Genomic DNA, 110072 nt, shown 5'->3' with positions numbered 1-110072 from the left:
GCCACATCATTATTTGGCAGCTGTTTTAATTGTGGCGCATGAAACTGAGAATGCCACATGCATGACAACGGAGCACTCCTCTCTGGCTGCAGCACTAGTCCTGCAAAGTAAGCAAGGTCTCACCTACCAAGGGTTGGGGTGCCCAGTCACATGTTTCTCAAGCAGTGATGGCTCCATCACCTCCATGGAGCAATGCAGCAGGACACGGACACTAGACCAGGCTCCTTGCTGAGCTCCTCAAGCCAAGGGTGGGATCCCCCAGAGCCTCCTGTATTTTGCTGGAATGAAAGGAAAGTAAATCTCTGGGACCATCCCTGAGAACCGGCATTTGTTCAATCACCAGCGAACTCCCAGACAAAAGCCTGGGTGGGTCGGCTCAGCCTAGATTGCACGGGGCAGCAACAGACAAGTCAGCCTGCAAGAAGCAGCCACTTGAAACCAAGGTCCGGGAAGGAACGCAGCCCAGGGACACGGCAGCTCTTGCACAGCTAGAGCAAAGGGCTGGAAAACCAGAGCCAAGAGAAACATTCAGAGCAGGAACTAACCAGACCTGCTCCAGGCACCATCCTCATGCAACACACTTGGCAGGCAAAAGGCAGCGTCTTTGCCCCAAATGTGTCGCCCTTTGCCCTGCTCCTGGCCAATCCTCACCCTCTTGAAATGAGCTGCTGCCCCCCAGCCGCTCTGTTTATCTCCTTGTCCCCAAATTTCTGCAGGAATCAATTCAGGAGGAGACAGAAGGGCACAGGGCTGGGGCTACAAGTTTTGTTTCCCCCGGTTTCCAGACCTCCCCGGGTGCCTTTTCCTTCTCCACAGGACCCACATCCTGGAGATCGCCCCTACGCTTTCAAACTCCATTACATCTCATCCGCATTCCTGCCCAACAAGGGCTGTGCTCTGGGCTGGCTGCCAGTGGCTGGGACAGCCCCCCTCCTCCCCATCCTGGCACTCTGAAGAGAGCTGGCACATTCAGCTGCTCTCCACCGGCTCCTTTTCTTCTCAGGGCTGTGTTAATGAGAGCCTGGACATTGCAGAAGCCTACATGCTAGGCAGGGTGCAGCCATGGCTGGAGCAGAGTCAACATTTCAAGTGCTCCAGGGTTTTCTGCCAGGTGTTTTTGGATGTGGGATGGCTGTAGCTGGCACCACCTCCCTGGGAAGGCACCTGGGAGCGGGTGGCACCCAGGATGGGAGGCACCAAACCAGCTCCTGCTCAATCCCGCATGCCGTTGGGAAGGCAGTTGCCTGCAGTTGCCCAACCTGGGAGTTTCACCAGGTCCCTGGGTGAAATGGCTGTCAGGCCACCGAGGGCTGCGGGGAAGAGTTGCACAAACGCTGCCATAGAAAGTCAGTTCCAAAGTGAAGAAACATAGGCTCGTAAATGAGGAAATTAAGAGTCTTCATCAAGCTGATTACTGAGCATCCTGGGCAAGGACAGCAGGAGGAACACAGCAGTTTGCTGTGTCACTCGCCAGGGCCCCGTGGCAGCGTTCCCATTTAAAGGGAAACCGGTTCTTTAGCCAGAGAAGCACAGAGCATTTTTTTTTTCTTAAGCCCCCCCCTCCAAATGTAAAATGCACCCTAAGCCGCTCCCAGGAGGGATGCTCATGGCTCCAAGTAGATCCCTGCCTGAAAATACAGGACTCGCAGAACGGAATTGCCGCGGTATGAGGAAAGCAGCAACACAGACGCTCTCCTGCTGCTCGGTAATGAGAGCACAGAGGCAGCAGCACCACTTTGTCTCGGCCCTTCGGCTATCAAATGACCCACTGCTGGGTTTTGGCCGGTTCACCCCACAGCTCAGAGGACTGCAACGTGCTTCCCTGTTTGCATGAGGGCTGTGGGCGGCGTTCCCGACACGCTCTACTGAGGACCATCTTACCACCCACAGGCACCACAGGACTGCAGCAAGGACCACTCCTTAAGGAAAGGCTGAACGCAGCGAGTCCTCCGCAGGGGTGAGGTAGTCCTGCAAAAGAAACCAAAGAGCAGGTAACTGGTCAGGCAGTACAAAGCCCACGGCAGCCACTTTCTTCCCACAGATCCCCCGTTTGATCCATACACCTCTCCCAGGCAGACAGGAGCAGTGAGGAGCTGACTGCCACGCAGCATCCTCCAAGCTGTGGGGACCAGCGCTGGGGTTTGTAGGCAGCTGTAGTAAACAGGAAGCAAAGCCTCACCCGCTGGGCATTCGTCTTTACAAACGGCATGGAAACGTGCCGGCTGTAGGCACGGAGGCGGCTCCATTAGTGTGCTCAGTTCCACTCTTACACATTCCACACTGACGGTTGTTCGCTGCATGCCTGTGGCTCTGCACCACCAGCGTTCAGCTGTCCTCTTACAGATTTCTCAGACCTTCCACAGGTTCAAGCAGGCCAGTGTTTTAACTCCCACCATCACCTCTGGAAAGGAAACATCAAAGACTTAGTGAAGTCCCACCAATACGTGGGAGTTTCTAGGGAACAGACGTTTGCCCCCTGGATTAAGAAGTCATCAGTGGTGGTAACAGAAGCTGTAACAATTTAGGAGCCTCACTGGGGGATACGAAACAAGGCTAAGGCTCTGAAGAATTTAGTTCTGAGACTGCTTCCCCCCACTCTCCCAGTGTTTATTTAGAGTAGGTTTTAAAACCTCATGGCTAAAAACACATGGAAGAAGCAATTTTTCTCCTGCAGATAAGGCAGCGCATCCCTGCAACCATTACACAATGTGGCTTCAAGGTTTTGTTTTACCAACCCTTGGCTTCCAACAATAAGGAAATTCTAATGATGTCCTGATTATAATTAAGGCAACTAATGGGATTTTGTGGACTGTGATTGGCATCCCAAGTACAGCATCAGGCAGAAAGGGGAACGTGCAAGGGACAAGACTCCAGGACACCTTCAAAATTAGCCACCATTTGGGTAATTATTGAGCTTCATTTCATAAAGAACCAGGAAACAAGATTAATTTATAAATCAGTTTTATTTACAGATTTTGTTCTCTTAAAGTACATTTCAGTTACCAAAGATATTTACACTGGTGTACACAGGGAGCACCCTGGTTATTTTACAGGTCTTAATTACAAAAAAAATCCCAACCCAACCCTCCACATCCTTGGGTCTTGTCTACTGTGCAAAGCTGCTCTGGATGTGAACATCAGCTGAAACTGGCCCAAACCCCAAACTTATCAGGCTATTTACACATACGCAGTAAACGGGTTTCTTTTCAGCATCTCCACGAGACAGTACACAGGGAGATGGATCCTCCCAAAAAGGCAGCTTTGCAAAAGGGTATCAAAAGGCTCTGCAAAGTCAAGGAAAAAAAACCCAACCGACTTAGGAAATGCAGGTTAATTACAGTATTCCTCTTTCATCTGTATATATTTTTGCATTTAATGTTTTAAATTACAAATAAATTCAATAGTTTTGCTTTTCTCCATTTTAGTCAATTTGTAAACATTTCAGATGCACTAAATACCTTGTAAGAGTCAACTGTTTGTTTCTCTGCTGAAAAGTACTTTTGTTTTCCTAATATTCTTAAGGTAGCAAAGGGATAGGAAGGTTGGAACTGCGTGCAGTTCCTCGCAGAATAGTCACTTAGAAGGTCTCTATCACTGTGCTACTGAAGATCTTCTGCAGGTACACACTTAATTCAAGTATTGCAAAAAGCTAAGGCCACTTTTTCAAGAAAGGAAAGTCAACAAGATGGGATTTGTTTCCATCTCACGTTCCACCTTGCGAGCATCAAGCCTTTTCTGAAAGGCAGAAGTCCTGATAATCCAGAGCTCTCCTGCTGTGAGAGGGGGGGGACTCATGCTGCTTCTCCTCACAAGCCTGGGCCTTCCCACCTGGCATGGAGATCCTTCTAAAGAGGGAACCGCGTTTCCACCATGATGACAGCCACAGCCCCAAACAGCTTATGGGCTCAGAAAAACCATCTCAGCCTTGAGTCTTCTGACGCAGTTGCATCAAGGACCCGGAAACATGATCCTGTTCTTATGATGGGAAGGTTGAGGAGAGAAACAGAGAATCATCCTCCATTTGGGAGAGTCCAGGCTTCCCCATGCCTCCTTGTTACCAGTCACGACCCAGACAGACCACTGCTTCATCACAATAATCATCAGTCCACAAGTACCTGACGCACTTGAGGTTCTGAGCATACACTCAACTCCACATAACTCAACACGCTTGAGGTATTGAGAGAAGATAAATCACGTATGTTCAAGTCTTCTTAGGGTTGCTCCCAATAAAGGTTGCTCCCAAAAATCAACGCTGACGGTTGCAAAGGAACAAAGCCAATACTTGGACACAGCTTCCTTCTGCCCAAACAGTTGTAAAAGCAGTTACTACTTCTGGTGAGGGTATGAAACCAATGCTATCCACACCAGCAAGACAACTGGCATAAGATCTCCTTGTGGTCCCCAGTACCCTGGCAGGCCAACTGTACAACCTCCTTCTGGTAGATGGACCAGAAAAGCCATCCCAGCCCCGCAGACCAGCCGAAAAGCCCTGGGGGGTGCAGGACAACCTTCTCAACATCGGGTACGGCATCTACGGGCCAGAACTAACCTCGTTTCTCTGGTACACCAGTCACAAACCTACGCTGCCTTCTTTCCATAATTACTACCAATAAAAATAGCAATCCTTGCTGCTGAGAGACAGACACCCGGGACAGGGAATCTGAGGCAGTCACCTGATCAGGGACACCGCGCTGGTTAAACACAGCAGCTTTAGTTTGTGTCTATCTTAATAACCTAGAGGGTTTCCTGGTTCAGCATCACAGCATCACAATGTTTTACGTGGACAAGTGAATCAAATAAAAAAAAAAAAGCTGAACAATGCTCCACCAAGACTATTTTACTTCCAGCCAGCCAGAAGGGTCACTACCAAAAACCAGAGCGGCATACACCCGTCAGAGGTGTTCCTACACACCACAGCAGCCTCCTTGTTCTTCCACTGGTTAGGGTCCCTCAAGTATGGCTCTCCATTAACTCATAAGTGAGGTGCTGGCAATCTGAGGATCTGACAAACCCAACACTTACCAATGCTGTCCATGAAGGATTACCAGCTGTGTGGTGTTGTGCAAAATGCAAATATTCCAATGATAGCCTTAAAAACACCAAAAAAAGGCAGAAAAAAGAAAATGGAGCGGTAGCAGAGGTATGCACAGCAGGAAGCCCAAGAACCAAGCAGATGAAAGAAACAGTAGAGATCTCCCCGCTGTGTCCATCATGGGTTGTGGCATCTTTTGGGCTTCAAAGTGGTTTTCTGTCCTCCAGCGCATCCAGAGAATCTGACTCTCCTCTGGGTCTTGTCCCAGGTGAGTGATCAGGGACATCCACTATTAAGGCATCGGCATTCAACCCCAGATTGCCTGTGTTCCTCCAAGAAAAACACCAGGACAGGAGGGACAGGTTAGGAAGGAACACTTGGCAGAAGGATGCTGAAGTTGAACCTGACATCGGATCAACCACCAAACAGCTGCCCATGGCCTAGAACTTCTGGGAAAGGAAAGAAACGGAGCAGGGAAGTTTCACATTTTTCTGCTTGGTTCCCTCAACTCTCCCCCATCTCCAAACCAAGTGTGGTGAAGCTCCATTTCTAGTCCCTGCCTTTGCTTCTCACCCTTGGTCACTGAGGTTTGGTTCTTTGTACCTTCCCCCCTCCCCATATCTGTCTCAAGAAGCTGGAAGTTTTGTGCGAAGAATATGGGACTCTGGAGGTTTCCAGAGCAGATGCTTTCTCAAGCTTCGATGTCTCAAAAAGTAAGACAGCGCAGCCAACCGCACGGGACACTCTCCTATAACCCACTTAATAAATTATCTGAAAATAAATAAAAACCCCACAAGCACAAAACATGCAGACAGTCAAGCACTGGACACTGCTTTCTTTGGTGAACACACTCTGTTCTCTAAATTGTTCAAGTAACGGCTGCTCCGTTGGTGAGGAAGGAAGCTGAGGGATTGAAGGCCAAATTCCTGCAAGGAATCGTTTTCCACTCCTGCACGTCTCATGCCTGAGAAAATCCTGAGTATCTGTTATCTGGGAGCAGCTGGGGCTCCAAGAAGAGAAGTGCTACACAGTAGGAGGAAAGTTGTCCAAGGGCTCATTGTTCATGCTTGACATTAGGTGGCCTTTATCTTGCTCCACCTCAGGACAGAAGCAAGTTACGTAGGAAAAGCAGCAAGAATTCTTTACTTGAATGCAGAAAGCACCGTCATCTAATTTCCCTGGACTGGTTGGCACCATACTTGGTACCACATGACAGAAGAACGATGAAAATCAGCTTCACAGAGAAGGGAATTAAATGGGCTCTGGAGCAGAAGGAGCTGTTGCACACTGTTAGGGCTGCAGGAGAAGTGGTGTTAAGATGGTAACACTGTTCAGTATGGTGAGTCTCCATTTACGACCAAAACCTGACCAAACCGCTGCTTCTCCAAATTACTTACACTTCCAAAGAGGAGTACTGAGGGCTGACAGCCACCCCAGCAAAGCGGTCAGTACCCCAACCTAACCCAACCCTTTCAGAGCAGAAGTCGAATGCCCCAGGCCAGGGCTCCAGACAGCTGCTGTCTGTCATGTGGCATCACCACCATCAGCACAGGAACAGTCTTGAGCACTCCAGCACACAGCCTCGAGTGAGGGATCAGCTCGTTCCAAACAGTACATCTGGCACGAGGTCGCTAGTGGCAGCGGATGCAATTTCAGGTTCCTCTGATCACACCTGAACTGCCTTTAAATCCACGCGTGGAAGTCCAGCAGTGGTGCTCGCAGGGTGGGGAGCATGTCAGGTGTCAGCAAGGCCCGTGACTCGGCTGTATCTTTCTTCTCAGTGCCATCAGACAAGCAGCAATCTCTGCTGTTTCTCATTTATCTGGTTCAGCACATCAATGGTGTCTCTGATTAAGGCCTCGAAGATCCCGTCTGCCAGCTGCATCTTTACACACAGCTCATCCTCGTCATAGTTCACCCACTGCGCTTCTTCCTCGTGAAGTTCCTGCACCTTGGAGGGCAGAAAGGAAAAGGCAAAAACAAATGTTACAATCCTGTTGCTCTAGGGTAACATCCCCTGCAAAGTTCCAGAAAGAGTCCAAAACAGCCTGCATCTGCCAACAACATATCTGTCTTTGTAAGAGATTACAGGAAACGCTTGGAATAGCAAAATGAGCACACATCTATCTGAACCAGATCTATTTCGCTGCATGAATGGTTTCTACCTTCCACTGGCTCTGTCCATTTTAGAAGATTTCATATTCCTGCACAGGTTTGGTTTTTTTTTTTTCTTGAAAGCCTCAGCTAGAAGATACTCTTGGCCAAGATCACAAGCTCAGTTAAAAAAAGCCTCTAATCATGTATTTTCAAGAAGCTGACTCCATGCAGCTTCAACTGCAAAGGGCTCGGAGAGAGGAAAACAGAAGAGATTTTACTGCAGTTCAGTTAATTTGAATGGGAATTAGAAAACCTAAAGAAATAACAGACTTTTCCCGTTCTTCTGTATAGGAAAATAAAATACTGGCATGTGTTGTACGAGCCTTAGAGCTCGCTTGCACAGACTGCTCCATGTTTCCTTGGATGCAAGAATGTTAGTATAAATTGAATTTTGAATTATTACAGCAAGAAGAATAACTCAATGAGTATCTATTTCCTGTTATTCCCAAATTCTTGACAAGCAAAATCCCTTCCACTGGCAAATGTGTCTTTTAGTAACAGGCAGAAATACGTAATTCCACTCAGCAAATCACATTATACCAAGAGGCTCTTCAAACTGGGTATCTCCAGTTAAAATTGGTAAAACTCAGTCATAGTGACCACTTTGGTATCACAGATGCATCCTAACAAAGTTCAAACTCTTGATCAAAGAAAGAGTGGGTGCAAACATCACTCATCTTTAAAATGACAAAGAAAACCTGCTGGAAGCTCTTTCTCCACTCAGATTCAGCAGAAAGCTCCTCTGACTGTAAATCCTACAGTTAAAACTCAAAATCTACACTGTCCACATAGACAAGTGGGCCAGACATGCAGACACTGCCAAAACAAGGTTAAAACACACCAAAAATCCAGTGGATTAATTCTCTTCCTTACTAACAAGGAAGGAGCAGCAATATTGGCAACCAAAGGTGTAGGTGAAAAGCTGAATTAAATTGAATGCTAACGAGCTGCAGATAATGGTGTGAGCTTGTCAAACAGACTTCTGAACTCTCAGGCAGAAGCTCGCTGCCTGCAATTGGTATGTGCTGGTTGTGAATAAACCCCAGACTGAACAGTAGCAGCATGCCCCAGTCCTCCCAGTTCTCCCATCAATAACGAGGCATGAGAGAGAAGCACCAGTTTGGAAGGTGACTGTGTGTTGTGTGTCTGCATCACAGGCTGTTTAGGTAAGGAAGAGAGAGAGAGAGAGAGAGAGAGAAGTCACAAAAAGAAGGGGTGATTTTCCTTTACTGTGCCCTGGGAGAGGGAAAAAAAAATTAAAAAATTCTTGGGATAAAGAAATACTAGTAAACAGGAGAGGACAAGGTAACTTGATCCACACAAGGAAAGGCTGGATGTTAAATCACAACAGATAGATGAAAGAAGAAAACCAGTAAAAACAGTACACGAGCGTTTAGTTTTTCTCTTGCCTCTACCATTCCCCTCTCTCAGAGGCATGGTGTGCAATTTCCTTCAGCCTCAGGAGGACTTCCCCAAGCAGACTTTTCTAAAGCTCAAGTAATGTGCAATCTGCAGCTGCAGACAAGTCCTGGTTATGGTGTATTCGAAACACGTGTGGGAACTGCCATGCTGCTCTGTGGACATACAAACTGAGGCAGCTGTGACTGCCTGGTCTGGGAAATGTTTGATCTATTTGTTTCATCAGCACAAACTGCTTCTAGGCAATGGAGACAGTTTGCTTACATCTGGCTCCTATCTGGTGACCTGGCTTTGGCGGAAGCGGGCGTTGCACAGTACACACACGGCATTTTAAGTTCTTGCATGTTCTCATTACAGAAGTAAAGCTTCACCTCTGTTTGGTACTAGGAAATCAGCTCTCCGTACTGGAGAGAAACTGTGTTTAGGCAAGGCAGGGAAAAAACAGGGTTAGTGAAACTGAATTCCATTCTACAGCCAAAGAGAAATAGAGGCACGACGCAAGGTGGCTGCGTAGTGCGGTTTGTGTGCTCTGTGGTTTTTTAAACGCTCAAAGAAAGGGAGCAAACACACAAGAGAAAAGTCAGGATAATGTGGCAACGTGATTCTGCTGGCCATCTAATAAATGCTTCAGTACCCAAAAGCCAACACTAAAGAATATAATCCGAAAGAAACTTTAGGAGGTAAATCAGTAAGCTTTGATTTATGAAGGTTCCCATTCAAAGCCACGAATATCTGCAAAATAACCTACATTCAAGGAGTAACCAGATAATTCAGAGACTGGTAAGTATGAAATAAGCTGCTGCCTTGAAGGAATGCCAGCAGAAGGAGGGCAGGCACGTACATTCTCACAGCCCTTTACTCTCAGCCTGCCTGGAAATGTCAATGCACGACTGCGCGTACAAGCAGCCGGCTTCGGTTTGCACGTGGTTGCACCCCAGCTGGGCTTAGATCTCAGGCTTTCCAACTGGGCCTCCCTGATAGGAACAGCACAGTTCGAAACTGCACGGAGAGAAACATTCCAGTCCTTCAGTCAAGAGGTCAGAGGTTCAAGCGCTTTTCAGCTTTTTGGCAGGCTTTTCAGGTGTGAAAACTAAACACTGAGGTTTGGCAGTGTCACGTGAACTTTGATTTCTCAAGTTCTGGATAAAAGGGAAGGGGGGTGGCAGGGAGAGCAACAGCAGAGTTTGTGCAAACAGATCCGCACTGGGAGTTTTTGGCTGCAGATCCACGTTAAGGAAAAAAAGGAGTGGAAACAGTCTATTGTTAGCACCTGGACTCAAATAAGGAGATAGGAGGGTTGTTGCTGTCGTTTAAAGAGCAGCCAAATGCTCTTTAATACCGAAATGCAGCGCCTCAGCCTACAGGTACATTAGAGAATCTCCCACAGAGCATAGGCAGCATACACCTGGTGAAGGTGGCAACATGAAGGGACACGAGAAGAAAACAGACACTGAAATGTTCCTTGATTTTAAATCAAGCAGCTTTTCCTCAACCACTGGTACTTGTTTACTGAAAGCCTGGGTTTGCTGTAGGTGGTAACAACTGGAGCAACTCCAGCAGACCTGGGAACTCTCAGAAGAAACCCCATTATAAACGCTGCCTGACAACAGCAATGTCTGATTAACAGTGCTGCAAAGAAGGAGAAGAGGAAGGTGGGATTTTTGTCACTGGTAGAAAAACACAGTGTCAGTGCTGGAGAAGCGCAGGGGAGAGTGAAAATGCAGCTAAAGATGCAGTAGCTGGTGGAAGTAGCAAAGATCAAGGCAGAGCAAGGAGGCAAAGGACTAACCCATCCTGTTCTGCCCCCAGTTCCCAGGAGGTGTGGCAGCTGACTGACATCACCCACAGCACCCAGCGTCACAGAGTGCAGCGCAGGCTGCTTCTACTGCCGTGCCTCTGCCCTGCAACACTGAACCTTTGGTGGAGACAAGAACCACCAGGAATTGGGTGGTATGATAAACCCAGAGGGACACATTGAGGGATAACAGGGGTGAGATTAAGCTGGGCAGAACAGTCTGGCACTTGCTTTGGAAGAAACAAAAGGAAATTCAGCAGACAGCTGTGGCTCCTGGTTTTAGAGCCACCTGACCTAAAAGCCTAAGAATGTTTACTTCTGATTTTAAAACACAATGTATTATTTTAATAGTCTGGGTCTTCCTAAGCAGCAAAAGAATGTGGAGAATCAATTGGCTCACAGACCCCCTCACACCACGAGAGGCGTGTACCGGTTAAATCTTCACCAAAACTTGAACACAGTATTTTGGACTGTGATTCCTGAAGAAGCTGCTACAGCATCTAAAACTACAAAAAGTCTTTCTCTTTCAGGAGACTGAAGTGTCGTACTACATGAATATACTTCTGACCTCTCTGTTTAGGGCTATGCTATTAGTTACTGGCAGATAAGCCACAGATCTCATACAGACCTGTATATCCAATCATGACCTTGGATTTGTGTTATCACAGAACTCCTGACCTTAAGCACAAATTAGACTCTGATTAGGAGACAAAGCCATCTAGGTCATTGATATTTTACAGTGTTTGATTTCACTTGCCTTGTTTTATTAATGTCTTTAACTCCTTAGTTTTTCAATTAGAAGTTTCTCTGATAAGTGTCTCACATTACAGTATACATTTGTTAGCAATGCCACCGAGACTGCCTTATTCCTAAAGCATGGCATACTGCAGTCTTCACAGAGTCATTCCCAGGCTTCAGCTAAAATTTTATTACCATATTCTTGTGAAAACAACATAAAATTACACACACTATTTATTAAGCCAAGCCTGTCAGAACCCCATTAATCTTTGATGTCTGGGTCTGCATGTAAATCGCAGACCAGATTGTCTGAACTTCAAACCTACTCTACCTAAAGCGCTTTGGGTGCCTTCAAGTTGAACAATTTTTTCCAGTCAGGAATATTTTTTTCCAGGTATGGTTCAGAGAGATTAGGAAATGGGTACACAAACATAATAACTGTACTCTTAGTTCTCTCAGGGATCTAAAGATAAGACTTGTTTTGTGCACGCTTTAGCAGCCTCCGTATCCCAGAAACGCCTGTATCCCAGGGGCAAGTGACCTAGGGTGTGCAGGTCTTATACACGGATATTCTGTTTACATACAATTAAAACTAAATCCCTGGGAAAAAGCCTGTGTTGGAAGCCTTCCACTTTTGGGCAATTAAAAGACCACACGACCCATGACTCGAAGTTACTTATATGTGCGCATGTGTGGAATCAATTTCAGGTCTAATTAAGTGAAGCATAGTGTTAATGACGACTCATATTCCCAAGCAGAACCTTCACTATCATTATAGCCAATAAAGATGTTAATCATCCGGCAACACAAGCCAACAGGTAACTTTTAGAAACCAGTACACAGCCAGACATGCTCTGCCTTACGCGGTTTTAACGCTGACCTGTCTCTGCCCCAGTGGCTGTGGAAAGCTCCAGGGTCAGATCAGTAGGCATGAACAGAACTCGCTCAAGTCACCTACTTCTCCAGCACCAGGCTTCTGTTTTTGTCAGTAGGGTGCTCTCGAAAATTAAACACCTTTTTTCAAGACCTCACACACACTGTAGTCTTTAAATGGTGTGACTGAATACCAAAAAAATCAAGTCACGTGTCAGACTTCAGTCTGCTGGACAGTATCTGACACGATCGCTTATCTTCATCCACTGACCAGTATGTGATCCACTCGGTCTCGTTTCTTCCGCCCGAATTTCATCATCTTCTGCCAGTCTGTTTTGTGATTAGGCTCCTTCCTCAGGCTGAACAGCTTCAGTACTTCGGCTGCAATGAAACTCTACGGAAGAGTAAAGGTGAGATTTAGCACACTTGAGCTAAGAAATGAAACCTATGCATGCATAAAGTACCTTCTGTAAAAAGTCACATTACAGAATGCACAACAGCTTTCTGTTTAGCTCAGAGACATACGGTGTGTGCAAAAAGTCATAGGGAAAGTCTTAGGGGCAGCATTACACAAGCAGAACAATTATTAAATCCAGAAGTGGGGGGGGACAGGGAATGACAGAGCGATCTAGATACCATCTCTGTCATTCTACACAGTTAACATGCTGTATTTTGATGAACCCACTGAAGACAGAATCAAGCTGGCCCAATTTCAGAAGAAGCAATACAAGTGGAAGTCTTCATCTGTGTCCTGATGAGCTGTACGGAATGTTCTTTGCTGAGTGCTTTCATGGAGATTTTTTTTTTTAACAAATGTCCAGTTTAACCTAGGTCTGGTCAGGCTCTAGCTTTTTGGGGTTTCGTCCACTCTTGAGCACTACACCACCACAAACAGGAGGCCTCCTCCAGCTTGCAGAATACAAATGCCCTCGCCAGTGAAATTTTGGGTCCCTCTGGGCAACTCCTGCTGTCCTCTGTGAGACTGGGGCAGGTATGTCTGAGTCAAAAATCCAGCTCATCCCATTTGGCCCAACCCAGCTGTTGGATCCATGCCAATAAACCCATACAGAGCTCAACCAAAATCTGCTAAAGCAGCAGTCTGTCAGCAATTTTGTAAGATCAAGGTCATCCTGGCAGTTTTGCACAGAGGACTCAAGGTTTAAAAACAATGTGTACCAGCCAAAAGGACAGGGAGGCAAATCTGTTGAGCTAAAATGGACTGGTTTTGACAACAAAAAGGGACCCTTTTAACAAACTCTCTTTCGGGTTTGTAATCTCATTTCTCCTCTCTTGCTGGACACACCTGTTATGACCTTTTAGCACTCAGCCAAGTGCCAGCACAGTGTTTTTCCATCTCACTTTCCCTGGACAACAAAGATTTCTTCCTACCTTGATTTCATCCAGGTCATTCGGATCTTTTACACGGCGAAAATAAGCAGATGTGATCCTACACGGTTTCATCCAAACAGGCTGATTTAGATTAGGATCTTCAGCAAAGATTTCCACAAAGATCTCTCTTGTTAAATCAAATACCACCTTAAAGAAAGAAGTAAAAGTTAAGGCCGCTGTTATTTGTGGTAAGGCACTGAAAGGGCAAGAACACCACGCCAGAAGACCATACCTTTTTATAAACCTGTTTGTTTATTGTGTCTGTGTCCTGCTCTTTGAGGGTACCACTAAGATCTGAATGAAGGCTGAAACTTTGAAGATCACGACCCAGCTCTTTCAGTTTCCAGAGTTGCTCAGCTGCAGCGTGCACCATGCCTTCCACCTCCACCGCAGTGTGAGGGACCGCCAGAGGCTCCTCACACGGCTTTGCTGGTACTTTCTGCGGTTCGACCTTGGGCAGCACTGCTGGTTCCTCAGCTTGCTTCTGCTGGACCTTATGAGAAGTCAGGCCATAGTCCTCATCAAACCAGTCCTGATCATCTGCCAGCACGCTGAGGAACTCTCGATTGAGCTCCAGCTCTGCCAGTCTCTTGGCAAGCTCTTCCTGACCACTGGCACCAAACACTGGACTCTCCTGTGAATTACAAGCCACAGAGTAAACATGAAAGCATTGTCATGCTGTTGTCTAATTCACTTTACATTTTCAAACGTTCTACTGATTGGCAGTATGTGCACAAATACTCAAAAGGTGTTAAATAGCCCACAGTTGAATTGGAAATGTTTTAATTGGAATACCTGGGGTTTCTACCACTCCTGATGAATGCTTTCAGAGGGTTCCTACAGAACTGAAAGACCGCACGTGCTGCTCACTGTCCGTCCTAATGCTTAACTGCTTATGGAATGTTTGAGGGGTTTAAAAAACTGGTAGCATGACACACAAGTTTTCACTTCACATACCAGTCTCAGACCTAAATGAACAGCCCAAAAGCTTTTAGCAGGTGGCGGGTGTTTTAGAGACTGAACAGTGCTCACACTGGTGAAATGGGATGAAACCTTCTGTGATGGTAAGATACTGGGATCAATGGCAAAGCAGACAGGTCTCCTAGGGTTGTCAGCAGAAAGGCCAAGTCCTGTATTGTATCATTAATGGTTGTTCTGAGGAAGCCTGAACTTCCACTACTCACAATACATTTGTTAGTGGATAGAGCAGGCTGACACCTTAATGATATTGACAGCAAATAATTGCGTTTGGGGATGATTGTTTCAAGTACAGAGGGAAGTTTACTGTCTTTCATAAACATGTGACATTTTAAAAATAAAACCCGAGGGAAGGGATTAAATACAAATTGAACATGTTATCAGACTGCAACCTAAATGAACCATCACATTCCAAAGTGCGTCCTTCAGTCTGGTGGGCTACCAAAATGAGCCATGAACTGGGATGCACGAGAACACACACGCCACGCAATCTCCACATCACCCAGCAGAACCTGGGAGAAAACTCACTGGTGCCACACAGCATCCCCCAAATTCAATCATCATCAGTCAAAGGGCTCAAAAATCAGTGCAAGTTGTCTGTTACTCACCGGTCTGGGACACATGTCAGGAGAGGAAAGTTCTTCTCTTTCATCTTCCAAATCAGAACTTAGAAAAAAGTTATTCAGTCCATCGGGAATCTGCTTTTCTACCTGCTGGGATGGGGTACCGGATTCCTCCTTCACATCACAGAGTTCCTGGTTGCTGAGCTGGATTTTCTCGTTCCTGACTTTCTTTATTTGCTGTAACTGATTGACCGTGTCTTTCACAAAATCTCTGAGTAGACTGTCTGTCAGCAAACTGACCTTTTCCAGTTGGGCTTTTGACTTTTCTTCCTCCCTAAGTGGTAGTCTAAGCTGAGCTTCCAACTGGTTCTTTTCTTTTGTCAGCAAATCCAGAAGTGGAGTTGCAGGCTTCTCCACCACTCGAGGAGAGAGATCATCTAATTTTTCAGCACATTCTTCTCCCAGTGTTTTCTGCCTCTCCAGTTTCTCAGAGAGGAAATCTGAGATGTCATCCAACTGAACAACAGAAATCTCATCTACAACACCAGAAATGAGAGGAGCAAGGCTGGCCTCCTCTTTCACAGCATGCTTCAGATAATCCACCACTGACTGTTCTTGGGCAAGAGATTCAGTAGCTACAGCAATCTCCTTTAGGCTGTGTGCTTCAGAAGACAGCTCCTCATCAACCCTCTCCTCAGCTGAGGCTTCTGAAACAGATGCGTCTGTAGGAGCTTTATCCTGGGAATAGTTCTCTGGTGCATCTCGGCTCTGGATTTCATCTTCTTTGCCAGGTTTGGAACTTCCTCTCTCTTTCTGCTCAGCTTTGTGTTGCTTCTCCAATCTATCATCGAAGAAGGAGTCTTCATCCTTATTAGTGTCTAAATGGCTATCAATAATTTCAGTAATGTGAGAGACCTTCTCAGGAGGAGCAAAAATACCATGCTTTTCTTTGCAGTCAAAATAGCGAATACCATCGTAAGTTCCATTGTTGTTCCCTTCAGGTTTATCCAACTCCACGCCAGCCCAGAACCCTTTGGCAAACTTAGTCAGGCCTTTGAATTGCAAGGTTCCAGGCTGGACTTTACTCACAAGTACTCTATCACCAATGTTGAAATCTGGCAAACTATCTGTCTCTTCTGTGATCGAAACAGAAGCCCACAGCAGTGATTCAGTAGGGGCCTGTTCTTGCTCCACATCTCTGCGTTTGGTATTCTTTGTAAGTTCTGTTGGGGACTTAAGTTCTACTAACCTATCTGAATGCGCGCTGCCAGAGAGAGAGAAAGACCTGTCACTGAGGCATTCACTGATTTCGCCATCACTGCCAAGGCTGGTGGATCTACTGCTGGTTTGCGTGTGCTGTGAGCGGTCTGGCAGTGACTGGCCATCCCCGTTAGGAGAGAGAAGAGATGCTTCAAAGTCATCTTTGTATCGTTCCCCAAGAAGCGTTTCTTCAAACGATGCTTGTTTCCTGGAGGAGGATCCTTCAAAGTCTTCAAGGTATGATGGCTCTTTTTGACTAAAGACTTGTTCTGAAAGCAGATAATCTTTTTCTTCTGCTGACCTGCTCAGCTTATGAGATGCCTCTCCCACACTTGGGCCAGTTACAGCATCTTTATCTGCCAGGCTCTGCTCTAAGATTTCTTCCGTGCCATGAAGGCTTTCCACAGCTGAACCAAAGAGTTCCTTCTGAGAGCATTTTTTTTCAGAACAGAGGACTTCCTTTGCAGGGATGTCTGCTGAGCTCTCCTGTTCTTTATCTAATGTCAACAAGACATCAGAACCTTCCAAAGGCTTAAAGCAAGAACCTTCAGTCCCATACTCCTCTGACTTTATGTATTCTAAGTCTTCCTGTATCTCAGATTTGTGACTGAAGGCAGCCTCATCACTGGATGCATGTACCACATTGTTCGTTGACCCATGGGATATCCTGCTAACGTCTTTCACGTCTTTGAGACAAGACACTGAGGGTATATTATCTAAGGAATCACCAGATCCTGCTCTGGAACTCCTCGGTGATATTAAAAGCGAGGGAGGTGTTCCAGAAGGTTCTTCTGAATGAACATCTGTCACAGCTGCCTTCTTAGTGTGCACAGAGACAGATCGATCAGCTCTTGATGACACAGCATCTTGAAAGAAAACAAGAAGTGAGTCACAGCAGATCATATAGCCTACATTGAATTACTGAAAACTGCATCCAGAAGCAACAAAACCAACATCAGGGTTTCTATGCTACAAACTGGTGCCGCGGAAACATAAATTTCTTGCTGTCCTATGAACATGAGCAACACTCCTTCAGTTCCAGCTTTCTAATGCTTTCTTTCCGACCCTGCTTCCTGTACCAGTATTTCATAATACTGTGTAATACTGAGCACAAGGTAAGAGATCGGTTACTTGTTTGCAAGCAGCAAATACAATTAAGAGTAGCATGGTAGATAAAGATTAGATAATGAACAGCAGCAAAAGCTTGCTAAAGTCCCTCAAAAACATTCTATTCCTAAATTCTTCATTATTTTTGGTTTCCTTACTTTCTTCAAATGATAAAGAACAGAAAAAGAAAAGAAAAATGTTGTCTATAACTATAGTTTCACACAAACCTCAGCAAGAATAGAGCTAAATATGGAATATACAAGAAACAGCAAAAGCAGAAGTCTACTAAAGTAAACCAGGAAGAATTATATAGCTTGATCATTAAGGCTTTATGAAGTCTGCAAGCTCTCTTAAAACCTCTCTTTGAATCAAGAAGGAAAAGATTAAAAGAAGTTTAAAACGTCTGATTCTCATCTGTAGTACAGATTCTTCTGGTCACATACCTGCATGCTCTGAAATGGATTCCAAAGATGCTCTGGATCGCTCTGATTCAGCCAGGGATTTCCAGTTTTTAGTTGTCTCAGGTCTAAATTTGAAAGATCAAAATGCATGAATCATGGTTACACCTGAGCATGTTTTTTGTTGGTGGTTTTTGTCTGTTTTTTTTTTTTTAACAGATAAAAATGGAAACTGAGCCATCTATAATTATAACACCACACCAATGATAACATAAACAGTTTGCTTTGTCAGCATACTGTGACCTGAGAACACAGGAATGAGGACAAAAAGGAGAGACTGGCCAATCCTGAAGAGTATTTTTTTAAAAGATTAATCACACTTTAGCCTCTGTTAGCAGCCAAAAAGAGAAAAAGAAAATTTTACTTGAATGCACTAAAATTGCACCATCTTCTGGAGAAAATGAAACACTTCAAAGTACAGCAAAGTGCAGAAATCAGCTGAATTTCCTACCTTTTAAAACCTAAAATCTAAACCAGATTTAAGTTGCAAAAAATGAATGGTTTGCTCACACTGTGCAGCAGGTGTAATAAGTGACCAGAATGGGAAGAAAAAAAAATCCCTTCAGATTATTCAGAATAATCTCAAAGAGAAGATGAAGAAATCCCAGTTACCGATGAAGCGGTGGTGCCTTAATCTTTGGTTTTTCAGCTGCAGTTGAGGATGGAGTTTTAATCTGAGGTTTGGCTGTGGGTGACGCCTCCAGGTCTTGATTCAGCTCTGCTTCTGTCTTCTTGATAAACTCATCATACGACTGAACATGGAAAACAGTTATGGCTGTTAGTCTACAACACCATAACTACAATTCAGCAATCAAACCCTATTAAATTAATTAAAAAGCATACAGTTTCTCTGTAAAGCAATCTATTTAATTTCCCAAAGCTCTACAGTTGTGAATCCTAGAAATTTTAATACTTCACTTTCAAACCCAAATTACGTGAGCATTGCTCTCTAATCCACGCTAGGCTACTAATGTGTATAAACATACATACGCCCCCTCAGCACTGCTAGCAACCCATTAAAGATACACATTTTAAAAGGGAATGGCATTTCTGCCTCAAGGCAATGGTTCATTACTGAAACCAGTTCAATAGCCAGAAGACAGACACATTTCTATCCCAATAACACATCTTTTGCAGCTGTAAATACAACATTCTGCCAACAACATTCAACATTCAATCATTCCAAGGTTAACAATCTTTGTCTTTGCCCCCTTCCCATTGTTCCTAACCTCCAGTTGTTTAATCAAACTGGCTTCCTGGGCCTTCAGTCTCTCCTTCTGTCTCTTCTTCTGTTCCTTTTTCAGCTGGTAAACCACAGACTTCCTTTTCCGTAGTTCATCCTTCAGGGCCCTGATCCGCCCTTCAATGTCACTTTGGTCAGAGGTGGTTTCTGGAAAAAGTTTAGTTTCAGTCTGTGTAAGCTGGGACCTCACAGAAGGGCTCCACGTGAGCAATGAAGAGTCACTTGATACATACAAAATACGGGCTGAGCAAAATACCAAAGAACTTAATGTGTTAACGTAGCAAGACCCTTAAGGTGGGATCTCAGGTTCACAACATTGCTATATAAACATAGGGAAAAGTGTGGCATCTTATTTAATTTAGCCAAGAAAGGCTCCGATACATACAGCAACTTGTTACCAAGCTTGTTCATGTCAACTGCCCAGGTTTATGCTGCTACTTCATCAAGTGCTTATCATGGCAGCTCTTCCAGAAATTCTGTCATGTTTAAAAATATGACAACTCAGAGATGGATGCCAAAAATGTATCTGAAATATTTGTTTACAATCAGGATATAATGTGTCAAGCTACAAGGTACACTTCACTGATGAGAATTTCACTTGCAACAGGCGACTCCAAAAGCGGTTTAAGTTTCCTACCACCTAGACTAAACACCTCTAGGAAACGGAGAGCTGACTGATCAACAGTGGGAAGGAAAGTCAATGGGAACAGTGCAGAGATTTTCACTGGTGTCATGCCTCTGGATGATAATCTATTTAGGGTGAATGAGGGTAGCTTACTCAGCTACTTACTGAGTAGACACGTGGTGGACTACTCACTAATAGCTTATACAAAGTTATGGGCATATCTTTCCTTCAAGTTTACAGACCTTTCTGTAATGCCATTACTGACTGTAGCTGGTTTTCACCTGAACAATTTTTTTTCTTAATCATTACGCTTACTAATTATTTAGTGAGATCTCCTGCACTCCTCTGCATCCTTAGAACTCGCCTTCTAATCCTTTTGGTGATGCTCTACCTCTTCTCTTGTGAGACACTGTCCCAGATACTTCGATCCATTCTCTCCAAGACAACTCCATTCTACCAGTAACTCTGCTTACTTTCACTCTTCCTGCTGTAACCACCTCTTGGTGTCTCAGACTTCTAGTGTTTCACTACTCTTTTCCACCCACCTGATTACATCCCTTTGTTTCCTGTTTGAAATGTATATCAACAAGTGTAAAAACAGCTCCTCATCCCAGAGTGGCGATGCCACAATTAAGTAGCCAAAGCTCCATGGAATTATTTATCTGACAGAGTCAGAGTCTTACTGCAGCTGGCGTCCCCCTTCCTCTTTATAGTAGCAGTTCCAGCTCTGAAGAGCAGGATCGTCACTGGTTGGGCTTTTCTAATGTTCAGCATTACCTATAATGTTTTTCTGGACCAAAAGGCCTGGATGCTCAAACACTCCAACCACTTTACTGAGCATCCTAGAAAGCAAGTCACCAGCGTTACTCGGTCAGCCAGCAGGAACAGCAGGACGTTTTGCTAAAGGATTTCATTTCTCAAGACAACAAACCACCACAACAAAGGATTTCATCATCAACAGCCACTAGTAAATGCAATCAAACTGTATTCTCCTTCCATTAGCAGCTGTTGTTAAACATTTAGAGAATTAAAAAAAAAAAAAGAATGGAATTGCACTTGGTAATCAGGAGTACTTTAGGATGCCACTGTAATTAACAGCTCCTCCTGAATACGAAGTGACCACTATGTAATTATAGCTTTTCCTGATCAACTCATAAGGGAAAGATCTGCACATGCTTTCGTCTCTGACGATCTTGCCTATGCATGCATCGGCCTGACATAGCAATGACTTCATTACTACTCAGCAGCTTGGAAGATCTGTCTCTTTACAATGGAATGATTTATTGTGAAACCAGCACCATCCTGATTGACGTCCCACCTCGTGTACCTTTCTTCAGCAGCTGAAATCAAAGACTGCAAATACTTTGGTTCAACAAAAGCTTATTTTCATGGTCACTGTCGCCTGTGGTACTTTTCATAATGGCTTTCTTGAGTGGTTTCTCAGTCAGAGCTTGAAAATAACTTTATCAAGCTGCTGAACGCTTTGCTGGGTTACAAGCTGCCCTCCAGACAGAATCCCAAAACAAATTACTCAGCGCAAATATCTGGGTGTTACGTGTTCATTTCTCCATCATGCAGGAGAACAGCTGCCACAAAATGACTGTGTTTCTATTGCACTTACATGCGTATTAACAAACACCAAACCCCATAAAAACTCACTACGTCAAGCACTGCAAATACTGGCGATCCATGCACACTGTGAAGGTATCTGTCAATCACAAATAACATCCACCACATTGGCAGAACTCCCTAATTCTTTTTCTAGTAAAGAATCACAAAATGTGTAAGGTTGGAAGGGACCTTCAGAAGCCATCTATCATCCAACCCCCTGCAGTGAGCTGGAACATCTTCACTAGATCAGGTTGCTCAGAGCCCCATCAAGCCTGACCTTGAATGTCTCCAGGGATGGGGCCTCCCCTATGTCTCTAGGCAACCTGTGCCAGGGATCTACCAACCTCACAGTGAAGAGCTTTTTACTAATATCCAACCTAAATCATCCCTTTTCTAGTTTAAAACCACCACACCCCTATTGCTCCATGCCCTTGGGAACAGTTCTTCCCCAGCTTTTTTATAGGCACCTCTCAGGGACTGGAAGGCTGCTCTAAGGTCCTCCCCGATCCTTCTCTTCTCTGGGCTGGACAAACCCAACTCTTAGCCTGTCTTCACAGGAGAGGTGCTCCAGCCCTTTGATCATTTTTATGGCCTCCTCTGGACACGCTCCAACAGGTCCATGTCCTTCTTGTGCTGAGAGCTCCAAAGCTGGACACAGTACTCCAGGTGAGGTCTCACCAGAGCAGAGGAGTAGAATCACCTCTCTCAATCTGCTGCCACACTTCTTACTGAAGACTTATTGATTGCTTAGAGAATTAAAAAGCCAAGCAGGGAAATGCTATTTTATCTGATCATAATATTTTCTGATGCTCTCAGATCACCTGCATTGTGGAACACAAGATGTTTTAGAGACTAAAAGCAGAGAAAGTTTCAAAATAGACTTCACTACCTAACAGAGCTGATGACTGAAGGGTGGCAGCTCAGGAAGTCCTGCAATCCATAGGACTAACGGAGTGTGAGAACACAACAGGGAGAGGGCTGGTCTCTACCAGTTCACTTCTAATATTCTCTTCCTCAGCATTTACCAGCAGCCAGTTTGGATACTGGATAAAAGAGTGCAACAAGTCCGTAAGAGTATATCTTGTGTTTTATAGCTCAAAATGCAATCTTATGCCCTGTTTTACAGTTCAAACCCTGCTCCAAAAATAAAAACATATATCCTGAGATATCAATTCATCCTGCAGATGCCAGTGCAGGTCCAATGGGTTCCTTCCTATGGCCGTGATAAGAGAGCTACATCACTTCTGGAACCAGGTCATGTTAAGAAGGAGGGTGATCATGTTCCTAAGATGCTGAACCATATTTTGCTTTCTTAAAACATGAGTGGTGGTCACCTGTTAGAAGTACAGCTAACCCTGGTATTTTTAAATTCTAGGACCACCGTAACTGTTAACTCTTGTCTTCTTCATACCTGTTGGCAGAAACCTGTGTTGCTTTCTCAAAGAAGACGTTACATATAGACCTTTTCACATCATGATCTTCTGAAGCTGAAGTGATGAAATTACATCATGGGAAAATATTCCCATGGAAATCCAAACCATGGCAATTTCCAGGAATTTCTGCCTGCCTCCCCACATCAAAGTCTGCATTTCAAATTTACTTATTAAAAGGAAAAGCTCTGAAAAGGCAATTTAAACCCAGCAGGTATTACACTTACCAGACTGCGTCATAGATAAAGATTCATCAGACCAGTTGTGAGACATCTGATGAAACTTCACAGGTGAACGAGGCTGTCCGCCAGTTCTGTGGCTGCCTTTGCTGGAATCTTGCCTCGAGACAGATACGCTGCTTTTGGGAGGAGACTATGGGGAAAGAGAAGGACAAAGAAGTAATTGCTCCTAAAGCTTGGTTTTAAAGGAGGAGATCATGGTCATCAGGAGCTAGCTGCAAGGGAAGAACAGCATGACTAGAGAGCAGTACCTATCCGGCTGCCTTAAGAAGAATTTAATCTCAGCTTGCTAGACAATAAAACAGAAATACCCAGCGCAGCAATAACTTGCTTTGAGCTTAGATTGCAGTAAAGCTGCTCAGACTACTCTATTACCACCTAAGTGAACTGACACGGTTCTGATTCACAGGTCTTCAATACAGTTTATGTAATCTTATTTGGGAACAACCATGGCGATAAGAACCCGCCCTAAATAAATCTGGGAAAGCAAAAGGGCCATTTCATGGAAGGGGTACAAAGTGCCACTGTAAATCACTAAACAACAGAGTGCTATTTCTCTGTAGCCAGGCAAATAGTCTTCAAAATGGTCTTACCACTGCAGCCTTATGCTGTAAACCTTTCACACACTTCCAACGTAACCTTGAGCATGTATTAGACATTTTACCTCACTACCTTCTCAACCACCTTTCTGAGAAATTACTTGTAGTAAGTCTGGGTAAGCAGTTCCTTTACCCCACATGCTGCAGTTTCCATCTCACTAAGCAAAGGATGCTTTGCCCTATGTATCCTATGCATTAGGATGAAGCTTTAAAAAGTAATACTTAGAACAGCACAAGGCAGAATTAGCTCACGAGCAAACATGATTTGAAAGCGAAGGGATTGTGTGTGAGGTGACAGCTCTGCTTCTTCATCCCATAGCTGTATTTTGGGATACATTACTTGCACGTAAAGCAAAGCAGAAAAACAGAGCATAGTTTCCATGGCCTCAAAGAATTTATACAATGGTAACAAGCTAGCCTACAGCTAATTCACACTGGCAAACTGGGTCAGTGTTCCACCACTTAATACTGCATACTTACATGACATACGCAAAAAGTTTTGCAAGACTACCCACAAGTTTAAAAATACCTAAACTGGGCTGAAGCAATTTTTGCTTGAGACTTCAAAGAACATATCTGATTGCAATGTTTATTCACAGCAATGTAAAAATGGCACCGCAGACACTGAGCACAGTTTAATCTCTGATTTGACAACTGGGGTGGCTACACCTACTCACTCCTCTGATCGCTGTTTATAAGTGTAAGAATACCTATAGAATAAAGGCTTACTCACAAGTTTGCCAGGTGAGGTAGAGGACTTGAACTCTTCAGAATAAACTATTTCTTCATTAGCTCTACTCTGATCTGGGCTATCTGGCTGTCCACGGCCCATAGTCTCTGATGGGACAGATTCAGCAGCTAGACTGCCAAGATCTTCTGGGATAGAGCTTTCGCTGTTCAGGTGAGAGCAAGAAGGCACTGGAGATTCCTCTTCACTAGCTGTTTCTGCAATTCAACCATGAGAGAAAAAACAAAGCGCTTAAGAACTTGCACTGACTTCACATCCCTTCAGACACTGCTGCTTGCACAATATCTGCTACCAATGTGTGTCAAACTGCGAAGCGTTATTTCACTCCCCTAGACATGGAATATTTAGTAAGAACAAGCATGTTTACCAGACAAGTATGATTTAAGACTGCCACACATTCTTAGTGATTGCTAAATGTCCAGAATAAAGAGGTTTTCAGGATATTCTAACATTTTCCAGACAACACAAGACAAAAAGATTATTAGGGAAACCTGTCCTTCCAGTTGACCGTACCCCAAGAGTCACTATTAGTCTGAAGAAGTCATTGAGGAGCATATAATCTGCAAGCCAGATCTCGAATTTAGAACTGATTGCTTCCTTTACAGTAGCTGCAGAACACATTTTAATGTTATGATTTCATCATGAGTCTCTCAACTGGCAACAAGTAAAATAATAAGTTGGGTTTTCAATATTCCTGTTTACTAAATTCCGTAGGAGTCACAGTATTACCGAGGCAGCCATGGAGAACTATTCAATATTTGAGCGAAGGCTGGGGAGAGGAACAACTTCTGAAGCAGGGCTGTGCTCCAATGCTTACTGGTAGGTGCAATTAATAGAAAGCAAGCGTATTTTCTCATCTGGTGATGAGAACTGAGCATTCACGCTGATTTTTTTGTTCACTGGACCTTACTGACTCATACACATATCATCTCTAAAATGTCTTACAACGCCTAAAATCCACGTGACTGCTTTCAGTAACAAGCATAATAGGGCATAATTCTGAATTCCCTTTGCACAGTCAAAGGACACGCTGCCTGCTTTCAGCAAAGCAGGGAGACAAGGAAAACTGTTTACTTCTGGAACAATCCCCAAAGTTCCATTATTTTCTCCCACTGCAATCCACTTCGCTGTGCTTCACGCAGAAAGTATGGTCCACTTCAGACAGAACAGCAAAGCTGGAGCGCCAACATCCGGGAACTTCTTTTTCCTCATAATAACATCATTTATATTAATTACATTGTAGTTTAGCACAGTCATGGATATCAAGCAGCTATACTGCACCGACAACAGAGGGAAGTAAAAAAAAATGCCAGTCGTGCCATCCTCACCAACAGCAATATGTCTAACAGGACAGACACTCAATGGCACTACAGGGGAAAATGGCTTTCATCGAGTAAGTTCAGAAGACAATAAGCAAAAGATCATGCAGTGTTTCTGTTTTAAAAGGCAAAAATAGAGTTTAAATTGCATATGCCTATGCTGCACTGTTCACTTGAGAGGACACATAGCAAAGGAGGAATACAGAGTTAACTCATGCTAGGAATAACAGAGCAAGGCAACAGAAGGCAGCAAGGAGTGTAGAAATGAAGATTCTATGACTGTCCAGAGAAGAACACCACCACTGCCACACCAAGGAAAGGAAGAAAAGTGCAAACTTAATCAACCATCATGTCAACCTTGGCTTTAGTCTTGTAATCTGCATCACTTTCCCCCACCTCCTATTACCTTTAGGCTCAGTTCTCTGATCCGCCAGCTCTTTCTTGGTTATTTTGGTTTTGAGCAGCTCTTTGTCCCAGGCAGCTAGAGCCTGCTTTTCTATCCGCCGTATTTCTGCTTCCTCCGCGTCCAGGCGGCGCTTCCACTCCAACAGTTCTTCAGCATGTTGGCGACGCTGCATCAGCTTCTGTTCTCGCTTAGTTAGGAACCTGGCAGGCAGAGAAGACGACAATGGGAAAGCAGCCGACCACACACAAAGGTCCTGACACCCAGATGCCCTGTTTCATTCCCAGAATTATAGCTGTTTGAATTGCTTTCCAGGAGAACATCTGCACTAACATTTCACAGGTTTCTGATGTGCTGCTGAAAAAAAACAACAGCTTTTTTCTCTGCAGCAAGTAAAGTCTACAACACACTGTAAACACACTGTTTATATTTTAAAGATCTTTAAAATCATTGAAAGTGCTGCCGGCTAGAATGAACAAGGTAAGTTCCCAATTTCAGGACATGAAAAGTACCTGTGGTATTAAACTGGAACCCTCAAGAAAGCAGTGACTGTTTGAAAATGGAACCTTTCTTTTTGCTAATCCCAATGACAGAAAAACTGTAACCCCAGTTGCCCCACAGTTCTTTCCAAATACATAAGAGAAGGTGATTCTGTATTAATAGTTCTCCTGAATTAGTGGAGTTTTTATCCTTCTTCCTTTAAGCACCATCTCTATGGACCATCACACTTGGAATGTTAATTGTGAGCTGACAGCATCAAGAGAGTAAGGATGCAGGGCTGGCTTTTCCCAGCTACTAACTGGCTACTACACGTCTGGGTGCTAGTTTAAGAACAGATAAGAGGTAAAGCTCACGCTGAAAATTAGCAGAGATTTTTCTGTCCAACAAAGATTTCTCAGGTGATCCATGAAACCTCAGAAAAGAGGACATTCTTAGAGGACTTTGTAGGTACAAACAAGTTTGTGTGCATACACTAGTTCTCTTTGCCAGCTCCTGAACAAGAGTATCTCTGGTCTTATTTCTACATGTGGAAGTAACCACAGCATTTAACCTTTAAGACAGTACACAGAAGCAAGTTCAACATCAACTGCACACATGAGATGAGCGGGTATCAGTTTGTTCATCTCCTGCACTGAAGTTAAGTCGCCACAGAATCACTCTGTAGAAAAGCCAGAGTTTGCCAGGTAGGGTGAGAGTTTGCCATTGATCCGGGAGGCGTGGTGCCTAAAGAGGCTGTCTTCAAAGACCTGAGATACTTTGCTTTGCAAATGCCTTTACAATTTGAAATTTTCAAACCATTCCAAACACCTAGCATCAAAGCTTTTAAGCTGCAAAGCAGATAATAATTTCATCTGTGCTTTTTAATCTCTCACATTTCAAAAAAAAACCCAAATTCTGTTAGTTACAGAGACTGGAATGATCAGCTGCAGGTCTCGCCTGCTACGAGATGCTTCCTGTTCGCTCAGGTCGCGTTCACTCCGGTCTCAGGAGAAGCAAACTGGCAGCTGATCAGAAAAATTTAGATTCAGTAAGTCTGTCTCTAATAGAGATTCAGGTAAGATGGACAAGTTATGATGTGAAGATAGAAGCTTCAGAAGCCAGACAGGCATGCCCACAGTCTTCTTCCCTGTGGTCAAACAAGAGCAGGTAAAGTGCAGAAGCCCCTCAAAGACCTTGGAACACCTTGCACCTTCAAGCTGACAGATCCCATGACTATGTGCATTACTTTATCACTTTCTATAGACAGAGACAAACACTATCTACTGTTAGGCAAACCTGACAGATTCCTGTCATTAAGAAATTAGACAACCAACAGCAACTGCATTACAAATACATCATGGAGCGTCGTGCTTCTGTTGTGCCTTTCACCAGAACTTTCAGATTTATCAACTCTTACTTTCAGATACACATCAGTTCCAAATAGCCTGGCAGACCATCTATCTGGAACTCGTCACGGAGGTCATTATTACAATGATCTCAAAGCAAAAGGCAAGCTTTTCCTTCACCAGCTGTTTGATTTCATCAGTACGTCTGGATCTTTGGTTGCCTGGATCTTGAGGGAGGAAAGTCCAGTTGAAATAAAATGCAAGAGAAAGACTGAAATAAATGGATTTGAAAGAGCAGGGCTCCTTAAAAGCAGGTGTCAAATGAATTAACCCAGATGACCACAAACAGGAGGAGAATTAACTAAATGACCATCAAAGTAATCGCCACAATGTCTACTTCACAAGAAAGGTAAGTCAAAAGAAGTGATGGGAGAGAAAGATTCAACCAGCACTCAAGCTATTGGGAGAGAAGGATTAAAGCAGAGTGCCTAAAGATGCAGACAGATCCTTTTATAACTCTTAGGTTTAAAAGGTCAGAGCCACAGGGAAGCATACATGCTGCCTTAATATGTACTACAGTCTAGAGGGTTCCAGTTGCAACACCGAGGGTACACGTTTTTTCTCAAAAGCAGGGACACCTTCACAGAGAAAATAATGCAAAACTACATCTGGCATCTAGGAAGCTAGAATATCTGGGGGAACAAGGAGGAAGCAGCAGCACTCAGTTTACACCAGCATGATTTCAAAGACTATTTCTCTGGTTTCACACATTTTATCCATGGATTCCAAATATTAACCTAGAAGCATGAACCTGCTGCTCTGTACATTTATATCCAACACAGATTGACTAAGCCCAAACTAGAGTTTCAGCAGCTATTCTGTAATGACCAGTGGGAGCAGCGTGAACTGTCTGCCACTCAGAATGCATTAAGAATAAGGGATTAGAACCCCAGACTGGTTTGGGTGGGAAGGACCCCCCCAGAATCCATCTAGTCCTACCCCCTGCCATGGGTAGGGACATCCCACATCAGCCCAGGGTGCCCAAAGCCCCATCCAACCTGGCCTTGAACCCTGCCAGGGATCCAGGGGTTAGCCCCAGCTTCTCAGGGCACCCTGTGCCAGGACCTCCCCTCCTCCCTGGAAAGGATTTCTGCCTAACACCTGATCTAAATCTGCCCTCCTCCAGTTTAAGGCCATTACCCCCTGTCCTGTTGCTACATGCACTGGAAGAAAAATCCTCTCCATTTTTCTTATAAGCCCAGTTTATACATTAAGAAGTCTATGATTCTAAGCCAACATCTCCCCAGAGCCTTCTCCAACTCTCTCAGCCTGTCATCAGAGGAGAGGTGCTCCAGCCCTTGGAACATCTTTGTGGCCTCCTCTGGACTTCAACAGCTCCAGATCTTCCTTGGACTGGGTCCCCTCCCTGAGTTGGCTGCAGCACTGCACGGGGGTCTCACCAGAGCAGGGCAGAGGGTGAGAATCACCTCTCTGGATCTACTGGACTCACTGCTTGCAATGCAGACAGCTCATATTCTGATTTTTGTTCACCAGCATCCTCCAGTCCTCTGCAGGGCTACCCTCAATCCATTCTCAGTCTATGGTGACACTGGGGATTGCCCTTGACCCACATGCAGGATCTGGCACTTGGCCTTGCTGTTCTGCATGAAGCCCACACTGGCCCAACTCCTCAAGCCTGTCAAGGTCCCTCCTGATGGCAACCCTTCCCTCTAGTCAATCAACTGCACTGCTTAGCTCGGTGTCACCCACAAACTTGCTGAGGGCGCAACTAGATCCCATTGTCGATGTCATTAATAAAGACCTGGAAGCAGTGTGGAAAGCTGATGATGAACCCCTTGACTTTCTAGGACTGAACAGAGCATGCTCTATCAAAGAGTCTTATCACTTGAGAAAGATACAGTTACCTGACCAACTGGTTGTAGATATACAGCTGGAATTTGGGGTGGAGGTTGGGAAAACAGACACTGAGAGAGGCCCAGTGGTGAGACGTAAAGACAGAGAAGAAGTAGTGAACAGGAGAGCAGTGTCTACAAAATAAGGAGGAAGATTTTTAAAACTAAGATAGCAAAAAAAGGCAGAAAGAACAAGAAAAGGATAGCATCTAGCAAAGAACTTTAAAGTTAATTGCGTTTAACATTGTATAGTTATTACCCAACATCTGAAGTAGAACTATACACTGTTATGCAGTAACAGAATGCATACACTCATGACACTTCATTTTCTGTTAATTAAAGGCAAGCTACTTTCACACAGCTGTACTTTCCTTTCATTTTTGGAAGTTTTATTACTTTGATGCAGACTTCCACATGCACTCATTAGAGTATCTCAGCCTGATCTTGTTTTACAACTCCTGCCATGCTAGCTGTCGATGGAGCATACTCTCAGCATTAAACAGCATGCTGGTTTTGCAATACAAACAACTTTGGTAGTCTGAAACTTTAAACACATTTTCATTCACCTGGCGAAACCTCAGTAAAATTAGGTCTGCAAAGGTAAACACCAGTGAAAGGGAAAAAAAAAAGAAGATATTAAATAATGTGTTTTTGTAACATAGGCAATTCTGGGAAAAGTTTGGATATACCTGTCATTCAATTTCTATCTGTTATTTTGGTTTTTTTGGAAGAAAGTGCAGACTTGGTTGCAAAATATGTATTGCCTCTCACATTTGAAGTATTTAACTGCAGAAAGATAATTCCTATTATTATTCTTTAAAAAAACAAACCCTACATAAACATCCAGCTCTGTTTAAAATGGTATTTCCTAAGGAATTACCATTTTAAGCTAATTCCTAAGGAATTACCTTTACAGAAAAGCACCATGCTCCGTACAGCTCTATCAACTACAATGCAAGCCAGGAAGCGTATTAAGGAAAAGCAAAAGAAAACGAACACTAAATCAGTTCTTCTGTTGCACAGATTCTCATTAAAGCTGCGCAGGGAAAGCAAGGGGAAAATGGTTAATTCTCTTTGACAGAGCATGCTCCTGTTCACATGCAGACTACGCAGTCTCATCAGGTAAAATGAAAACAGAACTGTTCTTTCATTCCCCTTTTAGCAGAAGGGAAGTATTAAAGCTGCCTCGTAAGAAGGAAGCCAAAGCTGCAGCTTCTTTCCTCTTGCCGCATCTCACAACCCGACTGACTCCCTTCAAACGGCAGCCGCCTGTCCTTGCACCCCAAACCACATGGCTTGCTCTATTTGCTAATGTTGCTCTTGTGTGTGTTACAAAGGAGGATGTTAAAAAAGGGATACCAAGTCGGCACTGTTTGTCAGTCAACAAGCCCTGCTATTGCTACCAAACACCTTCAAAAGGCGCGTGGCAGCCATCCAATTACACACAGCACTATCTCCTTGGGACAGACAAGGCAATCCAAGACAAAACCAGAAAAACAAAGCTACGTTATACTTGTTCTGCCTAAAAACAAGTGTTTAAGCCAAATCCTCCTTGTAATAGTAAGAACAATTATTTATTCAGATGGAATTCTTTCTACAGTTGCTTAGAAGCGAAGGCAATTTGGAAAAAAGCCCCAACCACTGCCTGATGCAGAGCGGCTAAGGAAGCCTTGAATATAAACGGGCATTTGTCATCTCCATTAGTACTAATGCTGTAACTCAAAATTCATAAGCTGTAACTTGGTTTCGTATCACCATTTGAAATCTTGTATATTGAATCCCCCATGGAAAAAAAAAATTAAGATCCTTTTTAACAACAACAAAAAAAAAGGATCAGAAGAAAAATCACGTTTTCTTGAAACCCTGGAAGTCAGCAAGGCCTAGAGAGCATGTTCCCACCTTAAGCAATTTACCAACCTCAAAACACACCTGGAGAAAGAAGTTGCTGGTATACCAATGGGGTGGTTTTCACACAACTTGGACAGCCAAGAGTTTGGCTTTGGAAACATGACATTTCAGAAACTAGGAAGAATTTGTGATTTTGGTTGTTGAGTTCACTAGACCCTAACAGAAGAGTGAATAAATCAGCAGTCAATTCAGAGGAGAATAGGAAGATCATGTGCATACAAGCATGGGAAAGTTGCCTCTCAAATGCTTACAAGCAAACAGAGTCACAGCCAGGTTGCCTTTACAAAATGCCAGGGCCTGCTTTTTGGTGTTTTATCCAGCTGTCTTAGGAGTTGCAAGAGAAAAAACATATTACAGATCACCCACATAGATTAAAATTTAGTGACCTACTGTGGACAGAAGGGGTTTTTTTTGTAAAAAAAGACTATTTCTTTTGGTAACTGGAAGAGGCCGGGCTTTTAATGGATTAGTCTCACATCAGAATTTAAAGCTTCAACCTAAACTGCACATGCCAGAAAAGAACTTGGGCTGTTTAGGGCTGACAAAAGAATTCCTACGCAGAAAAGATGCAAAACCAATTTTTGATTCAAAACTATTTAACAGGTGAAATCCACAGGTTCATTCTTAGTGTTCAGACGCGGGAACTGCACATATACTTCATTATTTTCTCTGAAGAATAACAATACATTTCAACAGTTTCCCAACCTGCAGACCACAAATGAGGAAGACAAAGGTCTTATTAACTGCCTGTCTTCAGTCACACACATACCACCTCTATTAATTAAGAAAATACTTAAAGAATTAATCCCTAGCTGATTTTAATGCAATTAGAATTGCAATTCAGCAGCTGGATAATGCAGAAATCACACATCTGACAAGCTCAGTGACATTCTGTGAGCCAGATATCAAAAACTCAGTTACTAGATTTTGCATAAAGACTATTGCTAACTTATGCTTCAACTCAAGATAAAAATTGGTACTGTAATTCCAGAATCACAATCCCTGTATTTTTTTCCCTTTAAAATAAAAAGGGAGATACAAAATACAGGTACCACTTGCACCATTTGACTTCAGGTCTCACTGCAAGAGGAATTCAGACAAGGTGTACCATCAAGCTGGAGCCCATCCAAGTTCCTTGTATGTACAAACATCAAAGTCTCTTAAACTGATGTGCTTTTAGCAACTCTGTCAAGTACAAAGAACATTAAAACATTGCTGACAACAAAACCCTAAAATCTTCCACAATAAAACCTTGACCACACAGTCTGCCAACTAGTAATGTTTAAATCTCAATATTCCTGCAAGAATCATAGCCTTTAAAGTGTTATCTTCCAAGACTAACATAATTCCATTAAAGCTGTTATGTGCTATCAATACTTCTGTAATTTTCCAGATGGCCATTTTTAGCACAGACACTTGTCAAACCAACTCGCTCTATTAAAGTAGTAAACTTTTATGTAAGAAAAAAAATAAAATTAGTTACTTTTCATCCATTCTGCTGCGCATTTTTTTAAGTTTCTGCATAATGCTACTAGTCTCACTGCTGGAGATGGAGATTGGGGAAGGGCTGCGTGTTTCCGCATCAGTTGGGAGAGGGCTAGAACCATTGCTCTGCTTCATGTCATCCTCGCTGTGAAATTCCTGCAATTCAGTGTTTAAAAAAAAAAAGATAAAAAAGGGACATTAAAAGTAAGAAATTCCACAGCCTTTAAAACAAAATTATGTTAATTTAGTATACTTCTCCCCAGATTGCATCAAACATTACACTTCATCTAAGTCAGACTGCCTGCAGATTTAGACTGATTTTCCAACTTCATTTTTATCCGACACGCAGTTTTTAAATTACTGAGAAAAACGGTGTCTTAAGTTCTCCTCTACCTGTATCTAGAGCAAAAACCTCACCAGGACTCTGTTACCCAAACAGGAAACCAATCGCTTCTATGCTGCTATTATTAAATCCATGTCTCCTCCAAAGTTTGTGAGATGGCAGACAGTTAGCACGATGGGATTTTGGTATCTCATGAAGTGGATGCAAGAAACTTAGCACAGTGACACTGACAGCCACAAGGCAGCAAGTTTGGGATTTAGCACTTACATTTGGGGCTCTTGGGTCTGATAAAATAACCAGACAAAAACCAAAGCCTGAGAGATCTAAGCATCAAACCCCTGATATTCCCAAAGTCCTTAGTTAAGCCTGAGAATTAACAGATATCATTTTCCACCCAGTTAAAACAAAACATTTGGTAACTTCTCCCAGTGCATTTCCTCAAACAATGCTTTAAAGAAATGAAATATAGAATTGCTGCGATAAAGAGGAGGAGAGCATTTCAGGCAGACAACACCTCTGAGTGATGGGTCCAATCTAGCAGCTTTCTGTTCCTACAAACTCTGAAGCCAAAGAGCAGCTGCATGGGGGGAAGACCCCCCCTCTTCGAAGAGGGAAGACCCCAGCTCCCACACCCAACACTTACCAGCTTGTTTTCTCCTGCAGACTTTAGTTTTTCCTGCAGTTTCATTGTAGTCTGACGGATTCGTTCTATTTCTGCCTGCTGTTTTAGGATCAGTTGTCTCTCCTTCCGAGCAGCCTTGTTAGCCTCTTGAAGCCGCTTAATTTCTGCCTTTTAGGTATAAAAGATTAAGCATAGGAATTGTCACAGGCAGCTCTCAAGAATGCACTCCAAAGCCACCACAGCATGCATGCCATGGGTTTTAAACCACTGAAATCGCATGATGAATTAACTAGCATGAAATTCAGCAGCAAAGAATGGAAGAACATTAATCCATCTAAGCCTCATCAGTGTGATTACTGATTACTTTACTTATAAAGAAGGATCCTTTAAAACAATGTGTTAAATACTACTGAAATGCAAAAAAACCCAATTGGTAACAAATTCTGCTAGGTTCCTATCCAAAAGCCTGGCACAGAGTTTTCTCAATTCTTGGCTTTTACAGTGTCTGAAACATTTAATGGCTATGCAGGGGTTTCAACAGTATTTTCTTACAGGGCACCACTTACCTTTTCCTGCTGTAATCTCAGCAGCAGACCACGCTGCCGCTTGCGAATAGGGGGCATCTTATCATCCTCTCCCTTGTCTCGCAAATGCCTGCAAATAGATTGGAAGACAGGATTAAGCAAGAAAAAAACACACAACTATGAGCCTTTTACTCTTTAAAGTTAAAAAAGTTTACTTTCCCTAATCTGCAGATGAGCACATGACTGTCCTTAAGCACTGGGATTCTCTGAGCGGGAATATTTTGTACTGCTTAGCCAAAGACAGCCACAGTTAAGAGGCCAGCACAGTAATATGAGATCTCATATGAACAGGCAGAAGTTCTGCAGAGGTAGCATGCTCACCATTTGAGTAAGGCATAACAAAGGATGCTTGGGTCACCACCTCATGATCCTTTATCAAACACGCAATGACAAGCGGTTGGAAGAAAACGTCTGGTGAGCACTGGTACTCTTGTGCAGAGTGGCCTCAAAGTATTACACCTGGCCACCACTGTTTAGGAATATCACTGGGTACTATTTCAAGTGGCATTCCAGGACAAAGCATACAGTAGGTTGGAAACAAAGCATTAAGGACAACACCTATCCAGATGTACAAAATTCAGCCCAAGTAAACTGGAAATGACCTCTGACATCAAGCAGAGAAAGTTCTAATGGTTTTGTATGCTCCCGAACTAAGACATGTGGAGTAAAGGCTGGGAACCACCTTCTCTGACTGACAGATATCTGATACTCTACCGTTTCAAGGAAATGCCCTTTTATCAAACCACATTTGATACAAACATCAAAGCGCGCTTACAAACTGGGTTCTGTTCTTTCCAAGTGACAAGAACATTTGTATAGATTTCTGATGCCAGCAGACTAGGTCAATCATTGGTATTTAATAAGGGAGCAACAGGGTGGAAGCAAAATCTTACAAATAAAATCACAAGTAAAAGTACAAGAAAACAGTCAGTCACAGCATCAGTGTATATTGAGAGCTGCCTTACTTCTTCTGGTGTTCCAGCCAAGCTAATTCAGCCTTGGTCTTCTCCTTCAGAGCCTTCTCCCGGAGCCGAAGCAGTGAGGACTGATGAGCTGCTCGCATTTCCTCCTCTTTCATGTACTGTCTTACCATCTCCATGGTAAATTTGGAGAAACTATCTTGCCCTCCTGAGAATGGCAGGCTGAGCTCCTGGAAGGCAAGAAAAATATGACATGATGTGATAATGCAGAAATTCCAAGGGCGTTTTCAGTTATAAAGTATGTGTGCATATACAGAGATACATGCACACAAAGACAGATTTAGAAGACAAGCTGTTCTTTCTCTGAGCTTCATGCAGACCAGCTTTTTCTGCCCTGGGCTGCATCATAGTTTTGGGATGTCCCCTGTTGGGTCAGGGAGATGAAGTTTCCTCTCCTACTTCGCAGCTGCATGTGGTCATAGTAGGAAGAATTAATCCACTGGGCTTTAATAACCTACCTCAAAAAAAGTCACTCCTCCAAAGCCACAGCAGAAGAGGTAGAAGATGGACTTGTTCTGTAAGCCAAGTCATCGTGCTTGTAGAATGGCAACATACAGCACAAGTCTCACAACGCTATGTTTTGAGATGCTCAAAGAACCCCAGGGAGGATGAGAACCCTCAAGTTTGCAAACACAGCTAATAATGGCTCACTGGAAGCTCCATCAGCATAACCATCTCAGTTTCGGAGAATTTACCTTAACTGTGGTTGCCTGACCTACCTTGATAGATGACAGCGCTGTTTTTTCTGGGGAGACCTCCTCATCAGAATCATCACGATTACCCCGTTTCTTCTCCAAGTTATTTCTGCGATGACTCTCAGAGGGCAGCAAAGACCGAAAAGACTTTTCTTCAATTTCATCCTCTGTCATAGACTCATCAAATTTCAGGGAATATTCTGTTGCAACAGAAGCAGAATCTAAGGGAGAAACCAGGGAAGTGGCTTTATGCTCAGGGATGTATCATGACTGCAGTTTTACTTTCTCATCTCAGTATAAAGTTGGGAGGACAGCAAAGACAGGGAGATGACTACTCTTAATGCAGAAAAATGGTTGTGACCTTAGGGAACATAATGAAATAGCGTTATCCAGCTTCAAAAGACCTAACAGGCTTCTGTACACAGGTATGAACACTTTTCTGGGGCTGCTGACACATTTGGTGTTCAGCCTGCATATTCAGCAAGTGAACACCTGGCTACAACTAGCAGAGCAGAAAGCAGCACGGCCCAGAGGCTCCATCGCTGATGTGCAGAATTTCAAAGGTGAGTTCCCACCTCACTGCACCATCCCTCTGCTACCTCTTCGGAGGTTACTAGTTCACCCAGGACTCAGCTTTTCTCACACACATTCCCTCATTTATTTCAGAAACTAATTCTGAAACTGCACCTCCCTCCCCTCCTTACCAACTCCCGATTCACCACACAGAAACAACGGGGCTACCTTTTTCATCTGGCAGGGATAAAACGCTGTCACTCGGCAAGGAATCATCTGCAGCAGTGTGAGCCTGCTCTTCAATACTGCTCGTTGTCTTCTCACGACGGGAAGGTTTCTTCTCATTCTCCTTGGAAGATGGAACTGAAGGACTCTCCTGGCGGCTGCTGGTACTGCTGCGTTACAGAGAGAAAATTCTTTTTTGAAAAAATTACTTTGCACATTTTGAAATATTTACGTTGCATTAATAGCGTACATAGTGTGATTAACAGCTCAGCAATAATCAACACACAGAAGGTTTGGGTTTGTTTTTAAAATGCAGTTTGGCTACTTTAAAATTCCAAGCCTCATCAAGCTGCTGATTGACAGCGGAACTTGTTATTTTTACTCTACCTTAGAATGCAAGTGGTTTGCAGGTATGCATGCCCTCTACTTGGCAATGAGTATTGATGATAAACCACTGAAACATCTCTCCTTATAATTTTTAAAAGGATGAGTGAGATAGAAATGCTGTTTTAAATTAGAACAGCTACAGAAGACAAAATAGTTCCAGTTGGTCAGGATCAGAGGAGGGCTGTGAGGAACTTCATGGGACCTAACTACATCACGTAAGTCAACAGGAAACAAATAGCTAAAATCCAGTATTAAATATAGGCAGGACACTGAAAAGTAACACCAGAAATTAGTCATATCTAAACCTCAGGCAAGCAGCGCTCCAGGCACTTTATGTAAAATCTGAAGTGGTACAAAGCAGCAGTGAAAACAAAGGTGCTAACACCACGAGCAGTCACAGAGAAGAGAAGGCATGTGCGGTACAGAGCAGGTAGTTCTACAGGTCCCAGCACTACGCTTTCAGAACACAGACTCCAGTCTATGTCCTAGTCCAATACAAAGGGACACAGAGCAGAATGAGAAGGGCACAAAATGAAAAAATTTACATCAGGGAAAAAGACTCAGATAAATAGAAACTTAAAGCGACTTTTAGGTCACAAAGGTGATACAATACAAGAATGTGAGTAGGCCACAGCCTGTAAGTCAGAATCATCTCCACTCAACAGTTTCTGAAGGTTAGATGTGGTGCTGATCATAGCGGATGGCAGGTTTGGGTGATGGTTGGACTTGGTGATCTAAAGGGTCCTTCCAACCAAGACAATTCTGACTCTAGGAAGGTATTTTACCCAAAGTCAAGGCCACATCCAAGTTCTGAACAACTGCAAAGACAGAGGGTCCCACAACCTCCCTGTACCCCTACTCCAGTGGAGGTTGTGGGACCCCACTCTCACAGGGAGCCTTTTTTTATTCCCTCAATGATTTTCCTCTTTCTGGAGGGTCACATTTGCCTTGTGTCATCTCACTGCACACCTCCAAGAAGAATCTAGCCTCACGTTCCCTAACAACCCACCTTTAGGATACTGCGACTAGACCCCTGCCCCCTCAGCCTTCTCTTTTCAAATTAGCTAACTAATTTTCAGCCTCCCTTCTCCAGTCTCCTAATCACGGTGGTGGTTCACCATTAGGCTTGTATCAGTATGTCAATGTCCTCTCTTTACCAAGGAGCCCAAAACTGGGCACTGTATTCCAGACACAGTCTCACAAGAACTAAATAGAGGGGACTAACCATCTGCCTTCACCTGCATTCTAGATTCTTGCTAATTCAGCTGAATGAGAAAGCAGACGCAGAACTTATTATTTTCAAGTTAGAAAAAAGAAACGCATACAATTAGAATAAATACAGCGAATTCGAGACTGAAGAACCTAACACACAATAGGCTGTTACACTGTGAACCACAGTGTAGCAGGATTTTTAATTAAAGACATGTAAACCTTTGAGCTCTGGAATATAAAACGGGTTTACCTTTGGAAGGTTTAATACTGAATTTCCCTCTTTTACAAAAAAAAAAAAAAAAAGGAAATACCTTGATATTCCTTTGCACTTCAACTCTTATTTGTAGCAAAAAACCCCAACCCAACCCCAAACCCTGTTTAATCTAAGCTCTTCTTACCTCTGATCGTGAACCTTGGACCTTGAGGACTCCGAATAGCTATCAAACATCGGTGAGTATATCTGTTTGGAGCCACCTGCCTCCTCTTTACCTTGTGATACGGTGCCAGGCTCACATTTCCTGAGAAAGGGAAGCATTTGGGGTAAGTCTACATCGCCTCAAATCAAAGCAAATAGTTTTTGTAAGTTTTCAGCAGTTCACTAAAAGCAGTAACAGCAAACATTTCTAAAAAGATCACTTAGAGCTCAGACCAGTTAAATCATCCCAAAAGATTTAGTTCAGCTGCTTCTACTCATTCACACAGAGCTTCGCAGAACCAGTTGATGTCGCTTGATGTTACACCAAGGGCATAAAGATGGAATCTAAATTCTTCTTAAATGCTCAATCATTTCAACATCTTAAAATTTTCTTCAAGAAAAGGTGAAACAAAACCTAACAAATCTTACTTCCCCCTTCCTAAGATGTGAAACATTTGGCAAGACCTGTTTGTATCAGCTCGGGCTCTCAGTTGTTTCATGAACTCTGAATGATGCTGCCGCTGGTGGTCATACAAGGTGGTGACTGGAGCAGCTGGAGCGCTGACAGTATCCATGATCTGCGTTCGTACCAACTCTGTCATCTGAGTACAATGAAAACAAAGGAATACAACGTGCTTATGAGCATCAAAAGTAGCCATTCTTGCAAGCAGTTTACTATTTCTTAAAAAAATGGGTAAGATGTGGGCTTGAGATGGTTTGTAACTACACAAGTGTCAATTTTGGTGGTACAAGGTATTGCTCTGTATATGTATGTTCAATTCATGCAGAGTGGAATTATTGATGTACAGCTACTTATCGTATCATTCTCATCTCCTTAACCAAACTCTCCTGTCTATAGAATGACCCACACATAATAAAAACATTCCAGACTTAGCATTACAATCGATTAAAAAAACCCAACCCCAAACACCAAAACACCACACACCATGAAATCATCAGCCAGCCATAAATTTCTCCCTTTTAATGCATGGCAGTCATCATGTATCCGACTAGAAATAAATACTTCTTCAGAAATTACAGCAGAGAAAGCTGATTTTTTAAGAAGCTTCAGAATTTAGTATTTTTTGTCTTGTTCCAAGGTCTGCCTCTTGCAGAGCATGGAACTCCAGCTACCGTATTCCAGTAGCTTCCAATACACATAGTGCTGAGTTTCTCCATTAAATCTCCATGCATGAAGTTTTATATAAACAAGTGAATGTTTTATTTTTTTAATTGGGTTGTCTGTATTTTTAACCTTCATTAATATGACAGTCAACTCAAAGCAAGCTTGGAAAGCAGTACACTGTATTCTATCTTTTGTATAAAATAAGCTTCTAATGGAAAGCAATGCAGAACATTAATTCCATAGGTATAAAGTGTACATCCAAAAATATTCCCAGTACGTTGATGTGACCAGCATTTCCACAGCTGCATTGAAGTTAAAATAAACAGTTGTTCAACTAAATATCAAGAGTCACTGGTGAGAGTGGATGGAAAAGCCACCCTGCTAGCCCATCATCACTGACCAGGTCACGCCCATCAAACTCTCCACAAGCATCGTACTCTTGGACTTCAAACTTCAAGCAAGATGGGAGATGAAAGCCTTACACAAAAGTTGTCTGTTTCTTGGTCTTTAACCGAGGCTTCACTACCTGCTACCAACAACCACTGCATGTATCTCAGACACCTGAGCTTTTCTGCTCCTATAACCATGCCTGTCTATTGAAAAACTATTTAAAATTTGTGTATTTGGCAGGGCCCAGAACTGGGGCTGTTCAGCCTTGACAAAAGAAGCCTGAGAGGGGACCTGATTGGTGTTTATCAGTATCTGAAGTGTGGAACACAGGGGGAAATGGCCAGCCTCTTCTCAGTGGGCTGTGGGGAAAGGACAAGGGGTGTTGGCCTCAAGTTGGAGCACAGGAAGTTCTGCACCATTATGGGGAAGAACTTCTTCCTGGTGAGGGTGAGGGAGCCCTGGGACAGGCTGCCCAGGGGGTGTGGAGCCTCCTTCTCTGGAGATATTTCATCCCCATCTGGACACCTCCCTGTGTGACCTGTCCTAGGGACCCTGCTTTGGCAGGGGGTTGGACTCCATGAGGAGGTCCCTTCCAACACCTACGATTCAGTGATTTTGTGAAATACATCAGTATTACTCTGCAGTTCTATTACCTATCAAAAAACAGATTGGCTGAGCACCAAAATGTGCATAAATTGTGAAGGGACAGTTAAACTCATACCCATCCACCTTCAGGACTCCATCCCATAACCCTAATCCCCAGTCACTGTGACTGCTAACCTACGAAGAAGCAAAAGCATTTTTTTGGTTACTGTGTTTCCTATCTACGTTTTGGGAACAAGTATAAAAACTGACCTAAAACTGAAAATAATAAATATTCACTGTTATACAAGAAGGATGAAGGCTCAAAAAAAGAAAACTTCCAAGCTCTTCACCAAGATAAGAGCTCTGCTGAAGATCCTTCCCCCTCCTTTTTTATTTGTTGGTCCCCTACCTTCAACAGAAAGCAAAATCACAATTTCCCTGCTTTTCTAATGTAATTTGGATATGAAACAGGTACAGGATCAACCTCTGATGGAGCACAACTCTTACAAATTAAAGATATGTTAACTATCATCAATCTCTCTTGGAAGAACAAACTTCTTAGCAGTTCATTAACTGGAAGATCATAACAGCAGCGAAGAGGGATTTAAGGCTGCTGACTGACTTCTAAGTAAAGATGCCAGAAGAGCTCCTTTGAAGTCATATCATTTGTCACATGATGAAGGTGAAGAAGCAGCACTGAGAATGACACTGAACAGAGAACAACATAGAGGCAAAGAAGCGTTCAAAATACTGCTGCGATGAGAACAACTTTTTCCTTGTCCTGGGGACTTCACCTCACAGATCTGGTGAGCTGTATCTGTAGTGAGAAAAGCAGTTTCTACCTGTTTGGCTGCAGCCCTGCATGGAGTCTCCTGCAGAGTCTCCTGCCGTGACTGGACCAGATGCTGTAATGACTCGGCATGGACCTGTGCAGGAAACACAGACAGTTCAGCTCTCCAACGTTTCCTGGCTATAACAGCTACAGTTTCATTTCTCCAAATCTGGTGGGGAAAAAAAAAGTTTGAAATTGGCCCCCAAGAGCTTTTTTCCCAGCTATATTAAACCCCTTCACCACCACTTGTTCACAGCTTCAAACTAATACTTGTAGGCACGGACTTACTTACAGCATTTTGCCTCTTACACACTCCACATTTTTTGAAGGGCAGCATTACCTGAGCTGCCTTCTGCCTTGCCTCGTCCAGCTGCCTCTGAGTTTCTAAAGCTTCTTGTTCTGCCTTGATTTTCAGAAGAGCTAAGTCCCGTTCGTGGCGCTGCTGCTGTGCCTAAAGATCAGGAAGACAACTTTTAATTGTGCAAGTTCATTGTAAATGCCTTTTTTTCTCTAGCCACTGGATGAAGCTACCTCTGAAAAATACAGATCTACTCATGGTGCCTCTTCTGCTGAAGCAAAAAACTTTCAGCCTACCAACCAACCCTCTCCTGTTTTAAATAGCTAGTAAAACAATACCCATTTCCCCATACTACTTCTCCAAGATGACTTCTGAGAACAATGAATTCAACAAACTATGGAAATTTCAAACAAAAATGTCATTTTCATGGGGTAAGAGAAATGATCTGGCCTGACAACAGCGCCCTGCACAGCACTGGGATCCAACATCAAACCCAGCAAATAACCAAGTTTTTATATTACTGAAGCACACAACCAAAGCAGTGATTCCAGCTAAGGACATAGTAATGACACACATCCCAAAGTCACCAGTTCCTTGGTGTCAACTTAAAATAAGAAACATAGCAGACATTATCCTAAAGACTGACATCCTCAGAGATGCTCCATCATGCCCATTACGATTTCTCCACACTGCCACCAAAAGCCTGGCATGCTCGAATTAGATTTGTTCTCTTGCCAAATAAGAAAAGAAGTTTAAGACAAAGAAATATTTCTCCATTACCTTTAGAATCTGAGCCAAAGAAACGCTCTCCTGCTGGGCAAGCGATATGCCTCGTACTCGTTCTACATCTGAAAGCTGTCGCACAGACTCCTCGATTGCACTGAGGTAGTTCAATTCTGCTGACAAACGATGCTGCAGACCAGCAGGGGAGAAGCGGAGGCATCCTGCGGGATAAGACTCACCAGTCAGCTTCCACAGACTCCAGTACCCCACAGGAAAATAAAATAAAAACTGAAAGTCTAACAGCTCTGGGATTAGTATGGCTTTAACAAAACTCACCGCTTCCTGGGGCTGGTCCTGCTACAGATCTGCTAGTTCCCAGGCTCAAGTCAGAGAAGGCGATGTTAGGCTTCAGCCCTGGTGCTGCACTTCCTGAAAAGCTGGCAGGTGACTTGACTCTTTCTGCTGTATTGCCTGTAGAATCAAACTGCAGCATTTTCTGGGAACTGGGAGATGGGGAAGAAGTCGGCGTCTTCTGGGATCTTCCCTTGTCTGAGAAACTGACGGTGAAACGAAAGAAGGAAGGAGTCACTACTCTCTTATGGCCTGCCGTTTGATAGGAGTAATGCAATAATCTAGTTCTTCCATTTCTATATACTGTATGCAAAAGGCACGGACTCTTATGGTGTCTCCTTTGTGAAACAGTCTCCTGAGATGGGTTTTGTACCTCTATTCCAGCTTAGAGTTAAGTTTTTAGAGCACCCTATATTTTCTCAAAGTATTAAACCTTGTGTGCGCACACACACACAAACTAACAGAGCATCTACATGCCCTGGAACAGGCTACCTAGGGAGGTGGTTGAGTCACCGACCCTGGATGGGTTTAAAAAAAGGGTAGATGAGGTACTTAGGGATATGGTTCAGCATAGGACGGGAATGGTTGGACTTGATGATCTCAAAGGTCTTTTCCAACCTTGTGATTCTGTGTGATTCTTCACAGCCAGACAAGCAGTTTCAATGCCTCCTCTTAGGAACCTGGCATATGAAAGTCAAAATACAGTCTGAATGTGCATTTATGCATCTGTTTTGAGAGTCAGAGTGAAGAGCTTTGTTTTACCTACAAAAAACTGTGGCAACATTTTGATAGGAGATTACCCTGAACTGCATTTTTAGAAAGCAAACGGGTTACTATCAGTGCGTGGATGCAACTGAATGTGATAAGCCATGACCTTGACTTTCCATCTCTTTCACCAAGTTGCAATGAAATGCATGAAGGCCAAAAACTTGACTTTAACAGTTAGTAAAATCCTACAGAAACTTTCTTCTTAAGGGAAAATTTCACACATCTCATCCTAAACATACAGAAAATCATAGACACTTCTAAAACGTTATAAAGCTGAAGAGGATTAACAGCATAATCAACAGAAAATAAAAGACTGCATTCAGAGCCAGACAGAGAGAGGGCACAACAGGAAGAGGAATTTTTCTCTTCCTTTACGTGCTTTTCTCAGGTGTAATTCATCTCTTAAATAACATCAGCTCAGAGCAGCACAGGCTTATCAGTATCAATTGTGCAAAAGTCTAGCCAAAAATGTCTGTGTATCCGACTGAAACAAGCAAGGTGATGGCAAGGTTGACCAGCAATTCCCCCCAGCACACACACACACACACACACACACACACACACACACACTTCTTACAGACCCTTTGTAGATGTGGAAAATGAAAATTGTCTTTCAATGCGTAAGGTACTGAACCTGAGAGGATGCCAGTTATCCTTACAAAAACAGAAGGGACATTTGGGGGAGGAATCACTGTTTTGTGTTTTCTCTTACTACAGCCACCTATTTTGGGCTTTCACATTTAAAATAAAGGGGAAGAGATGTTTTCTGCATGCCCATCTTACTAACATTTGATCATTTCTGTAACTTTCTTATTGCGTATCCACAGACATGACCATTTCAGATAACATGCCATACCACTACCGAGCCGAGTTGTATTTGCACACAGACCTAGAAGGTTCCCATTACCTCATGAGGGAGTGTCCAGACAGGTTTTCCAGTGTGCTGTCCATATCTGGGTTCTGTTCATGATCTTTGTTAGAAATTCTGCTACTCGATAAGGATTTCTTTGCCTGTTGGGATCCCCACTCTAATTCAGATAACATTTTATCTTCTTCCACAGAGAAGTGTTGAGAACTTCCACTGAAAGAGTCCAACCCTGAGATGCAACAACATTGCCAGAAGTTTACATTTGGCATTCAGAGTGTGAATATCTTTAGCCATCAGTAGCCCTGAAACAAATGACTATGAACTTTTCTCCCCACTTAAAGACGTTTTTGAGTTAGAAGTCTAAAAACCCAACAAGCAAGAAACCCAGATTTGGCAGGAAATTAAGTTCTCCGTTGCCCACTGTGTGCACTGTCAACAAAACTGATGTTCAGCACGTTATCAGTTTAAATAATGAAAACAAGCATTTGAATCTTCAGTACTGAAAACCAGAATAAATTTTGAACAAACAGGAATAAAGGTAACTCTTAATGCCCAATCTTATTTTTCTCATCTTTTTATTGACTTTAAATCTCGCTTTCCCTGATGTCATCTGTTGCTTATATAGCAGGAGTGTACTAAATATCAAGCTTTTGTTTTAGTAACATACTAAGTGACAAGTGAAAGGACAAGGGGAAATGGGCTCAAGCTGCACCAGGGCAGGGTCAGATCAGGTGTTAGGAAAAAGTTCTTCACCGAAAGAGTCGTGGGGATGTGGAACAGGCTACCCAGAGAGGGGGTTCAGTCACCACCCCTGGGTGTGTTTAACAGACAGGTAGATGAGGTGCTCAGGGATATGGTTTACTATAGGACAGGAACAGTTGGACTCCGTCTTTTCCAAGGTCTTTTCCAACCTTGTGATTCTGTGATTCCGTACAAGTTACAGTAGGAAGAAATGTACTTATTAAAGATGAAACATATACAGGCAAACCTGTTGTCACCTTCATAAATGTGACCACAACCCAGATTTCTCAGTGGCCTATTGGAACTTCCTCAGTACGAACTTCTGAGGATAGATCCCATATGATATTCAAATTAGTTGATTTCCTAGAAGGCTGGTTTAGGAAAGAAAATGTTTTCAATACTATTAATAATCTCTTGCCTGTGTCCCTTCAGATGACTGAAATGAATCTAATTATCTTCTGACTTTATTTTAAGGTCAGAGAATAATCAGAGTTTAAAAAAAAAATCATGAAAGAATCACAGGAGTGGGTAAATAAATCTTGTTACCGGTATTAGATTACAGTTTGTACCTATGTAGAAAGACTGCAATTTTCATATCAGGAAAATCCTAAAACCTGCTTGGAAAGAAATGCCCTACAGTCCAGTCCTACACTTACGTTCCTTCTTCCCTCTCTTTTTAGAGGAAGCAGATGAACGAGAAGATGCTGCAGACCGTGGTCCAGATGAATGCTGAGAAGCAAGCTCTACAGATCGGTGTTCATGGGGAGATTTCCTACTAGGAACTTCTTCCTGAGTGCTGGAATTACTGCTGCCAGCAACACTAAAAAGGAGCACATTGACAGTGATTAACCGCAGACTTCCAACTCTCACGTTACACCGTGCAGAACAAATCCACCACACTTCAAATCAGAGACAGATAGCAAAAACTACCCTGATTACCCCATATAGAGAAGCACTGATTTTGAGACTAAAATTGTGATGGCTAAAACACCAATAAGTTTGACATGACAGTGAACATACCAATACACACTTCTGATAAGATGAGGCAGTAAAAGACGGGTAACAACCACCTTAACACTGCTAACCACTAAGAGCTATTTGACTACAGACATGAACAACAAAGTTCCCCAAACATGACTATACCTTATATAAGCTCTGGGCACAGATATATCATCAATAAACTGCTAGAAATATGAGTGATTACCGAGAAAGGGTTACAAAAGATTTGCAAATATGGGGGTGATGCATCATATACTAAATAATACCAACAGAAGACTTACCAACAAGTTTAATCAGAAACAAAGCATTTTTTGCAGCCAATGTTTTCAGCGTGCAAAGTGCCTTTTACCTCCCTCTCTTCTGAGGTGAAGTACCACCAATATAAACCTATTACTCATCATCTTCCCCCAGGTGCCCAAAAGATGATTACAAAAGACAGGCCTTGGGAAATTCAGGAAGCCACATGAATTCAAGAGTAACATGGAGATTCGGGATATAGGAGTCAAATTTTAGTTTGTTCTAAGTGTTCTTACAGACAGCTTATGTACCCATCTCTAAGCTTCACCCAACCCATACTGAAAGCAATTACAAACTCAGAAATTTTTGAAGGTATTGTGACACTTTCAAATCTCTTTTCTTTTTTCCTAACTTACAAAGACTAACCAACCAAGTATTGCAACACCAACGCAAGCTGGAAAAGTCATTTTCACCTGACTGCAAAGGGGAAGAACTTTGCCTGACGCTACCTGCCAGACTAAAGGAGAACAAAAATCAGACAGCACAGGAATCATAGAATCATAGAATTACAGAGGTTGGAAGGGACCTCAAGAGATCATCGGGTCCAACCCCCCTGCCAAAGCAGCTCCCCAGCTCATACTGCACAGGTCAGCGTCCAGATGGGGCTGGAATATCTCCAGAGATGGAGACTCCACACCCCCTGGGCAGCCTGTCCCAGGGCTCCCTCACCCTCACTGGGGAAAAGTTCTTCCGCATGTGGGTGTGGAACTTCCTGTGCTCCAACTTGCAGCCACTGCCCCTTGTCCTGTCTCCACAGACACTGAAAAGGGGCTGGCCACTTCCCCCTGCATTCCATACTTAAGATATTTATAAACATTAATAAGGTCCCCCCTTAGTCTTCTTTTCTCTAGGCTGAACAGCCCCAGCTCACTCAGCCTTTCCTCATAGGGGAGATGCTCCAGGCCCTTAATCATCTTCGTAGCCCTTCTCTGGACTCTCTCCAGGAGATCCCTGTCCTTTTTATACCAGGGAGTCCAGAACTGGGCACAATACTCCAGGTGGGGTCTGACCAGGGCAGAGTAGAGGGGGAGGATCACCTCCTGTGACCTGCTGGCCACACTCCTCCTGATGCACCCCAGGATCCCACTGGCTCTCTTAGCCACCAGTGCACACTGCTGGCTCATGGCCAACCTGTCACCAGCCAGGACCCCCAGGTCCTTTTCCACAGAGCTCTTCTCCAGCAGGTCATCCCCCAGCCTGTACTGATACAAGTGGTTATTCCTTCCCAGGTGCAAGACTCTACACTTGCTTTTGTTGAATTTCATCTGGTTTCTCCCTGCTCAGCTCTCCAGCCTGTCCAGGTCTTGCTGAAAAATGCTTAATCTTCGTGTCTTAACCATACAGACAGCTATGTTAACTGCAGCATCCTGGTATTACAACACAGTGTATCAAACGATATCCAGCCCATTCTGGAACCAATTTTGTCAAAATGCCTATTGTTTTTCACATGAAGCCTAACACACAGTTACCTGAGGTCACGGGCAATCTTTTTGTCTGTTAAAGTGCCACTTCCCTGCGAGGAGGCGAAATCATCTTCATAAGAAACCACACTCTCTGGAGGGCTCAGGGAAGGGAGTAACGGGCGCAGGAGGGCAGACCCACCGTTCGACCTTTCATCAAACACTGAAGTGTGGAGAAAGGGAAAAGATCAAAATGATACCAAACACATCAAAGGGGTAATAACGCTGCAGGAACAAAGATGCTCCCAACCATGAGTTACACAGATTTCCTTCCAAACACAAAAGCCATCAGGAAAACTACAGCAGAGCCATCTTGTGGCAGCTTTAACACAGCATAACAAGCAAACTTTCTCTTATGGATAAGTTACCGAATACTCTACTTCATTAACACGCTCCAGCTAAAACATTCCTGAAGAGCACAGTGCTAGGGAGCAGAGCTAGCTGCAGGAAATTTAAATACAATCAACTTGAAGGGAAATAAAATGCAAGAAAAAAGAATCAAGGACAAAAATATAGAAGATAAAAATCAACTTCTCAGAAAACACTCCTCAAAATGAGGAACCCACTGGAAGAGGAACAGTATTCATAAAATGGAGGAGAAAATTGTACAAAAACTGAAAATCAAACAAAGCATCCTGCATGAGACACTTATAAAGCACACCCTAAGATACTAACATTTAAAATGGGCTTATCTAAGCAAGACACTTTCCTATGGATACACAAAATCCTTACCTTCCCCAAACCCAGTATTATTGGAGTTTTAATTTTTACACCACTTTGTGACATCATCAACTAAATTGTATCAGCAAAGATGCAAAGGGAAAGAGCACATCATTCATCCTTTGAAGTGACTAATGCTTCTAATAATATAATAAAGCTGTATTATTCTTGTGTAGCAAGCACTCATGTCTATGTCATGAGAGAAATGCTGCGTAAAGCCTGCATTTCATCTCCCTGCCTTAACTGGAACAGGAACAATGTGTTAATACACATAACCTGGAGTGTATATGTGGGGTAAGGGGATGCACACTCCAATCCTGAGGATCTGTTCTCCGTAGTGGAGAGAAGAGTTTCCAAATGCGCCCCAGGCAGTTTAGGTTTAGTGTGCAATTCTGGACTAAATAAATACAAACTTTACATTTGCAATTCCGTAACTGTGGGTGGGTGTCCTTAGAACACACAGCCCAGCATATGAGTTAGTTACTGATCTAGAAATACAGAGCAAATCTAACATGAAAACCAATCTTCTTCCACCCCAGAAGAGTGTGCTTGGGGTTTGTCTTTTTTTCCCCTTAGACAAGAAGGCAAAAGAAGGAAATAATTTATCACCCAAAAGCAAAGTAAGAAAGCCTCACACAGATCCACGTTGGAGACATCTAAATGCACATTCCTTACCTGTGAAGTATAAAGCATAAGGAGCAGTAAGACTGGGAAAAAAGTAATTTACAAGAGCTTTGAGAATTTTTTCCATTTTTACCTTTTCCATGAAGCTGGTAACTTTTTGCAAAGATGTTGATGACACTGTGGGGACTTCCCTTTGCCAGCTCCTCCCATGGCCCCTTGCTGTGTGCACCACTTGTCTGAGTGAAAAGTGGCAAATACTTCTCAGCATCTTTCTGAAACTCCTTCACAGGCTCAAAAGCATTTCTCTCCCGAATGCAGAAATCCTTCTCTTTTAATGTCTCCAGCATCTTCAGTGGCAGCTGTCTGTGCTGGCCTTCCTCTTCAGAGAGGCTTCCATCACTCAGGAGAGGCCCTTCACTGATGGAGTCGATGCTGGACTCGTGAGGAATTACAGGTTTGTTCGGAGAGTAAGCCTGTTTTTCACACCCCAGGCAGTCAGTCTGTCTCTTAGGTAGCTGCCCTAGCATCCCCTCGGGTCTGTTAGCAGAGGAGGACCTCATTCCAAGGCTGACTGTAGCGGTATGAGGCCTGATCGTCTCAGGGAGCTTTTTAAATTCACTAAGGTTGCCAATCCCTGGAAGGTTGTCATCAAAGGCTGTATGAGACACACAGGTACCCAACATCTTCTGAATTCTTGCCGAAAAAGCATCTTCATTCTCCTCTCTCACAGGAGGGCTCACAGCCTTTGCCCACCGCCCATCGTCCTGATTTTCTTGCATAAACTCATGGTCCGAGTTCCACATGGTACCATAATTGATACCAGCCCCAGCCAACTTTTTGGCTTCGCTTTCAATTCTGCTAGAAAGGGAAGCAGCTGTAGCTTTCAAAGCTTCAATTCGATCTAATTTGCTCTTATACTGGTTAGCAGTAGGCTTTACCATGAGATTTTGCTGCGCAGCAGCTGAATTCAGGTATGGCTGAGGCATCAAGGTCAGTGATCCCACGGGTGCAGCGTGGCTCCTCCTGCCTGCTAACATCGCATCACACTCCTTCGACAAAAGGTCCATCTGCTCCAGACTCCAGTGCTGGGGACAAGGACCTCCACTTGAGCCCATGAGAGCTTGTGGGTGACAGAGCTGGACTCTTGGGCTCAACCTGTCTGGCTGTACCCAAGGAGGCTCCATCATATCACTCCTGAAAGGAAAAGTCAATATTTAATTTGATGACTTATACTAGTACTGCCATTTTAGATGAAGGTATTGTTGCCACAGATTTATTTTTTCAGCGAGAAATACTTTCTGGCAGAGTCAGAGAGGCAGGGCACAGGACAGCATGCAGTTACAGAATGTTATTTAAAAAATCCCCAAAACACGAACACAGCACCACCCAAATGTGAAATGTCATTTGAGGCATACAGTGTGTTTTAGAGTCATAACACGCTGAGTGCTTTCAGCAGCAGCAGTAAGTCTTTACCAAAAGTTTCCTGACTTCAGGAAGGAGGAGACATTTATTGTTTTACCCAGAATTTCTTAGCCCCAGCCCTCCCCCTGGAGCTGAACCCAGCTCATGTTTCACTGGAGCGGTCCTCACTTAAAGCAGGCATGAAGAACACCTAAAGAGGATGAGGACTGGTATCACAGGAACATTTAAAGTTCTGTAAGACATCTTTTTTATTTCCAGATAACTCGCATTTACAGGGCTGGAGCTCTGCAGAGACCTTCCTTTGCTAACACCACTTGAACACGTTTTGAATACTAGGAAACCTGGAAATTCCCTTGCAAAACATTGCTTCTCTGCTCACTATGAGGCTCTCCAAATAGTCTGTGCAGCCCTTTAGGTCCTATCCCTCCCCTACTATTATTACTTACATTTTACCCTTACGATGTCACACTAAATATTTACTATCACACAGTGTAACAGCCTACTCCATATAAAGGATGATACAGTGTTCTAGCACTTCCTTGGGCTTTTCCAGAAAGGAAATAAATCTCATTGAATTTACAATGTCATCGTGGATTTGACCAAGCTAAGGTACAAATAATGAAGCAAGTATGTATTTAAGATGCAGACATTTATTATATGATTAAAAATTAAGACACACCCCCCATCCCCTTGCACAACCAGGATATTAAGGATATGCGAGAAACTTTATGATAGCTTTTAGTCCCTTTAAATGTCTGGTTAGGCACCTTGCCTTACAGTAAGACTTTGACAATACGCTGAACAATTAAAACCAGGGAAAGCAGCATGAGGGGGAATCGGGAAAGGCCAGTTCCAAGCAGAAGCAGAGGAGTTTGGTATGTTAGAGACAGTAACAGCCGGAATCTGAGACAATAGATTAAACAGAAACAGCGAACAAATCGAGTACGAAAAATCAACAGACACACTCATATGATCAGCTTCTCTTGCCTGGTGGCAATGGCAACACAAAATACATATCCCCTTAGTGTCACCAAAAGCACCACAGCAACCACCTTTCACTTCATTGATTTACAGACTCGCTACATACCCACAGCCAAACTTCTCATACGAGGAGACGTTAGAGTTGCTATGAAGACAGTTACTCTCACTGGAACATGATGTTGGGAGCCTGCTCTATTTTCACCTCTCAGAGATGAAAACTAGTCTATTTCCCTCCCCCTCAAAAGGCCCACAACACCTTACCTCTGCAGTGGCTGCTGCGGTTCCGAAAGTGACATGTCACTACTTGAAGATGCACTGGGGGGACGCTCCTGAGCCTTGTTTTCTTTGTCAGACTCCCCAGATGGCTGATAACCAGGTCTGGGCTAGAAAAATGAAGAGAACCAGAAAAATGCATTTTCAAAAGTCTGCAGGAGTTCAGAAGCTCTTGTCTCATTAAAATCGAAATGAGTTCCATTTCTCCATATTGTATCTCACATTTCCTACCACACAAAGACTTAAAATCAGAAGACATTTATGTTTTTGTCTCAGCAGAATGTACTGGAACAAAAAGCTTTGCTCACATACTGAACACATCAAATTGACATTAGTCATCTACCATATATTAATCTTTTCCCATATGCAGCTTTTGATTAGCAAACTTAATTCACTGCTGATGAAGTTTGTCCACTGATTGACAGCAACTTCAGGAAAAGCTCTTCATTTAACAGTGTGACTGATGTTTACAGTTTTCTTAAGAGCCAGCCTTTATAGCTGCTGTTAGCCAACATCCAGAATTCTGCTTCTATTTACAACAGAAAGACGATTTCCATTCATGTTTCTGGTAGGCCTCGCTGTGCCGAAAAGCATCCCCCAGCAAGGGTGCTTGGCATCACCACCTCTATGTTTAAGCAAAAGCTACGCAGTTTTCTTTGGATCATGTCTCCTAAGGGATAGCCAGACTGGAACAAGCCATGACCTTCCCAAAGAGAGGAGCTATTCCTGCAAACAACCCAACACGTTAAGTTATAGTGAATCAGCTATACCTGTATTTCCTGCACCATAGGCAGCTGAGGTGGCTCTTCTAAAAACGTACGTTCCAGCAATAGTTTAGAATAGGTCTCCTGTAACCGTTTGGCTGCTGACGGCTCCGGCGGAGGCACGTTCTTGCCTTTAGTAAAAGCCTCCTTCTGCTTTCGGTAGAGCTCTTGGAGCCTTTTGTTCTTCTGCTCTGTTGCCTCCTTTTGCGCTTTCTTCTCTTCATTCTGCTTCTTCTTCCTCTCCTCTTGCTGCCTGATGATGTACTGACGAACCTCGTCTGTATCATAGTGACGTTTCTTAGTGATCACCTGAGGCTCCTCGCTGGCAGCTATCTTGTCAGGTTTCCTTTTCGTCGGACTGTGGCTCCTGGCATTCTGAGCAGGTAAAGCAGATTTCGGATGCTGCTTTTCCACATCTTTCTCTTGCTTTGTATTCATGGAATCCAACTGCAAGTCATCGAGAATTCCACGTATCTCCAGGGGCAGGAAGTCCTTATTTACAGAGCCATGATCTTCTGGGTTATCATCCATAAAAGCAGCTTCCAGTTTCTTCAGGTTATTCTCGGACCGGACCTTACTCCTTGACCTCTCAGAACTTCTCGAAGAGGTTTTACAGGTAACATCCAGTCTTGAATCTGAACATGTCCTTCCAATACAGCCTGCTAAAGAATAAGAGTTGTCAACTATTTCAGGTAAAAATCAAATCTAGGAGCTACATGGCATGAGACAGCTGCAAAAGTGAGGATGATGGAGGAGCTCAGATCTCACTGTGAACGTGCTTTTGCTTCATTCAGTGCCGCAGTCTGAGCATAGCAGTCTCTGCTTAGGCTGTGCTCACACCCTTTATACTCTCATCAGCCTCACCTCCTCACAGAGGTAAGTGCACAGCAGCTACAGCCCCATCCTTTACTTGCCCTGTCTGAGATTCTGGATAAATTCTGAAGAGGGCTGGGGACAGAATCAACAATGCACACAGATGATAGATACAGTGTCTGGATGAACCACCACTCTCTAAACCAGGGATGCCCAACCACAGCTAACATGTTACATGCAGCAGCACATCTGGAAAACCTATTTGGCCTGCAGACCTCTTCTAGCCACCCCTTTCCCCACTAGCTTCAAGAGGCAAAGACGGATTGCTGGTGATCCTTTTGTTATTGCAACCTACTTTCCATTTTTTGCAGAGCTCCTGAGCACCTCTGCAGTATGTACTGCCTTGTCAAGTCACCTGGGCAGGGCAGGCTTCCCCAGACACCAAAAAAAGTTCACCATCCACCCAGGAAGAGAGGTTATGCATCCCAAAAGTGGACATGAGCAAAATTCCACCCCCATACCACCCCTCCTAAATCCCAGGTTAAAAGTAGGAGTTGCTTTAATAAGAAGCCAATTACATTCCAGCACAAAGTCTGCTTTATTCTGTGGACATGAAGGGTTATATAATAAATTGTGTAAAATGAAAAAAGACCAGTGATAAAAGTATAACTTACCAGACTTGGAAGCTCTCTCTCGTCCTGTTCTGTCACTAGATACAGCTCTTCTGTCCTGTTCTATTCTGGGAGCTGGACCCAGTATCTTTTTAACCAGCTTTTGTCCCTCCCGCCAGGAGGATGCACTTATTCCATAGTTTCCACCTGCACAGGAAGTAATAAATCAAAGTCACGCACTAGATGGATTTTCCACAACGTGTCAAAAAAGATGCATTTAACACAACTGTTAGTCATTTCTGTCCCGTTTAATCTGGCGGTTACCCAGACCAGCCCCAACAGTGGTGTACCATGGAGACACTCAGCAGCTGCATCACACGACCACCAGAGCTTCACGCCTGCACATAACACAATGCAAAAACCCCAAACATGCTGGAGCACATTAGAGCCCCACAAAAACAAATTTAAAAAAGAAGAAAAAAAGGTCTAAATATATAAGCAAACGTTATTGGTGGAAGAGTAGGAAGGGGAGTATTTGTAGAGGACTGAAAAGAAGCTGTTCATCTCTGCTTAAGTAGGGAAAATAAGGGAAAAAGAATTTAGTGTTGTAATGGTAAGAACAAAAGAGGGAGATAAAACCCAAATCATTTTTGTATCTAGGGAAAAAAAACCTCCCCAAAGTTTTAGAGAATTTTACAGATCGTGACAGGTATCTTGTACGGCGGTTAAAAAATACCAAGTAGCAGTTGTTCTACACTAACTGCCTGTCCTCCAGCTGGGATTCCTGCACTGCGGCTGGAAACAGTTAAAGCTATAACCCTATTAGTTGATACTTAATTCAAGAACAGACTACTCTGGAGGGGACAGAAACCTAATAAAAATGCTAGTAGTATAGGTTTATCGCCCTACATTTAATTAAATGATAAAAAAAAAGGTATGGTGGTATCTTTACCCACTGTGTGGTAGATTAAATGCTACATTTCTTCAACCCACCTTTCATTCCACTAGCTTATTTTTTAGGTATTTATTTATTTGAAATAATGACTTTAAAGACCTTTGGAGAAAAGCATCAGGTAAGAATGAAAAGTATTAATAACCTAATTCAGACCATTTAGCAGCGTTTTACAGCTCCAGAAGTACCTAACCCGACTATGGAATTTGCAGTTGGCTTCTAACCATTCAACTGCAGTTTCCTCCGCCAACACCACTGTGTGAACAAACCGAGACCCTGCTGCAGGAACACAGGACAGACAGACAAAAGGACAACATATTCCAGGCCCTATAAGGCTCCCAAGACGTGGTACCAAGGCAAATCCAAGTGACAGCACACCAACATCCCACCCCACAACTCCCTTTCTTTTCTTTTTGCTATTTTAAAGCAGGAGGAGGAGACCTGTTCAGCCAGAAGCCTGCAGCCCACTCCTCATTCATCTGCTAACAGTACTCCTTGCTGGCATTGTAAATCATCCAAGTATTTTATAAATCTGCCACCTGAAACATGTCACTACAAGCCCCCTTTTAAAAGATGTTATCAGCCCGAGGGGTTCTCTTGCTGAGCTCACTGTTCTCAATTACTTCTGCGTGCATCTAAACCAGCAGTGTAAAGTCTCATCTTCCATTTCAAGTCAGCTGTTTGAATTAAAACACGCTAACAGAGCAGAACATGAGCTGGGGCTATTTATAGCCTTGGCTATGTTAAGCAGTTTCCTATTGCTATGACTGGAGGACGGACCCTCAGGGATATGCCACTTAGATCTGGTTCTTATCGTCTATGGATTTCAGGCCATCATCCTCCACATCCATTATGGTGAATAACCATCGCCATTAGAACTTGCAGCAATCTCTGTGCTCCTCCCGCACGGGGAACAGGCACGAAAGCTGAAGTTAGTTCAGTATCATAGAATCATAGAACGTGTTAGGCTGGAAGGGACCTTTAGAGGTCATGTAGTCCAACCCCCCTGCAGTGAGCAGGGACATCTTCACTAGATCAGGTCACGCAGAGCCCCATCAAGCCTGACCTTGAATGTCTCCAGGGATGGGGCCTCCACCACCTCTCTGGGCAACCTGTGCCACTGATCTACCAACCTCATATTGGAGAGCTTTCTCCTAATATCCAACCTAAATCTCCCCTTTTCTAGTTTAAAGCCATCGCCCCCTGTCCTATTGCTCCATGCCCTTGTATAGTCCCTTAGGTATGAAGTGATCAGCATAGGAAGGAGCAAATCCATGTTTATTACTTAAAAGCATTAGCATTCAGTGCCACACAATATTCCCATGCAGCTTCCTGACAGACAGCATGCAGAAGCACACAGTCACTCTCAAAACTGCTTTGCAATAATTTTTAAAAGCAGCTTTTTTTTCTTAGCAGGTCTTTCTTCAACAAAGTGCTTACTGATTGTGGGTCAATGTAGCAACAGAAAATGTTAAAATGCGCAAATGGGGCTTAAAACTCACATGAATTCAGAGAAATACTCTGTTGTGTGACTGCAGTAACTACTTACTGTGCATGAAAATTAAAAGCAAATACGAAGCAGATGTGGAAATCTTCACAATTCTTTTGTTACAGTATCAAAGATTAACAGGACAGGAAAACTACGAAGCACCAATGGAATTCCCCGTGTTCATTTTGTTTTTTACCATAAGGCACTGCTTTATACTGACCTGCCCACATGACCTTCTCTAAATAATTTTATTTAATGTACACTGGAAACGTCAGACAGCAGTGAAAATAAAATAAAACCAAATCTTAATTAGTAAAAGAAACATTCCCTTATGAATACCAAGATCTGTAAGACTCATCAAGGACCGTGGTTTTTCTTCCACTACCAGAAAAAGCCAAGAATGGGTCAAGCCAGAACTGAAGGTTCAGGACAACAGCAAGTTGACACAGGACAGAGAAAAACCTATGCGACCTGTCCTAGGGAACCTGCTTTGGGGTGGTGGCGGGGGGGGGGGCGCTGGGGATGGACTCACAGAATCACAAGGTTGGAAAAGGCCTCTAAGGTCGAGTCCAACCATACTTGTCCTCTACTAAACTGTATCTCTACCTCTCGATGATCTCTGAGGGTTCCTTCCAACCCTTACAATTCTATGAATTACTAAGAACAATGGCCAAGGAAGGACCAAAGGACCTCCTGTTCTCTGCTTTCCCACTGAGAAATGGTGCAAGAGAACCACTTCTACTCCAGCCCTGGCAGGGCAACTCAGCAAGCCCCACTGGCACCAATTTTAAGATCGGCTCCATTTCCCAGCATTATTCACCAAGGTGCAGGAGCTGGACGGTGCCTGACCACCACAAGCAAATCAGAAGCAGGATCCACAACAAAGCTACGGCTACTTTTTGTAAGCGTTGGCCTAACAGATACCTAAGGATGCCCCACACCCCCCAAGGAACACGCACTCATCAGTTTCCCTAAGGTACGTGCAGCAAGTGGAAAGGCAGAAAATTAAAGTAAACCAGAATAAAAGCACACACAGCCAACTCAACCCCCCAAAACAACACACACATCCCCAGTGCAGCATACAATCTACAAACACGCTACAACAGCACTGTTGCACATCTGACAAGATTTTGAGGAGAATACACTTTAATTTTCCTTTATTTCTGTTAAGGACACGCAATTGTCTTCCCTCTGCAGTAAAGCTAGTCACCTTGTTTGGACTCTGGACTTGACAACCGTGTCAGTTTTTGCACCTTCCGCACTGGTCTGGTTGCTTTTTTCTCTTTGTTTCTCTCACTAGGTTTTCTTTTCACTGTTGAATCCTCTAAAAACAAACAAAAGCCATTAAGCCATATCCCACAGGAAAGAACACTGAATAAATAACAAGCTTGCTTCAACATTTACCTTGAAAAAGCAGAACTTGGAGAAACACAACAAAACTCACTGACTATTTCAGATTAGACAGAGATATCAATACATAATTGATGTGGTATTTTAAAATCCTCACAGCACGAACAGTTTGCATCAAGTGTTGTTTACCCATGCACTGGAACACAGTCAAGCAACAGCAACACCGTAACAGATCTTTACAAAGCTCATTTTAAATTAAAAAAGAAAGAAAAGTGGATAGTTTGACATGAAATTCTGTTGGTTCTCTTCTACTATGGGTATTACATTTTACAGTATTAACGTTCCACAACAATACATAGTTCCTTCACTCTCAAAACACCAGGGCTGCTGCTTCCATATTAACGCATGGCAGCACATCCACTAGTCCCTGCCAGGATGAAGCATGACAGACATAGCCCCGCAGATTCCCAGAACTATTCTGTATCACCTAAGCCCTCATTTACAACACAGTAAGGTTTTAGGCTTTAGAGAGGCCAGGCACTTCAGAAAGATGAAGTCATATTTTAGCATCTTTTTACATTAGGGCAGAGAACAAAAAGAAAACCTGAGATGTGGCTCCATCAGCACCCCGCTGAGCGGGCTCCCCAGCTGCCTGCAGTACAAAGCAGAGGCCAGCACTGCTGCAGGACAGCAAGCTGCATATGCAGCTTCTGCAGTCTGCACTGGACATTTTCAAAGGCTCCTTAAAGCACTTTTGTTGACACGCTGCAGATAAGGAACCCAATGGCCACGATTACCACTGTTCTCTTCTACAAAGAACGCCATCAGACAACCTAAACCAACCACTGTGTAACCCACTCCACGGGTGGATCTGAAGCTTTATTTAGATGCCAACACTAGCTTTTACAGCCCCTAATTGCAACTGAATCCACTTTCTGACAGACGCCTGTAGGAAGCATCACAGATAGAACAGGTCATACTACGGGATGTGTAAACAGGGTTTTAGGTGACTCTCCCCCTTGATATCCTTTCCTTAAGGGATTTTCCAGTTGCCTTTGAGGCTGACAACAAGCGCAGGGAAGACAAAATCAATGCATCAAGTATCAGAAGCCTCAGTGACTGCATTTGGGGAAATCCAGCTTGCCTCTCACCTCTTTCTGTGCCAGTTCCTTCCTGATACCAGGGAACTGCCAGCTGCTTCCTACTCACTCTATTCATGCTACTGCAATTTTATTCTAGTATGGCAAATCCTGACTATCTTTAAGACAGAATTACTGGAAACTATATAGTACAATACCCTCTAGTCTAATTGCTAGATGAAGACATTTGGTATATGGTCTACGCTTACATGTAAAAATCTTGTTGCAGTACAGAAAATGTTTCTCGAGGTATTAGAGATCTTTGAACTTATTTTAGCACTAGAAAATGTGGAACAGTTTTGATGTAACTGACTGTATACACTCAAAACGCCATGTGCTGTAACTTTAATACAGAATTAATATGCAGATAGATAATCCGACAACCTAAAAATACATTTATACTATCTATTAGGTGCAGCACCAGCATTTGATTACTTGGAATCAGCTATCCAACATAATCTTTTCAGGTCAGAAAGGAGACACGTTCCATGACAGCTGTTCTACGCATGGCACCAGGACAGGAGTATGGGTGAACACACGCATAGCTCCTTCCCTTTGTAGACACAAGTCTACTGAACACCAGCCAAATGTCTTTTAATTCAACCTTTTCAACAAAACTTTTCAAGAATTTGGATTTTTATGTCAAGCTCATGAATCACTTATGCTTGTCAAAACTAAAACTAAAAAATGCTAGCACAGATTAAGTCTTTAGAAATTTGGCACTACTTTCATGGACTGATGCCGAATACAGTATTTGCAAAATAATTTTATGGAAAATAAACGGCTCTTCTTTCCAAACTTCTCTTATGAGTGATTCCACAAGAATTCCTCAGTAACTTGTCAAGTTGTACAAGCAAAAGAAAACTGAAGTGTAATAAATTCCACGCCAGCCACTATACTATCAGGATACAGACACCTACAGATTTACAGTATCATTGCTTTTGCCCGTGGTCTTAAACGTCTTGACCAATGGGAAGAGTTCTTTTTAATATGCACACGCTTAAGCTGCAAAACTACAGGTTCTCAGGGGATTTAATTTTCCAGTCTCTTCCTTTTCACTCCTCTGATCTCCTTCCCCTCCACTAACTCAGCCAGTCGAAAGCAATTCCACCTTACAGTGCTCCACTGCATCCAGCCTAGCAAATGGAAAGGGACACTTGGGCATCCCAGCTGCTCACCCAGAGAAAAGAGCTGCCAATGGTACTACAGTTTTCCACAGTGGAAAATTAATAAAGCCTGGTTTTTGGAGCAGTACCTTTGAAGACATAAAGCATGTATTTACTGACATGGTCTTTTAGCAGCAAGCCACTACACAGCACGCTTTAAACTGAGCAAAGGTGCTCAGTTTAAAGCATCACAATACTGTGTTGCTAAATGAGCTGATCACCTCAAAAAGATCCTTTTTTTTCTTTCCTGTCTTGCCAATTTGCAACAATGATATTTAACATTTTCCAAAAGACCATTAAGCAAAGACAAACCAGTACCAGTTTTCTAAGCTTTTAGCATTCCCTCCTATGCCTTCATGTGGAATAAACCCCAGAAGCAATGTCCTGTTAACTTACGCCTACACAGTTACGCAGTCTCCCCTCCCATGTCCTACCCAAGCCTTATCAAATCAAAGGTGAAAGAGTTGTAGGGGAAATAAAATCAAGATTATTTAAAAGGTTTCTTAAATCTGCTTCTGGTCTACCTGTTCTCTCCCTCCTCGGGGAATCCAGGGAAGGTCCAGACTGCTAAAGAAAGCCAGGTATACATATCTCTGAGACACAAATTTCCCTGAGAAATTCAAGACTTGGATAATTCTGATATAAAGCAGTAAAGTACTATGAGTTCAGGGATATCAATCCATGTAATGCCATATAACCTCACCACCACACCCTTTTACTACCTACTCCATCTAAAACAAGTATTCCCAGAGCTTTTCCACAGCAGATGCTGACAACATCATATTTTAGGAAGAAGAATTCAGGCTTCAACATGCTTGTGGATGCATGTTTAACAATGTTAAAAACAGGGAAAAAAATTGCTCGTGAGATAATACAGGTTTCATCAGAACAGAAGTAGCTTGGTTTTGTCCTTTTAAACAGGAAATTACAATAATTCATGCAAACACATATAAAGCAGTTAGAAAATTAAACAAAAAATTATTCTAATGAAGACTTTTTGTTTGTTTCAAGTAAAAGCCATCAATTGATTCTTCTCAGCATTGGTTTTCCATAAAAATATTTTAATGAGAGAATGGGGAGAAGGACTTAATAATACGTTTTAGTGTTTGACAAGTTACTCCTGCCATGAAGAGAACAATATATTTAATATTCATTGCTTCATTTTTTTGATTTCATGATGTTATAGACTTGTACAAAATTGATCTCTCTGCCTCTTAGAGATAGTTGTGTGGCTTATTTCAGTTTGTGTCTCACCTGTTAACTGGAGTGCTATGTCTCTATACAGCTCCCGACTAATATGAAAATCCTCCTTGTGCCAAATCTTTCCATCTGGAGCGCAAATCCTTGTTTCAGCAGGATTGAAACCTGAAAGTAACAATTTGAGAGGTTAAAATAACTGCATAGAATGTAAGTAACCACCCCTTCCACCCCGAAAAGCTTCAATTGCCAAGAAAGAAAGGAACTACTGGAATTTCTAATGCTAAATTATAAGAAAGCAATATCAGTCTGCCACTTGCTCACAGTTGAATAAACAGTGGACTGGGTAAAGATTATTAAAAATGTGAAAGACTTTCACAATCAGGACAATGTTGCTAAGCCCTGGGACCATAAAAAAGCTTACTGAAATAAGCCCAAACACCAACATAGCGAGCTTCTTTTTTAGAGTAATTTGCAATAGTGAGGAAGAATTTCAAAAGAATCCAAATCTGTAAATTGGCCAGAAATTCTTTTCTTTCTTGTCCCCATCTTTGATCCAACCACACCAACCACTCCCACATTGCCTAAACACATCCTGTCCACACTTTGACAGGTCACTAAGTGGACTGAACTCCACTCTTTCACCATGTATATATAACCAACAGGGAGGGGATTCTGCATCTCCATACCTCTGTAGGATGGGGCAGCAGGTGCAGCTGCCACTTTCCTGACTTTGGGAGTCACCGTGTGTTCCACATTTGTGATCACAACAGCTTGCTCAGCATATCCTGAGTGCTGCCCTCTGCCACCTAGCTCTTCAGCATGCTCCCACTGCTTTCGAATCCGCTCCTTCAGCTTCTCCAGCTTAGCATCATGCTGCCGTCGCTTCAAGATTTCCAGCCTATGAGCACTAGAAGTACTCGTGGCAGATGGGGAAGACACTTTCAGTTCACTGTCTTGGGATGCATTGCTCTGAGGAGTCCTAGTGCTACTCTCATCTCCTCTGGAGTCATTAGATTTCTCCTCTTCCAATCTCGGAGGTGTTGCAGGCTTAAGAAATGCCTCATTATTCTGCAAGGCATCAATTGCTGGTCGGTCATTCAAATACCTAACAACAGTCTCATCTGCAGTAGAAGAACACGGGCTTTCAAAATCTCTGCTGCGCAGATCCTGCTCATCTCGGTCATGTATCATACGACCTGTTACTTCAGTCTTCCCTTCTGCTTCGCTCAAGTCCAAACTAGAGAGCAGCTGCTTGGCCTCAAGTTGGCTAGAGCTGTGGTAAGACAGAGAACTATATGTATCCCTGATGTAACAGATGGGGAAAAAAAGGTCATTATCAGAAACACAACTGAAGGACCTTCTAGCCCAACAATCAGCATGTTCATTAACTAAAAGAATGACTTCCTGTACCTTAAATGAACCTTACCTAAAAGTCAAGTTCTTTTAAAGTTTGATCACCACACATTTAATAGCATGAGTCTGATGAAAGTGAAAGAAGTTTCTGTTCAAAACTTCATTTTCTGCACTCTGTGTCTGAACAGAACTACGAAGTTGAAAAGCTGAAATCAGGGCGTGTAGAAAATCAGCCACTAGTAACATCACCCTTCAACTTAGAGAAGCTTTAAACAAAATCCGTGTGTAAAATTTGAATAGCATAATTAAGATAGGTTCTATAAAACAAGGCAATGCACACATTCACAGCTCCTCAACAGCGCATTCATTATCTGAGAAAACAGATAAATGTCACCAAAAAACCCCGCCTTGTATCAGAGCATTAAAAAGCCAAGCCCCTGACAAGAACTTCAAGAGTGAACTAACTGGCTGTGTCTTAACAAACATAAAGCTGCCCAAGAGCTTAGAAATTCGACAAACTAAGGATCTCGGAGCATTTTTTCACAGAAAACCAGACTGTATATCTGAACAGACTCATGGTACATACGCTGTTAGGACAAAAAAAGTGGTTAATATTTTTACTGATGAGGGGCTGAACATAAGAAAATCTGGCACCTAAGCTACCAGAATTGCTTCTTCAGCAAGTGTGTTCAAAGAACTCATTTAAGTCAGGTCACAACACCGTACCTGTGAAATTGCCTACCTCTCCTTCTCTGGAAGCACACTCCCACTATATACTCTAGGAAACTTTTATGTTGATTGGTAATGATGAGTGGTTTAATTGCACAGAATTTCACCAAAAGCCCATCTACACACCCACACAGACTGTTCAACCCATTATTCTGGTTTGGTTTTCCTATGCACACTTTAAGCACTGACTACAGGCTGTTCTCAGAGAAGGAGCAACGTGTTAGCACAGCAGCTCTGACATTAATCTCCAAATTAATAAGCCCAATGCCATGTAGTCATCTTACTGTAAGAAAGCTATTCTTTTTATTCTTTTTTGATTTCATATAATGGCACAAGGCTAGCTGCATTCTTTTTCTTGTTTTCCCTGATGTGTGTTAAATTTACTACGTGCTTTTTAGAAAAATTAACCAATGTAAGTTATTCCTGATAAGGTAGACAACAGACCTGTTCAATGAATAAAACTGACCTATGATTACACAACTGATCCAAACCAGCCACCCACGCCACAAGGAAGGAGAACCACCTCATCAGTGAGAAGAAGCAGAAAGAGAGACCAAAACTCAGGTGTTAGGATAACTATTAATAGTGATGCAGTGGAATTAAAAAAAAATACCACTGTCCCAACTTCACTGTAACCAGTCAACAGCAACTTGACTTCACTGGAAGAACACTGAGGAAAACAAATGCCGAGTATGCATTAGAATCCAATAAAAAACTATTACCAAGGCAAGAGAGCTCTTCATCAGGGATGTTTCTGCAAGCACACAAGGAACTGAAGAAGTTATGGTAAAAGTCTTCTATGCTCTGCTGTTACAGCAAGTTATAACTAGTTCATTTCTGCTACAGCTTCTTTCTGAAAGCTTTTGAGGTATCTTGTATCTACTACAATACTTGATGCAGACTAGGAACAACAGGTTTTCCCTATTTTCCTTTATTCCTCACACCCCATCATGTTCTATGGCCTGTGGTAACTCACGTCACTTTTTCTCCTAGATGCAGCTGGTATTATTTGGGTTTCTCACACAAAAACTGAATATATCTTTAGAACTAGGTGTTCTTGCTCTACACTGTCTTACTGTAACACACTAGGGAACATGTGCTGAAGAACTAATGAAACAAAGTTGGAGAAGTATGAGGAAATACTCCTTTTGGTCCCTGTCACTGAAACTAAATACCTATCAAACCTGTCAGGTCACTGAGGCTACATCAACTTGATGCTCTGGCCCCATTTCAGTACCTTTGACTTCAATCTCATACTCACTGAACAAAACATCAAGTTGTAACCTTTCTGAGTAAGGAAGACCTTTCTGCCCGACGCTGTGTGCTGCTCATGTGGGTGGATGAAGAAAACTAAGTTGTCAAAACCATCACTACTAGCTTAATTCTGGCCTTAGCGTTATTTTTCTCTGTCCCAGCACTAACCTGTACGAAGCCAATGGTTCACGAAATTCCACACGATTGCTTTTCTTCACGTTGCTTTCAAGAGTGGTCGCTCGAAGAGGGCTGCGTGAGGACTTCTCCTTGCTCAATTTATTTTGGCTGGAGGATCGGGAAGCTGAAACAGAAACCAAAGAATCCCCTATGTGCCAATCTCTCCAGAAAGAGGCAGTTCCTGGGACTTGGAACAATCAAAACCACAGTTTTTCTTGGGTTCAAGCACTACTCTAAAATAGCACTTAAAAGTACTTTCTCTCCTTTTCAACAAGCTTATTTCAACAACTAGGAGCAAGGCACTTGAAACAATTACTGTATTTAAAGACAGATAATAATGCTTAAACATTAATTGTAATTAAATCTGTGAAATTTGACTCTGTTGCCACTAGAGGTCGATCTGGCTGTTCTTCTCCGGCGGCACACTACCGGAACACTCAAAACAGTATTTAAAAGGAGGGCTTATATCCTATGAGCAAATGCTTTCCTTAAAGAAGCATCAGATTTAGCATTCTATCAGGGTATAACAGTTGACAAACATTAAAAAATACAAAAATCCAGTGCAGTATAAAGACAGGCACATATAATTGTTATCCAACTCCTCCTCCCTAAAAACATAGTAGCAGAACGGGGTAACAACTGCTCTCTCAGAGCATGGGGAAAGTCATGTCATTCCCTTTAACCAAGTGACTACGAAAGCACTTTCCTTCCTAAGGGAAGAAAATATTACTTTCTTCTAGGCAATCAGACTTTCATTAATAAATATCACAAACAGGAGACAACCTGGGGGCAGGGAGGAGAGATCGAGTTTTCCCCGAATGCAGAGGCTTCGCCCTGCCTTACATGCGACATCCTCAATAATACATACCCTTCCTGCTTATTTTCCTGCCAGCACTAGCAGAGGGCTTCTTGGCATCCATGATGGAATCGAAGACAGCCGTGCTGGTGGGAGCTATTTCCAATTTGTTCTCTATGTGACGGAGCTAGAATTGGAAGATAACACCAATTAGAAAATAATTTTTGTTTTTTCAGCTGCAGGTTTCTCCCCCCTCCCCTGTACGTGACAAATATTTTTCCTCATTGTCATAAGAACAGAACTGCAGGCAAAAATAATTTCACAAGGCTGATGTTGCAAAAGTGTATAGCCTCATGGCCAGAAACTACCTCATACTATGAAGTTTTGTTTAGAAACAGTATCTAAATTAGGGTTGGTTGCAAAGCGTTGGTTGTATGGGAAAGAGCTCAATTCCCCACAAACCCAAGCTGTTTGACTTCACTGAAGCCAGGTTTTAGAAACTAATGTGCTACCTCGAGCATCTAAGTAAAGTTCTCACATAAAGACAGCAATTCCAGTGCTTAAAGTCAGAAAATTATGAAACACACCAGTTTCTGACCGGTTTGGGTAAGCAAGGGAAAGCTATTTTTTCAAATTTTCAGAAAAAATTATTAGTGACCACTTTCTTAATACAGACAGGTACTACTAGACTCAAGATTAAGTTTACTGGGGCAAAAATTTCTTCTACTGTGTGTGTACAACTTCAAGATACAACAATGTTTAACATGCATGTCCTCCAACTGCCTGCCCTATTTTCAACTTGTTTAGCTAGTAAACATTGAGCAAAGTGATACTTTGGATAAAGCATTTTTAGCCATTAATTGATTTGAAAAGGAGTAAGGGGAAAAAAAAAAGGAAACAAAATCAGTACTTACAGCAGCCTTAGTCTGAGAAAAAGTAGCCCATGCTGCCGTTAGATCTTATGGGGCAGAAACAAAGAAATAAATTTCTCATTAGTACACCGAAAACAATGAAATAAAGTGTTGCTTCAAAACAATTTTCACCGGCTCACTCATCAAGTCCTTTTAATGACTCTGTTCCAGCCTGTAAATTGTCTCTATGAGAAGCTGTTATAAGTCAAGACTTATCATCTTAATAGAGCAATAAAGTATTTAATATAAAATTTAATGAGTTCACTAAGTTAGGCTGAATGCATTATTACACTTGAAATCAAATCTCCCATATACTACAGAAGATGCTTAGAAGATAAAGTCAAGCTGGTTATCTATCCCAAAACATTCCACTACATCACAGTTTAACTTCTTTCTATTCCTCTTCTATTTTCTTCTCCAGTACACTAGGCATGAACACACAGCCACTGAAAAGACTCTACTCCAAAGCTCTGAACATGTGCATTCTGAATGGTAATTGTTTTGAACTCTGCACCCTACAAACAAAACAGAAGCAATGTTTGTGAAGAACAAGCAGGAGACACTAATCAACTTCAGCCTTTTAATCTAAACAGAGAGCACGTGCTCTAAACTGAACGGGATTGCACAAGACACAGTACATTTTCCTCTAAAAACATCTACTTCCTCCATTCCCCTCTTCTTCTGCTTTCTAATTGTTTTTTTCTAACCTAATGTTTTACCCAAAACCGTAATGTGTGTCAGAACCATGGAGAGTAGCAATATTAGTTTAAAAATAAATAAATTATATGTTCCTTGTAGCAAAACAGCTGCCAATTTCATTTCAGGTAAGATATCACAACAAAAAGGAAGAGGCTTAAGCAAGTAGCGTAGAAACTATTTTGTTCTTTCTTAGAGCACTGGTGCTTCATGTCCACAGAACACCTCAGTTTCACAAGGTATGTAATTTTAAAAGAAACTGATTGCAGGAAACAATCAGCCATGTTTTCTTACAGATAAAATAATAACAATCACCATCATCTTCTATCTCTACTTTCAAAACAACTTCTGGAGTCCAGCTTTATCAAAGTGGAGATCATAAGACTGATCTTGAACCACAGACTCAACATGCGACTCAGCTGCTCTACAGACAAGACCTTTCTTCCTCTCAGGGATGCACCATAATGTATTTTTGCCCCCTCCTTTCCTAAATTACAGAGCAATCATGACAGTACAAAGCTAACAGGATTTCTCCAGTCCAAGGAGGCAAGAATGCTGAAAGTTATCTTTGTATTGAGGTACTGCTGCTATTCAAGCGTCCTTAGTAACTCCCTCTCACGCTCTTCCCTTCTTTCAAGAGCCCACAGGTCCCAATTTCTGCTCCTGTACTGCTCCTCTTCTACAGCACTCAAAAAAAAAAAAATCTGTCTCTCTGCCATCTTGGCAACTATATCACAGGCTGGCAATTCCTAATGTAGATCAGCAAATACTCTGCAGATCAGAGTATGATACTGCTCTCTCTGCAAAAAGGAAGCCATTTAACACTTAGCTTCCAAACTGAGGCGGGAGATACATCAACTTCCCACAGTTTCAAACGATTCATTGATAAATGATAAAATCTCTTCCAAAAGCAAGGCAGTAATAATACAGAGAAAACATACCTCTGGTAGAATCCTTGTTTTGGTTGTGCCTCGGATTTTGTAGCGGCATGTCATTTGGCTTGTTGCTCCACATGGTGTCAATTTAGCTACAGAAAAAATAGCTCTGTTAAGAATCAAAGAGGTATAAAGTAAGCACTAATGTATCCTGCATTAAGGACAACAGAAACTGGATCAGTATGACAAACGTTCACCTCATATTATGATTTCAAATTCACATCGCAAATAAAATCAAAGAATCAGCACCAAATGACAAATGTGTTTACACCTTGCACTTTTTCAGGAACCACGTAATTCTGCGGAGAAAGATGGGGTTGCTTTTGTTCTTGTTGCAAAGCTGAGTGAACTGGATAAAAGGAAACCCACAGGTCATGCAATTTAGATCCCAATATTAAGTATACTTTAAAAGAAAAGGCAGGTGATTTATGCAAATACTTATTGGTCATTACTTTTGTTGCAAAAGGCGGCAGTCACAGGTGAAGCCATAAGACTTTAAAGAAGTCCTAGGTAAGAAAACCCCCACTAAGTTTAAGAAACATAAGCAGAGCTCAAACAGCCAGTAAGAACTCTGGCAGTCAGTACTGCAGCTACCTGCTTACCAAGGACCTGCTATCGTGGCATGTGCTTACTGAGCTGTCCTCACAACAGACTGAGGGCACTTCTGTGACAGACAGGAAAAATCTGTAACCACAGAATTCATATAGGACTTTCTGAACCTCTGCAAGACTCATCAAGGAACATATCCCTCTCTTCTCTCATGCATTCCCAGATATAATTTTTCTTATAGAGTTTGAAAAATGTCTTTTGCTTTCACTTCCCTACACATTGTGTCACATAAGAGGCAGTTCATATATGAAGGTTATTCCCCTGACAAAAGGTGACCAAACATCCCACAAAATTAACAGCATACTACTTACTGGAAGAGATTACTGCCTGTGTGTTTTGTGACAAGGACTTTTACCATGTGTGGTTTTAAAGATGCTCACAGTGAAGCATGGTCCTCACATTCAGTCATAAAGCTTGTGCTTATATCGGTAAGTTATCCCACAAAACTGTTCTTAAGCCTCAATAAAGACTAACAATAATAAGAGCACTGGTCTTCAAAAGACTTTTAGTTCTGACTTTCTTTAAAGAGAACCCAAATAAATGTTCGTAACAGTGTGAAAAAAGGTATGTGAGCGTACATAAGTAGGCACAGAAAAACACACACATTAGTAAAGTCCACAATAACGCTGAAAATCAAGAAGTGGGGACTGTTTCAGGTTTTAAGTATCTGGTTATGGGCAAGGAGCCAAGGGAAGTTAGAAAATTCTGCTTCCCCTCCATTCTGTGCAAGCTGGGCAGTGAACACAAAGCCTCTTGCTGTATTTCTCCCAATAAATACCTGCAGCACTGACTCCAAGTGTACAAAATGACTTTTAGTGGCTTTGATGCAGCCAGCAGAGACCCACCAAATAGTTGTGTTTATCTCAGGTCACGGCCGCCCTTTGAAAAAAGGACTCCTGAGAAAAACTGAGCATTCTGGAGCTGTCTACAGTTTCAGGAAGAGGCAACGCTGCTGTAGTTTTCAGTCATGATGTGATCTTCTTTGTGGTAAGGGTTTGGGTTTCAAATGTCCCACTCCCTTTTGGAGGGGTAGGAGCAAGTTATCAGCTTTTCAAAACCCAGATATGAAGGATGTTGATTCCCACTTGCCTTTAAGTTCCTATGGTTTACAGGAATAAGCAGCACCCTACAAAAAAACCAAGTACTTGTCTAATTCAGTACCCTGTCTCTGCAAGAAGTTAAACTGGACACAGAAGACACCTTATCAAGGGTAAAGCTATGGTGTGGGGAGAAAGAAGAAATAAATCAAGACACAGTTGCCATGTCTATTTAGAGGATTTGTATGGGGGGTAGTGGACCGTTTAAACACTAGAATACATCAAAATTAGTATGGAATAGAAAATGCTGTACTAAAAATTATGCACGGGGTTTAAAAAATTCATTTTACATCAACACAAAAGTTGTCTCAATGCTGCATGAACAACTTTAAGAAGAAACACATTGTAAAAATTACTTTCTGAAGTTGCTGCTTAAAAAAGGTAGGTGTTTTTTTTTTTTTTTTTACCTGAACTAAATGATACATTACTATGTAATACAGAGCTTAAGGGGGGTTTGGGGGGGTGAGGGGGAAGGATGGGGACAACACACAACAGAAAAGCAGCTCAACATCGGAATGAAATGCTCAAGAACTTCTAAGGGGACAGCAGTGATGGCAAAAGGTTACCTGCAGGTTGGATGAGGCTATGAGGTTCTTAAAAGTTTGTTGAGAAAGGTGGAATCACAGAATTGTAGGGGTTGGAAGGGACCTTGAGAGATCATCGGGTCCAACAAAAAAGCCTGCAGACTCAGCAGAACTGACCTCTTGGTTATCCTACAGACATCCTATACAGGTTCATTAAAGCTGGTTTGCCAAGTCTCATCTTGGGTGAGCAGTTAAGATACAAACACTGTTCTGTTCTGACGTTTCGATCCCACATCAAATGCCCGTCTCACCCTCATTTGTCCAAAACAAGAAAAAAAAACCAAACCGTATATAAGGCACAGCAGATCTGCTGCAGATGAGAACCTAAGTGTAAACTACCATGAAAAAGATATATTCCAACCTCCCAGAAGAAACTGGGACACACACCCCACATGTACTCCTCCACACACACTAACGGGAAGACACTGAAAAGGAGTGACAGATCAGAACACACATGAGAAGACACCAGAAAGGAGGAAATGAAAACAAAAGCACTGCCAAATAAAAAAGATGAGAAACCAGCACTATATTTACTACCAAACATACCAAGGATGGCATTGAAAGGTATAACAGACAAAGAAATAACAAGTCCACAGAAGTGGAACATGCTTAGCAAAGGTACACAAAAATGTGACTAGATGACAGAGAGGGCTGGAAAAAAGAGATTGTAAAGTTTTCCCCAAGTATCCTCAGTATTATTTTTTTTTTTTTTAGTAGCATGGCCTCAGTAAGAAAAGGACAAAGGAAACTCTGAAGTCATGGCACTGAAACCAGGAAACAGGAGAGGAAACTAAATCATACAGATTCGGAGAAGGCAGAGAATGCGAGCAAAAGATTACCCAATGTTGTTTTCACTTACACTTAGTGGTTATGCAAAAAAACCCCAACAGTCGGCATAGGGCACAGTATTCCTCGAGACTGTACCCCTTTTGAAAGGGATACCACAAAAGAAAAGATGAAGCTTTGCTATGAAGCAACAAATCATTGATGTGGGATTAATATGGCCTTTGATGGGATATTCTTAAGTGTTTCACCTCCAAAGTGGGAGATTTTGCTACAAACTGGGTATGCAGGGCACGAGGCCAGCTCTTCACACAGTTTACATACACTACAGCAAGGCAGCAGTGCCAATACAAGAAGCCACCTTTTCCTTTCTTCATGTCTTGGTCTCTCTTGCCTTACTCAAGGCAAGATGTCAGTGGGATTATGCGGTAAAGCAGAGTCGACTGGGAATCTGGTAAAGTCTAAAAGCAGGGGGTTTTAATTGTTTTTTTATTAGTTTTAGCTGTGTCGTACCACAAGCTACAACCTCCATGCAAGCAGCATGAGAAGGAATGGAAACACTGAGGAACAACCAATCCCTGTCCTGTACTAGATGCTGTCACACCATGATCTGCAGTCTTTCCTCAAGAGCAAATCCTTCAAACTGCCATTGTCTTTACCTTGAGAAGAGTGAGTAGGACTGGGGCAAACGAACTATTCCTATCACCACCTACTTATCAGTGGAGAAACCACTGAGGCCTACACGCCCTGCTCCAGTGTGTCCCACCGCTCTCATACCTCACACAAAGCAGACAAACTCATCCATGGGAGAAAGGGACACTGAGACAAATAAAGGGTTTTAGATGTGGCTCTTCCTGTCTACAAAAATATGCTTGTGTACAAACAACTGAAAGTTGAGTTGTGAAGCCCAAAGATCCTCCAGAGCTCCCGGCTGCATGGCTCTGGTCCTGCACTGCTGGCAGTACAGACATACACAGGTGGACAGACACAACCAGACCTAGTCAAGCAAACTATTTTTCTGAGCCAGCCCACTGAAAGTGATGACATTTCTATTTAAAGATGCCAGAAACACTTTCCACATCTCCTCAAATACCACAGAACGCAATTTATGATGATATACTCAACTCTGAAACACAAATACCTTTACCTACTGACTTTCTCTGAAATCTAAGCTTTTACAGTATTGCATTATCCCGTTTAAACAGGATATAAAAATATCCATAATACATTGTTCTAAGATATTTTTGGTTATGTTTATGGGTTTTTAACATCTTTTTTTAAATACAAGGAATAACATACTATCAGTTTTTGGCCTCAACGTATTTTAAGAAAAAAATTGTCCCTCAAAGCAATTAGATGTGGGCAATTCGCTGACCTCCTGAGGAGAAGTTCCTGCCCAACAAACAGAGCATAGACTCACAGAATGGTTTCAGTTGGAAAAGACCTTCAAGATCACTGAGGCCGACCATCTATCCAGCTCTACTAGGCCCAACACTAGACCATGTCACAAGGTGCAACACCTACTCTTCTTTTGTGTGACAATCTTGCCAAAAAGAAGCACCACATCTCCAGGGTCTATGGCTGACCCTGCAGAATCAGATGGGTACTTCCCCCCACCTCCTTTTGATGCTCATTTATAGAATAAGCCTTCACATGCAATGTAGCTTGGGACCAAAGGTTCTGAGAGGAAGATAATACTCAAAATCAAGTACAACTCCAACTGCAGATGCTTCAGAGACACAAACTGCATCCCAGCACTTCTCCACCGTATCATGTCAAGTCTGTAATCTCTGCTCTGCTCCTGCAAAATTATTTCTCCGACAAAGCTGGGGATTTTTCTTCTCATGATTTTTCAAGTGGTGCTGAGGTAGAGAATCCATGGATTCAAACCTTCATATATATATATATATATATATATATACACAAAAATACCTTGCTGGTATTTAATTTGTCCAGCTGCTAATACTGTTTGACTTAGAAGTATTTTCCTAGTGCAGACTGCACTGCAGCCCATGAGAGAGGCTGTATGTAATGACAATGGGCACAATTGTGTAAAGCTGCTGCAAGAAAAATGCTCAAAGTAACAAACACCAGCAGTGCCCAAGGAGACAGTGAACATTAACGGCTCTGAATGAGTAAAGTTTTAGATAGTATTCAGTCTTTTGTCATGTAATACAAACAGCAAATATACCAGAACTCACATTCTAATTGTTATGACTTTGGGAAATAGTAATTAAACAAAAAAAAAAAAGCTCCAAAAAGAGAAGAAACAGAGTGTCCTGATACTACTTCCCACGTGCTCCCAAAGGAAATTGAATTATTTCAATAGTAGTGGCATTCATCGGTTCTTGAACTTGATCATTAATATGTTGGCATTTCTTCACTTTCTCTGCTGCTGCACCCACCAAAGAAGTTGATTTACTCTCACACCTTACTGTGATGTCTACTGTAAGGGCCTGATCCCCTTTAATACCAAGTCCATGTTCCCATTAACCAACAAAGTAAATGACATCAAGAGTCATTCATCCATCTCACATCAGAAAAATACAGCAGAACAACACAAGTACGTTTCAAGAGCTCTAAGATTAAATCATTGGCACCAGTCAGCTACTAAATTTGCACCCAAACTATAGTGAAGATTCTTCTATAATGACACATTCCTGAATCAGATTCTCTCCAATGAGGTTGGACACTCGTAACCCACTTGTGCTATGAAAAGACATGGCAACTTGCAAAAGTGTCCCTGCGCTATGACAAGAGAAGTAAAAGCAACAAAGCACACACACACCCCCAATTAAAAAATGGATTCGTGGATTGATTAAAAGTAAAATGCACTGAATGTCTTACTCTGGTGCATCACATGCTAGGAGGCACTCTGAGGAAATCTACCGAAATGAATGTTGTGACAGCGAACGTAACTTGATTCATTGTTCATGAAGAAATCAGAGTACAAAGGCACAGAGAATGCATCCATTTATTCAGGAGATGCACGCGTTGGTTTGCCTATCCATTCAGAACTTCTGTATTTCCTTTGACTTCAAAGACCTTTGCATTTGCAACAGAAAAGAATATAAGCAACATTCCCCAGTTTCAAGAACAAATAAAATACTCCCACATTTGTTTCCTTGGCCTTTGTAACAAAAGCTCACTCCTTCCATCAGAAGGCTTCAGGTTCTTGCAGACTTCTATTCAGGAGATATGCTCAAATTTTCTGAAGAAGTCCCTTTATTTCATCACAACACACACTCCACTGCGAGGAAGTCTTCTTAGAACCTAGAGACAATCCTCATGGCCAAGTACAAGAGGCAGACTTGTCAATTTTAAGAGACTAAGACAACAGCTTTCAACTGCTCAACAGTACCAAGGACATACAAGCAGAGCAGCAGCTACATCAGCAGTCATGTCAACTGCAGACTGATCCGTTTTCTTTCAAAACAGAATAAAGTTCATGAAAACTTAAGGGAAAACGTTCCAAATGTCAGCGTCTCGAGTTCAAAGCCTTCAGAAAATGCATTCAGAAGCAGTATCTGGAAAGTGACTCAGTAACATGAGACATCCAAAAACACACCCCAGACCAACACTAAAACCCCAGGACAAGCTGAAGAGTGTCCACCTGCACTACCTCTAATTTGCCATTACAAAGACCAGTACCAGGACTCTGCTGAGAATACTTCTTGAACTCGCTAAGAACACCAATAATATTTGTTATACTTAAATAACTCTGTTCCATTAAATGTTCCCTAAAGCCTAAACCCAAATTTCCCATTTCAGTATGACAATTCCACCCAATGTATTTGCTGTCAGCAAACATAACTCATCATGTTAATACACCTGGAATATACTGGAGTAAAATGCAACTGGCTTTTAAACTGCTACACTCTGGTGCCATGGACCAGACATTGTGTGATATTCTGCCCTCAATGAGGAGTGTTCTTACAAAGCTAAAACACAGCCTGAATTTCTGTTAACATGCAGTAAGCTTCAATTGACCTAGTACAATTGATCAGTTAATAACCAGTTAAAGGCTCTATTCTTTCTCCAGTATATTGACAAAGGTTTCAGGCTTACACATACAAGTAATTTTATTCTCAATCAAGTAGTCCATTAAAGTCTATTATACCGTTAGCACAACAATGGGTGTATGTCTCCAAAGCACTTCCATCTAGGGACAGGTTTTACACTCGGACATCCTGATCCCCGCCCCCCCCCCCCCCCCCCCCCCGCACACCTAACATATTATCTGTACTGGGAAAGTTTTCTCTCTGCACTCAACTACCAACCCCCTCCTGTTATCATTATTATACTGCTATACTTGATCTCACATTCGTTTGAATGGCACAAATTCCAAGAGTTTAAGCACATTAGGAGCACAGTTCAAACAGAGCTGCTGTACTGCTAAAAAGTCACACCCCTGACACAAATTTCTAAGATAGAGCTGAGCAGATTTAGCGACTGGATGGAGATGAAGGAACGCACATATACCTCCCTACCTTCCCCAGCAATCTTGACACTCCTCTGTGACAGATGCAGTGCTCATCTGACTGTGTCACAAGGCAGTTCAACTCACTAACACAGCAGAAAAATACTCACTGGGTCTTTTCTTACTGGGTTACTTTTCTACCAGTTTAGAAAACTGACTCAAGGCGCTGCACAGTTTATGCCAGAACTGGCCAAACTGGAAGGGAAGAGAAGCAGCAGCAAAGCATCATGCTCATTCACTTTACATCATGCAGCTTCACTAACTGCCATGGATACAGCAATATAAAATAGGTGTAGCACTACATGCTTAACACTCCCGATTTCAAATACATGCCTAATTTTAAAGACATAAATGGGACTACTGCCTCATCTGGGCATACTTAAATCATTGAGATTAATCACAGCAATGGCTTTTCACACAAGTATGTTTGATACAACCTAACTTTCTAGCAAAAACGAGCAGGATGTCTAGTAGAGGGGTGCAAGGAGATGTAGAAAGTTTCTTACACCCTAGTCAACAAAACCTTTACAGTAGGAGAGGAGGCAATTCCAGGATTAGCCTCCTATCTATTTAAGTGATGCTTTTATTATGGTGGCACAAATCTCTGGTTTGTTATTTCAAGGCATGAAAGGCACCATCCGCACTGGCATCTGTAAAGTCTTCCTGGTGGTACAGTGCCAAATGTAAGCTACGCACCAGCTGAGTGAAGCAAAAATCACACAAACAAAATGTCATACTGTTTTAAAGCCACACTCAGTTGCCACCACACCTAGTCTAGAGCGTCTACCCAAAGATCTACACCAACCAGCAGTGTAATTTCCACAGTACCCTGCCCCCTTGTAGACCTGTGTCATTACTGCATAAATTAAGTTGCTGCATTTAGTGGATGCAGCACAGCTTTGTTTAAGTTAGAGTCACTCACAGAAACCAAAGCCTTCAACAGTTTACCGAGTTCGCATGGCCACACCCTCAGTTGCATTTAATTACCTAAAGCATTACCTAATGAAACTTGCCGTAGCAACCAGAACGATACGAAAGAGCGAGCAGTTCGCCTAACAGCCTGTCCACACAGTCTGACAGAACACAACCAACAAGCGCCCAACCGTCTACAGCTCCGCTCAGGTCTGTCCCACAAGTGCTACGCTGGGCTCTTGAATGAGTCCTCACGCCTGTACGCTCTGGAACCCTGTGAAGTAGTTTAAGATGACAAAAATACACAACTCAATCACACAGAATTGTAGGGGTTGGAAGGGACCTCAGGAGATCATGAAGTCCAACCCCCCTGCCAAAGCACTGACCGGTCAAGGTGCAAATTTTCAAGTGCAAGACACTGGAGGATTCATCTATGCAGTGAAGCTATTTGACACGTAAATCTCTACACACACATACACTGAAAACATGCCCCGATACTCTCAGTTGCTTAGATATGGCTTATCCCCAAAGACAAACAAACTATTACAGAAAAAACCCCACCAGCAGCAGGCATTATGTCACAGAAAACTGTATCCACAGGAAAAGAGAGCCATACTCACACTAGTATAAAAACCTTTATGTTAACAACAGCCCAAGTGAATGGCACCAATGAAGTCAGAAAACGGTCGGGGCAGCTGTTACCCGGGGATATAAGAAGCACTTTCAGCCGGCAGGCCCGGAGCGATCCCGGTCCTCTCCGCCAGCCCGGCTAGCCCCCGTCCCAGGGCAGGAAGCCCACAGCGCGGGCACAGGCAGACCGCACACACAAGCCCCTGGAGCGCCGTCACAAGCCCGAGCCGGTAAAACCGTCGGCTTTCCGCAGGGAGCGGGGACCAGCCGCGCTCTGCCCGGGCTCGGCGGGCGGACAGTGAGCCGCAGCTTCACAGAAAAACCCGGCTTCGGGGGTTTTCCCATACAAGGCGAGAGACAACAGCGAAACTAGAGCTCCTCTCCCTTCCTCTGCCACCCCCCGGCGAAGTAAAGCTGTAGAAAACAAATTAAAACTAGAGGGAGAGAGACTTAACGCGTTACGGGGAGGAAAGCAGAGGACGCTGTATGGAGCCCGGCGGCGGTACCGGCAGAGGCCGAGCCAAGTGACAGCCAGCAGCGCCGCCCGGCCCCCGGCGCGCCGGGCCGCCGGCCGGGCACGCCGAGCCCCCGCGAGCGGTCGAACCCGGCTCCCGCCGCCGGCCCCGCCCCGGCCCCACCTCGCTCCGGCGCCCCGGCCCCTAGCAGGACGGCAGCCGCCTGAGGCGCCGGGCCGAGCGCGGCCTGGGGCGGCGGCAGCACGGGCCGCTCCCGGCGCCTCCTCACCTGGTCGCGGCGGCGGCAATCGACGCCCGCCGCCCCGGAGGCAGGTCCCGGCACATCCCGCAGAAGCAGAGAGAAGGACAGCGGGAGCTGGCGGCGCCCCGAGCTCGGCTCCGCTGCCCGCCGGCGCGAGGCCCCCTCAGCGGCGCCAACCCGCCGCCATTACCGGGCAGCGACTGACACGGAGCAGCGGCAGCAGCGGCGAGAGCGGCGGCGCGGGGCAGGGCGGGAGCGGCCGACCCCATCTCGCGAGAACGGGCCGGCCGCCGACCTTCTCAACATGGCGGCGCCCTCGCCGCTTCCCCTCACCCGCCGCCTGCCCCCTCGCCCCGGCCATGTTTGATGTGGCGCGGCACCGGCGCCTCAGCGGGCCGCGGCGCGGTTCTTTTCCCCGGGGCGCCTCCACGAGCGGCCTCACAGCCCGCCTACCTTGCCGAAGCCGAGGCCGAAGTGAGGAGCAGTGCTCGGCGCGCTGCCGGTGTACTCCGGGCGGCGGGAAGGGCTGAGGGCGGCGCCGGTCCAGCGCACCTTTCATGGTGCCTGGGAAGCCCACGCAGCGACGCGCCCGGCCCCGGGCGGTGCGGCCGCCGGCGGCGCCCGACCTCAGGGCGAGGGCGGCCAGGATTCCCGCCGGGCTCCCCCCTCCTCCCGTCACCTCAGAGGCCCGGGGCGGTTGGAGCCCGCGGGCTTCTCTGGGCGTCAGACCCTCCCTGGGCCTCAGAAAAAGGTCGTTTTCCCACTATTTTCTTAAAGTCCTCCCCCCCCCCCCCCAGGGCGTGCAGGCTTGACTTGCCGGTTCAGTCCACATGCAAATTGTGTAAAAATAAAGAGCTGTGGCAGGGCGCTCGGGTTTTGATGCAAGAACAGGGCTTCACAACGTTCATTAACGAGCGGTGCCAGCGCTGATGCTGGCATTCCTGAAGCAGCTCCAGCTGAAACTAGGGCACCATCTTTTTTCAGCCGTTTGTATTCGTAGCTAAGTGATCTGTATAAAAATAACGCAGTTTTTCTTGCAAAATGAAAGCAGCTCTGATTACAGTCTCTCAGTTGCCAAATTTTAGTTTAAATAAACAACATTTGCAAGACTTCACAGAGATGACTTGAGTGCCGCTGGCTTAATTTCACTTTTAACAGTCATTATAGACCCGGAAGAGTTTGCTGGTGTACCATCTTCTATTGCGTAGATTCCACCCCAAAGATTCATTTAAACCGCCCACATTTCAAAAACAGGTCTGAGATGTTACCCAACTACAACAAGGTAACTTCCACTGAAGAAGGAAAGTCATTAGAATAAGAAAAAAAATACATTCTTACTACAGTTATTTTGGGAATGTCTCCTTCAGGGCTCGTCTACAACTTCACCAGAGCCTGGCTTTCAGTCATTACTGGGCCTGTTTGACTGTAAATGCCAGATTTCTTGGGGGAACATAGCGGTGGAAAGTTATCTACCCCAACCACTGAAAGATCACTAGAACTACTGGAGCTGTCTTCCTTCCCCACCCCCCCTTTTTTTATTTTTTAGCTAAAAAGAATTAAACTAATTTTACACAGCCTCTTCTCTTCTAAACGGTCAACAGTTTGCATACAAATTACTGCAGTGTGGGAACGCCATACGAAACCACCCTGAACACAGACCATTATGGCTGTGAAGCTTAGGCAACGCCAAACTTCATCATGTCACAATTACAGGACACCAGTTTAACCTTAATTTGGCTCTTTTACATATGCAAACCTAATTACAGAGTATATTTTCCAGCATAAGCATACCTCCTTTGAAACGAGGGGTAAGCTTGAGATGTCAGCAGTTAAGCCCTTGCCCTTGCAAACTATTTTCTTTTGGCAGATGAGGGGAAGAAAAAAAATACATGAGCACAGAAAGATGAGCACAGCTCCTGTGGGAAAGAAGTGGTTAGTAGTGCCTACTTCCCTCCCAAGTCCTGGAAGAGCAAACCCACTTCTCCCAAATGCAGAAGACTGTAAATAATAACAACAACAATAGTAACAACAGTGACAATTTAAGTCAATGAAAACAGTATTACTACAGTCTATGGGAGCCCTCATTGCAGGCTGGGGCAAATTAAATTATTACATTCCCCATCATCACCTAGTGTTTGTTTAAATTTACTGCTTAATATTGTTTGATTGGCAGGCCATTTATTCAGCGCTTTTGTATTGCACTACCACTTTAATTACACTTTTAAACATGGTTTCTCTTTACTGCGTGGAAGCAGCTAATCTAGTTTCATGCTCCTCCTTTTCATCGCCAGGCAAACAAGGCATCGCATCAGGGTTTTCTCAAACATGAAAATCATTTGCTTTCAGTCAGTCAAATAAAATTAAGAGGCAATGGCTGTACACTGGTTTTGCCTCTGTATGGCTTCTATTCGTTAGCTGTATGTGTTGGTGGGAGTTAATTGTAAAACTTAAGGTGACTTTTCCAAAGATTCCCTGCCAGTGAGCAGGAGACTCTGACAGGCAAAGATCACGTGAAAAGAGAAAGACGTTTAGAAATAAAGAAACTGTTTACCTGCAAACACCCCGAGAGAAAAGGGGGAACTGAACACGCTCCAGTTTGAACTGCTGACTGAACTGCAGAGCAACGGAGACATCCGTAGTGAGTACTGCCCAAGGACTGCAAGTGGTGGATGGAGACAGATAGCAAGTTAAAAGTAAAGGGCCACCATCTCATCTTACGCTAACTTGGTTATTGCAGCTTTAAGAGAGAGGCTTGGAAAGTTTTCCACTCCATACTACTCTTGCACACCCCTTCTAAAATTAGAAAGGGGCAGCTGGCAATTGCAGGCGAAAGCTGGCTGGAGCCCCCCAGACTCCCTGCCCCCTTTCCTTGACTGACACAGCTTCCAAGGGCCGTGGAGGAATTTGGGGAAGGGTGCTTCCACCTGTTGGTCACGGAATGAGATTGTCCAGGCTGTCCAACTGTCAGGACCTGACAATAAAACAGGACAGAGGACAGCTGTGAGAACTACAGGAACGGCTCCCCCTACACCTCCTCTGTGCTCCTACAATTTTGTCTTAGAGCAGAAAATGAGGGAAAAATTGTTCTGTGTGATTTGAGCTTATAAAAGAAAGGAATGGCTTCAGATTTATTCTCACAGCCTTCCAGCTGTGCTACAGCATGTCAGCACAGAATCTGGCAAGTTGTTAGTCTCTCATTTTTATCCAAAACCAGATTTCTTTCCTAAATACAGCATCTGGTGTTCGCACTGCAGCTGGTCATACAGCTGCATTCTGTACAGCAAAATCTTTTATGCCTACCTTAACACAGAGCTCACCTTGCCTTCTGCACTCAGTCTGCTGAATTAAATAGTAGTTGAAAACAAATACATTTTCAAAAAGGATACCAAACCATTTTCCATTTGTGAAAAGCATGAAAATGCTTTTGTGGTGTGAAAATATTCGGGGGAAAAAAAATTAGTCCTGCAAACAAACCCACTCAGAGCGCTCAGAACTTCAGTGCTCAGTGCGTGGCTCAGAGCAGGGAGCGAGAAGCCAGGAAACAACAGACAGGGCTGCACATTGGTTGGGTCCCTTTTACAACATCCACAGCTGAAGGCAGCACGGGTACCGCTGTCCTCTGGGCACAGCAGAAGAGCTGTCACACTCCACCTTCCACCTGGGCTGCCTACCTGCAAGGGGACTCTCTCTCGCCCGCCGCGGCCGTCCCTCCGCTCGCAACACGAGGAGGGGCTTTGACTGCGCTTTCCAGTCCAATCCGCAGAGTGCCGGACATTTTGTCTGCAAAGGGGTGTGTAGATGGCTCAGCTCCCCAAAAGATCGTGCTCTGCCCAAAGTCTGTATGCTGCAACACCACACAGAACAAGAAACATCTTCTCAGGCCCAAGGCCAGAGCTGGTGTCTTTGCTCCATAATCACATTTTTGCTGTCACAGACTATTTAATTTGCTGAGCTGCTGACAGTCAGGGACAGTTCAACTTCAGAAGTGAGATTTCTCAAGAAGCAGCCAAAGGATTTTACAGTTGGGAAAACATCAAACGGCCACGTTTGCTTCAGGCAATGGAATAATTATGCAAGGAGGATAGTAATCAGCTGCCTGTGAGCAACACAGACAGACATTACTCTTCACCTCTGGCTGAGGAGGAGTTACTTAATGACATCTGCATTAAGTACCTGTGGATATTTAATGAGAACCTTTTATGGACAAAGCCACAAACAGCTACAAAAAGGACCAACTTCTTCAATAGCAGGAACACTCTTCTAATCCTGAGCCTTTCCCCTCCTCCAGAAGGGGCTACTGCACAGACCATCTCACTTGTGATGTATTTTTCCAGTCCAAGCAGCACACCCTACATTTGGAAACACACCTCACTTCTCCCTAGTTAAGCAAAAGAGTGATTCTCCTTTGTCTGGCAGAACATTAAGTAGAACATTAAGTCTTTAGTTTCTAGGCACCTTTCTACTTTGTCTTAAAACAGTAACATAGCTCTTTAGTATCCCATAACTGGGAGGGAAGCAGCTTTAGAAACAGAAAATAACCTGTATTACATATATTTCATTTGCATAAGAGCATGGAATCTCCTGCCCTCCTGTCATAGCTTAGTCCTATCTTTTTGTGTGTGTGGTTGCCAATTCTGCTAATTACATACTTCTTTTTACTAAGCTAATTTTTAGTAAGACTGGCCTTCCAGTCAGTTCAGAGCACACTAGTCTGCAACAGCAGCAGGACAGGAACACACAGCTAGGAGTGGAACAAGAATGAAGTCATCCCTTTTGTCAGCTGCTGACTCTTGTGTCACACTAATGAAACAAGTGAACCATATCTTATCATTAGTTCCAGCTGAAAACAGAACTGAGGAATTAGTACAAATATACCAAGTAAATGACAATTTGGAGCTACTACAATTTCCTGAAGTGTTCCCTGGTAGAGAAAAGCCCCTATTGTTACCAAAGATGTCCACCTGCATCCCAGTATCTACCATCTCATTTGAGTTTCTTAAAAATAGGAAATTTTGCACAAGGTTGCATTTTAAGTGTCTGTACTTGGTCAAAGGTAAAAGGAACAATCTTAAACATCTAAAACCAAAAGGTCTGACCACTTCAAATTCAATGGGCAAATGGTAAAACAGCTTCTAAAACAAGTAGATTTATTTTTAAGAATTACTAAAATAGTTTACATAATACACAAACAAGATACACTATCAGGACACACTCAGAAATAAGTCACAGTTGTTTGCTTAAAAAACATTTGTCCAGTGAAATGTCCAAAATGTAAATGCCATCTTTTCCTTCCTGAGCTATTTTTAAACATCCAGAACACCAGCACTTCCATGTCTTTTTACTGTTTCTATTTCTTCCCATTAAAATAAAAAGCACTGTCCACTGTGGTTAAACCAAACCCCTCTCTGGTTTAAGCGACCACAGCTCTGTCTGTCAAACTCTGTTCTTTTACATGCTGAATGCGATTTAGGTCTGTTCCACAGTAACACCCCAAACCTTTGCTTCCACAAAGAAGCCAGATGCTCCGGTACCTCGAGAGGTTTTCCTGGTTAAGGACTCTCTGCAACAGGACAGCTGCAGGGGCTTGTGAATCGGTGCAAGAACCGCTCATCTCTCATCATTCACATTAAAACATCCTGTGAACTTGAGAGCAGTCCCCTACACATCCCTTCGTCCTCGATAATGCCAAACACACATGGACCAATAGTTAAAAAGCATATGGAAGTGCTGCAGTTCTCTTGTTTTGTACACAAAATACTTAAGTGTTTTTAGTCTGGTGTTTTTAGTCTCAGCATGAGGCACTCTAAAAGAAAGTGGGTTTTTCAAAACATGCATTGCTAATCTGGCCTTCACTAGAAGCATATACAGCGAGCAGCAGGTTATATGCAGACACGTGAGGAAAAGTTATTTTTCTAGGATACCAAGTACAACAAATAAATAAATTCTCTTTATGCAAAAATAATTATCTTATTAAAATGAGAAATAACCTATAATTTCCTAAACTGTTATTTGGAAAGGAGATGTAACAGGTCTTTAGTACACACACACAACTGGTATTTCATAATTTCCCCCAAAAATTTAAGACTTGCAGAACTTTGACAGAGAGCAGAGAGTTCCTGGAAGTGGCGAGGCAGAGATGCTGAGGGATTATTTAACTGACATGACTACTAGTGCCATGCAGCCCTTCATGACTCAGCTTTTCTCACTTTCCAGAAGTGTTTGGGGCAGGCTCATTTAAGGAAGAAACGCTTGCTCAAAGGTTCTCTACCAAGTCACAATCTTTCAAGCAATTTTGCCGTTTCTAGAAGTTGCCAGAGACAGATGGCACCTATGTTACAATCAGATGGGATAAAGAAAAAGCTTGTGCTTAGACTCGCATTGCTCTGTAATTTTCAGTTCAGGTTTTTTTTATGTTTGAAGTAAGCAATTCAGGCAGATGAAGGCGATGGTGTTGCATCCTATCACCTTGTCATTGCAATACCAGCTTTATGCACCACCAGCAAAGGATCCTCATAGCAAAGCCAACAAACAGTGCACCAAGACAGCTCCAGAAGCAGATGAGTGGTGGACACTTACTTCCAGCTCCAGGACACCAAGCCTCAGTAAGCCACCGAACACAACTTGCCAACAACCAGCAAATTCCTTGCTTATATTCTGCAGTTGATTTAGAGAAGTCAGAGTTATTTTAGCAGAAACAACCCTGCCAAGTTGGTGCAATGTCTTTGCACAGAAAAGACCGTGTGCTGCCTGAGCTCAGCAGCCGTGCTAAGTTCTTCCCTGTTTGGCCATTGCAACACCCGTTTTCTGTCTTCCGCCTTTCCCCGCATCCTCTCCAGTAACTTTTATGTGCACCCCTCCAAAGGGAGCCCCTCTTCAGGCCAAACTGGCAACACCAGATGAGATATACGGCTCCACAGTCCACTCAGCTTATCTGTGTCCATGTTATTATAAGAAGCAGGAACACCTGAACTGATAAACTTCGCCCAGAGGAAATCCCGGACTTTCTCCTCAACTTCTTGCAAGGTGAGGCTTTTCCTCAGCGACTGCTCATCCAGGAGAACTGTCAGCAGAAGAGCCACATCCTTAAATGCTGCATTTTCATGGTCACAATACTTATAAAAGATTAAGGTGGAGCCCGCAGGCAGTAGCTCGAATCGATGCACCACTGCTACCTTCTTGCCTTCTCTGAACCCAGAGCTGAGCTCTTCATCTACCTCCAGCTTAACAATGTCACTATCCAGTATGGCTTTGTCTGGCCCGTTAATTTTGATCGTAGTAGCATTCTGGGAGAAGGCAAAAGCATCCGCAATCTCATTACTTAGGCACCTCAGTGCTTTCTCAGCTTCTCGGCCAGCTGTGAACAGCAAGATGGCCGGCTGCAAATGCAGATGGGAAGCATTAAGGTGTTTCTCAAGGAATACATGGGTTCTTTTCCAGAGATTGGGGTCTTGACTTTGGTATGTATTTTTCAGTTTCTCCATTTGGGCCCGAAATACCTGCAGAATTTGAGTATCTCTACTTGACAAAGTTGCATCTAGAAGACTCGGTATTCCACTCCACAGGACATAAAACAACGTGACACAGGTTACCAGAACCAGTAACAAAGTCCAGCCCCTGGGAAATCCACTCCGCGATCTGCCATCACCTACAGAAAAGAGGGGCAAACAGGAACAAAGCAATGTTTTAAAAGGAACCAGAGGCCAACAGGTGAGAGGAAGGTAAGAAATGGTAAAATTAAATGAACTCATCCCACCCTCACGCTACTGCTACAGTAAATAGGATGTTCTGTAAAAAAAACCCCACAACAACCCAAACTTGAACTTCTTTAGCAACTTAGTGAAGTGACACCTCAAAAAAATGACTTTTTTACAGATTTCCAGATTGACTAAGAAATTGGGCACTCTTCTGAAAGAGGAGCTCTTCCAAAAGTTTATCGATACTCCACTCCATTGAATCATATCCAAAGTAAGAGCTACACTTAGGCTCTGCAACACAACCTGGCATCACTGGAATGGTTTCTGTGTCGTTCATTCTTGTCCCTGCCCCCATAAGGATAGAAAGAGTTTCTGCAGAAGCGTTTGCATCTCGAACACTGGTGATCAACATGATCAGAAAACATTTGTGGTGTCTGGATTATTCAGCTTCACAAAGCGTACACACAGCAAACACTGCACAGGAAGCATATAGAATACCTGATATTTTGATGTGGTTTTGTATTTGGACAGTTAAATTAACGCTTGTTTGACCTACTACAAGCATAAGGTTTGATTCTGTTTCCAAGTAAAGTTACAGACAGAATATACCAACCTCCCTGGAAACGGGAAAGAACTCAATACCTTATGCTACCTTTTAATATCCCCTCTTTTATCAGGACAATAGCTGCTAAATAATAACACTGCGATTGCCTCAGTTTTAATCTTAGAGCAAATTTTGTAAACACTATAGATGGAAGACCGTAAATTCAGGTGGAAACGTTACCTGTTATACAAGATGCTTCCTTCCTTAGTGCTGAAAACACGTGCCCTAGCAAGCCAGCCACCTGTTCTGGCAGGGACCCACAGTTTAACATCAGCTATCAGGAAATCTAATGCGTGGACAGGCATGAAAATGGTTAAGTGTAACACACATGAAATAGAAGCGAAAGCAGAAGTCTTACTTTTGGCCGAAGGCAGCGACTGCTTCCTTATATTGGGCTGATCTCGAAATTTACTTCTGCCTGTCAAGAGAAAGGAACATAAGAAAAATGCTAAGACACAATTCTAACCAATCTTCCAACGTGGAATTTGGCAGGGAGCTGAAATCACCGAATCACGTTACTTTCACTGAAAAGCTGTTCTTCGTTATGCTTTTACACCCAACATTCTAGAAAGCTCACAGGAAGGTTAACAGAGCACCCTGGCCTAACACCTTGTTGAAGCAAATGCCATCTTGCTTAGTAGGAGGGAAGGTGAGGCTGAGAGCTCATCCCAGGTAAGGCTGTACCGGGTACGGGGCTTTCTGTTCTCTTCTGCATCACTCGCCTTCCTGTGCTCAGGCAAGGAGGGTCTTGAGAAAGGAATGTGAGGCAGTCACCGCTGTTACTAGCCTGAGAAGTCCCATTCCACTGGCAGACCACCTCTCCATCTACACCACTTGCCAACTGTCTGCTCTTAAGCCACCTTGGCAATCCCGCCCTGAAAAGTGCAAGTCCCAGCCTATCACAAATCACCCACAAAGACCTGTAACTCTTGAGAAATGCTGCAAATAAAGAGGGAGGAACTTCAAGCACAAGATGGCAAAATGCAGACATCTCACAAGCTGGTATTTTCTGCACAAGGATCCCATGTCCCAATTAAGTTTCCGGATTTTGCTCAAGAATTTGAGGTATAGAAAAATGGAAGCTCACTGAACACATGTATTAGAAAAAAGAGATGATGTAAGATCCAAGTAGCAAAAGCAAAGTGGTATTGTGAAGGCACAGCCTTACATCACCTCTCCATCTACTTGGGTCAGACACCTGCTTCATCAGCAGTCTGCTTCTGAGGAAGAATTACACTTTTAAAAGCAAAATGCAAACTTTCAAATGCAAACTTTCAACTTCAAAATACACTTTTGGTCTGTGGGTTCAGACAGCGAATTACAAGAGACATTATCCATAGAAGAGCATTATGAACAACTTTCCCAAGAGACCAGTATGAATATATACAGTGCAATTACTGGTCAGCATGTTTACTGCATTTAGGCAGTCAGTTGAAGAGACACAAGAATTTCAGGCTCCTTGCGAGCTACGGCAACTGGTTCAAAGCTGAAGGCTCTTTAATAATATATAACCAAATCAGGCTACTGTCAATGGCTCTATTGAGAATAAATTGAACAAACACACCCTGCAGTAGTTATTTCAAGAATACTAAAATAAATTCTATAACCTTGTTTCTGTACAAATGTAATTGCAGAAGGTGCTAAAAGCAGTTCTGCTTTAAGCCAGAGCTTAACAGGCTTAACAAGCTACGCTATTCTGTAATTTCAACCCCCCACCCTGCTAGGGCACAGACATGGAGCTTGGAACCAGCTACGCTTACCCAAGTCTGCTAATAGTTAACAGGTCAAATCACTTCGTTCTCTAATATTTTACAATGTAACCCTGTCTGCAGAGCCTTTTCCTATTTAAGAGACAGCTGTGATTCATACCCTAAAGGGAAAAAAACCCACCTCAATAAACAGCCTAAAACCAGATCCTATCCTACCTAAAAAATTTGCCTTATTGACAACACAAGTTGCACAAGGTCAAGCAGATAATTTTTCTTACCTAACTCAAACTTGCCTAACTTCTGCAGATAGCTTACAGCTTTCAGAGCTTCGAGTGACTTTCCAGAGTCCTTCACCCAACACACAACCAGTCACTCTGCAGCACCTATTATCTCTCGCACAGGAAAGAGAAAGCACCGAACTAGTGGGAACTCCCAGCTTCAATTCATTTTTTCAAAGGCATTTGTGCAGCTCCCACAAAACAAACTTCTCTACTGGAAGGCACCGTGGTTTAAAAAAAAACCCAAAACCACCAAAAAAACCCCAAACATCCCCCTACCCCCCACCCCCAGATTCTCCAGATTGAATTTTAACTAACAAGAATTTGTTTATCTACATGTGTTCAGGACAGAAAGTAGTGCCAAGACATTAAGAACAGAAGGTTACTAATTCAGAACATTTCGCCCCCCTCTTCTTTCAAGCGCTCTTCCAGAGAAAAAAAAAAACAACAACCTGACAAACCACAACCTGAACCAAACAATCCACAAAACCAACTGAAGATAGAAATCTGAAACACAAGGAATTGGTCAGTAGATGAACAGACTGGAGTTTGCTAGCAAAGAAGAATGCTGCTCCTCTCCATGAGTGTAAGACAAGTAATTCAGTCACAGCAGGCCACCGTTACTCAGGGAAAGACTAGCAAGGAAGGTTATGTGTACAAACTGCTCTAACATTCACTGTTACCAAAAGGTGAAGGTTTTGTTCCCTTTCTCAGCTCCCCCCACACTGGTACATGTTCTGCATTTACTGACTGTCCACGAGTTTCCTAACCCAGAAAAAAAAAAAAAAAAGAGGGGAAAAGAAAGAAGAAGTGGGTCATTTTCTGTGGCCAGCAAGTTGAATAACCTCAGAGAAGGGCTCTGGCTTTGGAATATGCTGCCTTCTCCAGCTTCCATTTGGACCTGCCTCCTGGGTCCCTTTCCACCTTCCCAGACAGTGTCCCAGGGCACAGGAAAAACCATAAGCAGAGGAAAGGAATTCTGTACTTTTCACTTAATTACAGGAAAAGACCAGGTATCTACTTTTTGACTTACTCTGTGGTGTAGTTGATGAGTGCTCTTGATTTTTCTCAAGGAAGTCAGCCTTTCTCTCTGAAACCAAAGCACAGATGAAAGAACTTGGTTATCACATCAGAGGTCAGACTAAGGCAGACATACACGCTCCTGGCTCTTTATATGGTACAGCTCTTCAGAGGTACTGAGGGAAGGGCTATACGCTGTGCTGCCAAACCAAGCCTGTGCTGTGACAGCTCCCTGGACCCCTCTTACTTTTTTCTTTTAAAACATAATGAGGCAATAATGATCAAAGGCAAAGGACTGGGCACTAGCAGCATTAGCTGATTGCTAATGGAAAGTACCAGATTTGTCGTCAAAATAATTCAGCAGGAGGGGAAAGAAAAACAACCCCAAAAATAAACAGTGTAAAGCTACCACCTTCACAACACTGCTCTCAGACCCAGGAGAGGGTCCAAAAAACATGGGCAGGTTCTTGGCCACCTGAGTAAATGGCCTGCATGTGCTTCTGCGAAACTGCAGGCTGACAGAGATGTGTGCTTGGGCATGTCTCAGCTACCCTATTCTCACCCAGGATCTGTCAACCTGCGCTCACAATCGCTTTCGGTGCTCTCCTGGGAACCCCATGTGATACAGGCTGTTACTGACCCTCGCCCTTTGGCCGGTTACCAGCTCTCCCTTACATAGCTGATGTACTTTGACATATTCAAACCACCTGCATAACACAACTACAGTCTGCTGGGCTAAAAGGTATCCCCTATTTTCCTCCTCAAGTATTCTACTCTTGCCTCTGTAACACACATCGAGAAAAATCTCCAAGCAGCAGAGAGACAAAGGGCCCCCTCATTTTGAAATCTCTTGGTATAGTCAGCCTGCCCCTGCTGAAGTCAAAAGTAACTTACCTTTTCAGAAAGTAACTTTTGCTTTGCCTGAGGCAATTAAAGCTCCACTCTTACAGCTGTTTCAAAGCAGGCAAACTGTTCGAAACAGTTTGAAACTGCTCTTCCTTCAACTCTCAGGTTTTACACCCAAGCATCTGACTGTCATGCTACCATCAGCTTTAATTTGACTCATAGGCAAGAGCACACCCTTAATTTTATTTCTTTTAAATACTTCTTCATCCATTCAGATTTCAACTCAACAAGTCCCTCTCTTGTCACAGAACAGAAAGAATGCCATTTTAACACAAATAAACAATTGTTTTGTCACGTTGCAGAAAAGGTACTGATAAAACCAGTGTTGTTACCTTTTAATGGTGTATAAACATTTGGTTGAAGCCCTGCTGGTTTCTTGGGTTCATTACTGTCATAAGCTGGTTTTTTTTCTTTTGTTGGATTCTCTGAAGAACTGCCTGTCAACAGGCAAAAAAAGGGGGGAGAAGAAAGGATTGGTATAAGTACAGTATCATTTGTGCTCATAACACTGAAGGCAAAACCAAAGGACCAAGACAGAGTTTTCAGAACAGACAGGATTTAAATCAGTGGTTTTCACGTTGTCATCTCCCAAGAGCTACTTTCCTAAAATGTAGCCAAAAGCAACTGAGACTTGACAAGCTTGAGTAAACGTGAGTTTACTATAAACACTGCTGTCTACACCACCACAGGCATTTGGGGTTTTTTTTTATTTTTAGGAGTCCTTGGGTTAAAAACATTTAAGAACTCCCAGACATAAGACACCAAATGCTGACAGCCAGGAAATGCCTTGCACTAAAGGGATTCAGCATAACTAGTGAATACACAAGCATGGGACTAAAGAGTTTCCCGCCCCAGCTTTGGGCACACAACTTGCAAACCATGCTTGCACTGCCTTCCATAGCATCAGGCAGAGGGGAAAAGAAAGAGAAGCAAATACAGAACATAAGTCCCCTTTCTATGCAGTCCAAGCCATCCTTTAGTTGGGTCTCTTTCCCTAGTTAACCATAATTGCAATCTAGGGCATCTATGCTCCTAAATTAACTCCCTCAGGTAGCTGGGAAGGAACTAAACCAACACTTTTAGATTGTTTTCCAAATTCCTCTGCTATTCAGATGCTGAAACCCAACTCGGTTAGTGCTACGAACTGGAAAGAATAAACCCCTTTAAGATGATAGGAGTCACAGTGCAAAGGTCAGGGCTGGAAAGCCAGCCAAAAGCAGAACACTGGGATAAAAGGTTTGAAAGGATAAAGTCCTTTTTATTCTTTTAACAGGACTGAGTTTCCCTTGGGGACTAATGTGCTTCTGTAAGTATTTTTACCATACACGCAAGGGCAACATGCAGCTTGCCACCTAGTGTTTATTAATTTTAGTTCAAGAATAGGAAGTATAGCCTTTTTCTACTATGTTCTGGCAGGTTTAGCATGCTAGTGTATGTGAAGCATACAAGGGAGGAAAAAAAAACCCAATCCCAAAATGCGAACAAGGGAGAAAACTAAGTTTTAATCGAGGACATTCAGTCACAGGTACAAGGTTAAGTATATGCATGTTGTGAGTGGAACAACAGATTTTCAATACCATCTTAATAAGCTGCTAAGTGACTGATTTCCCAACAAGCTATGAAGGAAGGCACTCACCAAATTACTTGATTTTCAGGAATGCCAAACAACATACCCACAATATTTCACTATGTATGGAGGTTTCACAGGGAAAATCTCACCGGTAGCGGTGGCTAGTAATCACAAAACCAGAGGGATTTGTCAATCTACAGAGGACTACTCGTGCAGCCCGCACTCCCCCTTTACGAAGCTTCACTTCCCTAGAAACACAAATATCCACTCCAGTCCAGTCTTGCCTGTTCTTTCCCTACGAGGCCTCCAGCCTAGAAGGCTCCGTACAAGACGCATGGGATCACTCCTGACTCCCAGGCAGCTAGCAAGGATTTTCCAACCCACCTATGGCACAGTCACCTCTCCAGAGAGAGCAATCTGCTCGCTATCCTCCCCACTTCATACACCAGTTCAACCAAAGGGATTAGAAATCCGTGAGCCCAGGAACTACCACTTTGTAACCCAAAATGTAAAGCCGCTGTTTTAAACAGCAGAACTCGTTCTTTTAAATCTAGTGCCTACCTATCCCTGTGGCTTCAATCTTTTTCAACACAACAGAGATAAGCCTGTGACACACAGCAACAGAGACTCAAGCACCAAAAACACCAAGCACCTGCCTTTACCTCCCAGGGTCGTACTCTGTGCTTGCATACTTCAAGATGATTTCAACAGAGATTGACAGGATGTCTCTCTAGTGTGTATCTGACCTAGAAGATGCCCGATTCAAGGCAGGGCTTGTAAGCTCTTAAAGCTTTTTAGCTCTGGAAGCAAGTTTCCTTCTTGAGGAAGCTCAAGGAGGTGGGGGGAGAATATCTCTTCCCACAAGCTCATTTTTAGAGATGTCTACACTTTAAAATATTCAGCTGTATCTCTTAAAGCAGCCCAGCCGCACTTAAAATACTAAGTGTGCTAGGACTCTGTTGCTAACAGCTTCCCACAGCTTTTTTCAGATAAGCCCTTATACTTTCATGAAAAAATACCCACAATCTCTCTATTCCTCCCTCAAGGTAAGATTTATCCACTCCTCCTGGAAATTCTGCTTCTGAAGCGTAACACTGACAAGCCCTTCCTTAAGGGCAGTGCCACACAATTAAGGCCACGCACTGCAGTGGTCACTAGAGTTTGGGCTGCTGCAAGAGTACAGGTGGGAATGGAGAACAGCTGCGTACAGTCCCATTCAAACTGCACTGACAGACTACAAGGAAAGGAAATACAGGTACCTTTCTCGTAGCTTTGTGATGGAACAGCAGGCTAAACCCCCGTGACCATTACAGAATGAGAATGTCTCTCTGAAGCTTTGAGAGAGAGATAATTTTCATCAACTAAAGGAACCAGGAGGTGCCACACAGAGCTAACACATAGCTTGTCCAGCCCAGCCTCCAAGAACAAGCACCAACGTATGCTCAGTGCTTCGGAGAAAGGGCAGGCAAGGCCTAGTTACATGCTTCCTCATACACCATGCTGCTTATTGCACAGTGCAGTCTTAACAGCGACTTATTTTAGCAGCTCAAGCTACTTTATTTAAATTCAGCCCTTAAAAGCCAAGCATCGTTAGTAAAATCAGTAATCCCCTATTTTAACGTCGTAGGTAAAGCACCATTCAGAGTGATGCAGGAGGTAAAACCATCACCAAAGGGCTTCAATGAGCACCCATCCTTTTCAAAGGCTGAGAAGCACTCCTTGTCGGTTCTGTGTGGAACAGAAACCCCAACGGGATTCCCTCGCCGCTGCGCCAGAGCTACGGTAAAGCCTGCCTAGGGGATAAACCCCAAGGAGCCCCGACTCCCCGGCCCTGGGCGTCCTGGTGCCCGACAGCCTCCCCGAGCCACCACCTACCTGCGGATCTACACGCTCTTATAGGTGGCCGAGTCAAGGAGTCCGGGCTCCCAAAGTGGCGCAGGTCTTCTGGAACGAGAAGCGGGTGAAAGGCGGGGCAAGGCCGGGCAGCTCAGCTCAGGCCCACCGGCTCCAGCCCAGGGGCCTTCCCAGAGCACCAACCGCCCCTTCAGGCCCACCAGGACGCCCCAGCGGGGCTGTGCGGCGGAGCACACACACACCCCCCTCCCCGGGCTGCCCTGGGCAGGGGAGCTCCCGCCCGCCCCAATTAGCGCCACCGCACCTCTGAACCCCTCGGCGCTGCGCCCGCCCGCCCGCTCCGCTCACCCTCCGGCGCCCCGCCGGGGCCGGCCTCGCTCGCGGCCTCCGCCTCGGCCTCCTCCGCCCGCGCCTCCAACAACCGGGGGCTCTTCCGCCTGCGCTTCAGCTCCGTGGCGTCCGGCGGAGCCTGCCCGTCGCTTCCCCCCGCCATCCCGCCCGCCGTCACCGCAGCCCCGCGGCGCCGCCGCCGCCCGCCGCTGCCTCGACCTCTCCCCGCCGCCCCTCCGCGCCGGGCGGGACTGAAGCTGCCGCCTTCCCGCGGCGGAGGCGGCTCCGCGAACCTCACTTCCCGCCGCGGGGCGGCCTCAGCGCCCGCCGCCTCGCGCTCCGGCTCCGGGCCCGGCCCCGCCCGCGCGCGCAGGGGGCGCCGCGGCGTCACGTGGTACAGCGGCTGACCCGCCATGGCCCGTGTCGCGCCCCCTCTGCCCCCCGGAGCGGGATCGGTGCCGGGGCCTGTCCCCGGGGCAGAGACCGGACGCTGCCGCCGCGCTCTCCGGGCGAGAGGAGGCCGAGGAAGGGCCGGAGAGCGGCCGTCCCGCGGCCCGGCTGCGCCGAGGCTGCCCTCCAGCGAAAAAAATGAGGGCGCGCCCGGCGCTCCGAGCCGCCCCTCCGGCCGCGGCCTCCCCCAGCCCGGCGGGGCCCCGCGGGGGCGGCCCCCGAGGGAAGGACGGGCTCGGGCGGGCGCGCTGGCCGGCTGCGGCCGGGCGTAGACTCAACGGCCGCGGCAGGCGGTGTCTCTTACCGCGCCTAGGGCCCGGCGGCGGGGCCCGTCCGTTCGCCCTCTCCCCCCGGGAGCCCCGCGGCGAGGTCTCGGGCGCTGCTGCCTCCGCGCCGGAGCGGGCGGGTGGGCCGAGCCCTGGGCCGGGATGGGATGGGGGTCCCCGCTCGCCGCGGGGGCCGCCGGAGGGACGCTCCGTCCCGTCCCTTCCGGCCTTCGGTCAAGACCCTGGGAGCGCGACGCGCGGGTTGCGCCTCGTTTCGCCGCCGTGTGACTTGGGGCAGGCGGCCCTGCACCGCGAACCACGGCAGCGAACCCCTCAGGGCCCACTTGAGAGCACATCCCAGGGATTCCGGCGTGGTGAAGGAGACTAACCCCTGTAACGGGGCTGTCCCTGTCCCCGTCCCCCCTGCACATACACGCTCGTGTGTGGTGCTCGTTGTTCTGCAGTGCTGGAAGTGGGGTAGGGCCCTGTGCGCTCGGACAAGAAGGCTGGGGAAGGACAGCATCCCAGCCTGCTTCCCACAAGTGTCATGTCGATTACAGTGCTGTGCCAACACTCTGTAATGGTCCACTCTGTCTGACCCTGAAGTAAGCAAGTGTTTGTGAGAGGAACGCTGCTGCCTCTTGTAGGACCCACAGAGTAAACGTCATCATTCTTGGATGCAGTAGTGCAACAGATGTTGAGTGATGGTACCTAATGCAAAAATAAAAGGGGGTGTAACAAATTACCACATTGGGGGGTTGCAAAGTGCAGCTGAACTGGCCCTGAACAGTTTGAGTTGAGTAGAAAAAGATGGGCTGGTGAGTGGCTGGTGATTCCCAAGCAGCAGAACTACTGCTACACGCAGTGCCACTACTACAAGCTTCCAAAGTATTTGCAAGTTTCCCAAAGTAAGTTACTAAGCAGTTACACCATGTGAATATTTACATAGCTGTCCTGTATAATTCACCTTGTCGCTCCTGCCTCTGCCACACGTTCAGATGAATTGTTACCCCTTGTTAAATACCTCCCATCAAACCCAAGTTAAGAACAGTCCGAGTTTGCTGAGTGACAACTCTACGTCCCAGCTCTGGGTTTCAGGGCGCTCATGGTCCTGTGGATGGGCTGGCCCCTCTGCTCGCTCCCCACCACCTCCCACTGTGAAGGCAGGGATGGAGGGATGTAAAAAGCCCCCTGTGGCTCCTCTCTGCTTTGGCCCCCTTGGCTGAAAACAAACACGCCTTCAGCCAGCATGCAAGATGGACACGGGGCTCTCGGGGAGATCCTGGCCTCTAGCTCAGCCACTCAGATTTTTCCTTCCTTCTTGTCCATTCTCCCCAGTTTTACAGCCTCAGGAGAGAGCTTGGCCTTGATAAAGGAATGTGCTGAGTCTGGCAGGGAGGGGAGATGGACTCTGTGTCCATTGTGCCCCCCCTGCTCCCAGCCACGGCCAGTGGGGTGGCTCTGGTTGCAGAGGAAGCCGCTGCTTTTCTGCCATGGCTACATGCGCTGAGCTCACGCACACCTCACACCTTCTCCCCTTCCAGCATCGGTGGCAATACATGTGATACTGCGCACACACATGTCTCATAACTGAGGTCAGAGGTAGGGGGCAGCTCCTGGATGCCTGGGGAGGGATGGAGAGAAAAGTGGGCATCCTCCAGCCAGCCCTGCCTGGGGAGGGGGACAAATGGAATGCACAGACAGCCCCTTTCAGCTTTAGCAGCCCCACAGGACAGTGCTAGGTGCTGCAGGAACAGAGTATGGGGCTGGGACCACGTGTTTCACCAGATAGGCATCCCCCACTGCCCAGTCCGGTACTTGTTCATGGACCTGCTGTCCCCAAGCAAGCTTCATCCTTTTCTGAGCCTTCTGCTGCGCTGCCTCAGTGCCCTGTGTCAGAAAGATCCAGAAGTTTCTTGTGCACAGCGTCAGTAGCTTTTTCTGCTCTGCTCAGATCCAGCCTCCTACCTGTTCCACCAGCGTCTCAAGTCCTCACATCACAGGATTTGGTGAGTCACAGCTCCACATCGGTTGATACCCCATTTCCCCCGCCACAGCCTTTCCCCATACTTCGCTGCCGCTGGGCTCCGCTGAGGCTGTTCGTGACAAGGCTGCCAGCTCACCTCGAGGGAGCTGTGGGCTCTGCGCTGCTGTTTCTTGCACTGCTGCCTTTGCCAGGAACACGTGTCCTGGGCAGGAGGAATAGGATAAAGGCCATTCCTGTCCCCATCTGTGCACGGCAAGGCATAGCATCATTTTATTGAAAACCCAGAGGGGAGAGGGGGTGTCCCCCCCATCCTTTGCACTCCATGTCCCAGCACACAGCCTCTCAGTACTTGCACAACAGCACATTCCAAGATCCTGGGGTTTGATGGTGAACGAGTCCAGGTCATTTTCCTCATGCTACTCTTCAGATCAACCCTCAAACCAGCTCCCTCCTCATCACCATGTAGCTGTTTTACCCCCAAGGCTGTTAGTTCACACAGGAAATCACCAGGCACCCAGTCTGCCCGAAGGAAACTCCACACGGTTTCAGAAATATGGCCAAAAGAAGTAGCAGCTGTTCCCTGGACACTCCGGAGAATGAGTGCTGTTCACTGGAGAAAATCTGCCCTCCTTTACCGGGAAGGAGGGAAGGAAAACTACAGCTCCCAGCAGCCTGCCGGGCAGCCTGTGGAAGGACAGAGTTCAGTGTCACGTTGACAGCAAAGGATTAAGGGTGTGCGCTGAGGCACAGGCTGTCCTGCCACCAGCAAACCAAAGGGCCTCCAGGAAGGGCAAAGAAAAAGGGTGACCTCCTCCTGCCATCCCTCTGGCTTCGCTTCACTGCCCTGACCTGCTCCAAACCTGCCTGGGTAAGCATCTGACTCCGCCAGCCACTTCGTGCCTCTGACTTCCTTCTCCCGCCGGAGCGTCACCAGCCGGAACAGCACAGGGAAGGGAGGGATGAGAGCTGGGCGGCAGAGAGCGGCAATCACCCCCCCACACACACCTCCTCCAAACCTTGTATTTAGCAAGAAAAGGCAGCTGCAGAGGCAGCGGCAGTGGGGGAAGAGCTGCCATGAAGCCTGAGCTCAAGATTTTTGCACAGAAATCCGCAGGAACCGCTCCCCAGCAGGGAATGTTTCTCTGGAGCTTTCCATGCTGCCTACTTTTCCACAGGCAGGCATTGCGCGCCCGAAAGCCACCGCAACTTTCTCGGGTTACACTCCGTCCTGCATGGCTGTCGGGTCCCAGAGCGCTTTAGCAGAGAGGGAAGCATCGCTCCCGGCGTGTGGGAGAGTCAGGCTGTTGCTCCAGGTTCACAGGGATGCTCAGCCCCCCCGGATGGGCGCAAGGTTGGGAGGAGGGGGGGTGTCACTGCTGGCCAGGGACCAGGCAGTGTTTTGGCCAGCAACTTTGCCTCCCAACACCACCGTCTCCTGGTCTGATGTGCCAGAGGGAGGAAGGTGAGGTAGAGGAGGCTTATTCCTCTCCACAGACCTGGCAGTGAGACACCAGGTCCCCAAAAATTATACAGGGTGGCTTGCTGAGCCCCAGACTCTGCCATCTCAGAGTGTAGCTGAGTCTGTATGAGCCTATCAGGATAGGGAATGGGGTACTGTCTCATGCCAAGACAGCTACAGTTTGCCTTAAGCCCTCAGACTGCTGGGAAATGCCATAGCTATTAACCCTTGGGCTGAAGGTTGGTGGTTATCGGTGCCACCCACCCATTTTCACACTGCCTGGGTAATTGTGGAGGGAGGAGCATCCTCCTCCACCATGAATCACCGTTCCTGTGTTTGTTTCGCAGGTTTATGGGCGTTGAGTTGCACCTCCTAAGATCGTGATGGGATGGTGGCTGTGAGAGGGGCAGGACTCGCTCAGCCACCCAAACAGCTGGGAGATACATCTCCTTATGAGCGAAGGAGAAAGTGAAATAAAACAGTGCAGAAGCCACAGCTCCTGGGAGGAGAGGAAATGGAGGAGAATCCAAGCGTGGATCTGTCTGGAGGTAAGAGAATCGTATGCTTACTCCATCTATTAGGCAAATCCCTTTGCAGGAAGATTTCAGTGGTGACATGGGAAACCTAAGCAAAAGAAAAATAAAGAATAAAAGAATCCTCTCTTTTCCAGTCCAAGAAAAGCCAGGATTTTTTACTTACTATTCTTTTTAAGGGTGAAAGATTAACAAGTTCTTTTCAGTTTTTGTTGTGGTTTCACCCCGGCTGAGATTCACGCAGCTGCCTGCTCCTTAAAGGAAAAGAGCAGGGAAAAGGGAAGGGGTGGGGGGTGGGGGGGTGTGAGAGGGAAGGGAAGGGAAAAGGAAGGGGCAAATAACCCCAAAACCAAGAAACTAAGAGGCCCGTGGGTTGGGATAAGGATAGTTTACTAAGATAACAGAAAGATACAATATAACAATGCTAACAGGACTTTAGAGAAAAAAATATATGAAGCTGTTGATACACAATGCAGTTTCTCACCGAACCCACAACTCAGGCCGTGCCACCCAGAGCCGTCCCAGAACCCGACCGTCCCCCAAGAACCGTGCGTCCCGGAGCCGCCCTCAGCCTTCCTCCCGTCAGCCCCCGATATCCTGGGCAGGACGTAATTGGCATGGAATACTCTCTTTGGTCAGTTAGGTCACCTGTCCTGGCTTCGCCCCTCCTTTCTCATGAAGAACTGAGAAAGTCCTTGACTGTCTGGCAGCAACTAGAAACATCAGGGTGTTACCAGCACTGCTTTCATTTTAACTCCCAAACACAACATTCCATCCGCTGCTACAAATGAATTTAACTCCATCCTGACCAAAACCAGGACAGTTTTGGATTCCCATCTGCAACAGGTTTAGACTCCAGGTGGGCAGCACAAGGAAGGCTAAAAATGGAGCTTCAGACCAGGAGAGCTTCTTTTCCCCGCATCCCAGTGGGTGTTTCAATGACCCGTGATGCTGTAGCCAACTCAGATCTGTCCTGGGTGGTCAGAAGTATTCCCATAATCAGCACACTCCGAAGGACAGCTTGTTTGGATGCTTTTCCCTCCTTTCACATGAGTAGGGAGCCCCTTGCCATTTGTATCAGTCTTTATTCTGACTTCAGCGCAGTCGCTCCTGCGGCGTTGTGGTGCTTAATGACTCACAGGCCATTTTTTCCACAAGCAGCACCTGAAGTCTGATTGGGAGGATGTTGTGAATGCTTGTGTCCAGCCCCAGATTGTCTCCATTGAATTATGCTCCAGTGTTGGTCTCCTCCAGGAGTGGCCAGAAGGGATGGGGAGGTGACTGTCCCTCTCTGCTCTGTCCTTGCAAGGCCCCTTCTGGAGTCCTGTTTCCAGAGCTGGGGTCCCCAGTACAAGAAAGATGTGGAACTGGTGGAGAGGGTTCAGAAGAGCCACAAAGATGATCAGAGGGCTGGAGCACCTCCCCTACAAAGACAGGCTGAGAGAGCTGGGCTTGTTCAGCCTGGAGAAGAGACGGCTGCAGGGGGACCTCATTGCAGCACTAAACTTACCAAGTTTAGGTTGGATATTTGGAAAAAATTCCTTTACTGAAAGGGTTGTCAGATATTGGCACAGGCTGCCCAGGAAGGCGGTTGAGTCACCATCCCTGGAGGTGTTTAAAAGAGTAGATGCTGTACTTGGTGACATGGTCAAGACCTAGCAGGGCTGGATAGATGGTTGGACTCGACAATCTTGAAGGTCTTTTCCAACCAAAACCATTCTATGATTTGCTTTGAGACTGGCCTGGCATCTGTCCACTTGTGGGAGGCTGTGAGCGATTGTCTCTCCATTGCTTGTGATTCCCCCCTCCTTTCCTTCACCTATTCATCCATTTTGATCTTGATCCATGAGTTTTCTTGCTTTCAGTCACTGTTATCTCCTCTATCTCACCGAGCACAGACCTTTCTGAAATGCAGCTTGTGCAGGTGTTCCTGAAATGCAACAAGGGGGAGTTTTGCTGGGTGGTGGCAAAGCACTGGGCATTCTTGGCTCCTGGGTGGCTTGCTGAGCTTGTGACCTTTGCTTCCAACAGCTGGACCAGCCCAATGCAAGGTGGAGAGCACCGCAGAGCATCCTGTGCAGCAAGAGCCCACCCGAGAAACACTTGAGCAACAAGTGACAGGCGAGGAGGACTCCTTGGTGTGTAAATCACCAACTGCCGATGGAGGAGACACAACACTGTCAGATTCAGCTGGCCCCACGGTAGAGGAGAAGGATCTCCAGGAAGCTGAAGTATCACTGGAAGAATCTGGGAAGACAAGAGATGGTGTCTCAGAAAAATTCCAGGAAGAAGATGGCGATGATGAAGGTGAGTACAGCATCTCCACAATGCTGATGGCCCAGGCCTTTGCTTAGAGGAGGCAGAGTGGGGGAAAGGCTTGTTGGTTCTTGTACTAAAAGAGACTAAGCACAGGCCTGCAAATTTTGTTCCCTACAGCCAGGCTGGCCAGTGATAACACGGACAGCAAAGGAGACAGCCCCATCCACCTGGAAACACGGGAGGACCAGGAGACGAGTGAGCAACATGAAAGCTCCTGCACGACAGAGAAAGATGCTCTGTTGGGAAGCCAATCACTGAGCTCTGACAGCGATGTGACACACCTGGATGTGACCACCACAGAAGATGTCACCGAGGGCCTCTCGGCAGAGGTGATCACCGGTGCCCCCCCACAAGATCAGATGCCAGAAGAGCACACAGAGCACGAAACAGAGGAGAGCGGATCCCCAGGCACCTTAAGGCACAGACACGGGACCAGAGGTGAGCTGGCAGCTGCGCCCTGCTGCTCGTGCGCCGTGCACGTGTCTCCACTTCCCACAGGCATGGGAAGAACGGCATGGTGAGCTCACTAGGGCCTGCTGTCAGTTTTCTGGAAAGAAGGTATAAGGAATTAACTGGCTTCTCTCTTTCTCTCTCCTTTGGCTACTGTCCTGCTTGGAAAGGTACGAAACCATGCTGCGCTCTGCATCCCCTCTTGCCACCCCCCAAAGCAGAGGGAGCCAAGGCTCCAAGCAGCATCACCCCAAAGTGGTATTTACTTCCAGCTCTTTCCTGCAGCTCAGAGCTCCTGTAAATTGTTCTTATTACAGCCTGACCTACCTGTTCCCTCCACACTGAGCTGCACGTGTCTTTCTCTTACCACAGGGCACACAGCCCCAAAGCCAGAAGCTCAGTCCCGCTTGGAGCACATCACCTCCCAAAACACAGACCAGGAGAAGGCCAAAAAGTCCCTCCTGCTGAAAGGTGAGGAAAAGAAGCTTCCCTTGTGCGTTACTCATCGACCAGAAGGCACTGATCCTCCAGGAACAAGTAATGAAGCACATTTAATTATTTTTCTCTCTCAGGACCTTTCACAGCCTCTTCTGGGGGGGCTTGAGGGGAAAGCACGGGTCTCACAACTTGGGGCAAGGCAGGCTCTTCACCAGTCCTGGGCCTCAGAGACCGGGCCAACCTGAAGTGCTTTCTTGGGGCAGTGGGGAGGATCTGGGAAGGGGAAAAGAGCCCTTGTAGCTACTCTCCAGCATATCACTGCAGGCCACTTGGGACTGACTTCTGTTCCCCATCTCGGATTTCTCCCCTATTGAACAGGGCTTGTCGTCGTGAGCCTCGTGTTGCTCGGCTTATGCATATTCTGTTTCGCCAACCCGACCTCCAAGTCCCAGCAAGCCCCCAAGAACCCCACGGTGGAGGCTTTTCTGTCCCAGTTCAGCCAGCTGCAGAACACGTTTCCAGGGCAGAGTCCCCACCTGTGGCTTCGCGGGCGCAAGTTCCTGCAGAAGCACCTCAACGCATCCCACCACACGCAACCGGCCATTGTCATCTTCACGGCCGCCCGCAAGGCTGAGCGGACCTTGCAATGCCTTAGCGTCTCTGTGGCTGACACCTACTCATCCGCCCTGCATGCCAGCACGGTCCAGATCAATGGCATGGATAAATCCAGGCTCCAGAGCGACAGGGCCAAGCTGGAGGTGGACTTGGAGCTGAGCTCAGCTTTCGAGGCTGGGGGCCGTGCTGCAGTGATACACCACTTTGAGTTGCTGCCGGCAGGAGCCACCCTCATCTTCTACAAATACTGCGACCACGAAAGTGCTGCTTTCAAGGACGTGGCCCTGTTGCTGACTGTACTGCTGGAGGAGGAGATGCTAGAGACTGACATCAGCCTCCAGCAGGTGGAAGAGAGGGTCCGTGACTTCCTCTGGGCCAAGTTCACCAACACCAGGACCCCCAGCTCCTATGACCACATGGACTCTGACAAGCTGAGCGGGCTGTGGAGCCGCATCTCCCACCTGGTCCTACCGATCCACCCGGTGCCGACCATCGAGAAGGGGGGCTGCCATGCCCACACCAAACCTTAGGGGCAAAGGCCACCAGAGCCCCAGGAAGGGTTGGAAAGTTGGTCCTGGCCGATTCCGATGCAGGCGGTGGCACAACCAATGCTATTTCTCTTTCATTTCCTTCCTGGGAAAGAGCTGGACAGGTACAAGTTGATCCAGACCACGAGGCGAGCTGAGTCCTGGAGGTGATGCGGACACACACTGCCTTCTGGCAGATGGGAAGAGCGGATGCTTTGGAGTGATGATTGCAGAGGAGAGCATCGCTGGGTGGGGAGGCAGGAGGGAACATGGGACTGCCGATAGCGCTCCTATTGGGAAGCACACACAGAACATACACAGCATACATATAGAACATACCTATACACATAGGTCAGAAGAACATTCTGATTCAGTAGCTCTTAATTTCCCCTGCCCCTCAGTTTGCTAATGCTGTGTACATCGGTCTCAATGCGTACCTTTATCTAGAAGGTTCCTATCTCTTTGCAGAGAGCCACTGGAACGCAGGAAGTTCGAATTCCCTAAAGCAGCCCAGCGTTTTGAAGGCAGGCTTCAAAGAGAAAACCAGTTTGCTAGCCAAGGGCAAGTCCTGGTAAGGGTCCCACTTGCACAGACTGAAGGACACCCAGCAAAGACCAGACCTGAAATGCTGGAAGTTCAAACCAACCAGCCTGCAATTCGGACACCCCCAAAACATCGATTACAAGGAATTGCAGGTTGTCAGCACTTAAAACACTGCACTAAAGGGGTGTGTGTGGGTGGAGATCCCCAAATACAGAGACTAATGAAACAGAAGCCACCTCCCTGTTGCTCTGACAGCATGAAGCCTCACAGGATTGCCCAGGTGAAAGATTGAGTATTGGTTTCACTCAATACTACCTCTTAAAAAATGAAGTCCGCTCTTGATCCCGTAGCCGCCACAGGGCTATGACTGCCTCTTTGGTCGGATGCATCAGCTTTGGTCCTACACGATGGATTGCTCTTCACGTGGATCTCTGGTCTCTGGGAGCTGCCTGCCTGCCTCTCCCCAGCTTTTATTGATGAATGTAGACATTATCATTGATATTTATTTCAGGCCACGCAGGGTAGCATGCCAGCTCCTTGCCCTCTGAAGGTGTCTTTGCCTCCCTGCCAGGTGCCCTGGCAAAAGCTAAGGCAACTAGAAGCAGAGCTGGGATTACCTGCTGAAGCCAAAATCTCTGGTGTTTAACACTAAAAACCTCTCAATGGAGCAGTTTGGTTCCTTGCCATCTTTTGCATCCCAGGAAGAGACGTCCAAGTCCTGGAAGCACCGTGGTGGCACTGCACGCTGCGTTCCTGCAAGTGCTCTGGGACAGAGCAGCCAACTCAGGGAACATTCAGGGAGCAGGCGTGGGTTACAGCACCTATAACCACCCAACAGAGCCCCAGAGGCCAGCCCCTTGCACCTGCAGTGCCACCAGAGAAGGAACACAGCTTGTTTCCCTGCAAGCAGCACAGACTGGGGCCTCGCAGAGCCAGGCTCTGTAGCCGAACAAGACACAGATGGAGAACACTACGGTGTTTTTTTAACAAGCAGCGCATCCAAGCGCTCCTTACAGCAACCAGACCCTGGTGCTGGCCAGGTCTTCTGCCAACAGTGCCTTTACTGCTCCGGCCCACCGGCCAAGGCACAGCCCTGCACCCTAAAATCACTGCCTGTCCCTTCTTTCCTCCCACCGCGTGCCTTTGACCTGTCTCAGGAGATTTGTGGCCTTTACCTTGGAGGAGGGGAACAAAATGAAGGAAGAGGAAGGCATTACTTGTTCATGTCCTGACTGAAGGACAGACTTTTTGGGTTGGCTGGGGACATGAAGACAAGACCACAGGGGTTTCAGTCGTGACAAACGTGAGAATGACCTGCTGGACCCCAGCACCAGCCAGGCAGCCCGGGGCACGCTTTCGTACAAGGTGGGGGTTGCTTCCTCCCTCCCTTCTTTTCATTGCTGTACACTACTTTGGTAACCGAAAACATTGCTCCTGCTCAGCACCCTTCAGCACAGGTGTCGATGTAAGACCTGGCAGAGCCTTAATCACCTAATGCCAATATCTTGAGAGGAAAAACAATAAATAAATCTGTATTTTAAGTGTTACCGTGCTCTCCGTTTCGTGTGCTGTGTTCGCAATGCATAGCCAAGGCACGCCAAGGCAGCTTGGGCATGTCGCTGTAAGCGTCATCCATGAGAGCTGTTCCAACACGGACAGTCTCTTCATGGCCTTTTAAAGGCAAAATGCCCACTTGCTTCTAAAACAAGACTTCTATTTAAACAAATAAATAACAAATAAATAACAAGGCTGCAAAAGAAACCAGCAAAGTCTTCAAAGTGAGACCGGACTCCGTATTCTGGTGTGGGGTTTGGGGTTTTTTCTCTCTCCGCCCCTTGCACTGTTTTCAGTTCATTAAGCAAAAGAGATCATCCCAGCAGAAGGGGCTTTATTTAGGTCAGGGCCGTAGTTGTGCAAATAAAGAGAATGTTTGCTTTTTCTGGAGAAACCCCAAACAACCTTCTCAGTTGATTGGGGCAAAAACGGGCGGCTCTTTCAACTAAGGCAAAACTAAAACCAAACCCCAAAACGGCTGCTGAATTCAGCCCAGGCTGAAACACGCTGAGCTTTGCATCATACTTAATGACAATAATTAAACTGAAACCCACTGATGGCTGAAATATTTTAGAAATACAGAAAGCAAATATTTCTCATTTCAACACCCTTGGTTGGATCAGTTCTACTCGGTGTCACTGCACCTCCAGTCCCTGGCAACTTAAATACTCGGAACGCTGGCATCTATTTTCAAATAGACGTTTGTGTGACCGATTGCCAGGGGTAAACACCTCCTGTCTCCTGTTGTCTGATGCAAAAGGACAAGAACCGGTCCTGGCCTTGGTGAAAGTGAGACATGTTGATGCAGAGGCACAAGGCTGACCTTCCCCCCCAACTCTGCCAAGCCACAGCATTTCCACATCATCCTCCTCCTCCTGCACCCTGTCAGGGCTGGGGTCACTTCAAGGGGGACTGCAGGACCCCCAGCAAGGTCCACAGCAACTAAAGCTTCCCCTTCCCATCAGCTCCAATGGCTGCAGCACAGGACCCGGGTTGGAGCAGGACATGGTCCAGCTCTGCAGCATCATGGATGAATCATTTCTCCCTGGGCACCCCTCAACTGCCCCCCACACCTAGTTCATAATCTCTCCAGCAGCATCTCTTCCCCCATGCCCCTCCCCCCCCACCTCACATCGCCTAAGCACGGTTTGGCTAGAGCTTTATCAGTTGCCTGCTCTTACATCAATGCTAAAACTCCATTCTTTTTCAATTCCTCATCTATTAAAAAAGAATAAAACAAAATTCTTATTCTCCTTGGCCCGTTAAACAATGCATCCCCCTCCCCAACTCTCTTTCCTTTGGTGGATTTTTTAGCCCCGCTCTTTGCAGGGAAGGATGTGCTGCTGCAGGGTGCCCACTGACCCCCAAAATTACTATGAAAATTATGTAGGAGCTCAGCTGAGGGGCAGAATCAGTTCTAGAAGACCGGTCGGAGCTGCTCCACCACAAAACTAGTGCTGATTTATGTGAGTGTGCTGCTGCCTTGTGAGTGGACATGAACTTGTCACCCTCAGCATTTAAAGCAAATGGATCAGCCTGCCCCAGTCCCCCGGGGGCAGGGGGAGGGAAGGGGTGTGTGTGCATTTTCAAGCCTACAAACCCCCTACTATAGGAGAGATTTGCAGGTTAAGACATTATTTCTCCCCTCCGCCTCATCAGGTGAAGCCAGCTGTACATCGAACGTCAGGAAGGAGCTTGGCCTCAGTGTGTGGGACACAGATCCAGGAGCTTCCAATGAAGAGGCTCGAAGAAAAGGGCTTCCAAGTGTGTTTCCCACAGAGGGAGGGGGCAACAAATCCATAGGCAGACCTCCATCTGGCCTCTCCCCACTTTGGCTGGACTGCATGGTTATGCTCAGGCCAAAGAGAGGGCTCTACAGATCCCTGGTGAGGGCACTCAAGAGCTGAGGATCCTCTCGGAGCCAGAGCAGAGGCAGCAGCATGGTTGGAAGCAAGGGATGGAAGCAGCCTCCCTGCATCACACATCCTCTGAGGTCTGCTCCGTCCTCTGGCCCCAGCAGCCCAGGGGAACACTCAGACCCCTCTGGGCAGCAGTTTCTGCTCATTGTGATCTCCGTGGAGGAGCATACATGGTCTCTTCCCTCAGTTAACAGCTTCAGCTGAATGAAGCCACTGTTTTCTCTGCTTAACAGAGCTGCTCAGAGCAGTAGAATGAAGGACCAGCCACGTCCCTAGTCAGAGCTTGTGTCTGTGAGGGGAGCTTTGGACCACACAGGTTCCTCCTCACAGGGAGAGCAAAGTCCAGTTGTTTCTGCTCCCGGGGCCAGGAAGGGGCATCTGTGCTGGACGGACTAAAAACCCAGTGAAACATCTTGCAAGACCGCTGTCAAAGACAGGTTTGTTCCAGCAGCTTGGCCAACAGGAGGAAAACACATACACAGGCAAAGAGGTGTCCAAAGACCTTTACACTCCAGGCCAGTGTCCCACACTCATCATTCTAAATGCCCTGTCATTTTGATCCCAGGACTTTGCCCGCAGGAAGAGGCTGCCACCTGTGACACCTGCAAGTGAGTTATGAGCAGAATAAAGCCCTTCAGGCCATGTTAGAGGGTGGCCTACTCCAGCCTGGAAGGACCTGCCGCAGCAGTAGCCACGAACACCATCCCTCCATGCCAGTGGCAATACATTTTGATTCCTCCCCTGACTATGCCTGGAAGCTTTTTGGAGTAGCAGTTGGCTGGCAAAGCCCAGTTCAATGAAACAAGAGGTTGAAATCCCAGGCAACTTTCAGAGGGCAAGGGATGAGTATGAATCAGTCCCCATAAGCAGCCCATGTATCCAGATGCCACTGGCACCTACAATGAAACATGTCGGCTGGCCCCAGCTCAATTCTATTCAATAGAATATCCCCTATCCCCTTGCTCCCACAGTGACCGAGTTCATTCAAACCCCCCACTGAACATCAAGAAAACAACCACTCTGCTTAAACTCAGGACGTAAATTGGCAAGCAGCATTCAGACATTGCCTCACTGCCTCCCACACTGCACTTGCAGCAATCCTGGGAGCAGAAGAGGCTCAGGAGCTGTGCTTGCGGGATCAGAGCAGGGCTAGCAAGAAAGGTCAGGAGAGGCAGGCCATGGAGGGGCCCTGGAGAGGAGAGCATCGCTGGATGCCTGGATTTGCTCCGTCACGCTCCCTCAGCACAGAACATGCAGAGATTCCCCCTCCCGAATCATCTTTGCATCCCAGGGCTCCCACTCAGACACTGCGTGAGAGGAGCTGGCGAAGATTGGACACATGGAAGCTCTCATGGGACCAGCACTGCTGCAGGCTCCCTCGCTCAGCTGGAGCCAACCCCCCACCTTCCTGTTCCTTCCTAGGCATGGCCTCAGCCTGGCTTATCCGCAAGAGGAACACGGGGCTGCAGCAGGGCTGGAAAAGCAAAAAAAAAAATGCCTCTCAAGCTTTACTTTGCTCCCCTGCCTGCCTTTGTAGAACGCAGTTCATGGCACAAACGGGTTATCCATCCTCCTAGATCTCCTCCCCTTGCCCGCTAGCAACCAGCTTTGATCAGGACACCCTGGTCACTCCCCACCCGCGGACACCCCACATCGTTCCTCTCCACTCCCTCCTCCTTTGGGCCGAAACCCTTCACAGAGGACAGGCGCAGAGCACTCGGACTGCCTCTCCCCACTAATTACAGCACATCTGGCCTGAAGAAACCACTGGTCCCCAGGCCAGGGACACGCAATGCCACTTTTGTGCAGGCAGCCTCCATTCACGGGGTTCCCTCCCGTGATGGGGGGGCTCAGGTGTGCCAGCGCGCGCACACACACACACACACTGCATCTCCCCAGGATCCCCTCCCCCAAAGGGAAAGGGGAAGGCACCAGAGAGCAAATTCATTCCCAGTAAGTCGCATGGTTGGTGGCTATCCGAGGGTGCGAGCAGCACCTGGAGATGGGGATCAACGGATTGCTCTAGCCTGGAATGTCTCAGAGAGCTTCTGGGGGTGCCTGTGAAGGCCTCAAGGGAAGAGCTGGCTGCTCCAAGTTCAAGCATTTTGCAGTTACTGCACTAGAGACAGGGCACACAAAACGAGGTGGCAGAGGGTGGCCTTCACGTTGAGACTTAAACTGGGCTTTAACCTGTGACTTGACAAGCCACGGCTGAGAAACAGGACCTGCGGGCAGCTCCGTCTTCTCTTGGCACGGCCCAGGTCAGCAGGCTCACTATGCTAGTGTCGCGGGTGGCATTTCTCTCCCAACCTTCCCAGCCTCAGGGCCACCACCCACACTCGAAGCAC

The 110072-nt window shown here is 45.0% G+C and overlaps 3 protein-coding genes across 3 annotated transcripts; 1 reads left to right on the top strand and 2 right to left on the bottom strand.

Moving 5' to 3' along the window:
* Positions 1-5924: 5924 nt before the first annotated feature.
* Positions 5925-78833, bottom strand: CEP350 (centrosomal protein 350). Its single transcript, XM_084266459.1, has 39 exons — positions 78727-78833; positions 68894-68979; positions 67260-67303; positions 66418-66532; positions 65541-65673; positions 62723-63339; positions 62091-62201; positions 58392-58505; positions 54804-54947; positions 53323-53975; positions 52541-52662; positions 50010-51070; positions 48542-48695; positions 46433-46596; positions 45075-45264; positions 43385-43605; positions 43106-43269; positions 42368-42478; positions 41990-42121; positions 39560-39696; positions 39078-39197; positions 37084-37250; positions 36367-36563; positions 35633-35817; positions 34650-34737; positions 34105-34251; positions 33117-33274; positions 29738-29860; positions 25990-26189; positions 24250-24461; positions 22906-23050; positions 18999-19159; positions 18382-18521; positions 17755-17837; positions 14990-17070; positions 13636-14037; positions 13404-13550; positions 12286-12408; positions 5925-6983 (listed from the first exon to the last, which is right to left on the bottom strand). Exons 2-39 carry the CDS (start codon positions 68964-68966, stop codon positions 6819-6821), a joined length of 9504 nt encoding a protein of 3167 aa, XP_084122585.1. The 5' UTR covers positions 68967-68979; positions 78727-78833; the 3' UTR covers positions 5925-6818.
* Positions 78834-83829: 4996 nt separating this feature from the next.
* Positions 83830-95079, bottom strand: LOC311193533 (torsin-1A-interacting protein 1-like; the record flags this gene model as incomplete). The annotated part of the gene is made up of 6 exons (XM_084266382.1): positions 83830-86344; positions 87356-87415; positions 90018-90074; positions 91243-91343; positions 94352-94424; positions 94683-95079. 6 exons carry the CDS (start codon positions 95077-95079, stop codon positions 85542-85544), a joined length of 1491 nt encoding a protein of 496 aa, XP_084122508.1. The 3' UTR covers positions 83830-85541.
* Positions 95080-99340: 4261 nt separating this feature from the next.
* On the top strand, positions 99341-103711 carry LOC311193115 (uncharacterized protein; the record flags this gene model as incomplete). Its single annotated transcript, XM_084265842.1, has 5 exons — positions 99341-99374; positions 101391-101666; positions 101796-102116; positions 102501-102665; positions 102945-103711. 5 exons carry the CDS (start codon positions 99341-99343, stop codon positions 103709-103711), a joined length of 1563 nt encoding a protein of 520 aa, XP_084121968.1.
* Positions 103712-110072: the final 6361 nt, after the last annotated feature.

Source organism: Gallinula chloropus (genome assembly GCF_964237585.1).
Source record: "Gallinula chloropus genome assembly, chromosome: 6".
Lineage (NCBI taxonomy): Eukaryota > Metazoa > Chordata > Aves > Gruiformes > Rallidae > Gallinula > Gallinula chloropus.
This window is presented reverse-complemented; position numbering and strand designations above follow the sequence as displayed.

Bases quoted from the DNA above. Each gene is read 5' to 3' on its own strand.
- CEP350 (XM_084266459.1), bottom strand. From the start codon at position 68,966: ATGTGGAGCAACAAGCCAAATGACATGCCGCTACAAAATCCGAGGCAC. The intron at 33,275-34,104 runs GTAAGTGTTGGG...ACTGAATTGCAG, and splicing joins CTGCAGGAGAAAACAAGCTG to GAATTTCACAGCGAGGATGA. The intron at 24,462-25,989 runs GTAATAGGAGGT...GTTGAATTGCAG, and splicing joins TCAGAGAACTGAGCCTAAAG to AAACAGCTAGTGAAGAGGAA.